Source organism: Argopecten irradians, chromosome 2 (assembly GCF_041381155.1).
Source record: "Argopecten irradians isolate NY chromosome 2, Ai_NY, whole genome shotgun sequence".
In the NCBI taxonomy this organism is placed as follows: domain Eukaryota; kingdom Metazoa; phylum Mollusca; class Bivalvia; order Pectinida; family Pectinidae; genus Argopecten; species Argopecten irradians.
In genome coordinates this window covers 17000273-17144451 of record NC_091135.1, presented here as the reverse complement: position 1 = coordinate 17144451, position 144179 = coordinate 17000273, and the positions used below count along the sequence as shown (strand labels likewise).

The window sequence follows — 144179 nt, the reverse complement described above, 5'->3', positions numbered from 1 at the left end:
ACTATAAACGTGAACACATATCATCGGGCAAACAAAGGTGTCAAGATTTGATTTCGTAATTACCGTATTTCAATTCTTAAAGATATGCTAATAGCTTTTAACACTAATATAATAAGTATAATCAAACAGATAGCTATCCCACATCCACTTTTTTCCAACGTATGTGGTATGTGTCTAACAGTCATATATCATTATTTTACATATTGTGCAACGACAAAAGAGTGTCAGATGGTTTTAGAACCAGATTAATTATGCTCGGTCGTCCCCATCTGTCACTTTGATACACGAAGATGGCGTTCGTTGATTCCCTTATTTTTTCAAATACCACGATGATAGTATTTTTATTAAGCTACCCGGTATGATGTCTCGCTTATCATGATCGCCTTTTCTCCGTCGCTCGCTGGTAAATAGTTACAAATTCATTGTAAACTTGCTAACCTTGGCGATTTATAATAATATCGCAAAGTCACATACGCACAATCGGTCAATTATTGTCCTTCACAGAATGTTTTAATTTAGAGACCGCAACGTTTTTACATTTCATTCAATTAAAATTACCGTTTTCTTTTTTGAAGTTGATTTAAATTATTACAATGGGGTTGGGTAGTGTGTAGTATGTATAAATCAACAATGTATGACCCTTATGGGCTAATGAGTATCACAAAAAAAAAGGACATGTGACTGAAATTTTAAACAATCTCCTTAAAAGGGACTACACTTATTCCTATATAAAGTAGAATCAAATGCTTTTTATAATAGGCCATTCAGATAGGAATTTAGAATTGTAGCCGATGTATTCACGATCTCAGCAGTTCATAGACTAATTATGACACTCGCACTATATCTACCTATTCCAGAAACCATACTTCTGTAATGTATTTGATATAGGGGTTGTGAAATAAAATTTGAAATACCAGAATGTATACATTTTGCCCTCATGTTTCGTTCACAATAATGTCATAACATTTTACCTTTATACCGAAGTTGGGTGTACTGGTCAGTCCCGCGCACATCTGAGAAATGACATTGAATCTATTGTGGATACAGCAGAACTTTGATGAGTCGAAGTTAGAGGGACCATAGTAAATAGTTCGACTCATCTGACTTCGACTCATACATTGTAGACAATGGCCGACGAACTTTCCGTCGATTTAGCTACCTACCGTGTCTAGACAGTATACACTTTACATTTTAACTAATGTTGTCATATGCTCGATTTTCGCTTAGCTGCCTTACAAGTTTTCAAGGTTATTTTTTTTCTTAATACATTTAGTGCAACTGCTTCAATACAGCTAACTTTATGGATTACTGCCTGTCGTGAGAAACATTATAAATGTGCATTGAACGGATCACTGCCTTAGATTGGATGTTTTAAATTATCAAACTTTATTTTATAAATAAAATCACAACACTAGAAAGAATAAACAAAACCCCATAAAGATTTTAATTTTCTTAAGGTTGGTCGAGTTTACTTTCTTTTAATTTATGCCAAATGCAACAGGTATATAGTGTTGTATAAAACTATTAGGACTTCGTTGGCGAAGAATAAAACGTGTTCTGTACGTTTAATAATGTGGACTATAAAACATAACTTCGCTCGTCTCAGCGGCGGCCAGATATAACATGCATAACTGGTTAATTATTACACAACTGAACTGAAAACTCGATGCGCAGTCACAGAACAACATATATATGCTGATATTGTCAGCATGTATTAAATCACCACCTGGATATGACGCACAACTACAAATGTGTATGGTACAGTACACATCAGTATTGGTGCGTTGGATGAGGGAAAAGTTAATCTCCGCACAGCAATATATTTTTCTCATCTGTAGCAATTTACCATTTGATTGCTGTTCAATCTACGTTGACTCATTGAATAATTCGACTTAAAAAACTTCTACTCATTAGTGATCAGATAAATAGATTTATATAGGAGTAATATCTGGACCGAAATATATGTTCGACACATCGCTCTACATGTTCTACTGCATTTATCATTTCTTAAAATGCAATGTAGATGAATCCTTTCATTGAAAGGAGTGTTACATTGTACGTCCGGTTATAAGTTGTTACAAAAAGTAAAATTCCTCAAACAGGCGTACACTACCTTATCCGTTCACATATAATCTCTAGATATATAGTGTCACTGATTCGCTGTTATAGAGAATCGAAGTAGGATATTCCCATGTTGATAAGATTTAGTTACAACCCGTAAGGTCATATGCCATACACACTCTAAAATTGAGTGATAAATTGGTAGATATGGCAATTAAAGGCATGTTTTACGATGTGGATTTTACGTAGATGTATAACATGATTTATATTACCATCCCATAAAATTGTGAGTGAGAATTACGGAATCCACTGCAGGCACACGAAGGAGAACACTTGGTTGGTTTGTATTGCTGTACGCGGGCTAGTGGTCTAAGAGAAACTGGATTACCATGAAATAACCTCCGTCATCAAGCACGCATCCTCGATACTCCAGGGGTTCCGATCACTTACGATCTTTACACCCCTGGACTATCTCATCGTAAAACTGGAGGCAACAGAACAGAACAGGTAATTTAGTCCTTTGATGTACATCAAAAGAGCCTTATAACGGTACACTGTGGTTGACTGTGTGGCTTTGAAGTTGGGCGTCGCTCTCTCTGTAGTCTTCAAAGGAAATCTTTGCTGGTCTGTGATTGGTCAAATATTTTCAGCTGAGCTGCCTTCAATTTCACTATGAGATAGTCCAGGGGTGTAGAGATCGTAAGTGATCGGAACCCCTGGAGTATAGAGGATGTCAAGCACGTGGCCCATAACTTTTCACATTTGTGTGAGAAATAGAACCTTCAGTCACTACACCACATAGCATATGCATGTGTCACATATTTTCTTGTTTGAATACTACTAATACAAACATTTATAATTTACAAGCAAAATCGGAATGCATTAGATTACCGTTGATTTATTTTGTCCGTCGTCCTGTGTCGTCCGTCAGGTGTTTGTAAATGATTTACATTTTCGATTTCTCTTAAACTGAAAATTTGCACTCATCCTTTAGGGCATAAGGTAAATCAAAATTGTGAATCATCTTGCCCCCGCGCCCGGGAAATGTATACGTCCTTCAAAGTTTGCATTCCAGAAACTCTACAAAGACTTTGGTACAGAAACTTTTTATCCAAATGTAACTCGTCTCGAAGTTTTGATTTTTGCTCGTCAAGGCTCACAATAAATAAAAGCTTCTTAGACTCGTTTCATAAAATCTCATATGACATGAACACTCATGTAAGATCCTATATATATCTAAAAGAATTACTCATCATATGTACAAGATTTCCCCGGAATGGGAGTTAAATTTACAATAGCACATAGAAAAAACATATGTTTTAGCATTATTGATGCATCAAGTCAAAGAAGTCAAACTTTGTTAGAATAATTAGCATGTGATGATAGCAAGTTAACCTCATATTCAAATTGGCCCTGGTTAGGGCAATAACTGGTCAAGATGACTACACCTTCAAAAACAATATTTTGAATTCGATGAATAAAATACTCCTGATAGGTTAAAGGGGCAATTCAGTGAGTCTAATTCTGTTACATAAACACGAAGCTAAATATGGCATAAATGTATTGTTCTAAATTCGTTACGAAACATATATATATAAAAGACAAATTCTAGTATTTTATTGATACAGTTGAAATTCTAAATGGTTTATCAATACGATTAAGCAAATACAATGCGTACGCTGTATTCGAGTCAATTTCACATAAGGTAAACAAATGCAATACATATTAAACCATCGAGGAGGCGGTGAAATCATTTTTTAAACAAGAGCATGCACGTAATAAAGTAAACACAAAACTGTAAGAGCGATTTCAGTAATTGTAGACAAAAGCTGTTTTACTTCACTGGCTAGGGCCAGGATTCAGCATATATGATGTCCGACCACAACGTGTAATGACGAGTTCGAACATTACACACATATTTCACCACAGTGGCATTATCTGTTACAGTAAAACCTACTAATCTAGCTTCCATTACAACTGGTTTGTTTCCGATATATACTATTATATAGTCAGTTACTAACCCCCTATAAAGATATAGAGGGTCAGTAAGAATTATAGGGGGTGAGGGCGTAGCTATACTTCTTACTGACCCTGTATGCCTTTATAGTGGTTAGTATCAAAACGATTTAGTTAAAGTTTACATAAAAAGTATATTTTGTCACTTACTGACCCCCTATAAAGGCATAGAGGATCAGTAAGAATTATAGGGGGTGAGGGCGTAGCCTGAGCCTTTCATACTTCTTATTGACACTCTATGCCTTTATAGGGAGTCAGTAACTAAATATATAACGAATTTATCGCAATTGAATTATGCTTGCGAAGGTTACAAACCATCGCCGCTTTTAAAATAATTTAGAAGTGGCCTAGGCAGTAAGCCTACGTCATATTTATTTATGTATTTCTTTGCAAATATACTGTATACGGAACCTGCAGTATACGTACAGAATATCCATAAATCAACAATAATCTCGACATGCCTGCACAGTAAATTAGGCCTACCTCAATACGACACCAAACTGGCTGTAGAATCTATATTGAAAGCAACTTAAACAAAAGTGACACAAACATCCATCTAACATTTGAAGCGCAATCTCCTTGATCATCTGTGCATTATCGCACATTTCTGCCCGAGGTGCGATAAAAAGTGTTAAATGGTCACCACGTGACGGCTCTCCGCCAATTATTTGGGGACATTTCTGTCCGAGGAGCAAGAAAATATGAATGCACACTTAGACTGAATTGCAGCTTTAAATTCATGGGTCATATTGATAAAATCACTCCCTTCATGTATTTTTTTTTTTATTTTATCAGAGGTTTAGATCCTTTATCATACTAGTTGGGCGACACCTGAAGGAGTGTCGCGGATGAAATGAAGAGAAGAGAAAGGGAAGATAACTCTTGTTGTTACCCTTAAACGGGACCAATTCCATTAGGTTATGAACAAGAGGCCGATGGGCCTTAACGGTCATCTGACTATTGGCACAATACAACACCTCAAAGAATAAAGTAGTGGCACACAGTTAAGGCAATCCAAAAAGAAATCATTTATTAGAAGAAGTCCAGGTCCTGATATATTTAATGAATTAGACCATGAATGAAGGTCCCTTGATCCCCTCCATGCTGCAAATCCAATTTCCAGTCTCAAGGTAGTCATTCATGTTACAGGCTCAATATCAGGTCTCTATAGGCCATTAAGTTATTCACACGAAGTCCTTAAAGGCCCACTACCTTTCCAAAACAGCTTTTAATTTTTAAAATGGGAATCTAAAACGAGATTGATAATTTTGTAGCGTCACAAAAGTTATTAACTTACCGTTAATACTACACGTATTATCACCTTCTGAACAATTTGATTAAAATAAATAAAACAATAATTTTCATAACACGGGTCGTCTTATGTTTCCCGCTGTCGTCCTAAATACCGCGCGGTAGTTGACTATCACTGCGCCAGACGGCAAAGCAGCGAAATGACTCTCCACTGTTATCTTATATTATGCAAGAAATCTTGCATATGTTTGGTGTTGTAACCTCGTCTTAGGCCATCGGCATATATTTGCTGATGTTATAAATGCTTTTAAGAAACCTTTTTGTTTTGCTCCGGAAAGGTAGTGGGCCTTTAAAAGATTTTAGCCTATTTGACCTGAATGAAGGTCAAGATAATTTATTTGAACAAACTTGATAGCCCTTCATCCAAGCAGGCCACAGACCCAATATGAGTACCCTGGGCCTTTTGGTTCTTGAGAAGAAGTCGTTTAAAGATTTTAGCCTTTTTGACCCCTGTGACCTTGAGTGAAGGTGAAGGTCCTTCATTTGAACATACTTGGTAGCCATTCATTCTAGCATGCCACAGACCCAATATCAGATCTCTAGGCCTCTTAGTTATTCACTAGAGGTCGTTTAAAGATTTTACCCTATTTGACCCCTGTGACCTTGAATGAAGGTCATTGTCTTTCATTTGAACAAAGTTGGTAGCCATTCATATCAGCATGTCACAGGCCCAATATCAGGTCTTTAGGCTACTTACTTATTCACATGAAGTCGTTTAAAGATTTTAGCCTATTTGACCCCTGTGACCTTGAATGAAAGTCAAGGTCATCTGTTTGAACAAATTTGGTAGCCATTCATTCTAGCATGCCACAGACCCAATATCAGGTCTCTAGGCCTCTTAGTTATTCACAAGAAGTTGTTTAAAATCTTTTAGCCTATTTGACCCCTGTGACCTTGAATGAAGGTCAAGGTCATTTATTTGAACAAACTTGGCAGCCCTTCATCCCAGCATGCCGCAAACCTAATATGAGTACCCTGGACCATTTGGTTCTTGATAAGAATTTGTTTTAAGATTGTAGCCTTTTTGACCACTGTGACCTTGAATGAAGGTCAAGGTCATTCATTTGAACAAACTTGGTAGCCCTTCATTCCAGCATGCTACAGGCCAAATGTCAGTACCCTGGGCCTTTTGTTTGAATGAAAAAGTTTTGCACTGCAGACTGTGGACGGCGCACGATGACGGACGATGCATGATGACAATAGATCTTCCTGACCTAAAAATATACCAGAGCTTGAAGTCATTTAAGGATTTTAGTCTATTTGACCCCTGTGACCTTGAATAAAGGTCAAGGTTATTTATTTAAACAACCTTGGTAGTTCATTGTATAATATATACTGGCAGTTAACCTGAAAGATACAATATAATTGATTGTCTATAAAAACACCAATAAAGGAATGTAATTAAAAAATGAAAAAATCCTTTTAAGCTACATCCTCAATACTCCATGGGTAACTATCACTGACGTAATATCCACTCTTGGACTACCGGTATCTCATAGTAACATTGGAGCCACTTCAGAAGAAACAAACTGACCAATCACAGGCTAGCAGAAATCATTTTTGGCTACATCCTCAATACTCCAGGGGTTACTATCACTGACGTAATATCCACCCATGGACTAATATCTCATAGTAAAATTGGATGCAGTTCAAAAGAAAACAAGAGGCCCAAGAGGCCTTAATGGTCACCTGAGTGCTGATACAGAAAGAACATTGCAAAGTTGGTTCAAATCTTTAAAAAGCATTAATGAATTAAAATAAACCCCTTTTGGACCCACTCCTCAGGCCCCTGGGGGTCAATCATGGAAAATTTGTTAATAGGATTCAATGGCCATATCATACTGATAATTCTGACAACATTTGACTCATTTTCTATTACAAATGACCAAATAATGTTCAAAAATGTGTTTTCCCTATAAAAACTATAGTAAACTTGACCCCTCCTGAGGGGAAAACATGAGACCCCAGGTTCAAATAATCAAATTCATAATTATTGTAAAGGACCTTAAGACCTTTCCATCTATGAAGAGTATTTGATTCTACCATTTCCAGAATTTTATATGAAGGTTTTTGAAGTTTAAGCCTATCCTATTTGACCCATTTAAGACCCACCCCTCAGGCCCCTGGGGGTCAGTTATGGTAAATATGTTAATATGATTCAATGACCATTTCATACTGATAATTCTGATTCATTTTCTATTACAAATGACCAAATAATGCTCAAAAATGTGTTTTACCTAAATAAACTATAGTAAACGTGACCCCCTCCCCACGTGATTCCATCTATGAAGAGTATTTGATTCCACTATTTCTGGAATTTTAGAAGAAGATTGTTGAAGTTTTAGCCTAATTGACCCCTTTTGGCCCCAACCCTCAGGTTCCTAGGGGACCATATAATTCACAATTTTGATTGACCTTTGGCCTTGAAAAGTCTCTGCAAAATTAGATTAGGTCACTGGAGACTTCATCTCAGGTGACCTCAAAACTGATTCCTGCATAGACTTCCTTTCAAGATTACAGAGAAAGTGACACCCAACTTCAAACCAACACATATGTTCAGTGGACCACATTATAAAATTCCTTAGATGTATGTTAAATGATCTAGTGACCTGTGTCTTCTGTTGCCTGCAGTTTCATTTACCGATTGCAAGGTGTAAAATAGCCACGCCTCTACCCCCAGGAACAAACAATGCGGTTTGATTGACAGCTGGCGATCAGTTAATTATGAAATAGTGCAGGGGTAGATATTATGTCAGTGATAGTAACCCCTGGCGTATGGAGAAGGATTAGGCTATTACTCTGCTATTTTCTTAAATAAAGGGAGACTTAAAACTTGAATGTGGCATTTTATGATTGTCCCTATGACATACAATTAAGCAAGGAGTTCATCATAATTGCTATTGCTGCCTGGAATATGCATTTTCATGAATAATCAGGCAAAAGTCTCTGCTAGCTATCCCCATTTTATCGAAAAATAAGTAAAAAAAATGGTATAATAGACAATATCGCCTGGCTGGCACTCAATCTCTTACAAATACATACATTTTAGAGAACAAGAAATGTTAAACAGTTTTTTTACAGAGAAAAAAACAACAACATAAAACTACTGCTATAATCAAGTTAAAATAACCAGAAAATGTATAAATCTATGTAATAGATGTATAAATGTATGTATGTACTTCATATGATTGCAATTACTATACATACATGTATAATGTATATGGTATGTCGGAGTGAATGTGTATATGCCTGTATTATGTTATGTACTATAAAATGTCTTGAAAAATAAAGAAATAACCAGAATTCATTTAATATGGATGATATCATTTCATAATGACACGGCATCAAAGATTTGAAAAATATCATGTACTTAAACATGTTCATCACGAATAATCATGTAAAAGTCTCGATCTGCTACCCCCATTTTTTCACTTAGAAACTGTTTTTCCTCATGTAGATAAAAAAAAAAAGTCAAAATATAGACAATATTGGTCTGACCGAATACTCAATCCAAAACTAAACATACATTTCTCTGTTTTCGCAATTCTTTTAGTGATATTGAGCATTTTGCTAGAAAATATACCTTAAACAAGAGGCCCAGAGGGCCTGTATCGCTCACCTGGTTTGTAATGCCTAGTAAGGTTCATTGTTTCTTTTCTGAAGGAATTTGAATATTTACCTCTAATTCCCCTATTGGGCCCCACTCTTTCTGCTCAAGGGGGTGAAAGCCAAAAATTATAGGAATTCTGTTAACCCCAAGGATGTTTCTGGGCCAAATTTGGTTAAAATCCAAGCAGAACTCTAAGACTAGTAGCGATTTATAGGATTTACCTAAATTTCCCTATTGGGCCCCGCCCCTCCTGCCCCCAGGGGGTCAGATCCAAAATTTATACAAGTTCTATTCCCCTTCCCCCAAGGATGTTTCTGGCCAAATTTGGTTTCAATCCATGCAGAACTCTAGGACAAGTAGCGATTTATAGGATTTACCTCTATTTCCCCTATTGGGCCCGCCCCTCCTGCCCCCGGGGGGTCAGAGCCAAAATTTATATAAGTTCTGTTCCTATTCCCCTAAGAATGTTTCTGGCCAAATTTGGTTACAATCCATGCAGAACTCTAGGACAAGTAGCGATTTATAGGATTTACCTCTATTTCCCCTATTGGGCCCCACCCCTCCTGTCCCCAGGGGGTCAGAGCAAAAATTTATACAAGTTCTGTTCCCCTTCCCCCTAGGATGTTTCTGGCCAAATTTGGTTACAATCCATGCAGAACTCTAGAACAAGTAGCGATTTATAGGATTTACCTAAATTTCCACTATTGGGCCCCACCCCTCCTGTCCCCGGGGGGTCAGAGCCAAAATTTATACAAGTTCTGTTCCCCTTCCCCCAAGGATGTTTCTGGCCAAATTTGGTTACAATCCATGCAGAACACTAGGACAAGTAGAGATTTATAGGATTTACCTCAATTTCCCCTATTGGGCCCCGCCCCTCCTGTCCCTGGGGGGTCAGAGCCAAAATTTATACAAGTTCTATTCCCCTTCCCCCAAGGATGTTTCTGGCCAAATTTGGTTTCAATCCATGCAGAACTCTAGGACAAGTAGCGATTTATAGGATTTACCTCAATTTCCCCTATTGGGCCCCGCCCCTCTTGTCCCCGGGGGGTCAGAGCCAAAATTTATACAAGTTCTGTTCCCCTCCCCCCAAGGATGTTTCTGGCCAAATTTGGTTAAAATCCATGCAGAACTCTATGACTAGTAGCGATTTAAAGGAAATGTTGACGGACAGACGGACGACGGACGACGGACGGACGACGGACGACGGACGCCGCGCCATGACATAAGCTCACCGGCCCTTCGGGCCAGGTGAGCTAAAAATAATAAGCCAATTACCTCCCTTTATCCAGTCCCAATGAATACTGTTCATATGACATTTAAAGAATATAAAGATTTTAATTTAAAACCCATGTACCCTTTTACAAGTAAGTCAGTTGTCATTTTCAACCCTTGATGGTATACATGCATCTGATCATACTTACATAAGATATTTAAAAATATAATGCTTTAATCAAGAAATGCCTTTGAAATGTATAACGCTAATTGGAATTTCATGTTGGGCAATTAGGGTAACGGGTTATATTAGGTGCCAATCTTTCTAATTATCATAACATTTATGAGACCTTTTATGAGAACTCTATTAGTGGGGCCACGGTGGCCAGGTGGTAAAGTTGTCCTGACATATTACCACAAGCCGTCCACCTCTGGGTCACAAGTTCGAATCCTATGTGGAGAATTTGCCAGGTACTGACAGCTGGTCGGTGATTTTTCTCCAGGTTCTCCGGCTTTCCTCCACCATCAAATCTGGCACGTCCTTAAATGACCCTGCATGGCTGTTAATAGGAAGTTAAACTAATAAAAAAAAGAGAACTCTATTCTACATCCGAATTGTACATCCGAATTGGAACACATATGGTACCAGGTAATTAAATTATTTTAAATCCTTGATACTGCTGAAGGATATGAAAATCAGTTAAATAAATCATCACATTACAGGATCTATTTGTAGCTTTTATACATACGCAGAAATGAATTACTTGGTACATCTTTCATGCTTCAGTCCTTTGTTTTATTAATCATATTTAATTTTTATATTGAGGAAGATTACCTATATATATATACATTTGTATATAGGTACTAGTATTTAAAATAGTTACCGTTTCCAAGTGTTATTAATCACAGATGAAAAAAATGTCAACAGCAAGCAAACCATAATTTAAAAGTCTATACCTTAACCGATATGGCTTTCAATTTTTTTTTTTTTTTTTAAATTTTTTGATTTAGAAAAATTTTGAAAACATTTCTCAAGCTGATGAGGCTGTTACAAGTTTGACATTCACTACTGTATAGTGAGTGTTATAACTAGGTCTCCTTTTACCTAGATACTGTATGATATTTTTAAAAAAAAACCAGAAAACTGTTGTTATTTTGGAAATAAAATGTCAAAATATCCTTAAAGGCTCGTGGTATTTCAAATTTTATAAATTTAAGTTTAATAAATTTCAAATTATATAGCCATGAGTGTAAGATTCTATTTATCACATAACTAGTATTAATCAAAACATAGTCAAAACTTTAGTGATTCTGACAGGACAGTGGCGTAGGAAGATGAAACGTAATGGGGGGGCAAAGGTCCTCAATATTTCTTAACACCTCCCCCCTCCCCGCGCCCCGCACCCACAGGAGATACTTGATATTACTTTTTTCATATATCATTACATATAATCATTGTACACATCTATAGACAGTGGCGTCGCTAACAGGAAATTAATTTGGGGGGTCTCCCCCGGCAAAAATTTTTATTATTTAGAATGGCAGAGATGAGTTTTACGATGCATTTTGTTGAATTTGCGAGCACCTTAGGCGCGAGATTTTCGTGTTTGGGGGTCCGAGGGATTTCCCCAGGAAAAAAATTTACGATTTAGAATGGATGAGATAAGTTTTACAACGTATTTTGTTGAATTTGTGAGCGCTGTAGGCACGAGATTTTGGTGTTTGAGGGGGTCCAGGGGTCTCCCCCGGGAAAAAGTTTTACTACAGGGTGTATTTAGAATGGCTGAGATGAGTTTTAAGATGCATTTTGTTGAATTTGCCGTAGCGAGAGTTTTGGGTTTTTGTGGGGTCCGGGGGTCTCCCCCTGGGAAAAGTTTGAGCTTATAATTTTACTTCTCGATGATTTTTAAGCCTTCTGAACATGGTAATTTTTCGATTTAAAGTTACCTGCATTTAGAAATGAAAATTGTGAGTGTCATCTTACCATTATGCAACCCAGCTTGATCTGAACATACCGGATTCACACCATCGGCACATTGTTGTGTAACTCAAAATAATAATCATCTGATTGTCTGGCTAAGACATATAAACAAATAAATCTGTTAAGAAGCATTTTTTGAAATAGTATAATCCCTTGATGGACATTTTTAGTCTAGTTCGTGTGTATTGAATTTTCATTATTAAAGGTTTGAACATTACATAATTGAATGCTTTAGGAAACATGCCGCGCAGCGAAATATTTTCTAAAAAGTTCAAAAATGTGTAGGTGGACCCTTTTTTCTTTCAAATGTGCATTTTTAGAACATTTCACTCGGCGAAAATGGGGGGGGGGGGGGGCAATAAGACATGTTTATTTAATCCTAGATCTATTGAATCCTTGAGAGAATAGGGATTACTATGTTTTGTTTCAATTCTGTTTTATGTAAGAGTGGCGAAATCAGGCTTGGATTTGACGTGTCAACCGAGATAATCATACAACATCACAGACGTCATTAATATCTACGACGCCACAGTAACGTTCGTCTTACAACATTTATGACATGACTGTATATAACATTGCTAAATGGGTCAGAGTGATATTATACATGTATACTAATTTTCACAACATGGGTCAATCTGATGCTTCCTGTCGGCATCCTATTTATTACGCAGTACAAATGTAGTTGTCTATCACTATACACAACACAGCAAAATTGTGAAATGAATTTTCATTAACATTATTGACCTCACCCACCCAGTCTGTACAGTAACTTAAGCCTAAGCAATTATAATGTGTCATGTAAAACTGCAGTGCATACAAATGTCCATATCTACATGTAATAATGTTGATCATATCCATTGTCAAACTACATTGTTACCATTTTTTTTTTTTTTAAATTTCTGGTTTGTTTTCTTTAGTTGTCTAATATTCAGATTACTTAAAGACGTTTCGGTACCTTCTGAAAGTCATTTCGCCATGTTCACTTTATGATACCGAAAAGACTTCCGCATGTACCGAAATGACATGTAACGAAGCTGCGATAAATGTGAGCCTACGGACTACCGAAACGACATGTGCATTACTTTATGGTTTAACTAACTAGCAATTTAATCATATGATCAAACAATATATTAGGAGATACATATATTCAAACGGCATCTGCCTCAAAGGCAGTACAATTGTCAGTTTACGTGCTGTTAAGCCACGATTTAGAACGCATGCATGGTTCTGTTGTCAGACAGTCACTCGCCAAGATGATCATAAACAGACTGTAAACAGACTGTAAACTGTACCTAACGTTATATTTGCAGGCCTACAAAAACAATCAAATATATCTGATAATAGTAATATCCACCGATAATGATATTGATGTCTATAACAAGTAAAATGAACAATTACTTACCTGATAATGCCGGATTTAACTTGAACATCAAGGCGGCTTCAACGTTTTTACTCAACCGGATACAGACAAAATACACATTCCTCATAGGGGGCGCGATAGTCTGCGCCATGATTTTGTGCATTCGAATCAGTACAAACAGATCCATTTCACTGTTGCACTTTTTGGGCGCATATTGTAACACAATTGTGATGATTAGTGAATAATTTTGTTACGCATTTCACGATATTTATTCACCTCTACAGAAAATTTCATAAATATCACTCATTTTTAAATGGTATATTTGCCGGTCCAATCGGTGAGAATAGCTCCGAAGGAAGGCGTCCTGGGACCCCGAAATAGCTCGTCTGTTGTGGAAATTTACCGAGAACCTGCGAAGTACAACCATTATTCAAGGCTGTATTGTGGTCGTTGTATGTAACATTTCCAAAAATCAGAAATACCGTTTTGTTCAGAATTATTTAGACTTTTTATATGTAGAGTCTCAGATTGCTAACTTTGTAAGTTATTTCACTAGGACGAATTAAACAGAAACCTGTGATCAAAATGCCGATTTTTGCCTGTTTGACCAAAAAAATATCACCTTTAAAGAATTTTCATAGCTGACACGATTATTTCAATCGATAGATCACGCTGAGATTAACTTACATTGAAAATTTTAACAAAATTTATAACATAGTTTCCTTATTACCCAAATCGCGAAAATAAGCGGTTTGATAGGTTTATTTAGCCGTATTAACATTTCGTTCCAGAACGAAAACTCTGTCATAACAGAGTTGTCGTTCTTCCTCTTCATTTCATACAGAATGATTTAGACTTTTTATATGTAGAGTCTCAGATTGCTAACTTTGTAAGTTATTTCACTAGGACGAATTAAACAGAAACCAGTGATCAAAATGCCGATTTTTGCCTGTTTGACCAAAAAAATATCACCTTTAAAGAATTTTCATAGCTGACACGATTATTTCAATCGATAGATCACGCTGAGATTAACTTACATTGAAATTTTTAACAAAATTTATAACATAGTTTCCTTATTACCCAAATCGCGAAAATAAGCGGGTTGATAGGTTTATTTAGCCGTGTTAACATTTCGTTCCAGAACGAAAACTCTGTCATAACAGAGTTGTCGTTCTTCCTCTTCATTTCATATTGGGGCTATCTTTATAACTATATAAAATTGTATGTTCGCTTCACTGTGGCCGAAAGAAGATGACCTAGCAATTCAAAACATATGCAAAACCAACCCCCCCCCCCCCCCAAAAAAAAACACAAAAAAAAAAAACGGCAAAACTAATCATGCAGGTCTCATCCAAAATGCATAAATTACCCAGACACGCGCACTTTACTGATTATGCATTTTGGGTGAGACCTACAAGATTAGTTTTGCAGTTATTTTTTTGCATATAATAATTATTTGTTTGCCGGTACTTTAAAATTTTGTAACTGCGAGAAAGTGTAAGTTTGAGGATATATGTTAAGTTGCATTTGTTTTCAACGGTTATCCATGAGTCTCTTGTTAATATTTTCGTGCTTGGATGTATTCGTTAAGATTAAAGAGATGTCTGAGAATACCAGCACTTTTACAGTACCTTCTTAAAGGAATACCTCATTTGTTTCTTCATATTCCGAAATATTGAAACTTGGGGAAAAAGAAAAAAAGAAAAAAAAAAACAAAAAAAACGAAAAAAAAACCATGGAATAACATCACAATAATATGGTTTTAGATATATACGTGTACTTGTATTTAGTTTACATTGGAGTTGTCTAATTTGCCAATCTTCCATTAGTGTATAGAAATATCACAACATGTAGGAAGTTTCTGTTGTTATGGAAAATGGCTTTGGCGGAAGAAGGAAAGGCGTAGCAACAGTATTGACGATACTGATTGTCGTGGCTCACTGCAATCGAAACACCTCAGCCTCTTTAAAAAAGTGTTCCGAATTTGAGTCAGCTGTTGAATCTTAAAAGTTGATCTATCCTAAATAAATGAAAACATTTATTTCATGAAATGAAAAGATAAATCTTTTAGACAAAAGAAAAGGTCTAAATTTTAACTGTGAATATAAGAAATATATTTAAACTTTGTGTAGACCATGAAGGGGATATTAATGCAACCTTGCTTCTCGCCTGATGTGAAGTAAACAAAATTAAAAGTTACCCTTTAAATAATAAAAAAAATTATAAAAAAATAAATAAAAATTGTCAAAACAAATGTTAGTTCATGTATTAATTTTTATATGAAATATTAAGCATATACTGGTTATACAATGTTACTACTACATCTACTTGTCTAACAGCATACTCCTCAAATTCAATGAAGCCATTAAGATAGGCTCTTCCTTGAGACATGGATGTTGATTGGTAGCATATAAGCCTAATCAAAGCGTCAATAATCTGAATAATCTAAAGATATATTTACCTGAAATCTTTTCCATTACATAATAAATACTTTTACTATTTAATGTAATGATAATCTTTTATCGTGAAGGGATAATACGTTTTCTCATGCAGGAGATTCACTCAACACACAGAACCGGTTATATCTTCAAATATTTCATTATGTAAAAAGTCTATATTTTGTCTACAGCAATAAATCTGTCTCCGGTAGCGTCCTTGTGCTAAATATATTTGGATACATTCACTCCCACTCATCCGCCATCTTCTATAAATACATTAAAACTTTTTGACTACTTTTTGTTGCTCTCCTTGATATACATTAATATATTGTTTGTGGGTAAGTTTCACACACACTGGTTGATGGTCTTAGAAACTGGTAGTACAGCCGAACTGTGGCACCACAATATCATCAGGATCGATGATGTCTTCATATGGAGCCATGCTTGACATCTCGTCACGTACCTGTCAACATCAATTGTTCATTTTTATGAATCTATGTTTTGACATAAGTAACGCATAGTGACTTCTGGGTCATTTCTAAATGTTTTACTATAGACTACTGCCATTATATTGATGTTATTAAAATGAGGCTGTCTTTATGCTACTTAAAGTGTTAACTAGTGGTAATTGACAGGTTTATTGTAAAGACTTTACAATGTATTAATCGTATTGCTCGACATTTTATTAAGCAAAATGTTCATTTTATTTTGTTTTTAAAAGTCTTATCTGTATTGACAATTTAAAAATTAAAACTAACTTAATAAATAAGGATAGATAAACGGTGGCTGGCTAGACTGGTAAAAGGGAGATAATTTGAATCAGAGCCTCCTGTCTCACTCGACGATTGTGGAGACTACACTGGTAATGTAATTGATTGTTACATATTCTCTGGGTCTTGTACGTCTAATTAGTGTATAGTTTATGTTAAAGTCTGATTTTCCGTACGTATAATATCGATCATACATGAATACGATTGATTGTTAACAGTATGATAGAGGGATAGAGTAGGTTATAAAGTATATCATATATGGTGGATCTGGTAAATACCACACAATATTAATATATTAATTGGAGAAATGTGCGACACCGAAAAAAAGACAAATCATGATTAATGTGAAAATGCTTGGATTTAAAAAAAATATGAATATGTATGTCTATCTGGACATTACACATATGGAACGTTTAACTTAAAAATAATATTTTAATAGTCTACCATATAAAATACATTGCTATATACGTAATGGATATTCCTACCCTCTCAACAGCCCTGAACACCCTCAGTAAATTGCCTCCTGCAAGTTTGGCGAGATCTTCATCCGCCCAACCTCTTTTCATGAGTTCGGCAAACAGCACGGGAAAAGTAGATACATCCTGTAGTTCGATTGGCATTCTTCAAAATAAACACATAAAAGTCATCTCAATGATCCATTTTTAAAAAATTCATTGCAAATATAACCAGCTTCCTCCAAAATAAACGTTGGTATATCGTTGGTTTTTACAAAATATCCCTATGGTATTTAATGACACTTTTACTGTTTGAATCTATTTGATTAAGAACATAAATCAAGAAGCAAACATTCAATACTTTTGTTTAAAATCCTGAAGGCAATCTATATTTAAATTAATATCAGTAACGGGAAGGGAAGGGCTAAGTATTTACAACACGTAAATTAGTATCGATGCAAAAACAAAATAAACATAAAGCATAGTGAATGGGCTTATTGTAAGGGTTTCAAATAACCAAATTCATAATTGTACGACATCTGAATTGTATTAAGTTTTTTTTATTTACTATTAATTAATTTATTTAATTGATAAATTAATTAATTATTTTTTTATTTAATCGTTTATTTATTTTGGGACGGATGTGAGGTTACTGACACTGCTATGGAGTTATAGGTATGTAAGTATATATACATACGTGGCCACACCATCATAGTCAGCTCCCATACCCACGTAATCAGCTCCTATCTTGTTCCTCACGTAGTCGATGTGATCTGTGGATGAAGATTATATTTTGCTATTTGTAAAAAACACATTTGATGATCATTTGTTTCAGTGTCCTGTCATCAGATAAACAACGATGTGACAAAAACTTTCCCAAAATCTTTCATGTTGGGTGAATGCATCTATATTTGAGAGAAAAAATAATATAATAACATATGGTACATATCTATCTAGTAAAATTGACAAATGTCATCGATGGGTATTGATATTAGGAATTTTTTGGCTTGACATTTAGACTTTTGTTGTCTCATTTAATTCTGGAATCATATACCCTTAATTAACGAGATCACGAAGAGTTTGGCAATATGACGTTTATTGGTGTTGTGTTTGTAGTTAATGGTTATAGAGGAGACACTAACCTGCTATCTGATAAACCGGTCTTGTGTTTGTAGTTAATGGTTATATAGAGGAGACACTAACCTGCTACCTGATAAACCGTTGTTGTGTTTGTAGTTAATGGTTATATAGAGGAGACACTAACCTGCTACCTGATAAACCGTTGTTGTGTTTGTAGTTAATGGTTATATAGAGGAGACACTTACCTGCTACCTGATAAACCGTTGTTGTGTTTGTAGTTAATGGTTATATAGAGGAGACACTAACCTGCTACCTGATAAACCGTTTTTGTTTGTATTAATGTTAATAGAGGAGACACTAACCTGCTACCTGATAAACCGTTTTGTGTTTGTAGTTAATGGTTAAATAGAGGAGACACTAACCTGCTACCTGATAAACCGTTGTTGTGTTTGTAGTTAATGGTTAAATAGAGGAGACACTAACCTGCTACCTGATAAACCGTTGTTGTGTTTGTAGTTAATGGTTATATAGAGGAGACACTAACCTGCTACCTGATAAACCGTTGTTGTGTTTGTAGTTAATGGTTATATAGGGAGACACTAACCTGCTACCTGATAAACCGTTGTTGTGTTTGTAGTTAATGGTTATATAGGGACATAACTGTACTGAACGTTTAAGGAACAACCTGCTACCTGATAAACCGTTGTTGTGTTTGTAGTTAATGGTTATATAGCGGAGAACACTAACCTGCTACCTGATAAACCGTTGTTGTGTTTGTAGTTAATGGTTATATAGAGGAGACACTAACCTGCTACCTGATAAACCGTTGTTGTGTTTGTAGTTAATGGTTATATAGAGGAGACACTAACCTGCTACCTGATAAACCGTTGTTGTTGTGTTTGTATAATGGTTAATATAGAGGAGACACTAACCTGCTACCTGATAAACCGTTGTTGTGTTTGTAGTTAATGGTTATATAGAGGAGACACTAACCTGCTACCTGATAAACCGTTGTTGTGTTTGTAGTTAATGGTTATATAGAGGAGACACTAACCTGCTACCTGATAAACCGTTGTTGTGTTTGTAGTTAATGGTTAAATAGAGGAGACACTAACCTGCTACCTGATAAACCGTTGTTGTGTTTGTAGTTAATGGTTAAATAGAGGAGACACTAACCTGCTACCTGATAAACCGTTGTTGTGTTTGTAGTTAATGGTTATATAGAGGAGACACTAACCTGCTACCTGATAAACCGTTGTTGTGTTTGTAGTTAATGGTTAAATAGAGGAGACACTAACCTGCTACCTGATAAACCGTTGTTGTGTTTGTAGTTAATGGTTAAATAGAGGAGACACTAACCTGCTACCTGATAAACCGTTGTTGTGTTTGTAGTTAATGGTTAAATAGAGGAGACACTAACCTGCTACCTGATAAACCGTTGTTGTATTCCGATGGTCAGCAGCACAGTTGATGTAGGCCGTGAAGAAATTGATCATTATTACCCCTCCATTTTCCCTCTATATACAACATAGACATCAATAAAAAAAACCTGGTATATTTGTTATATCAACGTCATTTGTTATCATAGACAATAATATTACAATTTCATTTTACTCGTTTAAACATGGCTCGCTGTTGCACAAAACTGTTATCCAATGGCTAAAACGAAATTTGATAATGAAAACATTTCTTAGTAATAGATAAGTTATATTAACGTAGATGAAGAAAACAGATCGACATTTTATACTGATTTTCAGAGATAAGTGCATGTATATAGGCATATAATATATTGGAACAGATTTTTAACTTTTCAACTATGACAACTTTTCCAAACAATTTAGATTAAAAAGCGTATAAATGAAAATTAAGAAATTATAGAATAACTACATATGATTGTAGAAATGGGAAACCTACCAATTTGGCGGATCAGTCATTGTATTTTACGATGCTTTTATAGAATATTTTGAATAAGGAATACAACAGGCGTAGCTTATATTTTTGAAATATTAAAAAGTACGTGGTACATAATACAATCCGTCTACACTTAAATGTATACCAAAAACTTAATCTCACCAGTTTCATGAGCGCATCGTCCTGGACGTTTCTGTAATGGTTACACAGTGAGAACACAGAAGAATGGCTGAAGATGACAGGCGCCCCTGATACATCCATGGCGTCCAGCATAGTCTGATGGGATACATGGGAGACGTCGATCATCATCCCGAGTCGGTTCATCTCCTTCACCACAATCTATAAGCAATATGTTATAATAAATTGGGTAGATTGTATGACAATTCTGTATTTGCATATTGCAGAGTTATCTGCCATCTGAGAAAACGTATTGATTATGACGTCATGTGTTTGCAAGCGTAACGTCATACTTTTCGGAGAAAACGACGTTAATTGCGCTCACAAAATAATGACGTAATAATCAATACCTACCCGCAAGCAAGGGAGCTAACTCTGTAATATGCAAAGACGGAATAACTACCAAAGCGATGTTGGAAAAGAGAAAACAGCGGTCGACTTGGAATCAAGCATTTCAAGTTTTGAGCGAATACTGTATGCAATGTATAACAAAAATTACCTTGCTTGGTTTTCTATATTGTTTCATTTTCACATGGGGAATGTAGTCATATCATTATGCATGAGCAATTTTTTGAAGTAATGACAGGAACGTTGCAGATCGGCATATTTATTTCGAAGGATGCTCATAAATTTATATGATGTTATCTCAAAAATTTATACCAGAAGTAAATACTATGATTGTTTATTCGGAAATAAAACCATTTACCTTTCCAAAATCCGTCAGACCTGTAGACACTCCGCCATTCTCGTCTGCCTTATAATTATCCGCCCTGGAGATACATTTCCGAAATATCATAATCAAGACAATAAATTATATAGAGGGTAAGGTTACTCCTCTTCTTACATAATAAGTCTTATTAATATACAGTACTTTCTTCATGCTCTGTTATTAAAAACAGCACCTGTATAGCGAAGTGAGAATAAAAACTGTTTTAACCGAGTGTGTCTGATTCCATGTTTACCGCCATTCCAATGCACTTTTGAATACTCATGCAAACTAAGCAATTTCGAGGTTTTGCAAAATAAAGTTGTACGGTTTGCTTTCTATCAGAGCTTCCTCTCCCTTAGTTATTTTCAACATGTTATCCTTATAATACCAAGAAGAACATATTTAAACGATTGCGATAAGTAACGTAAAAAGTTCAATGGGAGAAGCCAGGGTAAATATTAGACACAGATAACCACCTACCAATCTACATCACAACTATGCGTTAAGGTCATGTAGCGAACACCTGTCTGATAAAACATCCGGAGGACCCCGAGAGTATTAGCGATCATGTGACCGCCTTCGAGACCAATCAGACTGGCAATTTTCCCGCTTGCAAAGGTTGCTTCAATATCTGTAAACAAAATATCGCATATCAAATGATAAAAACGAATAAGCTTGCCAGTTTAAAATCGCACACTAAGCATTGTGGTAATGTAAGCATGTTATTTTTATGATGAAAAAAAAACTATCCCAGTGTGTTTTTGAATCTTTTCTTACTACATGATGCCTCTCTCCAAATCGAATGTCACCTCATACAATACATGTCTTTTTTCTGAGGTCCATATAGCACGAGATCATTTATAAGACACCGTGGCTGCAAAAAATGGAATGAGCTCGCTCATCCTAAATCGTGGTACGAGATGAAAGTAAAAGTAAGCCTCTCTATGATAGTACCACAAACACATCATATTTCTGCCACCGTTTGTTTGTCCTTTTAACAGACAGGGTCATGTAAGGACGGCCTCCAATGCATGCGGTGTGTAGTGTGTGTAAATGCGAGGTGCGTGTTTTGGGAGACTGTGGTATATTTGTGTTGTGTCTTCCTGTATAGTGGAACTGTTGCCCTTTTTATAGTGCTGAAGCATGCTGCCGAAGACACCAGGCAACACATCAAGTCGTTCACACCCTGTATGCTAAGCGCTAAGCAGGAGCAGAAACTACCACTTTTATAGACTTTAGACACAGCCTGCTTCACAGGGGGAGCGCTCAACTGTCACCAAATAACCATGCCATTATGTTTACTACTGTTTACAGAATGTAGTAGGAGCGATGGTTTGACCGAATACGACTTTACAAAGACAGACAGACAGACAGACAGATTCTTTATTTCCTCAATATTGAGATTACAGGTCTCACATGAATGAAATGTTATAACATTAACTCGATTGAATCAAAGATAACATGGTAACTGGTGCATAAGTTACATATTTTGTGATAAACAATGCAGGCTATGCACATAGCCAATTGGTCAGCGATGGTTTGACCGAATTCGACTTTACAAAGACATACATATTGAGTCCTTTTTGACATTGTCATGAAAATGGCGGCTGTAGATTATATGATACAAATATAGCATATAGGAAGGCATTTCTATCATCTCAAATACTTTTGATATATACTTTTAGGAACATTGAACATGAAACGAAGATTAGTTTTGGGAAAGAAATGTTTAACTGCTGTATTTGGGGCAAAATATGGAGATTTGTGGAAATGCACTTTTTACTCTTTAAAGGGACAATTCATTCTACAAGAATATTAAAATTTGTATATATATCGGAAACCCCCCAGTTCTAATGGAAATTAGATCAGTCGGTTTTACTGTGATATGTCAGAAAATCCCATGGTGGTAAAATGCGTGTGAAATGTTCAAACTCATTCGCTGTCCGCCATTACACATTGTGGTCGGATATCTTGTATGCCGAACCCAGTCCCTTGCTCGTAGAGTAATGCTACTTTTTTCTAGAACAGCTCAAATCGCTCTGACAGACGTGTGTTTACCTTATTAGGTAAATTGTCTTGCCTAAAAAATTATTATATCACCTCCACAGTGGTTATGTAGTTCATTTGTTTAACGTGCGTGACTTTGGCTCGGATATTTTTACAGCGTACACATTGTACCTGCTTAATCGTATTGATCAACGATTTGTAATTACAACGGTATCAATTAAAATACTTAACAATGACGTGGAATTTGTCAATATCTTATGTTACATGTTTCATAAGAAATGTAGAACAATACATTTATGCCATATTTTGCTTCTTGGTTATGTAAAAGAATTAGCGTGAGTGAATTGTCCCTTTAAGTAAACATATTTTTTCTAAAAACATTACTCCCACTATGTTCAGATAATATTTTAACATTTATTATGGACATTGGCATCAAATGGAACGTCCCATATATACCATGTTATGCTATAATCTACAGCCGCCATTTTCTTCAAAATAAGGTCAAAATAGACATGTACATGCTTTTGTTAAAGTTATATTGCATGCTTATTTCACTGTAACGATATGCATGTCACTTAAACATTTGATATTTGAACATATAAATGTTACTTGATGATAGCATATGCCGAAGAGAGCCGAAATCTAGGGATCATATATTCCTGGTTTTGAATAAAGCGCCTTCAATCACCGCCATGTTCAGTGACTTCGGTTTTTGTCGGATTCCATATCGTATCACACGACTAACGTTCGACACAACCTGCACATGATGAGCCAGGTAACTAGCGTAAGCGTACACGTGTTTGTTTACGTTCACCTTCTGGCTAATATGAGAAAATCATGCTGGTTTATGAATACAGAATGAGTATTTGAAACATCCAATTCACACATTACCGTAAATTATTGTGTGTATCAAATATTGTGCGAGCAATATTTTCTTTGTTGATCCTGTCTGCTGAGGTCGACCACATGTTTTGTTTATGAAAAATTGTTGACATTTTCTCTTGGTTTCACATTTCTTGAGTTACTTCGAGATTGTCGCGACGATGTTCGGAAGAGTTCGGAATTATTTGGCATCTTTCGAGCCTTTTTTCACGTGTACACGTTTAAAAGATTTTTAGCTTTTATAATTAAAAATATTTCAAGTGCTGTAACTTTATAAAAAGAACTAGAAAGCTTAAAACTCAGACAGAAGGAGAACAAAAAAAAAAGAGCGAAAGTTTTAGATCATACAACTTTAAGAGAAATCTAGTAAAACCAGCGTCCCTATTATATGCTATAAACACTAGTAAACATAATGGCATGGTTATTTGGTGACAGGTAAATTGAAATGTACATTTTTGTTTGAATATTTTGCCAAAATTTATAAACAATACAACAATATATGAGTTAACAGTAATATTTGAGGTTAGGACGGATGTATAGACACTTTATAATAACTATGTTACGTTCAAATACACTTAAGAAGTGATATATAAGCAGCGTACAAAAATCACTAGTTTAAACAGGGTTTTAAACCTTAATGAATCTTATCATCGTCAACAGTGAAAATTCATAATGAATCTTGCATTATTAACTACCAAACAGAATAAATTCATAAAACTGATATACTACCAAATCAAAATGACCACCTCCTCGACAAGATTTGAAACAGCAAAACATATGTATACCTTCAAAGATAAAAGGTTGATCTAAAACCTGATAGGAGTTTGACAGGAAAGAGATGAACTTCATTTAGATAAGAATTTTAGATACTCTTTAGAACAATACTTGGAATATATTTTTGAAATATGATATAATTTTTAATCCAGTTTTGTGTTTACGTTCATTCATTCATGGTAAACTGGGCATAACCTACCGTCTGCTGACAGGGCCAGTGAGAACGTCTCGGGATACTTCTCAGTAAACTTGTGGATCACATCTACCTGGTCAAACCCTTGTCTGACGGCGTCCTTCGCTCTGGCCTGACAGATGATGAAGGCTGCCCAAAACTAAAAAATGGCGGACCATGAACAAATTTTCAGCTGAATGCAAAGAATCGTATCCGTATAGTGTGAAAGTTTTCTGGATACATTAACTTATATATGTACTTATGAATGGAAAATACTTATACAGAGAGGGAGTGCGTACCTGAGCCCCGACTTTACCTTCCAACAGCCTAGGGATGTCAGTCTGGGCATATATCGCTTCGTAAGAGTTATCATTCATTGGTGTACCCTCGGGCCACTGAATACGAGTGTCTTCGTTCAGTTGTATTCCGTTCACCTTATTGTAGGCATATCGCCGGTACTGCCACGGCAGGTCGTTGTGACTTCAAGAAATTAATGCAAGTGATACATACAAATACAGAGTTCTTAGAAGATCGTAATACGATTGGAGACTATATACTAATCTGTTCACAATGTGCGTTTATATATCAGCTGTAGAAGACTCTATATTTAGGATCGTTTTAATTCTTAATTTTATGTTTCAAAACAATTCTATTTGTATACCTATGAAACAATATATATTTGTGCCCTCAGAAAGGAGAAGATTCAGTCACCACACCACTCTTCTCTCCACTTTTAACTTTCTCTTTAATGATGTACCATTGAGTTACCATTTACATTTAACTTTCTCTTTAATGATGTACCATTGAGTTACCATTTACATTTAACTTTCTCTTTAATGATGTACCATCGAGTTACCATTTACATTTAACTTTCTCTTTAATGATGTACCATGGAGTTTACCATTTACATTTAACTTTCTCTTTAATGATGTACCATTGAGTTACCATTTACATTTAACTTTCTCTTTAATGATGTACCATTGAGTTACCATTTACATTTAACTTTCTCTTTAATGATGTACCATGGAGTTACCATTTACATTTAACTTTCTCTTTAATGATGTACCATTGAGTTACCATTTACTTTTAACTTTCTCTTTAATGATGTATCATTGAGTTACCATTTACTTTTAACTTCCTCTTTAATGATGTACCATTGAGTTACCATTTACATTTAACTTTCTCTTTAATGATGTACCATTGAGTTACCATTTACATTTAACTTTCTCTTTAATGATGTACCATTGAGTTACCATTTACTTTTAACTTCCTTTTTAATGATGTACCATTGAGTTACCATTTACTTTTAACTTCCTTTTTAATGATGTACCATTGAGTTACCATTTACTTTTAACTTCCTCTTTAATGATGTAGAATTGAGTTACCATTTATATTTAACTACTCAATGAAACTATCATTCATGGTTACATAAAATGAAATGAAGCAGAAGGAAATTAAAAGCTCAATTGAATATACAGTTACCCATCAATGAGAACGTGTGATCCTAAGAACTGTTTGGCGGATTCCAAGCGGGATTCGTCTGTGTTTCGTTTAGAAACAGGAATCGCTATCACTAGTCCAATCAAGAGGGTTACTCCACCAACGACAGCCAGACCCAGGGCAAGTTTACTCCTCTTCATGAACACCACGCCCGGCGTCATCTTCTCTTTGTTACGAGATGTCGACATGCTATAATTTCAAAAGTTCCTGGGTCTGAAGCTAAAAAGAAAACTTTCTTTGATTAATTAACAGTCAGGGTCACGTGAGGACGGCCTCCCTTGCATGTGATGTGTTGCGTGTATGAAATGCGTAGTGCGTGTTTTGGGAGACTGCAGTATATTTATGTTTTGTCTTCTTCTATTAATCAAGTGGAACTCTTGTCCAATTTTTAGTGCTATATTACTGGGTCATGCCGCCAAAAACCCCGAGTAACACACCTCACCCTTACACATTATACCGACAATGTGCGAACCAGTCGTCCCATTTCCGTTATGCTGAGCACTAAACAGGAGCAGAAACTACCACTTTTATGGACTTTAGTGTGTCTCGTCCGGGGACAGAACTCAGTCCTAAGAGCTGCGAGTATATTACATGGAAGTGATGCTATTTATGACTTATCTGAGCTTTTCCACCAAATTAAAACCTTACTGACTGATTTAATTGACTTGGCTTGTCTACATGAACAGTCGGACAGGTGATCCACCCGTTAATCTTCATTTACATTCTGCTGTACCCGATAGTTCTTAGCGATTCGATATATATAATGAATATATCCTTATGTATAGGAAAAATGATACACCACATTATAATCCATTGCAAGGAATCCCTGCAATACGAACCAGCGTTTAATGTCACCTATTTTCCCAAAGTTCAGTTTTTTTTAAGATGAACGGTAGTTAATTAGTAAATTGTTAGCTAAGGAAGGCATTCAGCAAAACGTTTGGTCTTCAAAAGGTTTTTCAGACAATACCTTGTCAACCAAAACCTCACTCAGGTAGTCCCTCCTTTAGTTATTTTGTCGTTAACGATTGGCTTTTCCATGTGTTAACATAATCAATTCTTGAAAGTTAACAGATTTATTCTGCAATATTACTTTGTTCATATTCTACTCTTGCGATATCCCATGTACAAAGCCTATCAGTACTAGGGGCCGTATGACCGAGTGGTTAAGATGACCCGACACATTACCTCCAACCGTCCAGTTCGAAACCCATATGGGCAATTGTTTGGTACTGAGTCGGTGGGTTTTCTTTGATTATTTCGACTTTCTTCCACCTACTAAACAAAACACGTCTTGAAATAACTGTCAATTAGACGTTGAACCAAAGAAATCAGCATAATATGAAAAGTGTTTAAACAATGTTTTCTAGAATTCCAGGGGATAAGCCTTCATCCCATGTTCGAACGCTCAAGTCTCTATGTACAATGTAAACATATTTTAAGATACTACAAATAACAGGCAAACAAAACATTCACTACTACAGTACTACGTAGATTGTAGGAATTGGCTAATATACTTAACAGTTATGTACACATATATGCAATATAATATCATTACACAGAAAATCGTCTATTGTAGGGGATACAATTAATTAAGGAATGATTGATATTGTTTGTTGTTTACTGCGTGTAAACTGCGTTTTTGTACAGATATTTTAAATGACTCGCATTAGCTCGTCTCGATGTTGAAATTTTTAATTTAATTGAAATTTTATTAAAAATTAAGTGTTCAAATAAAATAAAACTCTGCTTTTTCAATGTTGGATTGTTGGAATCGCAGAACAGCTGGATTCAATTTGGCGGGAAATGTTGTCAAATTCAGAGAGTACACAAAATATAGTTCCACATTAACTTTATCTTTTATAATCCCATTTATACAATATTTGTTAAATATTTAATTTGCCGATATATTATTAAAGATTTACATTACATTCATACATGCAGCATATTGAAGATTTGTCAATCATCTACAATAGGCCTAATTGGATGCGCATTCACACTACTTGCGGAAGTCAGTGTTTAGTAGCAGTATCAACTTGCTTTCACATGACTCGAGGATGAGATAACTTTTCATATAAGCAATGATGAGATATCAATGAATTTTGTCTTCACCTGATTTTCTGAATATCTTTGAAACCAGTTTGCTTGGCTCAAACCTTTAATACGGCATTATGTAAATAAGTCTTGAAATCAAACACCCACTGTATCTCATTCAAAACATATTGCCGTTATTTCAAGACAAAAAGACAAAAAGAAATATGAATGCAGAGATATTTTCACGGAATAATCTTTCGTCGAATGGGATGTTGTCAGATTCTCTATAGAACGGAGTTGAAATAAGGATCTGTATTTTAATAAGGCCGTCTCAGTGACCTACTTTTTTGTATGGAGTGCAACCTCTTCTCTAGATCATGATTTAAGTAAGAAATCTAAGTAGTGACCATGGTTTATGAAATGCCATTACAACATGTTTATCTTTGTTGAATCTCACATATTGAAATATACCAATTTACTTTTTGTTAAATGACACATTTAGAATGTTCGCGTTTTGTCTACTTTTATTAATGGAAACTCTTGTCCAATCTATAGTATCATCTCACTGAAGCAGACCGACTGGAAAGGAACTACGATGTATGCTGTTAGCACAATATTCCAAAGCAAAGTACTTCGCCACAAAATTTCAAAAATAAATAAATAAACAAATAGAATGCTTGTATGATCCGAGTCTGTAAAGACATTCAAGAGAGAAATTTATTTATTTCATAACAAATATTTACTTTACTATCTTAAGTACGAGTTGTAAACTATTTTAATACTCGTGTAATAGCACACATACAAATACTGGGACTCAGCTGTACATGTTTGTAGACGGATACCAGAGACGTCTACAGTGTTATATAGCTGTGTTATCCTGTTGTTAACTTATATAAACATTGCAGTGATCTATAATTAAAAACGTACACAATGTCAGCGATTACTTCGTAAAATCTTTAAAATTTATAATTTGTCAAGTACATTGACAAAGAGTTAAATACCCACCCGGAAAGTTAAATATTATACAAAAATCATAATACGTGTAGTTGTGTCACGTGATGAAATTTTTCTGCTAATGGACAACTTTCGATATTCCTAATATCAACACATGTCTGGCAGTGATAATATATGAACCGCATAAAACTGTAACTTTTCAGTCTATGAATTAACATCATGAAATAATTAGTAAATGTACCCACCTTTCTCGAGGCAGTCTGGATAAAGGTATGTTATATCACGACACCTACAACCCACTTCACTCAAACTGCCTGTTCTGTCAACTGTAACACATCTCGTATTCAATGCGTCGCCTTTGCATGTATTGACAAAACACCTACCCCGATACTGATTTCTCACCCTCCATTCCAATAGTTTTATATGTAAGTTTCAAAGTTTTAAAGTGGTGTTTTGGGTTTAGCCATAATTTAATTGAAATGATTACATCCAAGGGTCACATTTGCCAAGTCATGTGCAGAATTTAGGTTTTGTGTTTTGAATGTGTTATCGCATGTCTATTAAGTATCTTCAGATCTTCCATTTTTAAAGCTAGTGTTTAAGCTGTATAAGCTTGTTTTATGAGAAATTCTTAAGCAATGCTTACATTGCAAGTATGATGTTAGAAATGTGCCTGCTGTGCATACTATTTGCAATTCCGTCTTTGCATATTACAGAGTTAGCTCCCTTGCGGGTAGGTATCGATTGATACGTCATTATTTTGTGATCGCAATTCACGTCGTTTTCTCCGAAAGGTATGACGTTACGCTCGCAAACACATGACGTCACAATCAATACCTACCCGCAAGGGCAGACAACTCTGTAATATGCAAATACGGAATATAAGTTTGTTCGGGGTTCTCTATTAAAACAAACTTAAGTAGTTTTAAACACATTTAACACGAATAACATAAAAGATGGCTATTTGACAGAAAATGTCATTAATTGAATATGACCTAATTTCTGCGCGTGACTCGGCAAATGTGACCCAAATAAAGTGTTGAACACTTTAGACCTTTGAAACGGTTTTAAAATGTATTTTGATCTACATAGCCATAAAATTAAGATTCAAAATTTAGTCGCCTTTTAAGATCATGCATTTGTGCAGTAGGCACAGTTCTAGCATCCTTCAATAAAGTGTTAATTGAAACAAGCTCATAAAACCAGCCTAAATGGTTTTTTTATGAAAAAAGCCAGATGATGCTTAGTGGACATATGACACCATTTATTTACTATGACCTAATTTATGCATGTGATACAACAAATGTGACTCTAGGATGTAATCATCTTAACTAGGTCATGTCAAGATACACATACAGTGCTAAACATCATTGTCAAATTATCACATCGTTGAAAAATGTAAGTTTTCACCAAAATCAAAAATGTTAATGCTAAATTAACAACAAATGCTAAAGTAGGTCACCGTGACCTACTCATTCAAATTTTCACCAGTTTTCTGATCTGAACCTCTAAAAACCGAAGGTTTGCTGGCAAAAACTGCTTAAAATATTATTTCTATACTCAAAAATGTTATTTCTGTTCTATTCAATTAATTCGGACTTACACTATGAAATGTGATTTTTCATCCTTTTGACATTTGACCTATTATTACCATGAGCCTAGAAAAAACCGGATATTCTGAATATCATATAGTATGTAGCTGTCTTTAAGGTATCTCCATAAAAAATTATTTTTCTTATCACTGAGTGGCCGTAAAACGGCTCTTAACTGAAACCTTTCCTTTCGCTTAACATAAGCTGTCCTCATTTTAATTGTGTATAGAGTTGATCAGGGTTATAAGGTGCGCACCTAAGTGTTATGTGTAGTCGACATCCAAGTGACTTTCTTATCATATTCTAAAGCTTTTTATTTACGTATCCCAGTCTCAAAGAAACCTTATCCTAAACATATCTGGTGAAAGAGGACAAGACTAGGAGCTGTTACGTAGAACTATGACCTATAGTTACGAAATATCTTTGTGAATAAGGTAATAAAACCGTGAATGGTTTGAGGTCAATGCTTAGTGTATATATACACCCCGATAACAGTGAATTTGTGTACATTTTCGATGCACGTCAAATTACATATGACCTACTTTTACATTGTCCCGACAGAGACCTTTTGAATGCTGACGCATTTTTTAATCCCACGTTGTATAACTAGTTTTAGGACTTCTTTTACCTTTTCTGTGATGTCCTATTTTGAAGCCAAGAGAATGCATAGGATAATATGATATCCCATTTAATTTGTGAAGCAGCTAAAACCGGTTTTCTATTCACTTGCTTTATCACTGACACTGATTATGGACGAAGACCCAAATATAACCCCTCCATAATGCTGTGGACTGGTACATGATTTCGGAGAGAAAGAAAGAGATATCGCCAATTATGTTTCTAAAGCCTACACCATATCATAGCCTTACCCTTGTTAGTTTACTTAACGTTAATACATTTTGAAAAATATAAATGTTATGTCGCTACATCAGGAAAAATGATGTAAATTTTATAAGTAAAGAACAACCATAAACGCTTATCATAGCTGTGAATCAATGCTGATAAATATGATAGTGAAGGCGTATGTTCAGGGATTACTAGTGCATAATAAGTATTGATAAATCTATGATTATCTTAGAAATAACCTGTCAACAGAATATGAATTAATGCCAAACGGTTTATAAATCTTAATGTATAATACCTAGATAACACATGGGAAGCATATTCATAGTTTGATAACAAGTACAAGTCTTATTTGGTCATGAAGTTAGGCCGTAAGAATTGTACCTGCTGCCCCAATGCATGATCGTAAAAGGCGACCAAAGGAGTAGATATGATAGGACCAGTATTTGGCCTTAATTTTTCAGGCCGAAAAATATTTACTCTGATCCACATCAATTTCACATCAATAAATACTCTCATACTTGCCATTCATCAAAACATAACTTTTTATAACCATGTACACGATGTGATCCACCTATGACGTCATCAATTTGATGATTTTCCTCTTCTCGCCAAATTTTGCTAGAAATTCATCATCTTTAGGTTAGAAAAGGCTTGGAATTGATTTGGCCGCCACCTTTGAGCAACTTTATATTTTGGATGGATATGCGTAAATACACGACACACAACGTGTGAAATCTCTTTCTGCTCCGCGAAGGCGGTCACATTCATTTTAAGAGAAAACCATTCAAAAAGAATGATTTTTCAAGGATTTTTGTGAAAAATGGCGGGAAACTGCTTGTTGATGACGTCATAGTGAACATAATTGGCACATGCGGGATATTTTCGGGATGTGATGTGTTAGCAAATGTATTCTACTGTTATATGGCAAAATATGTTTGCCAGTATGTTTTTACTGGAGAATTAATTTTGCGGCCATATTCGAGTCTTAACATACCTTTCTTCTTATCCTGCTTTCTTCATCCTAACGTCTCCCTTGAAACCACCTCGATAGGAAGGCTTCGGGTTCTGTCCCCTGGCCGGGACACACCATAGTCTTATAAAAGTGGTAGTTTCTGCTCATGTTTAGCGCTCAGCATAGAGGAAGTGGGATGACTGGTTCGCTCGTTTTCAGTATAATGTGACCGGGTGGGGTGTGTTGCTTGGAGTCGTCGGTGGCATGCTTCAGTGATATAGCACTATAAAAAGGGCAACAGTTACACTAAACAAGGAGACATATCACGAATATACTGAAGTCCCCTAAAACACACAACACAACGCTTACCCTCAATGGAAGGCCGTCCTCAAATGACCCTGGTTGTTAATAGGACGTTAATTAAGCATGTATTCTTCTGAGGTTTCAGTCCCGTTTAAGTCTCGTTTCGACAAAGATCAAAGAAGTTATGAAATTTTCAAATACAACTTATCAACATCTGTAGCAAGTTTCCAGTTGCAAATTTTGTTAAAAAATAACAGTTCTATCTTTAGTATTTTTTTTAAACGGAGATTTTGAGTAGAGCTAAAGTTTTACCATTTTTTACTGAAATTGTTTTTACTTAAATCATCACTGAGCCAGCATCTTTACTACGTTCTTGGAAATTAAATATTGAGCATTATTGTGCGAAATGATGCACTTTTTTCATTTCATTTTTTACATTTAAAGGTAGTTTGAACACTTTTATTTTTTACTCTAAAATACTGAAAAATAACAAATATTTAAGTGGGGCAAAAAGTCAGCACACAGACCCCCTATTTTTCTGTCCGATTTTGAAAGAACAACCCTTTCCCTATTGATATGCAAAATATAAACAAAAGTTTAATACCACATTTTTTCTATAAAGGGTTAGATTTGGCAAAAATGGCTGAAAATGGTGCATTTTGTAGCTCAAAAATTAAGGGGTAGGGGTAGCATATGTTGTTATTCTGAGAAAAAAATATTAGACTTATTAATCAAAACTGGTATATTTTTAAAGAAGATTACTGGAAAATAAATTCTACAAACATCCATACATTGCAAACACCTCATTAGGAAAATTTCCATAAAATCCAATATTTTGTCAACAAGGTATCTTTGAGTGACAGTAGCTCATAAAGTAGCACACGGACATATGTTTTTTCTTTCATTTTCTTATATGGTATGAACTCCTCTTTCCAAAAATCTATATGAGAAAAAAAAGTTTAATACAAGAAATTTTTTACTTCTCAGAGGAGAACATCCTTAATCAATCAACCAACCAAAGATTTACCGAATAATTTTTGTTTGATTGTTTGAAATCACAAACAATATTTTGTGAATTATATTGGTAATGAATCATATTACATATTATAATGTTCTGTTTGTTATATATAAACATCTTAATAGTTAATTTGTAAAACGACAAAACACGATAAAACTATTAAAACTACTTTAAAAATGAGCTAAAACATATATAGGTAGTCTGCAGGTTCCCAATCTAAAACTGATATACATGACAACATCCCTTAGTCTGTATATACGGTAAAGGTTTTTATATTACCATGTAAAATATGATGCAATATATCCGGAAGTGACGAGCAATTTCTTGAATGTATTTCCCTCACTATGCATTGTACATTATCCTTTATGTTTAATCTGAGATATTAATTTAATTCAGTTCAACAAAACAAACATTATTTGTTATAGATAATTTTATGACTCAATCATCATAACCAAACTAACCATGTTTAAAGGTTATGATAAGTTTTATATCATAAGGGTTACCATCATAGTACAAACAAATTCATCTTTTCTCTTTTTTATACATTTAAGTTTTTGCACATAACACATTCACATAAACACACTTACAGATTGCTTAAGAGTACATACAAATAAATAAAAACTATCACATTACATAGCATTGTTTATCTTTGTGACAACTAAATAAAATAAAATAGTTCGATATATTTTTGATGAATTAGTTTTGAAAAATTTTATTTGAATTGTTTTATTTTAAAAAAAGAATTATGTATAAGTGTAAATGTATGATGAATTATTATTTTATGCCAAATAGAACTGGTGAGGGGAGGTAACTCAATTTGATTTTCATTCATCAATAGGTATCCAGAAAAAAGTTACTTGCACAAAGTTTACACATTCATACACAATAAACAAGTTTTACTTATAGGAACTTATACATACAGGAAAAAGTAATAAGAATTAGTGGAGCTTAGGACATGTTACTACCTAAGAATCTGTATAAAGATATAAAGTATAAGTATAAATAGATGGATAAATCGTAATAAAGGTGTTTGCCAGCCTCCCCATAGCTTTTAAAATGATTAACAATAATATTTTTCTGTGCGATGGTTTTTAACATTAAATTGGTATATTAAATATCTTGTAATCTCATTTATATAACAAAAGCCACATGTTGGCTGCGTGGGAATGAACCGGTAAACTAAAATGTTACGTTATAAGCTTATAGGTCATAAACATGTCTTTAAACTATCAGCCGCTATTTTTGTATACATATATGTGCATGAATCGTAAAAGGTAACTTAATTTAGGATATTATCTTTTCTTTTCTTTCAAAATTGCTTCCAATTTACTTCATTTTTCCTGATGTCTCCCACGACACCACCTCATTTTTGACTAATCGTTCGCATCACCCGGTTAAATTATACTGACAGCTGAACAGTGAACGCCAATCGTCCCTCTCCCTTAATGCTGGGCGCAAACCAGGAGGAAAAACTACAACATTTATAGACTAAGGTGTCTCTGCAACAGGACAGTACCAAAGGCCTAACTCGCAGGTACAATAGTGTAACCGATGGCCAAAATAAAAGTGTCGGAGAAGACGTTAATAAGAAGAAAGAAAGTTAGCAGGAGAAAAAACGGAAAAGATCCTAAATTTAGGCGCCTTTTTCTAATACACTACCTGCAGGGCCACCTAACACATATTTGGAAATGCCATACAATGAAACTATAAACTATCTTATAACAAAGAATTTAAATGTGTGAAAAATAACTATTTTTGTTGTTATAACTAACTCTTTCAACATTGTGGTGAATGCTACTTTCCTGTTAAGGCATGTGTTTTTATAATTTGTTCCTTGACGGAGCATTATTCGACAATTTTGAAATAAGTTAACTCACAACTCCACGAAGTAGCGAAGTGACACCAAACATTTACTGTTTTACAGACAAAGAATTGTTCCATTATCTGTAATTTACATATTAAACGGAAAGAAACATGTGTAAAATTAGTGTAACACTACAAAAGTTGCCTCCCTTTCTACTATACCTGGCAGATTTAGAGTGGCATTAAACTGATGATACCTTAGAAATAGACATGATAGTATCTTCAATGATATATAGGTTAGGCGATTTACATTTACACGTGAAAGTTTGTTTCTAAATCAAAGCATGACTATATCATGGGTATTTTGCGTCCCTAAATTAAGCATTATACTTTTCATAAGTGAGCAAACTTCAACAAGTAAATACAAAGCGGAATTTCATATTTTCAATGAGTATAACGGTGACACATATTTCATATCAAATCATGCACTCCAATGGGTCATAGAAGCGTCGACATATACTATAAACGGTATTTAGTGGTAATGATATTTTAGCTCATTTCGCGTTAGACACCGGTCTAAAATATAGATACGATTATTGTATCATAAATTCTTGAGTATACGAATTATTGCGGACGTGTGCGAATTCATTTTTGCGCCAACATATCAAAAATAGGTTTTGTGCTAACTTTTACAGTACATTTATAGTAATATATTCAGCAGATGTCAAGTCGACAGACCTTATGCTCCATTGGGAAAAATACTCATTTTAAGGACTTTTAATATTCAAAAGTAACACAAAATTTGAAAGGCCCACTATCTTTCCCAAATTGGCTTTTAATTTTAAAATGGAAAGGTAAAACGAGATTGATAATGTTGTAGAGTCGAAAAAGTTATTGGCTAACCCATAATACTTCACTGAGCATCACCTTCTGAACAAATTAATGAAAACAAATTTAACGTTAATTTTCGTAAAACGGATCGGCTTACATTACCCGCCGTCGTCCTAATTACCGCGCGCTAGTTGACTATCACTGCGCCAGACGGCAAAACAGCGAAATATATCTTCACTGTGAACATAGATTATGGAGGGAGTCTTGCATTTGGTGTTGTTACCGAATCATCTTAGGCCATTAATATACATTTTCGTCGATTATTTTTAAGAGACGTTTTTGTTTTGTTTCGGAGAGGTAGAGGGCCTTTAAATGTGAAAATGTAAGATGGCATGATCACACTTTATGATGGGCTAATATATCAAGGAACTAACTACTCTTGTATTTAGTTAAAAAATGGCCTCTTAAAAGTCCAAAATGGATGCCAAAGTCACCATATTGAAAAACACATTTAATTCAAATAAATCAAATTCCAATCAACTGGTGCCAAGATAGTTAGACTACTGTTAAGACCCATGGGTTCTGTATCGATTATCCAGCTAACAGGAATTTTTAATTGTATACGATTTTCTGCAATAAGTTTACTGTTAAGCTTTTCCCGGAAATATGTGACGTGGTCTGGATAAGTGTGATAACTACTCTTTTTGAGTACATCTCTATATACCCCTATATCAAGTCTAACAAATAACATGTATCGGAGTAAAATATAGCAGTTCCAAACTTCTTGAAAATGGAGATCTGACAAACAGGTACATGATCATATCCTTTGGAATATTGATTTCGTGATTTCATCGGAAATTTTACCATTTCTCACATTTTTCTAACCTGGTAACGTTAACTAGATCCAGATCCGTATTCTGTTCTTTTACTTCCTCGTTCGTTTGGATTATCAAACCAAATAATACATTATGTTAACACGGCTGTCGTATGGGTTCTGTTAGAACTCCAGTCCGACACAATGACCGTAGATGTATGGAACATCGCAAAACAATTATCTTGGATACATCAAACCACTTCAGAGGCTTCTTGACGTATCCGTGACAAAGGCTGAAAATTGTGATGAATTACTAACTATAATTTCTAGTACATTTTCTAAATCGTCATCAGAAATTTTTGTTCACCAATTTTCTTATTGATTATTTAACTATTCTTTTAAATGTTTTGAATTGGTTGTTTTACCATAGTATTATTCTATCTATGATTTATTTGCCAGTTATCGATATGATTAAGACGGATGTGGTAGCCTGGTAACTGTCTCTCGTCGTGTCATAAGTACCTGACCGATTGAAAATGAAACAAGCTAACTTCCGTGGTTTAATCATTGACTAATTACGAAAGCCCAAATGCAGGTTGTTATGGGACATCGTGATTTGATATTTTATTGTATTCAGAGGAGTTACTGTATCACTGCAGAAGATACTTTACTTCAAGTACAAAACGATAGAAGCATATACATGTTTTTTTCTATCTCGTTATAACAACTTATAAAATTATGACTTTTTAATTTTCTTATTTATGATCTAGTCTCTTTTTGTTAAGGATAAAAATAACCCACCAATTTAACGTTAACCAACAAATTATAGTGGTAACTTCTATGGCAAGCAGTTTTGATATTTGATACATAATAACTTAAGGTAAAACGTTATATAATTTTGTTGAATAGGTTTCGGCTTCAGCTGGAAAGATTTCAACTAGTGGTAAAAATGTCATATTAGCTTAAGCTCAAATCTTTTTATCTTAGTTGGAAACATGGTAATGCAAAAAGAAATTATTCCAAGAATTATTCCACCGAGAAACGCGTTAGCCGGGGATAAAAAAGGTGATAGTTCACCTCTCTACAGTGTTAGAAGTGTACCTTCTGAATGTGAAAGCCAAACTGGTCATTTTGTTTATCATTATCACGTGTTCGACTTAAGGCAAACAAATGTTTTGACTAAGCTGAAAAGTTAATTCAGCCGAAGTACATTTGTCTTACATTATCAGATTTTTTAATTAAGTAAAAATGTGGTAGTTAAAAAAACCGTTAAGTTGAAATCTGTTCACTTAAGCTAAAATTATTCTGACTTAAGTTGCCGTTTATATACATTTGCATCAGATGAGGTTTTAATGGACGTAAATTAAATCACTAATTTCAGATACCACTTTTTATAGTAAGAAAAACTTACATAGAAAACAATTCATTGCATATTTTAGCATATTGATATTAAAATTTTAACTAGCCCATGCCAAAATTTTATAATGTCTTTAGAACAACTAAAACCAGATCAGGAGTTCAACTTGGAACAGACATATACAAAGGAAGAGTGGAAGTATTTACTAATAAATATGTCATCAACAAAATAACCAAAGCAACACAGAAGATTAATATTGGAATTAAAGTTTGATCCACTAAACATGAAGTCTTACGTACTTGATTATCGGTATAGAAATTACCACATCGCTGTAATGTGGAGCTCAATTTATTGTTAAAAATTTCATGGAAACTGCACATTGACCAATTTTGTTTAAACCTTGGATTTCAAAAGTAAAACTGGTTGTCCCTCTAAAACATTGTTTTTTTCTTTTCTTTTTTTGTTTGTGTTTTTAAAAGCCCCAATATCTTTGTGATCATTCTCATTAAAACTACCTTCACAAGCATACCAAAACGTGGAATCCTACTCAATATTGCACACTTTTTATTCATATTTAATTTTAGTTTATATTTGTAGCTATGCCATTTCTCCTGTATTTGTAATGGAAAATTTTGTTTTATGTTTAGTATACATGTTTACATATAAAGGAATGTTTCTGACTGTTTAAAAGTTCAATTAGAATTATAGACATTGTATTTTAATAACTTTGACAATCTCAAGCTACCGATGAGTTAGTGTTCATTAGAACTTTCAAACCTTATTTTCATATTTCAACTGTCCTACCTCTCGGAAATAATCTCGAACAGAGCCTCCTTTTCTTCCTTCAACCAATCCACGATCACATAGATTTTATTTTTTCCTTAATTTTTATGGCACATCGGGAATTTGGAACCAAAGGTATATGTAGGTAAGAGTTCCATTTTACAAGAAGACACAACTCAAATACATCGGTCTTCCAAAACACGCACATCGCACTTCACACACGCATCACAACACATACTCGGGAGGCCGTCCTTAAACGACCCTGATTGTTCATAGAACATCAATATAATAAACTTAACCATATGGGTATAATATTGTGCCACACATTGTAATTGTAGGTGCTTGATGTTGTTAGACGACCCAGTTCCGAGCTACAGTTATAATTGAACTTTAACGTACAGATAGATCGATGGACACATGATCCTGCACGTGAACGTGAATGACAATATTTTCCGCTTGGACTTTTAGATTGCTGGTTATAAATTATCAGAACATAAAATGTGGCTTTAACAAATCATGTCAAATTGACAGATTCGCTACCTGAATAAGCCATATTTAGAAAAGTGCGGTATGCTGTAGAGCTTCGATTCGTAGCCTTTACAAGGAAGTTAATATCTCAGGTTTTGTTACTGACCTATATTTAAAATAAAAACAATAAATATCAATCGGAAGACACTCTCTCAAAATTAACACGTGGTTTCTGTAGTTATATTTACCAATAGAATAAATGCATTTTATAAAATTCATATCATTACTGATTATAATTTATTAGTGTACTTTCATTTTAAGGTGTTAAGATATTGATGTGTCTTTGTTTCGTCCTATTTTGCTGAGAAAAATCACAGACAATGAAATATCTGTCAATAAAATGTGTTACATCAGAATCATCCTAACCTTAGCAATTCTGACGTCAAAGCCTACATAGCATGTACACTTTCACCACATTGTTCTTTCCTTAGTGCAGCAGTTTAAGTTGATATGAACATAGAACACTGCCGTATTCCTGATAGTTTAACATACGTACGAATTTTCGCTTATGTATACTCGAGCACAGAAACTTGAATTGTATTTGATGGGTTGTTTTATAATCTAACAGAGGTATAAGTAATTTCTGTCCTATAGCGTTCCCATAAGTCCTGATTCAGGTGTTCTTTTTAAAGCAGTTATTTCTGTCCTATAGCGTTCCCATAAGTCCTGATTCAGGTGTTCTTTTTAAAGCAGTTATTTCTGTCCTATAGCGTTCCCATAAGTCCTGATTTAGGTGTTATTTTTAAAGCAGCTTTATAATAAACCTATACAAGCGTGAGTGCATCAGATAGGAAACAGATTTTAGCAAACCATTTCTAATCATTCTAATCACGTGAACTTGTTAAAATAATTTCTCAAAAGGGATGTCAATATGTAGGATAGTGTTAATAGTAATATTAGTGTTTTCATTTGTGGCTGTCATACTTGTAGATTTGATATAAACATATTTTAAACCTATAATCCAGTGATTATCATTATTTACAAATCTTGTGTGGTTATAGTAAGTCTTTCTGGATTAACTTTCCTTGTAATTGTAATGAAATTTTACATTCCGACGAAGGTTGTCAACAAAATGGTATAGTTAACTGGGGTTTTGATTGACTAGACTCTATTTGGTGTCAGGGGAAGCAATGTTTACTTCAAAGGGACATACAGTATGATTTGGTTACATCTTTGTACCAAAGATTTGTTAGTTTACACTTTTAGATAAAAGTATTTAAAACATATTTCACAGAACCATCGAACGATAAGGCGCCAAGTCAAGATACCAAATCGCAAATTTACACACAGACTTTTATCTGTAAGTTAAGGTTTTTATTTTACGTTTTTGCATACAAATATTTTTGCCGTAACAATGATTGAAATTATCTACATTTTCGAATGTGTACCAGCCAACACAGGTAAGCTCTGCCCTCAGATAGATTATCACTGTTAATCAAACTCCGTCCATAGTTTGTCAATATTCCTGAACATACGACGTGACGTTATTTGTCGTTTGGAAGATCTGAAAGTCCGTTTCAGTCGCTTGGACGCATTTCATTGTACAGGTGATTAAAATGTTTGTTTCTTCCTAAACTTAAAGTGTTTATCAAGCAGACAGCGTATGTCTCATTAGAAGTTGTCAATTATGTTAGCTAACAATAGCTCCAAGACACCAAAAAATACTGAAAGACTATGTGTAAATGTCGGGGTATCAGAACGTGTTTTATATGACGCACATTTTATGTGTTGGGGGAAAACGCATTCCATGTTCTTATTGTTGTTCCAGGTGTCTTGCAAACAGCTACGGTCAATAGGAAATATATTTGTTGATAAGGCGAAATGAAATAGGGTTGTTTATAAGATGAAATTAAATAAGGCTGTTGGAAGACTTCGTATCATAATAAACACCGATCGCCAATGGTAGGGTCAAAAGATACGCAACGACATACGACATATTCGCAGGATGGAAGAACGTCAAGAAGAAAAAATCGACAATATCTAAAAGTAAGGTGCATTAATTGATCATTCAATAAATAATTCGGGCAACATGAGCAACTCTAACGCACAGCCAAAGTAAACGTTTGGGAAACGAACAGATAACATTGTGTTTTAAAATTCACCATAGTTTTCAGCATATTTAACCACTGGAATTACTATGGATTAAAAAAAGATAAAAAGATGATTGGAATGAAATAATTTTTCATAACAGATCATCTTCCCACTTTTTTTATGATTATTGGTTTTCTGGTAATATCGAGCTAATTAAATTGGTAGACACTTAAAGACTTTATTTTATAGTGGTTCAGTGCTAGCACAGTAAACAGGCACATTGTAAATTACTTTAATGATATTGGCTATTGCGTCAAATATCCTTTATACATTTTGTACAACAAAGATAATATGGCCATTTATAAGGTACATACTTTCCTACAGATTTTAACTTTTGTAAGATGCACATGAGACATATTCTCCTTTTATGTATATTCGATGTGAAGGACATTGATTTCTTGCCATGATAAAAAAAGCCAATATTTCAAAATAATAACAAAATTAGAACAAATACGTTTTCTTTTCTTTGATATCACCTAAGAACTCCTAATATATAATTAATTCCCTGGGCATGTATTTCACTATAGACAACATCTGCACTACAATACTGCCATGGTCTTGTAGACGACTCGAGACTGTGGTCTTGTGGACGACTCCTGTGGTCTTGTGGACGACTCGAGACTGTGGTCTTGTGGACGACTCGAGACTGTGGTCTTGTGGACGACTCCTGTGGTCTTGTGGACGACTCCTATGGTCTTGTGGACGACTCCTATGGTCTTGTGGACGACTCGAGACTGTGGTCTTGTGGACGACTCCTGTGGTCTTGTGGACGACTCCTATGGTCTTGTGGACGACTCCTATGGTCTTGTGGACGACTCCTGTGGTCTTGTGGACGACTCCTGTGGTCTTGTGGAGGTCTTGTGGACGACTCCTATGGTCTTGTGGACGACTCCTATGGTCTTGTGGACGACTCCTGTGGTCTTGTGGAGGTCTTGTGGACGACTCCTATGGTCTTGTGGACGACTCCTGTAGTCTTGTGGGCGACTCCTATGGTCTTGTGGACGACTCCTATGGTCTTGTGGACGACTCGAGACTGTGGTCTTGTGGACGACTCCTGTGGTCTTGTGGACGACTCCTGTAGACTTGTGGACGACTCCTATGGTCTTGTGGACGCATTCCGTAGTTTTGTTGACGCCTCCTATGGTCATGTAGATACCTTCTGTGTGGACGGCTTCTGTCGTGTTGTGGACGCTTGTTGTCTTGTGGGCGACATTTGTGGTTTTGTGGAGGCATGCTTTGTTTTAATTTACGTCCTCTCAGAGTCATGTAAGGACAACCTTCTCCCATGTACGAGGTGTGTAGCGTTTATGAAGTGCAAGGTGCGTGTGTTGGGAGACTGCAATATATTCGTGTTGTGTATTTAGTGCTATATCATTGAAGACACAAGCAACACACCTCACCCGGTCACTGACAACGGGGACAGAACCCAGAGCCTACCTCACAGGGGCGAACGCCCAACAGAACGTCAAAATTGAGGCGATGTCAAGGTCGACGTTTGGAAAAATAAAGTCAGTTAGGAAAAAGAGAAAAGATAATATCCAAAATTTAGTCGCCTTTTACGATCATGCAAATACTTGGGGTAACAGGTACATCTCTAACGCCTGGTTTGATTGCCTCCTTGCGCGACATAGTAGACCCATGAAGAAACACACTAACGTCACATAGCCCCGCGGAATGGGATTAGTGTCCAATTAACATCAACCGCGCAGGAGAGGCGTTGGAGTTATATTTTGTCCCCATCGTATGATGGTAAAAGGCACCAAAATTTAGGATTTTATCTTTTTTTTTATTTTTCCTTAATGGCCTTCGTTTTCCTTACGTTTCCCTTGACATCGGCTCATACTTGACCACGAGATCGCCCCTGTGAGGTAGGATCTGGGCTCTGTCCCCTGGTCGAGACACACTTATATATTGTTTGGATGGGTTTGATGTCATTGGCGGCATGCTTCAGTGAGATAGCACTTTAAAAACAGCATTAATTCAACCATGACAAAGAGGCACAACACAAATATTTCACACACGCAACACGGCATATACGGGAGATCGTCCTTAAATGTTCATGGATATTAACGGTGATATATAATCAAGCAAACCTCTCAACAGGTAGTGTTATCTAACGATTGTCTCCCATGTGAGCGTTGTGTTGTCTGTGTGAGCATATATGATTTGGAAGACTATGTAATGTTCGTGTTGTGTTTCCTTCTCATATTGTGCCGTTTTTATTGTGCAGAAGCATGCAATAGACATCAAACAATGCACTTCACCCGATCGCATAATACTGATACGGACGAATCAGTCGTCCCACTCCTTTCATGATGAGCGCTAAACAGGAGCAGGAACTACTACGTTATAGACTATAGTGAGGCAATGCAAAGGGACAGAACCCAGAGTCTTCCTCACAAACGCTCGCATCAAGCCCAAATGTGAGATTGTGTCAAGAGAAACAATCGAAAGAAAATACAAGAAAAATAATAATAATAAATTTGAAAAAAAATACATATAAAAATGTAGTTATAGTTAGGAAAAATTCGTCTTTTACGATCGTCAGATACAGTTCTAGCCGCACTAAAGCAGCATATCCCCATCAAATCATCGTCATTATAGGGTGGCAGCTGATACTATCATTTCGTATATCCTGTGTGTTTATCTCAAAGGACGTCATTATACTGACACAAGATATCCCAAAATGAATATGATGTGCTTAGGAATGCGTAAACATCAATATTTGTCAAGTCTTCCATCATACATTCATTTACGTCGCTGACCTTGGCAATGATCAAATGACATGTCTGTTATCACCTGATCCAAAGTCATAAATTGTATAAAACATGATATTTGTGTTTGTGTAATAAATCTTTACATCTAAATATTGCGAACAACTACCGAGGCATTACACTGACTTATATATAAAAGAACCTCATTGACGTCATTATGCTTAATGAATTCTTTCAGTTTGATGAAATGTACCTAAATGAATCGTAATCAAACCCGTTCAATTCCTGGTTTTGTGTTTATTATAGAGTGAAGCGCCATTGGCAATTACTGTATCGATAAAGCCGTTATTTCGCTGTATTACTTAAAGATCACGTTCTACGTCACCATATCATTCCCGGCGTTAATATGTGATCCTCATATTTAACAGAAGTCCCGCTATAGCCGCGAATTATTCCGCTAAGGAGCCAAACAGTTGACAGCCTGGTGTCACCAAGCACATCCGTACATAGCATGTACGTAAGCAATCGGCGCTTGTCATTGTTCAATGTATACAAACCGCGATCGCTAACCGACCCCAGGGACACATTCTTCCCGCGGCTGGCTCTGAGCACGAATTGTTCTAGTTATTCCGAAATCATTTTATTCTGGCTTACGCAATAGCGGTTGCTGTTGGGTCATTGACACCAGCTGTTTATACCCGACGGTATTGTTCGGCGAAATATCGTATATCTAGTATAAATGGTAATAATATTTTAATGATGTTTGTGTCATCGATGTCAGTTCGACACATTATTGCTTTTTATCAATATCTCATTTTCAAAATACAATGTAAAGTATATCGCCGTTGTTATAAAATGTATGCTTTGTTTCCATTACGACATTTTTTTTATTAAAGTTTACATAACATCTAATCGCATGTACCATTTAAATGAATAAATTCTTTTTATCTATTTCGGACCCAAAATGACATATTTCCAGTAAAACAAGAACTGTGGACCAATCAATGGCTAACTAAAGTCCCTGGTACTACTTATATGAGAATATGACAATCAAATGTTCCTCCATTACGATTACATGATAAACATAATTTGTAGGGTGTTAGATTGTAACTGCTATCCCTAATGCATGATCGTGAAAGGCGACTTAACTTAGGATCTGATCTTGTATCTTCCTAACATTTATCCAGACACTGCCTTACATTGGTCGTCGGTAATTGACCGCTCGCCCCTATGCGGTAGGTTCTGGGTTTCGTCCCCGGCCGAGACACACCGCTGAAGAAGTGGTAGTCGCTCCTTATGATTAGTGTGCATACAAACATTAACAAGATACACGTTTTGGTAGTGGTAATGCATAACGGAAAAGGAAAAAAAAAGTCGATAAGTGAGCATTGGAATCTGGACCCCTTATATCCCCATTAAGAACATTCCAAATGAGGCATCGTAGTGCATGGATGCGACAATGGACACTATGCACCAGCAGACGTGTTACCAAAAATATTAAGCACAATAGGCTACCGTACTTTGGACTCTTCTCGGAACACGGCATAGAAAAATGATACTGATGGATCAACCTGCAATGTTATTAAAACTCAAAAACAAAGGCATCGCCGTGAACAAATCTACACTCTACAAAAGAAAGGCTAATGGGAAATCTATCATCTATTGTCATTTTTTTTGGAGACGGCAGTATGTTTCCTATTCTAAAGTGTTATCTCACTGAAGCATACAAAAGACACCAACTGCCACAAACCATAACATCACATTTAAGTGACAACAGCCAAAATTGTCCAATTTCCTTTACGATGAATGATCACCATTAGCAGAAGCAATCATCTTCATAGACTTTGGCGTATCTCGACAAGATGATTAAACTTGGAGGCTTTCTCACAGGTGGGTGTGTTGCTTGGTATCCTCGGTGGCATGCTTCAATGATATTGAACCATAAAAAGGGCAAGAGTCCCACTTAACAAGACGACACAACACAATATACCGCAGTCTCCCAAGACCCGCACCGCACATTTCATGCCACTATACACCGCATTCATGGGAGGCCATCCTAACATGACCCTGGCTGTTGATAGGACGTAAATAAACAAACAGGCATCTTCACCGGGACAGACACTCAAATCAATGCCAAATGTCACCAGGCAAAGCTTGAAGAAGAACGTCATCTGAGAAGATTAAAACAAGATAAGATTTTGTAATTTATTCTCACAATTATCCAGTTTGGGTTAGAATATATCGCTTTATTTGTTAAACAGAGAATAATAAAGCTGGTCGTATGAGTTGCACTATACTAATTCGCAATACGCTGGACAGAGAATAATACAGCTTGCCTGGTGAGTCGCACTTTACAAATGGAATAAAGCTTTCGCATGTGAATATAGCGTGTTATTACAGCATGGACGACAAACAATAGGAAAGGTACAATGAAGGAATTTATTGATTTGCTAACTCAACTGATAATTCACACGAATACCAATTACAATACATTTTTTGTAATCTCTAATTGAAATTTGTAAACCAATTCCCATTGATTACATGTCCTGTCAGTTATATCTAAAGCATATTCATTGATGGATTTTGTGTATTAGTATATTATTGCTGTTTTTATCTAATCTATGATCGTTTATAGTCGCTCGTCCAAGATTTTGCACAGCTCAAACTATCATAAAATTGACGTTACAGCTCATTTCATGTCTTTTGCGTTTTAAGCTGATCTGACCTACAGGTAGGGCGTTAGGATTGTACTATTTAAGCTTCATGGAACAATTTAAGCCTAAAGTTGATAACTGTTGTATATGCTGTTTATGTGCTGACGATACCGATCCTTTTTGAAATTCGTTGTATAGAGAATTCCTCTCGAATTGTGCCGGGTTTAGTCGATGGATTAATCAATCATATTACAACTTCCAAAATCTAACGAGTAAGCTAAATAGTTTGTTATGTTAAATCAGGTGTGCTTTATTGATACAACAAGGTACTGACTTAATGACCTCTGCTCGTGACATCGAGTCCCGTAAATCAGCTTACCATCCAACACGTGTCCTGTTCGTTATGCAACAACTACTCTCGGAATTTATATACAATGTACATACATCATCAGTTCAGTATGCATTCGCTATCATCAGTTCGCCATTGAATATTATAATGATGTTCGTTTTTTCTGGTATTTTCTCGGATCGATGTAAATGATGTTTACCAGACCTGACATTTCAGTCTGCTGTGTGTATGACGTCATACTGACTTGCCGTTGTGTCGACATTACCAGGGTACGTTTAATGCTGTCTGGCGTTAAATGTCACTCCCAATGTCACACGCCTTACATCAGAATAAATTGACCGCTTAGATATTTATTTAACTATCCATAAACCTTTAATATCAAATAAACATATGTGGAATATCGGAAGAAATATCATAAAATGCAACAAGTTTGAATCATTGTGGTATCAAGTTTAAAAAAGAAACTGATTGATATGTTGAAAGTGAATACGATATCCACCCATGCGACGAGTTATGGTTATAGAGGACGCTGTAACCAATCATTAATTCTATCGGTTTACTGTAGACATGGAAATTTACGCTAATTACGCCAAGTTCCTAAATCGCGAAATTTCTCCCACGCGTAATATTTTCGAAATTTTACAATGAAATCAAATCATAAAGGATAAGTTACAACTGCCAATTAATTTTATTTCTTACTCTAACAATTGATTAATGACAGGTAAAAACAAATTTTAACTTTGAAAGAACGATTTATCCATTTGGCGTGCAAGTGGTTCGATTTATAAAACAATTTAGACTTTAACTTGGATGATACACCATGATTTCCGAACAAGAACACAATAATTACAGATCGTAGGAAAACAATTTTCACTCGCAAACAAACAACAGATATACGGATAATACCTTGATGGGTAAAACTGATAACACATTTCCCGTCAAACATTCATCTTAAAATTAGAAAACAAAAGACTGACGGCCTATCCCGCATCCAGTTGTTCAAGGGTCGCTGCCGTATTTGAATTCTGGTGTTGATAAATTTCCTTCCATGAGTTAAGAATATTAAAACACTTTTTGTAGTCGGCTTTTACGAATATACAAAGTGCGTAGGTTGTTGTCGTTTATTAGGTTGAACATCCGATTTTACATCGATGGTCTTTTTAGAACGGCCTCCCATGTGCTCAACGTGTCTTGGTGAAAGGCTATATGTTTTGGGAGCTGTTGTATGTTCGTGTCCTGTCTCCTTCCGATGCCCAAGGCAGGGCGTTAGTATTCCGTCTTTGCATATTATAGAGTTAGCTCCCTTCCGGGTAGGTATCCAGTGTGAAGTCATTACTTTGTGAGCGCAATTTAAGTCGTTTTCTCCGAAAATTATGACGCTATGCTCGCAAACACATGACGGCACAATCAATACCTACCCGCAAGTGCAGATAACTCTATAGTATGCAAATGCAGAATTCTACCTTTTTCGGCGGCTTGCTTCAGTGATATATCATTATAAAAGGGAAAGAGTTTCACTTCACAAGAAGACACAACATAAATATACCAATATCCCAAACCACGTATCTCCCACTTCACATATATAAGACACCCCAGGAAGGTTAAATGACTTTGGCTGTTCATAGGAAGTAAACATTATAAACTAAACCAAACCAAGTCTCCTTGCAAAAGTGGATTTGTTTCTTGCCGAAGACACCGAAAGCACCCGGTCACATTATACTGACAACCGGCGAACCAGTCGTCGAACTTTCTTAATGCTAAGCGCAAAGCAAGTCAGAAACTAAGAAACTACCACCTTTTCTCTCTTCTACTTTCTAATGCAATCTCATCAGTCACTGAAGCAACCATCTCACTTTTGACGTTCGCCCCTGTAAAGCAGGCTCTGGGTTCTGTCCCCTGGCCGAGACACACCAAAGTCTATAAATGTGGTAGTTTCTGCTCCTGCTTTGCGCTCAGCATACAGGGAGTAGGAAGACTGGTTTGCGCGTTGTCAGTATAATGTGACCTGATGGGATGTGTTGCTTTGTGTCTTCGGCGGCATGCTTCAGTGATATAACACTATAAAAAGGGCAAGAGTTCTACTATACAAGAAGACAAAACACGAATATACCTCAGTCTCCTAAAAACACATCCTATACAATCTACATACACGATACACACTCAGTGATAAAACATTATGAAAAGGGCAACAGTTCAGAAGACACAACACGTACATACTGCAGTCTCCCAGTCCGCACTTCACACACGCTACATACCGCATACATGGGAGGCCGTCTTTACATGACCCTAGCCGTCAATAGGACTTTAACGTTAATTGATAAAACAAACAAACAAATAGTCGTATAAAATCTCTAGTAATAATTAATTACATACGCTCAATTGCTTACCTAGATGCTGCCTTACTTTTGACTTTTGTTTTGAGTTGTTTCGCCTTTAAGATACAACAGTTCGGTTGCGACTTTTGGGATAAATCTTTTTTTCTTCTTCCTATCTGGCCTTTTTCTACATAACGTAAATTGCCAGTAGTGGCTATTTTGGATTTCTGAAAAATATCTACACAAGGACCATTTCGATACTATATCATGCGAGTTTCAGTTCAAAGTAGTATTGGCTCAATTCCTTCGAGGTTGATAAGTGAATTGGGTCTGGTTGTAAAATCACAGTGTGAATAGGTGCCGAAGGTACTATCGGTGGAATGTTTAGATTTTCTGTCTCGTTTAGATACTATGGCGAGTCTCGGCTAGGGGACAAACACCAAAGCGATCCTCACAGGTGTGTGCTCTCAACCCAAAACCAAACGTCGGGCAATTAAAGAAATGTTAGTAAAAAGCGAAAAATAACATACCAAATTTAGTCTCCATCGCGTTATACAACACGAACGTGCCGGACTGTCCCAGAACTCTCGCGCACTGGTCGCACGCATTCACCTCGCATGCATGGGAAGGTGCAGCCGCTATAAAGCAGTACATTATATTTGATTATATGCAAAAATAGTATCTAAGCGTTCCTTATAAACTTTGCATAATACGAATACATAAACCAAAGAAGTATAGGAGGAAATGTTATGATGCAAAAAATATGCACTTAAATTAAATTGAGAATTATCATCTATAGGAAGAACATGAAAAATTTGCTCCATCAGAATGATGTTGGGCCTATTCAAAACCCGTCTTTGGCATCTAATATTAACTTAGTCATGCAATGTACAGTAATATATAGTTTTTACTGTCGTAGTACGTATCTTAGCCCATTGTAGACTATTAAATCTTAATTTTACAGCATGTGCATGTCAAATTTGTTATTTATCTTACTGCATAATCTGCATTGATAATTATTAATAGTACGGACGCTGCTGTGTTGGAATATGTAGGATTGAAAGCGAGGATAGTTGTGTGTTCTCAGAAATATCAATGAACCTACTAGTGTCGTCTTCTGCAGTGCTGGAACGGTCATATCCACATTCACAAAGACTCTTTGGCACTGGCTGCGTACGAATAGCACGGCTGCTATATTTATTTTCTAGAGTGTATGTGAAGCTCCTGTATTTGTACCGTGTCAAGGCATGGTTGCTTCAAATAGAACTGGATCGATAAATGTTAGACCAATTCAGCAAGCAACGGTATAGCAAGCGGATTCTTTTGTGAATGAATCGAGAAAGCCTTGGTTTAGCGTCTGCTATGTATGACTGGACACATCGTGCAAGCAGTGGTTAAAAGTTGTAACCGTACATAAGGATCGACCTTCTCTTTCTATATCAGCATTTTGTATTTCTTCAGTTGTGATAAATGTTTAACAGGGACACCAGTCTCTCTACGCCGGAGTTGTGTAGCATGCGCCATCAGGGGTCATCAGCGAGTGACAGATGGTACGACGCCTCTCCCGCGCTCCCCACCAATGCTCTGACGCTTTACCACAGACGTTTGTGCTGTGCCAATAGCAGAATCTTTATGGCTTCACCGTATCCAAGTGACGTCACAACTCCGTATCGACATGACGACAGATGACGAACACAATGTGATGATTATATTGGCCAGTGTGTGATATCGTCGGAGGAATGATGAATATCCTGCGTCAACGGGGCGAAAGGTAAGACGATTAACTTCTAGAATCGCATAACTAAATTTTCACAACAAAATTCATTAAACTCTTAGTTCGTATTCAGTCCTTATTAAGACTCATCTAGAGTTGCCGACAGACAGTTAGTTGAGTAGATATAAGTGGTGAGGATCGCTCCAGCTATCCTATCCAGACTTTCCTTCCCCTCCTTACCTGCATCCTACCTGTGACTTCACCTAATCTTGGACGCACCTGTTGGTGTTAGGACTTTTACCTGTTGCCGGTTTCACTATACCGTGTTCGATATGGCTGAGGGACCTGCACCGGTGGAAGGTAGGAAATTTTTCCAACTTTCTTGCACTTTTTGAGGAAAAATATTTTTTTTTTTAATTTTCCACAGATAACTTCTACATGTCTTGGCAGTAATTTTTATAGGATGCAAAGAGGATTAATTATTTTTGCAATCTTTATTAATAAATCATTTGGAAAGCAATCTTTATCAAAAATAATTTTCATTCTTTAAAATAAATTTTATTCAACATTTATTGCCATCAAATTGCAGCTTTCGTGCATTCAACAAGATAAAGTGCGACTCTCATTACTTTTCTACATTTTTTTTATCATTTAATGATTAGCAAATATAACATTTACTTTCATTTCGAAAAAAGGAAAACACTATTTTCAAATAAATCGTCTCGTCTCCAACTGTTATAACATTGCCAAGTTGACTTTATATCTTTCGATAGATAAAATTTAATACCGATAAAGTTAACAATCTATTAACTCATTCATTTGTTTAGTCTGTATACATTTAATACGCAAACATATTTCGTCTATTTTGCGTTTTAATCAGTTAACTGTATTTACAAGTACATGGAAATTATCAAAATGTTTACGTTTCACAGAAACATTCAATGATTAAGAAATATTTTTTTATAACAGCAAACAGTATCATGCCTTTAAAACTTTAAAACCATCTGCATTGTTTTGAAAGAAGTACAACGTATTTTGTGATTTCAGCGAATGCTTCATATCAAGCTCTAAGTAAGCTTTTTATTTGTTTTACAAATTTTCTGTCATCTTAGAACACATGAACGATTGCATTTCGATTTAAATGCATTGACACTACTTTTCTTTTAATGTCAATTTTAGAGTAAACGTATGTCTATAAATGTGTATATATCCTTACATGTATTCATTGCTGCACATAACTGTAACATTTCCATATTAGTTGAATTTTACTTTCGAGAACGCTGATATGATTCAGATTTGGAGTCTATCCTTTCGATACGAATAGTGTCTACTAATGCATTTTTTATAATGTTTTTATCACCGTTAAGTTACAAAAGTCCCGTTCAACTAGGAATTTGAATTTAAATTTTGCAATGGATTTTTATACGTCTTTGTCTAAAATCATTTATTTCTTGTTTACATTTATCTACAGGTGCATTTATATTTAGTCGCTTGATCTTGAGACTAAAGTGTATGTAAATGATAACTTACATGATTATAAATTTCGATTCATCATTTTTTCTGAATAATGCCTTAATGGTCAGTTTTTTTAATGAAAATTTTACATGTGAATATGCTATCTCGATTCTTGGCCTTCGCTGTAGATTTTCAGTTGACTCGGAGTTAAATAAATGTCTCCATACTTTGCGATAGTTTGAGGTCTTTATTTATACTACTGTAGCTGTAGTAGTATCGTGGTGGTGGTGGTGGTGGTGGTAGTAGCACCAGTAGTTTTGGTGGTAGTTGTGACAGTTTTGATAGTTGTTTGGTATGGTGGTGATGGTGGTATTTGTAGTAGTGGTGGTAGTAGCACCAGTAGTTTGGATGGTAGTAGTGACAGTTGTGATAGTTGTTTGGTATGGTGGTGATGGTAGTATTTGTAGTAGTGGTGGTAGTAGCACCAGTAGTTTGGTGGTAGTAGTAGTGACAGTTGTGATAGTTGTTTGGTATGGTGGTGATGGTAGTATTTGTAGTAGTGGTGGTAGTAGCACCAGTAGTTTTGGTGGTAGTAGTGACAGTTGTGATAGTTGTTTGGTATGGTGGTGATGGTAGTATTTGTAGTAGTGGTGGTAGTAGCACCAGTAGTTTTGGTGTAGTAGTGACAGTTGTGATAGTTGTTTGGTATGGTGGTGATGGTAGTATTTGTAGTAGTGGTGGTAGTAGCACCAGTAGTTTTGGTGGTAGTAGTGACAGTTGTGATAGTTGTTTGGTATGGTGGTGATGGTAGTATTTGTAGTAGTGGTGATAGTAGTCCTTACTGCTGCTACTACTGTTGCTGCTACGAATAACACCGCCATTACCGACATCACTACTACTACTATTAAATATACACAAATATATATGCTATACTTTTTAACTATATTAGATTACTATATAAGTTCTCCTGTTTATTACCTCCTTTTTCTAGTGAAGGTGAGGATGTCTGTTTGACTGAATAACTTTGACTGAGAGTTTGTGTGAAAAAATAAAGGATTGTCAGTAAAATGTGAAAAAAGCCGCTGTCTTAGATTGATGGTGATGATGATGATGATGATGATGATGATGATATGATGATGATGATAATGATGATCATGATCATAATATGATGATGATGATAATATGATGATGATGATGATGATGATGATGATGATGATGATGATGATGATGATTATGATGATATGATCATGATGATGACAACACTATTACTTATATATTCGACCATAATTTCTGTGTGGAAAAAACGTTGGCTAAAATGTGAGGAGTTTGATGAATATGCTGAAAGTGGTAAATTAGCATAATTATTTTTAATGAAATAAACAACTATATCGAATTAAAACGTGGGTATTACTATTTAATAGACATCAGAAAACCTGCTAACCTCGTCTCATAGTAACGTATGCAGGCCACGTGCTGAACAACCAGTAATATATTCGATTAAAGAAAATAGTCTGTGTGGTCTATTTTTGACCATTTTCGTCAGCAGTGAACGACTAGTGCCCCTAACCCGATGTCTATATCCCCACTATCATATCGATCTAGGCCATACTTGGCAGATATCGACTGGCATCAGACCACGCCGGTTTTCCAAAACACGTCATAGCTCTTTAGATTCTCAACGAAAAGATTTTATTTTTTAATCTGTCAATTACATTGAGATGACACCACATTTTATGTTGCAATTTATTTTATATAAACAGATTATAATCTGACGTATCGAACTACGATGTAAAGGTATTATTAAAACAAATTCTTTTTATGACATAGCCTCGTTGTTGAATTTGGCCATAGTTCGAATGAGCGGGTGGGTTGTGCTGCTTGGTGTCTTCGACGACATGTTTCAGTGATATAGCACTATAAAAAAGGGCAACAGTTCCACTATACAAGAAGACAAAACATGAATATATCGCAGTCTCCCAAAACATGCACCTAGCACAACATATAATCAATACACCGCATACATGGGAGGCCGTCCTTACATGACCATAGCTGTTAATAGGACTTTAATTAATCAAACAAACAAGCAAGGAAAGGGTTCATTTGGAAATAAAATGTTACAAATATCATTTTAGAGTCTGTTCATGTCGTTAGATTTTTTTAATCGAACAAATAACATGTAGTTTCTCTCTGTTTCACAGCACGGACAAACATTTTTTAAAGCAGTCATTAATGGAATTGTTACTAAAACCGATCACTTCCTAGATCTGATAGAAAAAGCCAAGTTTAGGCTCGAGCGTATATCATGAATGCGCATTGGTCAGCGTTGATATTATTTCAACAATATTATTAAAACTGAAACTGTAAGATAAAAAGATTAATTTAATCAACAAACAAACAAATCATTTATGTAAATAGCATTTTGCCGTTTAAAGATTCATTTTAAAATATAAAATTCATGATATATAAATTTCCTGAAAAAATGCTCATAATCAATAAGTAAAAATAGCTATCTCCAAGTCATTTTATTAATATCTTATTCTCCTCATCACACGCAGCGAATTTAACAAGAATCTTCCGAGAATATAAAGATTTTATCCGTACAAATATATGGACCAGCCTAATCTAAAATTTTACTGTTGGGGCTAGGTATTGAGTTTACATGGTGTAAGTCTTCAAGTACCTTAAACGTCAAGCATGATTGATATAATGTGACCGGATGGTGGTTGTAGGTCATTTTCGTTGGTTGTATGGTTTAATGATATAGCACTATAAAGTCACAAACATACCGCAGTCTCCCAAAACACACGCGCATTATATCGCAAAAGGAAAGCGTCCTTGGATTGCCTTCCTTTTATGGCGATAGGCTGCATAGATGTACGCACTATTTGCTGGGCTGCGGATGTTAGTGGTACATAAAAGATCAATTATAAAACTCGGTTTAACGTCATTAAACGAGATTTTAATATCATTAAACGAGATGTGAGATGGTGTAAATGTCAGAGATATTAAGAAGTACATAGTAACCTGTTTGCTTGTTATATTTACAGCATTGTTTTGTCAGTGATGGAAACCTTTTGTCAGTTTTAGTGTTTTTTATATCCCTTATCGGTGTATGACTGGGAAGCTATGCGATTTCATTAATTACCAACGCATAATATCGAGAAACTTTTCTGATTCAACTGACGTTGTATTCTTCATTTATTGATTAATTATAAATGACGTCAACACCTTGTTAAAGGACAGCAATCACATGCCAATTTGACCTCAATCTGACAGTCATTATGACAGCAGTATCAACCACGATGGTCCTCATCGTCTATCATTACTCTTCCAATCATCTTCCTTTGATATCTTGCTTTTATCCATCAGTCTGTAAAATAGTTTTTAAATTGAATTCAAAATGATATTCGCCTTTATTTTAAAATGTTTTATCAAACTTTTATCTATCAGTACTATTACATAGTGTTATTAGTTATACGTAGCCCTCGATACCTTTCCATTTTATGTTTTAACTGATCTGATTTCTTTTTTAAATCTCCTATATTGAGAACTTATATCTAGCTTAGTAATCTATCAAATCAATGATTGAGAAGCTAACTATAAAAAGAACATACATTAAAACCATAGAAGCAGCAGATTCATTGACTTATTTTATATTAAGATAAAATGAGTGAAACATATTCATTCAACAAATTGACAGCATGTACATATTTTTTTCGCCACTACTCTTATAGTATTAAAACGGAACTAAAGTATCCGGAACATCAACTTTCGCGGTTTATTTGCTATATATGGTAATGTATGTATTGATAAAATGAAAATTGACAGTGTTAATTTGTTATTGAATTACGAAAATATGGAAGGTAGATTGCACTTCGGGTTAAGTTGAGATCATATTTCGTGTCATATGACTTTAATTCGCTTTAACTCCGTTATCACTAGTATTGGAATAAAATAACTCTTACTTTCATTGCTTAGCCATCAAAAACAACTACCAATGTCAAAACATCCCAGAGAATTTCCATGCTTAAGTTATGAAACACGATCTTTAATAGATACAAAAATATTTAACAATTAGAACATTTACTAGAATAGTGGAGCTATTTTGACTATTCCTTATAATTTCAGCTAAATCTATGCCTGTATACTTTCTAACAAGCTTCTGTTGATTTGAATAGACCGCAGATCCGGAACCCCCGAACACTAGCCGGCTGTTCTATCGCTTGAAAATTTCCTCTTTTCTCCACGTCTTCGCCCCGAAGACATAACTCATAAGTTTGCATATCCCCTGCTAAGCACACTCTCGATGCTTGAAAGAAAGGTGGGCAAGCTCGCTCAAATTTTGTAATAGAAATACTAGCCGGATGCTCTACCGATTGAGCTACACGGTCACCGATGATCGACCAAGTCTGTTACCTTATCCTTCATCTTTTACCTTTCGAACAGTCCTTGATTCCGTGTAGTTTAAAGCTTGTGTATGTTATAGAACAGCCATATGTTCCGTGCTGTAATCGCATTATAACCGATTTGTTTTCCCATCCTGTGACACACGAACAAACACCTGCACATGGCTTAGAAAAAGAAGTATCATACAGAATTAAAACTTGTTAATACTCTTATGGGGATAGCTTTATTTTATTACGAGCACAAATTTCCTATTATAAATAAAACTGAATAAAAATCCTATCATTTTATTTCGTGGATTTATTGCAATTTTGAATCATTAATGATTTGGTAATCAAATAATACTTCAATTGGAATAAGCACTTTCATTTGCTTCAAGGTTATCCCCTCATAGCAATAAGTCGTTGACGTCTGTAACTGCTTAGCTGATACAATGGCGTAAGGATTTCATAGAAAAGAGTCCTTCAATAAAATTTTAATATTAACAGATTTTATTATTATCTTTTCACGTTAACCCTTGATTAGAAAAGAAAATTAACTAATGCCTGGTTTAGACACATCCTACTAACAGCAAGGGTCAAATGGCCTTAGTTAATATGGAAACGATAGAGAAGCATAATGTTCCATAGTTATGTTTTTAAGATTTATAGTTTTATTAATGTGGTACTTACTTTAATATGGGAGTATAACATTCTGAAAAAAAGACAAAGTAACAAAATAAACAATTATAGGAGTTTTTTTTATTATTATGATTTATCTTCGTTTTTTGCCATTGGCCCTATTTGATATGCAGTAATCATTTTGCATTTTTTCCATTAAATATTTTGACAGTTGCTTTAAGGTATATAACATATCTTGTTTTAAACCTTTTTATTGGAACAGCTGTAAGAAGCAGTATTGTTCATCAAACAATTCATATTTTATTACACTGAAATTGTTATTGACTGAACAATTAATAATACTATAAGAAGGATGAGAAAACACGAACGAACAGTTTGATTTTCAAAAATGCCCATAATAATTCAGTTAAGAAATTGTACTGTCCTTTCAATAAAAAAATCTATTTTAATGACGTGTCTACAAACCTGTTGAAAAGTCATAAACTTTATTCCCCGGCACCTTAATACCGAACCTAATAACAAACATCACATATAAGGTTTCCCAACATCGACTGTGACGTCAACGTTAATAAAAATATGGCAAAAGTATTTGTTGTGTATAAATTCAATTTTATATCAATCTTGATATATAAAAACATGATTTGATTGGTCTGTATCCCTAGCGCGACTCACCCACGCTATCCCACTCACTGATAACTAACTAACAGCTGACCTTCTATGTATGGCATGGATTTCTGACGTCACTGTCACGTGAAGTATTTAGTTGATGTTTTCTGATGAACGGTTAACCAACCATGTCTTTTTCCGATCGATTAGTAGCAAACCGTATAAGACAAAATAGGTAATATCCATTGCTCTTTGAAATTATATTAATTGAAGAAATCCTTTAGGAAACTCCTCAAGGAAAGTAGTGTCTTTATCTTTCTGCGTCCCTTCAATGCCCCAGGCTCCCATTAGCTTCTTGGTCCTCCGTGTTCAGCTTAATCATGTTCCATGAATTTGTGGGTATTCTTTGATGTTCAAAAATAAACAAGCTAATAATGTTTCTTTATTGTTTATTTTAAACATCCTGTTACGTCATAAATAACATGAACAATCTCAGTACTTCGTATATTATTGTTTAATCACTTTCTATATTTCTCACTTCACCTTTGTTATTATTTATTTATTTATTTACTGCAAATTCGTGCAATATTGTTAACGCCGTTTTTTCTTTCACACCTTCTTTAAAACATCATTAAACGCATGTACAAACCTGTTGTTAGAACAAACGGCATACATTTTTCTTTCATATTGATTGTTTTTAATTACATAGCTTCTGAACAATAATATAAAACTATTTTCCATATTTATTATTTTTTTTTTTTATTTCTGAAATTTAAAATGGGTTTTAATAAGAACAGTAAGCACATTAGAAAATTAAAGCGATTTCGTATAGTACATAATATTATATCGATTTATAGTTTTAAATATACATTTTAAAATGCAATACTGTAACTGTTTATAATAAATTTAATCTAAAATAATGAGTTTGACCTGCCGAGATTCTGAACAGACCTATACTTAAATGATCCATTCAGCAACAGGCATCAACCTAAATGTATATTAATTGTAGATTTGGTTAAGATTTTATTGCATCAGAAAAGTACCTCACATCCAGATCATGCATTTTTATTCTTCTTGTAGTTTTACACGAATTATATTTTTATGATATAGTTTCATACTTTCACATCTTTCTATCCCGATTTTTATTGTTTTTTAATAATTTTCTAACAATTTTGTAAAAGTATTGTGTCGTTATTTATGTGTGGTGTATTCGCCGGTATGCGTCAGTGATATTTTCTATTGCTAAATGTCAATAAAAACCAATGGAAATTTTCAAACTTAAAATTTTAAAATATATGAATCTGCAACTTTTAACGCGGATGCAACTTTCGCTAAAATTTGATATGATAATTACGTCATTTGCTAGAAATTGTAAACCATTTAAACCGCAATAATTCTTTGGTTAATCTTTTTTGATATTCAACATGGGTAACTGAAAACTAATTATTGTTAATTATCATAATATATATTGAATTTCTCTGTTTTAACTTTCATATAAGTCGTAGGGGGTGGGAGGTCAACGATTTATAAGATAATTGATATTCTCTCCAAAATTGCTATTTTCCGAGTTAATTATTATTTAAATATATGAATTATGCATTTATTTTTACTTATGTCAGCGTTACGAGTAATAATCTATTGTAACCCAGATGACTAAGATGGATGGTAGATACCATTGATAAAGCAGATGGTACTTACTTTTACAGAAAAGTTCCTTCCCTGTAACTAGCATTTTTAATTGGATTAAACATTTACTTACCAAACCAGAAAGGAAAATATGGTGCCACCTTTTGTAACGTTGCTTCGGCTGGTATAACAGCATAATTATTCCATAAAAAAAAAATCCAATTTCGGAATTTTGAAGACATTATCTATAGCAGATTGAATGATAAGGATTGATTTGAATAGTTTTAACATTATGGAGATATTACAGAAAAATCTATGTGTAATGTTATCATAAATCGCTTCATTACACTCAGGTTTTCATGTTATATCTCTATAGATTAAAAAACATCCATGTTAATCATTAAGTAATATAATATGTAAACTTAAAAGCATTACAGGTTTAATTACTGACGGTGGGAGTTGACAAGGCGCAGTTGATGCCATTTCTTAATTTTGACTCATCAGCTTCGTATTAACGTCTTCGGACGTCTGTATACATTAAAATATATTTCTTTAGAAACTAGGAAACCAGCGAGAACGGCAAAATCCTAAACTCATAAAAAACAAAAATCCAAATTTCTTAACTTGCGGGTGATATCACTTTGGCTGGTATCATCTGGTACGAATTTCCGTCATTTCGCATATACAAAAAATGTGATATCAGAGGTAAACATGTGATTAACGTATTTCTCAGTGCCGGTTTCGCTAAAACCAATCAAAGAGTTTTATTTTACTTATTTTTTTGAAATAAGGATATCAAAAATGCATAATATCTTCAATTTGCATAATATCTTCAAAATGTCATAGAATAATAAAAACAAATTCTTACAATTTGCAGTTCCTTTTCTTACACTTGATTTACAATCTGTATAGATAACATCGAACACATGTTTCTGTTACTTTACAAACCTTAAATCATTAAGATTTTATTGCATCAGAAAAGTACCTCACATCCAGATCATGCATTTTTATTCTTCTTGTAGTTTTACACGAATTTTATTTTTATAATATAGTTTCATACTTTCACATCTTTCTATCCCGATTTTTATTGTTTTTTAATAATTTTCTAACAATTTTGTAAAAGTATTGTGTCGTTATTTATGTATATACATTTAAATGTAAGGAAAACAGCTTTATATCATAATTATCAACATATCCTATTGTCTAAGTATGTATACCGTTGTCTAGGTTGATAACATGTGGTCTTCCGTATTTACAAAAATACGGTATACGTGAATATGTTCACTTGACTGGGTTGGGCGTTGTTGTTTGGTGTATTCGCCGGTATGCGTCAGTGATATTGTCTATTGCTAAATGTCAATAAAAACCAATGGAAATTTTCAAACTTAAAATTTTAAAATATATGAATCTGCAACTTTTAACGCGGATGCAACTTTCGCTAAAATTTGATATGATAATTACGTCATTTGCTAGAAATTGTAAACAATTTAAACCGCAATAATTCTTTGGTTAATCTTTTTTAGTATTCAACTTGGGTAACTGAAAACTAATTATTATTAATTATCATTATATATATTGAATTTCTCTGTTTTAACTTTCATATAAGGCGTAGGGGGTGGGAGGTCAACGATTAATAAGATAATTGATATTCTCTCCAAAATTGCTATTTTCCGAGTTAATTATTATTTAAATATATGAATTATGCATTTATTTTTACTTATGTTTGCGTTACGAGTAATAATCTATTGTAACCCAGATGACCAAGATGGATGGGAGATACCATTGATAAAGCAGATGGTACTAACTTTTACAGAAAAGTTCCTTCCCTGTAACTAGCATTTTCATTGGATTAAACATAAACTTTACCGAATCAGAAAGGAAAATATGGCGCCACCTTTTGTAACGTTGCTTCGGCTGGTATATCCAAATTCGGAGTTTTGAAGACATCATCTATAGCAGATTGAATGATAAGGATTGATTTGAATAGTTTTAACATTATGGAGATATTACAGAAAAATCTAAGTGTAATGTTATCATAAATCGCTTCATTACACTCAGGTTTTCATGTTATATCTCTATAGATTAAAAAAACTTCCATGTTAATCATTAAGTAATATATGTAAACTTAAAAGCATTACAAGTTTAATTACTGACGGTGGGAGTTGACAAGGCGCAGTTGATGCCATTTCTTAATTTTGACTCATCGGCTTCGTATTTAGCGTTCCTACTTGTATTTAGCACTTAACGTCTTCGGACGTCTGTATACATTAAAATATATTTCTTTAGAAACTAGGAAACCAGCGAGAACGGCAAAATCCTAAACTCTTAAAAAACAAAAATCCAAATTTCTTAACTTGCGGGTGATATCACTTTGGCTGGTATCATCTGGTACGAATTTCCGTCATTTCGCATATACAAAAAATGTGATATCAGAGGTAAACATGTGATTAACGTATTTCTCAGTGCCGGTTTCGCTAAAACCAATCAAAGAGTTTTATTTTACTTATTTTTTTGAAATAAGGATATCAAAAATGCATAATATCTTCAATTTGCATAATATCTTGTCATAAATGTCATAGAATAATAAAAACAAATTCTTACAATTTGCAGTTCCTTTTCTTACACTTGATTTACAATCTGTATAGATAACATCGAGCACATGTTTCTGTTACTTAAATCCTTAAATCCAATTTACCAAATTTTGTTTTCGAAGACTTTTGTACATGTTGCAGTATTGTAGTACTACGGAGCCTTCAAAACGTCACCCAAAATATTGAAACAATATAGTATACCTTCATTATATCTATATGGCTATGATGCCAAACATATCATGTATTATCTTCAAATTATAACTTGTCATCTAAAATAAACCAATTATTAATAGTAGTTCCCATTGTAATGTATTGCACATGTTATCAGCGTCTAGTCACATTGATCAGGGTCCGGAAGTTGACAGAATGACAAGTTTATTTACTTGATTAGAAACAAATATTTGTGTCACTGTTGCTGCAAATCTGTGATTATAGTTCTATGAAATGAGCAAGTAAAAAGAATATCTCCAAATTTCATGAAATGTTCTCAAATAAGTTTGAAGATTTTCGTTTAAGCATATTTTGCTAACGATTGATAACGGTTGACTTAATTGTGCACGTTTTCATGGTAATTTAAAATTAAATTTAAACACTGCCTAATTTGATTCACAAACCCATGTTTTTTCTGTAAAAAATTTGACCTACACGTACAGGAAACGTAAGTTATTTTCTGCAGAGTTACTGTCAATATCTTTGCAAAGGGTTTACGTAAATGACGAGTAATGTTGAGCACACGAGCGTCATTTCTCACCAAGTACTCCCTGATGTCTAAACTGTGTCATCTCTGCTCCACACGTAAAACACAAACAATGTGTAAACAACTTCTGTCAAGCTTGAATGAAAATTGATTGTGCAATCGTTTGTGTTCTATCAAAGCGATTTATTAATCGCCATGCTATCTGCTGCATTATAGGTTTCTTTGAGAAAACAAATTCTAATTTCTGTTATAGATATAGTGTTTGTGATGTCGCTATGATATCTGCATGAGGGACATGAAGCCAACAAGTCAGAGTAACTACTCTATGGTTAACCGCTACGTCAGCATTGTGTTCTGTCTGCGTAAGGCAGGACCCAGAGGTAGTAAATGATGGAGAATGTTACGTAAGACAAACTCTCTAAAGGTAATTCGCGTATTATATTAAGAGATCGTTTTTGCTTTTACGAAAACCTCAAAACCATCACGCCGCTATTCAGGATAATAACTGCCTGTATGTCTCATAATGCATAAAATCTTTGGCACATTAAAAACTGTAGGGAAATACAGATCATTTGTTCACAAGATGTTAAACGTTATTACATTTTAGTGCAAAGAGTTAAAAATAAATAAAAATTACGTGTATTTTCATAAAACAGTATGGTGGGATAGACGGCCTGCTAATTCAATGTCTTCAAACTCATTGAGTTCATTTAGTTCTATGCATTCAAATACTTGTGATCTCTACTTTATTTTCATTGCCTTCAATGTGTAATACGAATTTATTTAAGAAAACTTAAATTGTCCCTGTAATGACAGCTTACAAATCAAGTATGCTCTATTCATTGCAAACACGTGAGCAAACACGTGAACATGCAGCAATATGAATTTGTGGTCAAAAGAATATCAACAACATCCTAAGCGCTGACTATTACATGTAATCAAATTAATTTTGATTTGATAACAGTCTTATTGTATGAAGTTAAACAGAACTAAATATATATCAATTTAGCATCTAAACACCAATCTCCGTGAACATAAAAGTTTTACTCACTCACTAACCTACACATATTGACGGTCACTTAGAATCCTAGAATGTGTTCTATAGCCTTTTCAGGTCGTTTATTTGTGTTGGAAAGACGTTCATCTGACGCCATAATTCATCCATTAGGTCCTCCAAAAATAGGGTTCATATATTTCGTTGCAGTACTTTTTTACAGAGTTTATAGAAACCGCAAAAACACAAAACGGACTTATTATATACTCCTCATCAACGGACATTAATTACATAATTCTTCAATGTATGATATTTCAACGAATTTTATATGTATGAGTAGACGCAACAAACCGGAACATGCGCTGACTTAGTCAAAATTATTTTGATTTGGTATTGTCTTTTTTATAAAGGCTTTGGGTTCAAGGCTTACATAAACAGAGGATAGAACGTCAGCACAAATCCGAAATACCGCTGGATTAGATTAGAAGGCTGGATTTATCGAGTCTGATTTGTTGGGAAAACAGAAGCGCTTACACTTCTCAAACATCTGGTCGATATTCTCTTATCTTTTATAAAAGTCGCATATCTTTGTGGAGAAAAGTATTTTATGTGTATGGGTATTTTATAATATCATTAACCATTACTTTTTTTATTTTAACGAAGTTCAATACACTCAACTACATTTATGGTTACTGTAAAAGTGGAATTACTAGTGACTATGTAAGTTTGCTTCTTTCTATTGTTCTAATATCAATATTAACCATCGTTAAGAGGTATTTTCATCATAGATGCACAACTCGATAATTGGGAAATCATGATTTGAAAGCTGGTTTGGAGAGGTTTGGTTTATCATATTAATGTGCTATGGTAATCTATGTGTAAAATTTGTACGTTTTGTGAATGTCTGTATGTTTTAGTAGGCTGCAGTATATTCGTGTTGTGTCGTCTTGTCCTTGCCGCCAAATACACCCAACTTTTCACCCGTACTCATGATAGTGACAACTGCCTAAGTATTTTGACTTTGTAAATTACGAATTTAGAACACATTGTTGTCATCAACGGACGAGAAAGACAAATTGAATGATTGCGTATGTTTCTTATTTTAATTTTGAGCAGTTGTCTTTCGGACAATTTATAATTGTTCTCGTCATTTTAAGGTGACATGTTTTGTATTAAGATACATTTACGTTTCATTAAGAAACCCTGGGAAAAGTATGCATCGGTTTCGAATATGTTCTGGTATATTGGTAACCACATGTTACGTATCTATTGAATTGTTCCATAGCTTTTGTCTTGTGGAAATATCAATTTTAAGCGCTGTCCTTGAGTCATAAATTTATGGTCATAGATATAATTTTATCATTGCACATCAGATATAAAAATCTCTGACATTATCTTTTTATAAGGCAATAGCAATCCGAATCTTTAAAGTGAACAGTCGGGCAAGGATGGCTAAAGTCGGTAAAAATGGTGTGAATGTATCCAAAAATCTCTCGTCAAAATCTGTCTGCGTGCGAAGAAATTAATTTAAAGTATGGAAATTCTAAAACGTCCTCCCGGCTCACTATGTCCGTGGTTACATTTCCACGCAGCCTCGCTTTCAATACTTTCAACTTTTCTTTACTTTAATGTTCAGAACTGGGAAACTAAGCAGAACTTGACCGTCGTATTAATATGTGAGAACTTTTGGAAGGCCAATGAACGCATTTAGACAGGTTTTCTTTGCCCGACTATTCACTTTAACGTCTACAAAATTCATTTTAACAAGCTTTAATGACTTGCTATCTATTCCTGAGATAGTTATTTTAATATTCTATTTGTGTTTTAGCAATGTAACGAGAGGAAAAAAAATTAATAAGTTAATAAAAAATCTGATATCCATGACATTGGTACCATTAGTAGAGGTATAGCTTTTATGTAACTTTTATAAACTGGTTATCACAAAAACACAGATTTCAGGAGACAAAGGCAGTGTAAATCAGTAAGGTTTCTAATCGTTACTTGAACTAGTAATATGGAATTCTTAATATAGAAAGGCTATGAAATTGTGATTTCTACAGATAATTGGAAGTAAGGACTTAATTGCGAAATAAATCATATTGGTCTTAAGCGTGTTTATATTAAATGATACCGAGGAAGGATATGAATAGAAAGCTCAGATGTGCTTATTGTGTGCTTATTAGGGTTTATAACCACGAGAAAGAAACATGAAATCAGTTAATAAATTTTAGTGATCTTGTGTTTCCAATTATATTGATACCTTATATGGCCGTCAGTTATTTATAACATATATCGCTAGTATAAGAAATGATATTTTTAATGAACATGCAGGTATTTTTAGTTATTTTGTTGCAGTCTGCTAAACTTCTCAAATTCTTTTGTTTTTAATGGACATAATTCATATGGTTTGTTAGGGTCTCCTAAACACCTTATATCATATGTTTTAATGCAATTGATTGATATGGGTTGTTACTGTACAAATATGTTTTGTTACTATTAAGCAGTAATTTACATTCTATAAGCAATTGGTATTATTCTAGAAAGGTTGTCTCTACAAGTAACTAATAGATGCTGAGCTAGATGTATATCATTACGAGGCAATACAAAGTAATTATTGGGTAACTGATTACACAACCACTCTCTGTTTAGTCCATTATAACAGATTGAGCAGTATATGTCTCTCTGATAGTCAGAAAGTATCACAACTGTACAATATTATCTCACAGCACAGCTCGACGTGACAAGTACCAAGTGGCAATTCAGTTTAATCAATTGGGCGCCAACCAGTGTTAGTAACTTTTGTAGGCTGTCTCGGTAAGGGGTCGGTGACATTTTCTGTACATGATTACTCTAAAATAAAGGTCAAAAGTGAGAGAGTCTTGTAGATTTTATTATCCCTCACGAAATCTTTGATAACCATGTGTTGCTTATCAATACTACATAGCCATAGACATATCATTTAGCGCTGATATTGCTTGGTTTTCAGTATGAAGCAACAGTGCCGCAGTCTTAGTTCTTCCATGGGTCATTTGTAACAAATGTAATTTAAGGGATATAGAAGATGAGTTTCACTTTGTTTTGATTTATCCATTTTATATTGATCTTAGGCGCCGATTAATTAAACAATATTATTACAGGAAACCATCGATATTTAAACTGATACAATTGCTTAGTATAGAAAATGTCAGGGAGTTATCAAATTTAGGGAAATACTTGTATTTAGCTTTTAAGAGACGATGATCGAAAATATAAGTAAAGTTGATATTACGTTTACATTTTATTGTATAGCGAATTTTGTATTTTATGTCATTCTCCACTGTCTAACTACATTGTAAATATATCTACAAATGTAATTATACATATGTATACATGTTTTGTACCTATAAGTCTAAGGGCTTTTGGTTCATAAAAGATTAATAAAAGAATACTCTTCAAGAGATGTGATTTTCAGGATATCAAGCATCGTCGGACTCGGAGACCCATGGTTGATCGCACTTGGCTACGCTACACTAGTGATAAGTGTAGCGTAGCGTAGTGTGATCAGCCATGGGTCTTCGACCATTTTTCTTATGATAATCGAAATAAACTGTTCAATTTCTCCTTTTCGTATCCAAATGTTGGTTGTTGCATTTACATGTAATATACATGTGACCGAAAAGATATTGTTTAGCAGTTTTAGCTTTAGGGGATCCTGTTGTCGATCTTGGGTATGTTAGCCAGAGATCTAGAAATGTTAAAATGCAGGTATTGATAGAATACGTATAGGCATTGATCAAGTCCAGGATTGAAAGCCTTCTGATTTTAATATTGTTGTGTGTGTCATTCAGCTCTACTGACGAACCTTTGTGAATGGGATCAGGTGGCATAAACTGTTGGATATGGTTATTCTCCAGGGGGTGCCTTACCACAAACGATCTCTTCGGCAACAACGTACAATCGTCAAATGCATGATGGTTTAAAACTTCCCTTAGTTGTTTACAGATTAGAATCACCACAGGATCATTAAAATGTACAGCTAAATGTCAGGTTTCCATTTACTACGCCATATGTGATGTTTGTCCTTCCAAATTTAGATATTTGCATGTTTTTATTATAGCGGTTTCACAAAAATAGAATGCCTTTTTATAAATAAAAGTGCTTTGCAATACAGAAGTGAATAACTAAATATTCGCACAAGTATCATTGCGCATAGACAATGTTGTTGACTTACTTGGTTTCTTTTTATGTTTGTATAGTCTTACGTCCTATGAACAGGCAGGTGTTTTTAACCTTCAAGATAATATATAGCAAATAATCCCAAAAGTCATATGGCGTTTCCCAAAATATAGAATTACCTTTTTCTTCTATGATTAAAATAATCCACATTAAAATCGTTTCAAACGTTTGTACATATAGTAGTTTCAAGCATGTCCTTCTCAAGTCATTGGAAGTACATAACATACCTTGTGTTGAGAAAGTGCCCAAAAATCTAAAAATGAAAACCATTGTATTTGCAGCTATCATAGAACATTATAGAATCGATTCCAGACAAACAGATATCTCTTCTTACAACCAGCATATTATATAAACATTACGCTTTCTATTTGATACGTTAACAAGTGCTATACGTCAACATTTTTATTTACCTCAGTTAAAGTCTAAAAAAATAAGACATTGATAGCATATTGGTGTTGAATAGTTTATCTTTTGCGTCAGCACGCACGTCAGCACGTTCATCGATCAAGTTTTGAATTTTGAAACGTTAATTACATGTATAAGATTGACCAGACATGCATTGCATCAGTCGATAAAGATAAATAAGAAGAAAGTCCTTAGGGTCCGTCTCGCTCACCTGGTTTATTAGGTCACCTAACCATAGGTCATGGTGACCTATTGCGATAGTCTTTTGTCCGTCGTCGTGCGTCGTACGACGTTCGTTAACATTTCCTTGTGAACGCGATAACTTAAGTAAATATAAACCGAGCTTAATGAAACTTTCTAGACTAACGTTGGAGAGATCTCGGACGAATTTGGAAATCAGCTTGATTCGACAGTATTTTATGGAGTCATTTCCCTTTGCACTAATGATTATTATTGGACCTTGTGAAAACGATAACTTGAGTAAATATAAACCGAGCTTAATAAAACTTGATTCGTAGATTAACATAGGAAAGGTCTCGCACGAATTTGAAATTAGCGTGATCGACGGTAATTCAAGGAGTTATTGCCCTTTGCACCAATAACTATTACTGGACCTTGTGAACGCGACAATTTGAGTAAATATGCACCGAGCTTAATGAAACTTTGTTTGTAGATTAACATTGAACAACGGTATTTTACGGAGTTATTGCCTTCGCATTAAAACTTATTATTGGGCCTAAAGAACACGATAACTGGAGAAAATACAAGAGGCCCAAAGGGCCTTAACGGTCATCTGACTACCTTGGCAATGGTAAAATTAATTATATGGTGTCACTTTGCCAGGACCATGTCAGGATCATTTTCAATTTCTTTCAACAAATTTTATTTCAAACAAGAGGCCCAAGGGCCTTAACATGTAGGAAATTAATTAGATATAGTGTCATGGTAGCCATCTTCGATTTGGGATCAACCAGAGATGTAACAATACTTTGTCGGGACCATGTCAGGATCATTTCATGGAAGTTTCAGCCAAATCGCACCGGTAGAACTTATAAAGAAGTTCAATATGTGTTTTCAAGATGGCGGCTGTAATGGCAATCTTGAATTTCGGATCGACCCAAAAAAAAAACCAACCACTTTGTCGGGACCATGTCAGGATCATTTCATGCAAGTTTCAGTCAAGTCGCACCGGTAGAACTTGAGAAGAAGTTCAAAATATGTTTTCAAGATGGCGGCTGTGGCGGCCATCTTGGATTTTGGATCGACCCAAAAATAACAACACTTTGTCGGGACCATGTCAGGATCATTTCATGCAAGTTTCAGCCAAATCGCACTGGAAGAACTTGAGAAGAAGTTCAAAATGTGTTTTCAAGATGGCGGCTGTGGCGGCTATCTTGAATTTCGGATCGACCCGAAAAATAAGAACACTTTGTCGGGACCATGTCAGGATCATTTCATGCAAGTTTCAGCCAAATCGCACCGGTAGAACTTGAGAAGAAGTTCAAAATGTGTTTTCAAGATGGCGGCTGTGGCGGTGGATATAAATAGAACACTACCCTCCCTTGTAGATGACTGTGGATATAAATAGAACACCACCCTCCCTTCTAGATGACTGTGGATATAAATAGAACACCACCCTCCCTTCTAGATGACTGTGGATATAAATATAACACTACCCTCCCTTGTAGATGGCTGTGGATATAAATAGAACACTACCCTCCCTTGTAGATGACTGTGGATATAAATAGAACACCACCCTCCCTTGTAGATGACTGTGGATATAAATAGAACACTACCCTCCCTTGTAGATGACTGTGGATATAAATAGAACACTACCCTCCCTTGTAGATGACTGTGGATATAAATAGAACACCACCCTCCCCTCTAGATGACTATATAAATAGAACACTACCCTCCCTTGTAGATGACTGTGGATATAAATAGAACACTACCCTCCCTTGTAGATGACTGTGGATATAAATAGAACACCACCCTCCCCTCTAGATGACTGTGGATATAAATAGAACACTACCCTCCCTTGTAGATGACTGTGGATATAAATAGAACACTACCCTCCCTTGTAGATGACTGTGGATATAAATAGAACACCACCCTCCCCTCTAGATGACTGTGGATATAAATAGAACACTACCCTCCCTTGTAGATGGCTGTGGATATAAATAGAACACCACCCTCCCCTATAAATTGTTGTGGATATAAATATAACATCATTCTCTGTAAATGGTTGTGGACATAAATAGACCACCACCCTTCCTTATAAATGGCTGTGTTTATCAATAGAACACCACCCTCGCCTATAAATGGTTGTGGATATATATAGACCACCACCCTTCCCTATAAATGGTTGTGTTTATCAATAGAACATCACCCTCGCCTATAAATGGTTGTTGATATAAATAGAACACCACAATCCCCTGTAAATGGTTGTGAATATAAACAGAACACCGCCCTCCCCTATAAATGGTTGTGAATATAAATAGAACACCACCCTCCCCTCACTCCGCTGTAGATGCCAACAAAGACGTAAACGGTCCTAAGAAACTCATGTCCCTTCGGATTACACCATACACTGCTGGGCCGCTGTGCTGCTGTAACCAATCGATGTACAAAGAAGCGCACCGTTCTCTGATAAATGTAAATAAGACCAATTAAGGGAAGGCGGCTATAAATAGAATTCCCCATTCATATTCTCCCAGCAATGATGGCCCTCATGATATCCAATTTTCAGTTATACTTCTGCATTGGTATACACCAATCAATGAACCGACGGACGTGACTATCGATCCGGACGGCTCTATGACTGCTATTTATAGCACACAAGGAAACATGGGGAAAACATACATTATCATTATTTTGTTCGTTTTGGTTTATCGATAGTATTATGATTTCGTTTTCTTCTACCACATTATGATAATCGGTACGTGATATTACATGAATCCAGCAACACCTTGGTTCTAATTTGATTTCATTTTCCTGCATCTACCCCTGTCGTGAACCTCATTTCCTACGTAAGCATATACATCACGGTAGCTACGATTACGGCACCTCTCTCAAAACGATGACGAAATTATCTGGCAACCATATGCAACAGACGATGTAAGAAACACTCTGATGACGCTGTGAATGACAAATGGCGTCCACTTGGTGTTTTACGTAATAATACACTCGAGCTTCTGGTGACTGCACTGTACTATAGTTTTAATATTTCCGACAGCAGTCTCCTTATGACGTACACAAGCTCGTTACTGACTCTTGCTCACGTATCTAGCCCCAGCGTAAGACGTCACTGTGCAACTGCATGCTGACGCCACCACTGGTTAAAAACCATATCAATGTTTAAGGTTTAATCATTTTATGTTGCCTAATTACCCGTTCATTAAAGAAAACTTTTCTTCCATGTCCAACTTTGTGTTAATGCATTTTTGATTTTTTGTATAATAAAAGCCCATGCTGTATTAAACAAATATATATATAAATCTATTATTAGAAATGTTCGACAATAGATGTATATAAAATTGTTCGTCAATAGATGTAAATAGAAAATTTTAACTGTGAAAAAATGTTATAGGAATGTTACAGTTATACATGTAAAATTGTATGTAGTACCGAAATATTAGTTTTCTTTATAATTAAGTACCTTATAAAAGGGAGAGTATCATAATGGCATCATTCGGGAACTTCTTTCTATCTTTTTCATGATCATCTTTGCTCGTCTCATGAATTAGAATTAAGCATATCTAACTATTCCTAGGAGGACGAATAATTACCCAAATACGTATCTGAATTATTCACATATTTAAACATTTCCTTTGAATGTACCGATATGATGTTTCCTATAAGTTTCTCAATTTTTTAGTATACTGATGTAATAAGTAAATGTTTTGTGTGCATCAATGTCCATATGTATTGGGAGGCTCCGGTATATCCGTGATATGTCTCTTTGTAATAACAAAATGTACCCTATTTATAGTTGTCTGTCACTGAAACATGACACCAAAGACAGCGAACAGCATATCCTAAAAGGTCACATTGTACTGACAGCAGGCAAAACAGTTGTCCCACTGGGCCCTGAATTAGAATTGTATCTGCAACCCCTATTGCATGATTTAGAAGGCGACTGAATTTAGGACATTATATCTCCTCACCTTCCTAACCGACTCTCCTCTTAATGTCTTCCTTGAAACCGCCATACTGTTGTCACTCAGTTATACGTGAAGACTGTGGGCTATGTATCGCTGCTTTTGTGCTGAAAATTAGAATTGTACCTGCTGCCTCTATTGCATGATCGTAAAAGGCGACTAAATTAATGATATTGTCTTTTCTCTTCTTCCTAATTAACTGTCTGCTTCCTCACGTTTCCCTTAACACCGTCTCATTTTTGGGCTCGCCCCTGTGAGATAGGCTCTGGGTTCTTCCCCTTGGTCTTGATAAAACAAAGTCTATAAAATATTCTGAAATGAAAGTCTATAAAAGTGTGTGATTTCTGCTCTCGGTTAGCACTCAGCAGTAAGGGAGTGGGACAACTGGCTCGCCCGTGTTTGGTATAATGTGACCGGGTTGGATGTGTTGCTTGGTGTCTTGGGCGGCATATGCATACTTCAGTGATATAACACTATAAAAAGGGCAAGAGTTCCACTATACATGAAGACATAACATGAATATACCGCAGTCTCCCAAGACACGTACCACGCTCTTCATACACTACTCATCGCATACATAAGAGGTCGCCCTTACATGACATTGGCTGTTAATAACCAATCAATCAAATAAACAAACAAGAAACTGCCACTTTTATAGACTGTGTCACAGCCTGGGGGCAAATCCTAGAACATTCCTAACGAGGGCGAGTGCTCAACTCTTGGCTTAAAGTGAGGTGGTGACAAGGGAAACATTGTTAGTGAGACGGGTAAAAAGAGGATACGAAATTTAGTCGCCTTTTTTTTACATTATTAGTTGGTACATTTCTAACGCCATTATTTTAAAGATGATCCACCGCGGACAAAGCATAAACGATACCCATCATTTGGTGCTCCACCGCCGACAGATCATAAACGATACCCATTAATTGGTGCTCCACCGCCGACAGAGCATAAACGATACCCATCATTTGTTACTCCACCGCCGACAGAGCATAAACGATACCCATCATTTAGTGCTCCACCGCCGACAGAGCATAACCGATACCCATCATTTGGTGTTCCACCGCCGACAGAGTATAAATGATGCCCATCATTTGGTGCTCCGTCACAGACAGAACATAAACAATACGCATCATTTGGTGCTCCAACGCCCACAGAGCATAAACGATACCCATCATTTGGTGCTACACCGCCGACAGAGCATAAACGATTCCCATCATTTGGTGCTACATCGCCGACAGAGCATAAATGATACCCATCATTTGAGCTCCAACGCCCACAGAGCATAAACGATACCCATCATTTGGTGCTACACCGCCGACAGAGCATAAACGATTCCCATCATTTGGTGCTACATCGCCGACAGAGCATAAATGATACCCATCATTTGAGCTCCACCGCCGACAGAGCATAAACGAAATCCATCATTTGTGACTCCATCGCCGACAGAGCATAAAGGATACCCATCTTTTGGTGCTCCGCCAGAGACAGAGCATAAACGAAAACGATACCCATCATTTGGTGTTCCACCGCCGACAGAGCATAAATGATACCCATCATTAGAGCTCCACCGCCGACAGAGCATAAACGATACCCATCATTTGGTGTTCCACCACAGACAGAGCATAAACGATACCCATCATTTGGTGCTACACCGCCGACAGAGCATAAACGATACCCATTATTTGGTGCTACATCGCCGACAGAGCATAAATGATACCCATCATTTGAGCTCCACCGCCGACAGAGCATAAACGATACCCATCATTTGGTGTTCCACCACAGACAGAGCATAAACAATACCCATTATTTGGTGCTACACCGCCGACAGAGCATAAACGATACCCGTCATTTGGTGCTACACCGCCGACAGAGCATAAACGATACCTAACATTTGGTGCTACACCGCCGACAGAGCATAAACGATACCCATCATTTGGTGCTACACCGCCGACAGAGCATAAACGATACCCATTATTTGGTGCTACACCGCCGACAGAGCATAAACGATACCCATCATTTGGTGCTACATCGCCGACAGAGCATAAATGATACCCATCATTTGGTGTTCCACCGCCGACAGAGCATGAACAATACCAATCATTTGGTGCTCCACCACAGACAGAGCATAAACGATACCCATCATTTGGTGCTACACCGCCGACAGAGCATAAATGATACCCATCATTAGAGCTCCACCGCCGACAGAGCATAAACGATACCCATTATTTGGTGCTACATCGCCGACAGAGCATAAACGATACCCATCATTTGTTGCTACATCGCCGACAGAGTATAAACGATTCCCATCATTTGGTGCTCCACCGCCGACAGAGCATAAATTATACCCAGCATTAGAGCTCCACCGCCGACAGAGCATAAACGATACCCATTATTTGGTGCTACATCGCCGACAGAGCATAAACGATACCCATCATTTGGTGCTCCACCGCCGACAGAGCATAAATTATACCCAGCATTAGAGCTCCACCGCCGACAGAGCATAGGCCCTGCAGGTAGGGCGTTAGAATTGTACCTGCTGCCCCTATTGCATGATCGTAAAAGGCGACTAAATTTAGGATCTTATCTTTTCTCTTCTTCCTAACTGACTTTATCTTTCCTAATGCCTCCCTTGGCACCGCCTCACTTTTGGCCTTGAGTTGATCGTTCGCCCCTGTGAGGAAGGTTCTGGGTTCTGTCCCCTGGCCGAGACACACCAAAGTCTATAAAAGTGGTAGTTTCTGCTCCTGCTTAGCGTTCAGCATACAGGGAGTGGGACGACTGGTTCGCCCGTTGTCAGTATAATGTGACCGGGTGGGGTGTGTTGCTTGGTGTCTTCGGCGGCATGCTTCAGTGATATAGCACTATAAAAAGGGCAACAGTTCCACTATACAAGAAGACACAACACGAACATACCGCAGTCTCCCAGTACACTCACCTCGCACAACATACATGCAACACACCGCATACATGGGAGGCCGTCCTTACATGACCATAGCTGTTAATAGGACGTTAATAAATCAAACAAACAAACAAACAAACAAACATGAGCATAAACGATACCCATTATTTGGTGCTACACCGCCGACAGAGCATAAACGATACCCGTCATTTGGTGCTACACCGCCGACAGAGCATAAACGATACCTAACATTTGGTGCTACACCGCCGACAGAGCATAAACGATACCCATCATTTGGTGCTACATCGCCGACAGAGCATAAATGATACCCATCATTTGAGTTCCACCGCCGACAGAGCATGAACAATACCAATCATTTGGTGCTACATCGCCGACAGAGCATAAACGATACCCATCATTTGGTGCTCCACCGCCGACAGAGCATAGATTATACACAGCATTTGGTGCTCCGCCACAGACAGAGCATAAACGATACCCATCATTTGGTGCTCAACCGCCGACAGAGCATAAATTATACCCAGCATTAGAGCTCCACCGCCGACAGAGCATAAACGATACCCATCATTTGGTGCCCTCCGCCGACAGAGCATAAACGATACCCATCATTTGGTGTTCCACCGCCGACAGAGCATAAACGATACCCATCATTTGGTGTTCCACCGCCGACAGAGCATAAACGATACCCATCTTTGGTGTTCCACCGCCGACAGAGCATAAACGATACCCATCATTTGGTGCCCTCCGCCGACAGAGCATAAACGATACCCATCATTTGGTGCTACACCGCCGACAGAGCATAAACGATACCAATCATTTGGTGCTACACCGCCGCCAGAGTATAAACGATACCAATCATTTGGTGCTACACCGCCGCCAGAGTATAAACGATACCAATCATTTGGTGCCCTCCGCCGACAGAGTATAAATGATTAACGATAAACGATACCCATCATTTGAACAATATTTGATGTATAATGTTTATGTGTGCAATTAACACAAAAATGCATATAAAATATATAAATTTTTTGCAAACTTCTGTGAGAATCTCAGATTCACACAGGGATTGCAAGCAAATTTTCCTTCATGCCCTGATAAAATTAAAAGAATAGTGAAATGAATGCTTAAGTAAATATATACCATGAGGGTTAACTATATCAAGACTATGTTGATAATACATAAAACAGTATCTCCATTTTCCATTGTGGAAATGATCTTGATTTTTACAACTTTGTTCATCAAATATATTGGGTGAATCCCGTTCTCCTCCTATTCATCCGTAGTAATTTATGTTCGTAAGTTCCACAAAAACTTTTCATATTTGTTTAAAATGCACATCTATCTAACCGCTTCTTTAAAGATTCTTCTTACCCATATTGCGTTCTTTCTACGTCCTCATCGTGACACACTTTTAGTCTATAAAATTGAATTGAAATATCTCTTTATCCAGTAAAAATCAAGAAGTGGGACGATTGGTTTGCCAGTTGTCATTATGTGACCGGATGTACTGTAATTTATTGAAATAACACCATAAAATTGGCACGAGTTTCATTTCTGTATGGAAACATAACAGAGTGTACTGTAAACCGACTTGGCTCTGCGAATTTTGCGATCCATGCAGCTTTGCTAAAGTTATATTGATAAAAAAATTCCATTCAATTTTAAGTCAACAATAAAAAGAGCGAATAGTAGTCTTCGCGAACCTGTTTTGAAATAGAGAACACGAAATTAATAGTAGTAGACGCGAAAAAAAGTTGTTTTACATAGTCACATTTTACAAGGTACACATGTTTTCAAATTACATAAGCTAATAATTAACAGGAATTTAATTTTTAAAAAGAGCTTAGAACATGTCAATAGACGTTATAGCATTTCCCTCTTGTACTTTTTTATAAGTTTGCATCCTATATATGTCTTTACAATAGTTTGTTTGTTTGTAAGAATTATCTGTCTTTGTCGTTATGACAGCTTTGTAACAGTTATGCAATATACTTAAACAGAAGATTTAGTGCTGAAGATATACGATAGTTTCCATAAATACATAAAAATCTTATAGATAAATACGAAACTCTCAAGGTTAAGACAGAAACCTAACAGCATTTTGATGTTATTCTTAGACGAGCCTTAACTAAATTGATATACTCTTCCTGTATCTTTCAATGTCAAGGAAACTACAGGTGGAGTAATTGCTCTTTAAAAGTGCATCAATCTGATTGCGGTTTGTAAAAGTAGACAGTGTAATATTGGATTGCGCTTTATATTTCTTTTATTGGGTATGAATTCTGTCTATATTTGTATACTAGTAAAGAAAAGTTACATTTATAGCAGAGTATGTGGGCTTTATACGGCTCTGTAATAACCGTAATATCCATGTTCATGTCGTTTCTGTATATAAATATCTTCAAAATAAACTTTTACAATGAGCATTGTTTCCTAAAATAAACCTTCATAACAGACAAAGTTACCGACCATCACGACCGATTGATAAGACAATGATTCATTAAGACTGTCATTTTTAAACGAAAATGACATCGGATGAGGATATAAAGATAAACCTCTACTATGTGGGAGTGGGCAAATGTTCAGAAATAGAAGAATTCTATCTCCTAGAGTAGGATTGGTAGTGTAAAAACTATAGCACAGTCGGTATATTTTGTTTGTATATATACCATATTGATGACAGAAAAAGTGGTTTTGTTATTAAAACAGTCTTAGGTTTTATTACTTCTTTAGGAAGAACGGATATCATTCAGTTGAAACAAGAAGGAATGACATTTATATAAGGTCAGTGTAATAAATGTAAAAAAAGGAATAAAAAAAGAAAGAAAAGAACGATAGAAAGAAGTGAATAACGATAGAAGTGAAACCATGATCAAACAAATTTAGACTACAGACCCCAATTACTAAGATTTATTAAGAGTGTAGAGTTTGGGTACATCTTACTAATTTTTGTCTGTCAGGTACAGAAAAAACACTCTAGTGTTGTTATAGTGATATATTTACTTTTATGACATAGCATTATTTTTTAAACTGGTGGATACTGTCAGAGACTTATATTTAAGGATTAACGTAGATCTTAATGTTATGGAGATTTAACACATAAATCGAAGTGTACTCTAAATATACCGCGAAAAGATTTTTGTATTATATCTCCGTAACATAAAGAACCTATTCAAATTATTTCATATAATTCGGGTTTTTTTTTTAAATATAATGTATTAAAAATATCGAATTCATTTCGGGACTCTTTTTTTCTATAGATATCATTACGCCGTACTGTCAGACAAGCAGAAGCGACGTTACAAACGGCGACACCATTTCACCTTTATGTGCTGATAAAGTACACCTCTAAGCCAATGAGAATGCTTGTTGCAAGCAAAATTGAAATATTGTTGAATAATATTATATCTTAGAGTTAGAATCCAGTACTAGAAGTCATTCAATTTAACCACTGGATGATTCTTCCGTGGCTAATGCCTTGGAAACGTTCCATTGATGGAACATTTGAGAAATAAAATGGCCTTCATTTCCTAATTATCATTGGTCAAATTTAATATATAGTCTGACTTCATCAAAGAGCTCACGGGGAAAATATGCAGTGCTGGATGCAATAGAATTCTTCCGTTGCCAATTAATCGAAATGAAAACTCATTTAATTAGTATATACTAGCTGGTACACAGGTGATTTGACAGATATCAAACAGCAGTATCACTGAAGGGAAAAATATTTTTTATTCCCCTATCTTACAAATCTGCATTTTAAGATGTTAATATATATATTTTGTGACATCATACTACTCGAAAGTTAGATTTTGACAAAAACAAAAACGAGACGTTACGAGGGCTATCACCAAAGGCATGACGTCTTTAAAGGCACCCGTTACAATTAGCGATAAAAGTCAACGTCTGGATGCTTTAAAGAAACCATGTATCAATTATCATAACCTTCGCAGGTTTTAGGTTTTGGCTGTTCATAATTATTTACGGAAGGATGATGCCGTTAACCACACTTGGACTAAAGTATTCCATACATTATACGTCTACTGACTATTTCATGGATAACGGTCAACAAGTACGGTTTTAGAGAGAACACGAAAATTTAATAAACAGACAGACAAATCTTTTCCGGTAAAGACGGATGATATTAAAACTATGGCACACATAGTATATGATATCAGAAATATTTGTACTACAGAACACATTTAAAATAAATTATAATACCTCAATTGAAAAAATAATGAAACATTTGAAATAAATAATAATACATTTAAAATGAATAATATTAATAAAACAATGCTTACTAGCAAACTGAAATAGAAATATAGATCAGATCTGCTTAAAGTTAAACAGAAAAATGTCAAACGGATAGTGCTAACTGAATAATATGTTTCATATTCTGAATCATCGATCACGACAACGTTAAGGGAATTATCTATTGTTTTTAGATCATGTCCGTATGCAAGATTTCCAAGCGATTCTTATCAAACGATTACCCTCTTTAGTTAAATATGCAACTAACGTCCTTTTTAATCCCCAATGGAAGATTAAAAATCCATAATATTACGTTAACCTTCGTCTGTAAAATGTCTATTATGATCATGGAATCAAACTTGTTAAAGCAATACATGTCTCCTATCTACTCCCACAAACTATTACAGTCACCATAACTTATTTTTAGTAACAGTGACCTTTCTTGTTGACCTGACCCCAGATTATATCCCAAGTCGAGTTACATAAACTATCATTTGGATGAAGTTTTAACAAGATCCAGCGATCGGTTCCAAAGCTATCGTCTGGAAACCTTTGCCAAAACAATCTATTTCTATTAACAATAACCTTTGTAGTTGACATTTTGACATCAAAGTACAAATGTAAATCCCAAACTATCTTACCTCATAAGCTACCTAGTGGGGGAGGAGAAATAGGTTCCCATTTACCCCTCTGGCATTTTTTCGAAACATGTTTTTTCAGGACCGGTATGATGTCTAGTTTCATTTTATGCATGTTTCCATTGACAACTAATGACCCATGGGGTCATATGGCGGCCATCTTGTATTTCAGGTATCAAAAATGGCCAAAATGACACATTCGCATATATGCGCATAGATAGAGAACCAGACAACAATCAGAGGCAACTAAACACCTTTTTTTAAAATATGATTGAAACATGATGAACACGATTAAATCATCATTATTACGTTGCGTCTTCTCATTTTTATGAAACGACGGGAAAAAAATGAAATTTTCAGTTTTCCCCCCTAAAAAATCGATAAATGTCATAATTTTCAAAAAAAAAAATTTTATTGACAAATCACCTTGTAACAATTATTTCGAATTGCACTTACCCTTGTGTAAACACATGTGTACTATAAAAAGATAGATCGCACGAGTGAGGTGGGAAAAAGAGAGCGACCCCCCCCTCCACCGAAAAGAAAATGCAGAAGAAAAAAGATGAAAAACAAAGTCAATAAATTAAAACTCCAAATATTCTGGCAACACACATTGTAACAGTTTTACTGAATTGAACTGACTCTTGGCGTAGGATTTCAGCACTCCAGGAAAATAAATGTCCACATCTATTTCGACGATTCCCTCATACTCCACCTAGTCTAGGAATCGTTGGAGCGGAACGCCCGTCTGGTCCTTAAACGTTTGCTCAAAGTCGATTTCATTCCTTCCAGAGAGAAGTCCGAGGTTTTTCTTCCCGGGACTTTGTCTTCCTGGGAAACCGTTTCAACACAGTTCGGGGTATTGCCCTTCCACCTTTGAAGAAGTTCCGAGAAGGCCAGAGATCTTGCTCTGACCTACTCTTGACTGGTCATTCGTCCAGCGTTGGTTTCTAAGTTTTCTGGGTAAAATCAACTCCCTGGCAGATGTGGTCCTCCTAGGGAGACTTCACATCAGACCTTTATAGATGTTCTTCCTCGCAAACTGGGTGCCTGCTAGCAGACAATGGAAGGCGTGGCTTCCTCTAAACCAGTCCATGAAGGAGTTTGCTCGGTGGTGGACTCTGAAAGATTATGTTCTCCAGGGGTTCCGTTGTGTAAGTCAGCTCCCACTATGACCTTGTTTACAGATGACAGGTTGGGGGCTTACCACAACGGCCATTGCCAGCCGGGGGATTGGTCTGGGGATCAAGTTTCCGAGCACATCAACTTGCTGGAGATAAGGGCTGTTCGGTTGGCTCTGCAGGCTTTTCAGAAGATTCTACATTCCAAGGTGGTTTGTGTGACTACGGACAACTCTACAGTTGTCGCGTATCTGGGGAGAAGTCCCACGTCCTTTGTGCCCTCGCCATTCGTGTTCTTCTCTTCTGTCAGGAAATGAAGTTGACTCTCTTAGTCAAGCATCTTCCAGACAGAATGTTCTGGCGGATACTGTTTCCAGGAGCCGCAAGCCGGTTGTGACAGACAGGCAGCTAAATCTCCCGATCTTCGAGGGCATTCGCTAAGTGTGGAACAGACCTTATATAGACCCTTTCGTCACTTCCCTGAACAACTAGTTGTCCACTTTTGTCTCTCCGGTGCCAGAAAAAATTACTTGGACTGTGGACGTTCATCTCTTGATTGGGAGGGGATTCATGCTTATGCATTCCCTCCATTCAACCTGGTGGACAGGGTTCTAATATCATGCTTATGCATTCCCTCCATTCAACCTGGTGGACAGGGTTTTAATAGAAGTTTCGGGAACATCATTTTCCCCTCCGTCTGATAGCGCCCCTGTGACAGAGACAATCCTGGTTTCCGGAGCTCTTGTCATTTCTGTTGGTGGATATTCCTCTGATTTTCTCACTCAGAACCAATCCCCGGCTTTTCTTAAGACTTGTCAGTTCGCATTGACCGATCAATAAGGACTTCCTCACCTGCCGTCTACCAGTCATGGAAGATCGTCTGTGATTGGTGTATCAATCAAGGCCTCTGTCCCGCTGATTGCGGATTCCTTTCTCTATTTGTTTAGGGAACGCAAACTTGCCTCTTGTACTATTGCAGGCTATCGCATGGCTATTTCCAGTGTACTGTATTCCTATGGTAGACCAGAGTTAAGGTCTTCCAGCTCTTTGTCTGCCTTGATTGGGGTGTTCAGTTTGGACAGGCCTAGGGCACGGCAGCTAGCTCGACAGAGGAATATAGCACTTGTGTTACTGAAAGGGGCTTCTTAAGAGCCTTTGGTGTCGGTCTCCATTAAGGCCGTAGGAGGAGTGATATCCATCTATTCGCTTTTCGTGCTTCGCTGGGCAAGATTATAAGACTCTTTCATATGTGGATATGAAGGATAGGGATATTCTACCCTAGGGTCACAAAATGTAGTAAAACCCTCGGCTTGCCGAGGGTTTTGCAACATTTTGTGATCCCGAGGGTAGAATATCCCTATCCTTCATATCCACTTATGAAAGAGTATTTTTCTTTCATACCTTGACATTTTATTGCAATTTTACAATTTACTGGAAGTCAATTTTCTATACATGAAAAATTACGTGATATTTTCAACACAAATTCCGTTGTTTGCATCTTTTATAGTAAAACCAGTCATATTTGTGAAAAAATGTTAAAATTTTACCGAGGAAATAGAGATTTTGTTGACGCTGTGACGTCACGAGGCGTTATTGCATGGGTAGCCATGCAATACAGTCTCACGCGGCATGAGTGTATTGCCCTAGACCAGCCAGTATTACACCAGTAGGTATGAAAGAAATATCTCTGTTACCCTACTCACTGATCCTGCTTTTTCGGTAAAGATTCACAATCTCTATTGAGTCGGAGAATGATCGGCTGCTTTGTCCTAGTCGGACGCTTAGGTTTCCCCTTGATAGAACTAGGGGATGATGTACTATTCTTGCCCATTAAACAGGGTCAGCAGGATTTCTCCTCCCAATACATCTCCAAATGGATATATCAGGTGATTAGGATTGCTTATGAGCAATCTAATTATCAATCTGGGGCGAAATGCAAGGACATGGCCCATGAAGTTAAAGCCCTTTTGTCTCCATAATGGGTCATCGTACCAGGACATCATGCCTGCTGCCTTTTGGCGTGGTCAGTCTACTTTCACTGACTTTTACCTCCGTTTCCTGTCCTCTCATTCTGATAGACTGTTTCCCTGTTGTCCGGTTGTGGCGGCCCTGTCTGTGACTGTTCCTCCTCCGCTGACATTATATGTATTTGTAGTTTTTATCTGTATGCGAGCAGGCGTCACAATGGTACACCTCTTTTCACGCGAAAGTATATCAAAATATTCAAGGAGAATAAATCGAGCTCAGTGGTACTTTACGTGGACCGATAATATTTCTATGTTTTCCAGTTGTTTTCACTAAGAAGAAATGGATTATTACGGTTGTTGGGAAATGCCTGAATCATGGATAAAACAGGTGAATTGGCTTTTGGATCTTTATTGAATCCGGGAATAAGTACTTTTTTTGTAATTATGGGAGAGGGGGTGTGTGTTCCAGCTCGCTTCTTCAACTAAAAACAATAAATATATCTTTTTATATTGCACATATGTTTAGACAAGAGTCAGTTGAATTCAGAATAGCTGTAACAATGTATTTTGCCAGAACATTTGGAGTTTTAATACATTTTTTTTTTTTTTTTTTTTTTGCATTTTATTTTTGCACTTTCTTTTCGTTTGGGCGTCCCTCTCTTTTCCCCACATCACTCTTGCGATCTATCTTTTTATAGTACACATGTGTTTACACAAGGGTTAATACAATTCGAAATGACTGTTACAAGGTGTTTTGTCCATCAATTTGTTTTACTTGTGATGAAAATTATGACATTTATCGATTTTTTTGGGGGAAAAACCTGAAAATTTCATTGTTTTCCCGTCGTTTCACAAAAATGAGAAGATGTAACGTCATTATTATGATTTTATCGTTTTTAGTATGTTTCAATCATATCAGAAAATGTGTTTATTTGCCTCTGATTGTTGTCTGGTTCTCTATCTATGCGTGTATATTCGAATGTGTAATTTTGGCCATTTTTTGATAAATTTTTCAGGAAGGAGGGGGGGGGGGGGGTCCCTCTCTTTTTCTTACCTCATTGATGCGATCTATCTTTTTATAGTACACATATGTTTACACAAGGGTTAGTGCAATTCGAAATGACTGTCACAAGGTGATTTGTCCATCAATTTTTTTTACTTGTGATAAAAATTATGACATCTATCAATTTTATTTCATTGTTTTCCCGTCATTTCACAAAAATGAGAAGACGTAACGTCATTATTATGATTTGATCATATTCAGCATGTTTCAATCATATTAAAAATTGTGTTTATTTGACTCTGAGGGTTGTCTGGTTCTCTATCTATGCGAATGTGTCATTTTGACCATTTTTGATACCTGAAATCCAAGTTTTATTAGGGACATTAGTTGTCAATGGCAACAAGCATAAAATGAAACTAGACATCATACCGGTCCTAAAAAACCATGTTTCGAAAAACTGCCAGAGGGGTACATGGGAACCTATTTCTCCTCCCCCACTAACCGTTGTATGAACAAAATCCATCAGTCCGATCTCAATATATCGTTTGGAAACCACCATCCGGACAGACAGATGGATACTACCATTAACACAGACTGAGGCTTATAAGAATAAGTGGAAACAAAAACGTTAGATTAGGACCTACTACATATTGCATGATCATAAAATCCGACTAACATGTTCTGTTTGTCTGTTTTCATTGTTCTTTACTCCGGTTGTAATGAAGTGAAGATTTTAATAAAACCGGGTTCGACCATAAACTTTGTTTTGTTTCTACGTCAGTATATAGAGACTTTTGGATAATAATTAGATATAAAATATTTGTCTAAATTATAAATGTACAGATTTTTTAAAGGCTCGTATTGTTTCTGAGAAGACTTGTTCAACTAGTTAAGACCCAATACTTTTGGTAATTCTGATGAAAAATACTTTTATAAAATTCTTAGACTTGTTAATGTATTTGGATTTATTTATTGCCATTGGTCATGTAGACAGAATTCGCGTTATGTGGTGTTATATGTCAGGGGAGACAACCGTCACGTCGTAAACCTGACATTTTAGGCGACACTGAAAACATTCTATATGACAACGTGAAGCCCAGACATTCCTCATAATTAATTAAAGAAAACGATATACACTATACGGAATATCTGTTAACTTGTTTTGAAACAAATGTTAACTTTCATAAAGTGGTTAATACGAACATCCTCTAGGATTTTAATCTGTCGACGAAAACTGTAAAAGGTTGTGATTCTTTGGGGGTTCAAATGGGTTCTAGTCATAGCGGGGAGTATTATGTATCCGAGTCAGTTTACTTTAACAGAAATGGTGTACTTGATAACAAATATGAAATAGTTGTAATAAAAGTAATGATACAAGTTCCGATTTTTTCACATCTTAATCATGTAATTTTCTCAATTTGGAAGCCAAAGGTAGATAGTTTCTGCTAAGTGATACTGTAGTGACTGGAGACATTGTAAACTGTAATAGGCCCGGAGTATATATGTCTATGATTTGATACTTCCAGTCTTTACTTGTTCACCACATTGGTTATCAGTCTGGGCCATCGTGATCGTATTTTAGGGTGCAAGTTCTGCATTACTATTTATCTTGAGCCAAATATTGACTGAAGAAGACTTTGGTTTGTTTGTTTGTTTGATTAATTAACGTCCTATTAACATCTACGGTCATGGAAGGACGGCCTCCCATGTATACGGTGTGTTGCGTGTACGCTACATCACTGAAGCATGCCGCCGAAGACACCAAGCAACACACCCCACCCGGTCACATTATTCTGACAACGGGCGAACCAGTCGTCCCAATCCCTGTATGCTGAGCGCCAAGCGGGAGCAGAAACTGCCACTTTTATAGACTTTAATGTGTCTCGGCCAAGGGACAGAACCCAGAGCCTTCCTCACAGGGGCGAACGGTCAACTCAAAGCCAAAAATGAGGTGGTGCCAAGGGAGGCATTAGGAAAGATAAAGTCAATTAGGAAGAAGAGAAAAGATAATATCCTAAATTTAGTCGCCTTTTACGATCATGCAATAGGGGCAGCAGCCCTTGGGCTCCGTCCCCTGGTCGAGACACACCATAGTCGATAAAAGTGGTAGCTTCTGCTCCTGCTTAACGCTCAGCATACTTACCGGGAGTGGAACGATTGGTTCGCAAGTTGTTAGTTTAATGTGATCGGGTGGGATGTGTTGTCTTCAGTGGCATGTTTCAGTGATATAGAACCATAAAAAGGGCAACAGTTCCACTATAGAAGAAGACACAACACGAGCATATCGCAGTCTCCCAAAACACACACATCACACTTCACACACACCACACACTGTATACACGGGAGTCCGTCCTTACATGACCCTGGCTGTTAATTACGTTAATTAATTAAACAAACAAACAAACAAACAAATGGCTCAATAGTTGGACATACATATGAACATATCCCCGACATTTTAAAATATTTTTTTTTTTCATATTTTCAAGAATTTGACTTTCTAGAAGTCAGGTGTGTGCATTTTGAAAGTATATTTTAATAGTTTTTTACGTGAAGATTATGCGCGGAGGCTCGAATTTCGAGACGGTGTTTGTAAATTAAATTATCGCAATATGCAGGTGATTCTGGTCTTCTCTTAGCTAAAACTGTCTTTTATCACATAATCCGCCTGATATTCAGTGATTTCGACCGTGTAATATTTTTGCGTGTGTAACTAGTGTTATATGACCTGGGTACCGTTTCACAAAGCATACGTAACTTTACGGGTACCCGTAACCTGTACGTAAGTTATTTTGACCGTTTCACAAAGCACACGTAAGTTACCTACGTGTACCCGTAAAGTTACGTATGCTTTGTGAAACGGTACCCTGGAGCGATTTACATTGTCTGGACATTCATTGTGACGTCAGACAGAAACAATAAAATGACGTCATGAAAAAATGACGTGACGTCAGGATTACGAGGACGGCGGGACCAAATGGCGGTCTCTGCTGGATTTTCGGAATACATTTTGACGTGTAATTCTTTGTTATGTAGGTATTTGTAGTTATGTGATAAAAAGTATCTTAAATTTGTGGTCATTTCATATGAGCATTTATGAAACTCGTCTCGAAGTTTTAATTTTTGCTCGCCAAGGCTCGCAAAAGTAAAAACTTCTTAGACTCGTTTCATAAAATCTCATATGAAATGAACACTCATGTAAGATCCTATATCTATTACGACCAATACATATTGATCCTGCTGCGTAAGAGGCGACTAAATTTAGGATCATATCTTTCTTTTATTTCTGTTAACTCCTAATGTATTCCTTGACACCGCCCCCTTCAGTTTAGTGCTCTCCCTGTGATTTATCCCCTGGCAGAGACCCACCATTGTCTCATGCTTAGTGTTCAGCATTATGGGAGTGGGCTGGTCCTGCAGGTAGGGCGTTGACATTTTACCTGCTTTTTCTATTGCACGTTATCGTAAAGGCGACTAAATTTTGGATATTATCGTTTCTTTCTTCCTAACTTTCTTTATTCTTCTTAATGTCTCCCTTGCTACCACCCATAGCCTATAAAAGCGGTAGTTTTGCTCCTGCTTAGTGCTCAGCACTTCAGCATTAACGGAGTGGGACGACTGGTTCACCAGCTGTCAGTATATTGTGACCGGGTTCGGTGTGTTGCTTGGTGTCTTCGGCAGTATGCTTCAATGATATAGCACTATAAAAAGGGCAAGAGTTCCAGCATACAAGAAGGCACAAAACGAATATACTGCAGTCTCCCAAAACCCGCACCGCACGTTTCCTACACGCTGCACATCGCATACCAACTTCGCTAGCCAAGGGTATTAGTCCAATCCTCTCTCTACTACAGAGAGGATCGGACTAATACCCTTGGCTAGCGAAGTTGGGCAGTAGAGAGCGGATCGGACTAATACCCTTGTCTACCGAAGTTCGTCCCATACATGAGAGGCTGTCCTTATATGACCATGGTTGTTACATGTTATCGTTAAAAGCGAACTAGTCGTCCCACTCCCTTAATGCTGAGCGCTAAGCATAAGAAGAAACTACCAATTCAATAGACTTTTGTGTATCTCGGCTAGGGTACAGAACCCAAAACCTATCTCACAGAAGCAAACGCTCAACAGAAGGCCAAAATCGAGGCGGTGTCAATGTCTATTGAAACGTTAGGAAGAATGAAGTTAGTTAGGAAGAAGAGAAAAGACAAGCTCCTAAATTAAGTTGCCTTTTACAATATGTTAACGCCCTACCTGCAGGGCAGTGTTCGAATGAAAAAGTGCTCAATTTTACCATTTGCATGTTCTCTTTGATGTCTAGCCCGAGATACTCTGGCCCTAATACCAGACTTCGACATTATGACAGATAACCTAAACCAGACATCTATCTGTCATTATGTCTAAGTCTGGTGTTAGGGCCAGAGTATCTCGGGCTATTTGATGTCAAGAAAACAGGTACACAAGACAATATCCTCCCCATTTAACCCAGTGAGTTAATACACTCTTTAAGTCCCGTTGTTAATGGCTCTTGTGCACTTTGCAAAAAGTACAATAACATTACGTTCGTAACTTACAGTGGTAATGAAATGTTTTGAATATTTTAGAATTATCAATTGGTTTTATAAATCACAAGAACAAATATATAAACCATTGATGTTAGCTGTATGTTGTAAATTAATGAAATTGTTCTCGTGACTGTTTTATTTCCGAATCTCTGACTTCTGATAAAAATACACGCTTGTAGCTAAAGTGTAGAACAATATTCAAATAATTATACATCCACGTGGTACACGTGAGTCTAAATCCGCGCCTGTTTTGATGGCAAGTACTGAAGGCATTTTCCTTAAACTTCTTGTCATTATTTCTAAGAATATACAGAAGATTCATTCTTTAAATTAATTTCAGATGTAGGTTAACCAATTTTGCATATTACATTTTTGTCGCTATGTTGTATATGTTGTATATGACCCTTCATGTGTATCAAATGACTTATAAGATGCTTAACACGCCGACGCATGGTAATTTTTATTTATTAATTTATCAACACGGGTAAATGAATAAGTATTTTTTTCACTATCAAAAGTTAATGACTTTAAACTATTACCAAAGTTTGAGCTTCTTATTTTACTATTTTACTGCAATATAAAAGTATTTAACATAATTAATTGCATCCCGTAACACTTTTCCCAATGTATATGTATAAAAAAATAGAGAATGACTCACTATGCCTTGTATTTATATAGACACCTGGTTTCATAAACGAATAGTGGTAGACGGGAAAGAAGAAATGTTTGAAGATTCAAGTCTATTATTAGGAAGTGTGTAATTTTCTGCATTACGAAGAAGGTGTTGGGTGTTATCAGCAACCATAGAAGGGAGTAGTGCTTGTAGATAGGTTGGGGTTAGCCCACGATGTATTTTATAAAAGAGTTTTAGTTTTCTGTATATCAAATATTGACCAAGTGATAAAATATTAAATATTATGTTCTGTCGGCGGAGGAGCATCTGTAAGGAAAGAGACAAAGACTGAAAAAGCAGTGTGCCAGAGAACATATCCCTCTTTTGACAAACATTACGTATTTTTTTTTAAAGTTTTGAACATGATTTTCTCGGTCTCATTTATGAACAGATTTTAACCATATATTATTTGTATGAAAGTGCATGCCCTTCACATTTGATCATACTATTTGAATTGTCTTCCGACGTTTCATTTTCAAAATATCTATAATTGTATCATTCGTTTTGAACACCGTTACAACATCCATCCATGATATTCCAGTGGTTACTATCACTGCCGTAATTTCCATCCTTGGAATATATTAAGCAAAACTAAAAACATTTCAAGAGAGAAAAAACTCAGTTTTGCAACAGTGGTGATTTCTTTAATTTGTTGCTAGACTATAAGAGAAAATTAACAAGTTCAAATTCAAATTTGCAGTAAGTTTTTTCAAGTTATATGTTGTTTTTCTTCATACATACAGGATGCGCTTTAAAAGCAGTGGAGAATGGACAACATCATTACAATCAAAGGTTTTCAAAAAGTAGTTGCATTATATATACATTTACTCAGCAGATTTAGTTCAAAAATATTAAAAAGTTTGCTTAGCTTAAATGCCTGAAGGTTTTTACCAATGTCCTTTTTTTTAATTTCTTTCTAATATCTTGGTAAATTTGACAAATCAGAATAAAATGAAATCCATCCTCATAATTTGTCAGTATGTTAAATTTGTCGCTATGTTGCCCTTATGCATGACATGACTAGCATCATGCATTAGATGATAATAACAATATGTAAAACCAGAAGAAATCACGAAGAAAAAACACGTGCAATGCCTTAATCTATATATATGGACCAAGTCAGTAATATTTGGCGGGAAATGACATGCAGTGGAGTGCTTCATTTTTTTCTTGATCGAACTGCAGAGGAGAAAAAACGTCCACGAAAAACCTATCAAAATAAAGTTGTGTATGTGATTTTGTCAAATAAATTGACAATAGCAATGAAGACATAAATTAACTCCATCAAAATGCACTTTTACATCATGTTTAGAAGTTTTTCTACCACGTGGAGTTATTTCAGCTCATAAATTTACAAACTGGTCGTTCATAGTATGCTTTATAGGGGAGGCAGGTCGTTTGACTTTTATAAAAAATATGAAAGCTTTCCTTTCGATTTCAAGATGAAGCATTTAATCTATGAAGTTATTTTGTAATGAAACCAAAACGTATAACCTATATTATTTTTGTCGAATCAAACATATCAAAGTTATATATGAAAAATAATTAGGGCCAAATTTACATACCACTTTACCTCATTTACAAAATGAGCTCTCCTAAATCGGTATTACTACGCACTATACTCTCGAAGTACACCCCTTCTTTCTCTCTACGTGATATATAGTACATCACAATTACGCAAAATTTGAGCCGTGATCAGTAAAACTGAAAGGTGACATTGGTATAGGCAATGTTTCTTATGTCTTTCAGAGCCGCCAAGAATGTTTAGGGTGTATGTCGGTAATTTGAACCCGGAGGTCGATGAAGGAACGCTGCGTGGCCTGTTCGAAGAACGAGGAGTACAGACAGGCAACATATTGGTGAAGAGAAAATACGCGTTTGTCGACTGTCCAGACCAGGATAACGTCGATAGGGCCATTGAAAGTTTGAACGGTATGTCTGCTATCCTTTTTGTTATCGTTGTCAAGATACGTGTTATTCTTATTCGCCAAACATACAAAATATTAGCGTGCCGCCGCGAAAGCACATGGTTATCGTATTCAAAATGGCCGGTGCATGGATCAACTGCGCCGGTATCATCGGCGAATGGTGGCAAAATAACGATGAAAACAATTGCGCATATTATCCGAAATTAAGCGGGATAGTATTTTGTGGTCTATTTCCAATTATGCAATACTTTTGATCAATGAACTGTTTCCGATTTCGTGGGGCTTTGCTTCCAATGATCACGCCCCTGCTAACCGGTGGAATGCACCGACAAAGATGCTTTGACCTCGGGGATGTCGAAATAATAAGTGACCGACCCCTCGCATTTCCTATGCATTCATTGCTTTTGTTTGCCTTTTCCAAGATGACATAAAATCTATCTGCACTCAAGTTGTATTTGTTTTGATTTTGTCGCTTATGTAGTGGCTATTTCAGTCACTTTACTTTATATGGGAGAAAGAAAACCATGCTTTATCCAGATGAATGAAATATTAACTTACCTCGTTTTGAAAATGGGTCAAAGGAAATAAACAATGCAACTGACACGTGTGTATTTCGCCGACAATGGACTCGTTGCACCACAATGCAAAATTAAAACTACATGTCTTTAGAATGTGTTTGTGTTGAGTACAATTTGCATAATTAATTACAAAAGCTGATGGCAATGCTAGCAGATTTTTAGCAAGCAGTGGTGAACTGTATTTTTTGTACAGATGTAAATATTACATTTTAATTCCCAACCAATCCAATATTTTCATTTTTTTTAGGATATTGTTTTCAATTAATTAGTTCCATGTATGCTAAAATGTCCGAGGACTATTCTTAGAAAAAGGAATGGTGATTTTACAATACCGATATAAATCTTCAAATGTTGATCAGAAACACGTCCAGTAGCGTGTTCGATTTGGCTATATAATCAAATCAAGGTATATAGCCAGATCTACCGGATCTGATAAAACCTAATCCTTATTGGAATAATTCTTCATCGAGACCTGAGTTGAGAGGGTTGAGAAGGGATCTGATTAGAGACATCTATCAAACGTCTGAATATAAAAGTCTTGAGGAGGAATTACATTATGAATGACTAATGATTAGTACACCATGTAAATGATTTATTCAGCATCTCTTTTTGAAAACCCTATGGAAGCAAATCTGAATCATGAAAACACTAAATTCATAGTTAATTCAAAAAAGTGATAACCCTATGAATGGGAGGCCAAAGATTCTATTCTGCCAATATTCAAAATCCTGAGCTAGGCATTATGACTAAAATGTCCTCATTGTTACTTCAGGATACAATTTAATGGGCTCCAACATGCAGGTGGAACCGTCGATGTCCAGGAGGAGGTGCGTATAATTTAGTCTTATACTATATTACTATATACTATGCTGTACGTGTATCTGTACAGGTTTTCTTGCTTTTGCTATTATGCATTCATATGATTGCTTTAACACTTAAGATGGTTGTCAAAATAATGAATACCAAGGGGAAAATGTGAAGATTTAAAGGATAAATTTTGATACGAATTCTGAAAACATCCTTGATCTTGTAAGAGTAATTTCCAAATCAGCACATTCAATATAGTTGAAGTTGACTATTCCTGAAATACATCTTTATAAATGGCATGATGATTGTATTCACATAAAGATGCTGCACCGTTGACATGGCATTTTTTCGCTATCAAAAACAGAAGCAGACAAATTCGTATTTTTCTTCAGTTACAAAAGTTACTTATTTTACACCATTACCACCGTTAAAAAGTTAGAGCTTCTCATTTTATTTCAAGACAAAAATATTGAAAATAATTAATTGCTTCCTGAAAAAATGCTCTGACACTATGTCATCTATTGAATGAAGCATTAATTGCGCATATACCAGAAGCAAAATAAATTATTTTGTGTAATGTTTTATGTTAATTAGACATATTTATACACGATTAAGCACCAGTTATTGTTAGATTGATGAATATCATTTCTGCTCTGTTGGCGGTGGAGCACCTGTAAAGTGAATTGTCAAAGTTGCACGATTAATTGACACTCTAATTTCCCGCAGAAGATCCAACAAGCTCCAAGTAAAAAACCTGCCACACCTATCCAAAGATGAGCTGGAGAGTTTTCTGGGAAGCTTTGCCACCTTAGAGAAGGTTGAACAAGGTTGGTACTGAAATTGAATGAGAAAATAGCTTGTTAAAAAACTATAATGATACTTCTAACATTGCATTTCTGTCACAATATGGACAAATACTATTTTATTTTTTTCTGGGATCTTTTCTTGGGTAGCTATGCTTTAACCGAGCTGAGTGAAAACAGAGGCCTTGGTATACATTCAAACAATTTAATAAATACAAAACATATGTAAGACTACAGCATAGGTGTGTGGGGCACCGATACACTTACGATGTTTATCATATTGGCTTATCAGTTTGTTTGTCCGTGCACCGTCCACGTTCACGGTTCAGCGCGTCCCGCGTTAAATGTCACATCTCGAACACTTCTCAGAATTCTACCGTGGACACCGGTACCATCATCACAGGCACACCATGACACGAAGCAGTCACTTTTTACACACGTGTGGAGACTTCCAGTTCGAACGATGACCGAGCACACTCAGATGTCCACTGATCCATCACATTACCCCGCGTCCTTCGATTCTCTGCTTCCCGCGTCGCGCACCAGCCCACTATACTCTTTCTGGTTTCCTTTTTGTTATTCCACAAAGGGCGGTAACTCTCCCCTACTATGCTTTATAGGGAGCACTACACAAAGTTCTTACCGCGATCACAAGTATATAAAAGGAAATGTCCTTTACTAATATGATGCCCACACACAAATACATCACTTTGAATCGTCTCTATAATAGCGGTGCCCGCACAAATATTATCTACAATTCTAATCAAAATTATCTATTTTGACAATTTCTTTGAGCTATATAACTGAATGATGGATTATTTTGTTCTTATAGCTGGAGCAGAAGGCTTGGTCTATGTACAGTACAGTAATGCAGATGAAGCACAAATGTAAGCAAAGCAATATACTAAACATTCAGAGTAAGATTAAGTTAAAATTTATGTTTAGAAAATGCTTAAAAAGTAAGAAGTTTTAAACAAATTTGTTTATTAGGAATAGGCTTTTCTTGCTTTTAGTTTTGAATCTCGCATTATTTTGGTCCATTTCTATTTCGTTAAAATATGTTGGCTTTCATAAAACCAGATTTGTTCAATATGCGAGGTTTCTTTTTCAGAGCATACAATCACATCAATGGTTATGATTGGAGTGGAACTTTATTAAAAGTAAGTGGTATCCTGAGGCAGCTGCAGTGTGTCGGTTTCATATATAGGGAAATGTCAAATTTACCTAAAAAACAAATATAACTTTGTCAAATAAAGTTCTGTATATTTTGTTAAGTGTTATTTAATTGCTAATGATGCAGAATTTTTTCTTTATTATCTAATGGATTTCAAAGACAAGTATCGCTTGTTAGGAATCATAATTTTGCCATAGACTAGGACTATATAAGTCTTAAACAACGTAACTTGCTCTCCTGGTCACCTAGAGCTGCATGTTAGTTGAATTAATTGGAATACAAACCATGTTTGAACTTTTATTTCCTATTTTATTATGAAGCCAATTTATGTGTTCTGTTTTCATATTTTTTGTTTAATATTTCTAAGTGTACTGTTATGTTTTAGGCCGACTTTGCCAGTAACAGAACCCGTAAAACGTTACGGGAACCAAATATATCCAACTCAGGTGGTGGTGGAGGAGGAAGTGGTGGAAATACTGGTGGCGGCCCCAACCGTCAAGTAGAGATGCCATTACGGTAATACTTAATGGTTGTATATTGTCCATTTATTCGTCTTTCCAAAACGTGTTAAAACTGTACAAGTTAATTGATAATATTCTCTCTACCATATTTTGGTGTTCTAATTTTGCCTAAAGAATTACAAAAACTATCCAAAACCTGGACTTGTACTTTTCCTGTGGGACTACCGGTGATTAAGATTTTGCAGTCCATGCATATCTCTTTGTACTGGGACAGAAATTAGTGTTTTGGACATACCTGAAAAAATCTAGATAACTTGTGGAGCAGTTCATTTGATTTGCATGGAGTAAAGATGATACTGAAATGGCATAGCTCAACTCAATTTGAACTCTTCTAAAAAGAGGTCTTCGAAGATCTTCCACCTCATCATGCTCATGGATGGAAGAGCTTCTTGATGCTACAAATCGAGTACCTGTATGTTATATTCTAGAAGTAGAAGGCAAATTGAGTTGGGCTCTTAGGAAAACTTGAGATGCAATATGGAAAAGATATTTTGATGTTTCTTTTTTGGGGTGACTTGTCATGCATGGTTTTGTTGGATATGTTCACAGCAGAATTTTGTCCGTTAGTCTATTCCACAACTTTCAATCTTGTCCATTGCAAAAATAATATGCTTTAGCCTTACATATGTTGAGATCTTGTATAAATTTTATCTTTTGTGAATTCACTGGAATGTAATGTGAACTTTTTAAATTTCAGTATACTTGTAGGCAGTGAATTTATCGGTGCCATTATTGGTAAACAGGGACAAACTATTCACAACATTACCTCACAAACCAAAGCAAGGTAAATAACTTCAGTCCATATTAAAGTGAAAAGGATGATTATCAATTTAATTTATAGTTTCTGATTTTCTTTTTATAATATTGATATTCAATTGAATTGATGTTGATTCAAGTAGTATGTAAATATAGCAAAAACTGTTTTGTAGTTGTAGTATGTTGTCAATATTTATTACAATAATTGATTGGACACCAGTTGATGTCTTGAAAAGGAGCTTTATCATCAATTGATTGAATACTGGGAATGTATTGAAAATGTATTTTACCATTGATTTTCAAACCTCCTTATGACCTTGGGTGTTTGTGGATACAAGGAACAACTAGCAGATAGTTGTATATCACAAGCTATTCACTAACATATTTATGATCCTTATTATTACAGAGTGGATATTCACCGTAGAGATGGCCAGGCTGTGTCTACTGAAACTGTAAGTGGGACAATTACACTATCGTATACAACATCTAGGGGAGATAATACATTAGCAGACACTACAACTGTTAAAGAGGAGATTATACTGTGCAAAGAAACCAGAGTACTGGCTGCGGACCAGTTCTTACAAAGTACCAATTCTTGCCATCACATGTTCATATCAATACATGTAAATCTTCCTTATATTTTTTTTTGTGATACAAGGTTCTACAAAGCAGATGGACAGAAAAGTTGTGAGAAAGCATACCAATACACATGTGATGGACAGATTGGTACTCTGTGAGAAGTGGCTATAGTTAGTAGTGTTGATCCAGTGCTTAGCTGTGATGATTGGAGAATGTAACAGTTACACTGTAATGACAATAATAGAACCGCCCCAGTCTGATGCAAGCACTACTGAATCAAACACATTACCCATTATCATCAGATAGTCTTCTGCCCAAGTCACATTTTGTCTGCGGTCCATCATTGAGTAACAACTTCTTGTTGCTTTCTTATATATCATCTTTTCTAATTGAAAATATTGAGAAAAAAGGAAGGCTTCAGTCAAACTCTGTCTCAATTTATATTGGGTTCTAGTTAAAAAATAAACCTGTGAAAAAGATGAAAGTGATGTAAACAGTTAAATTTCCAAAATCCAGCAATTAACGTTAGAGATGATGATACTGAATTTTATTTACAGCCAATCACAATAAAAGGAAGCCCAGAAAGCTGTTCAGAAGCATGTAAGGAAATGATGACAATTGTTCAGACAGAAGCCCAAAAATACAACAAAGGGTATGTGTTGTGATCAGTATACCACTTCTCTAGCCAAGACTTTTTCTCAAGGAACCTTACAGGCAAACATTTTTATGTATTAATTTGTCATTGGCTTATAGTTCTATCTATTAAAAACCTCCAACTTACCCCCAATATGTTTTGACTTCCACTGATACACGTAGTGGTAAAGGTGCACAATAATTAAGGGTGATTTTTTGGAGATTTAGTGTCTGGTAGATATACTGATTCATATACTGAATTATTTCTTTATATGTATTGCTGCTATTTTTGCAGGGATTACCCATTCAAAATCCTATGTCCAAACCATCTATGTGGGAGAATTATTGGAAAACAAGGCAATGTCATTAAAAACTTCATGGACAAGACAAATACACATATAGTGGTATCGAGGTAAGTAAAAGATTCCATTAACACATTTAACACAATGGTTGTTGGGGTACATACTCTGCTTCTACAGTAGTGACCATTGAGTGGAGAATAGTGTTGAATTTTTTAACAGCCAAAGTTTGCGAAGAAGGCTGGGAAATCACAAGTTTGGGGAAAAATTGAAGGAGATGATGATTGGATATTGGAACAGTTTGACTGTAGTGACAATAACACTTACCGCCCCAGTCTGATCCTGTTCGTCTACCACTGTGTAAACTAAACATTGACAAAAAGATTGTTCTAACTCTACATGTGTTATATATATATATTGGTTGTAGAAATGCAATCCTATTGAATGGACCATAGTTTTCTTTTTAATGCTACAACGTGTTGAAGATAATACAATGTAAGCAGAGATTGTTCTCTTCTCCTTTCCTGCTGCTCTTCATCACTTTGGCTACAACCATATACCCAGTGATGCTGCTTTCATTTCACTATGGCTTTAAACTTCTCTTGTAGAAATAGTTTTGTCCATTGAAAGTCTTGAGAACGAGATAATTTTCAAAAAGTCCAAAAGCAATATTAATGTAAAACAATTTAATATGCATGGTTGGTTTCTTATTTGACTTAATTTTTGCCTTTTTTTTGTAAAGTCTAAATAAATACTATTTTCTAGTAAACAAAATAAATTTTTATGTTATCGTGTAACAAAATAACATTTTTATCTTCCAGTGCTGGAGGTGGCCAGGGGTAAGATAATTATAAAAATTTACTTTGCACTATTCTTATTTAAGTAGTTTTCTCTACATGATTATTGTTGTTATGGCCCTTTCTTCAACCTAAAACCAATTTCATGTTTTATTGATTTGTTTATTGCATCATTTTTTCATAGTAAGTGTACATGCACAAAACGATCATGATTTATATAAGAAAGCTACAATTTGCTGGGTATATGGGTTGAGCTATAAGTTGTGAGGTAGAGTGAGTTAGTAAATGATGATTGGATTATAGAGCAGTTAATGCTGCAGTGACATCACAATTAACCGCCCCAGTCTGATACTGCACACACAGACCACCTGTTGACTGAAACATGTAGACTGTATGAGTGTCGTCAATATCACATATTTACTTGTAGTGTGGCTGATGCTAACAATATGTATGTGGATCGAGTAGTCACTGTGACTGGATCAGTTGAAAATGCAAGTCAAGCTGAGAGCCTGTTATCAGACAAGATGAGGAGGTGTTTTGACCAGGACCAGCATGGATATATGGTAAAAACTTTTAAGAAGATTAGATGAGAAGAGATAGGGATGTTACAGGTGTCTGTTATCAGGTAGACAGATATTTTGATGAATTATTGATATGTTTTTCTTTCACATGGGAATGTAGGATGTTAGGTCTGAATTGATTACAAATTCACAAATTTTTTGATGAAATTTTCATTAAATCTACATGAATGAATCGTTGTTATAGTAAACTTCATCATGGCTATCTGTGGTTCTGTTCATCATGGAAATTCAGTGTTTTGTCAAGTCAAATTACTGTCATATAAGCATACTGACATTATTGAATTTGACAATTTAATCTTTACTTTAACTTATGTTTAGAAATTGCCTGACATATTTTTGATTTCCTCTTGATTAAAGGGCCAGATTAGTATGTTTGGTGGGATGCCCCCAATGGCACCAGGTATGATGCCAGGCTTTAGTAATTACCAGGGTGTACGGCCACCTTTTGGACACTACCCTCCTCCCATGGTAAGTCATTTCCAAAGTTCAGGGTTATAGTGGAATTAGGTTGTCTGTCTGTAACTCTGTCAATAGAAAAAATTGTTTGAACAACTCCATCTAAACTACTGATAATCACAATGAAACAATACAATGCAAACCATGTTTATGTGGACAACAAAAAGAAAGGGACATAGCAGATAACTTTTAATAATGGATAAAGGTTTGCATTATTCAGCTGCTATCTGGATTGTATTTAAATAACTTCCTATAGGGTTGTGAGTATAGCTATGGGTTAACATGTACTGTTTAAATTATTATACAAAGCTGTAGACTACCATATAATTGAAATGCACTGTATACATCACATATCGATGACTAGAGAGTTCTATTTTTGTTTTCAGATTTTCATGCAAAATGTCTCCTAGTACAGGCATTAAAGTTGCATATTGTACAGGAAATGGGGGTTTTAGGAAGTAGTTGATATATTTCTAGCCTGTGATTGTATTTCCCAAACAAACGATGTTTCTGTTTTCAGCAACAAGAAGGTTATTACCCTGGCAGTATGGGATATGGAGGCAATGCACCTATGCCACCTCCGGAGCTGGAGGTGACCTATCTATATGTCCCTGAGAACACTGTTGGCTCTATCATTGGCAGCAAGGGTGCCAATATCAAGGACATCAGCAAGTCGACAGGAGCAAGAGTCAAGGTAACTGAAAACAAATTGATAGTTCAAATGGTCGTAGGTTAGTTGAAATATTGAAGGCTATAGAGTATTACATTAAAGATGCTCCACCGCCGACAGAGCATAAATGATATTCATTATTTGAACAATAATTGGTGTTTTATTGTGTAGATATATGTCTAATTAACGCAAACAAATAATATAAAATAATTTATTTTAACTTTGGTGCATGCCCAATCAGTACATCATTCCATATAGCATATAGCGCCAGGGAATTTTTTCGGGATGCAATTAATTATTTTTGATATTTTAAACTTGAAATAAAATTAGGAGCTTAAACTTTTCAACGATGGTAATGGTGTAAAGTAAGTAACTTTTGTAACTGAAGAAGAGGACTAAATCGTCTGCTGCTGTTTTTTATAGTGAATAAATATTATTTGTCAGCGGTGGAGCATCTTTAACAAAACTGATCTTATAAATCATTTATTAAAATTTTAGTAATCAGTATTTTTGATTCGTTAATTGGAACATACATTTACAAAAAAAGCTGATGTCCTGACTGCCTATAGTAAATATTTCCTAGAACTTCAGTTACGCACTAACATTGATGATACTGTCTGTAGCGCTGATGTTGTCAATACTATATTATAGATTATCCAGCCAAATGCAAAGGAATCCAATGGAGAGAGGAATGGTCAAAATATCCAGGAGAGGCGGTGTATAATTACAGGCTCTCCAGAGGCTGAATTCCAGGTAAAGCTTGAGAATGATATGTTGAAAAGGGTTGAATGTTCTAGAATATCCAGGAAAAAGTGATCTTTGTGCCACATAATTTGTGCACCACCTGTGAGCAGAGGTTTTGAACACGAATTATGTTCAACTTTGGTGACAGATTAGAGTGGGGAATTTGTGCTTAATGATGATTGCAAAGTGGAAAAGTTTAAACTGGGATGACATTAACACAACTGCCCCACTCTGAAAGTTTATTCATCATTTATAAAGGTTTCTCTGATCTGGATCAATAAGAATTGAATAGATTTTCAAAGAAAGCTAAAATGACCATGAATAATCACACTATTACCAGTATGAATCTGTCATGGAAGACAGAAAGTGAATTTAATGTTGTGTTACTATAGTTAGTTTTCAGAATTAACTCTTTGTATATACACATTCAAACAAATGGTGATATTTTATTTTGGTTGCTACTGCTTCAAATAAGGACTATTATTTTTTGGACAAAATTAGTATTAGATATGTCCCTAAATGTATTTGCTGTTAATGATCAATCAGTATTGAGTGTAGAACTGTTCAATTTGCACCAATAAATTCCCAATATGTTATGGAGATCTACTCTTGAGTTTTATTTGGTTTGTGATGATTGGAAGCTTGGAACGGTTTCAGCTGTTTTGACGATAAATATACCGCCCCAGTCTGAAACCAAATTTACAGATAGATTGTTAGGTTTCCATTTTTCTGACTTAAAAGATAAGTCATTTTATCTGATAAAAATATGGGGAGTGCCTCCAATTATCTCTTAGTGCATCTATGTAATAAAGTCAGTCGCTTCAACTTAGAAATATTAAAAAATGGATGATTTACTGAAAAAAATGATGATAAAAATGCTGCGATAAGTTGATACACCTAAAAGAAAATTATGCACAAATTTTATAGGCAATAAACAGGTATATTGGTATCAATACAAAAAGAAAATATTGGATGTTCCCTTTGACATGCAAGTTTTAGTGCAAATAAGATTATCGGGGGAAATTTTCTCTGAAAATTAATAGACATTGAAATATAATTTGTTCAACCTCGCTGTGATTTGGTCTATGATGATTGGAAGCTTGGAACAGTTTCACTGTGATGAAAAAAAAACAACCGCCCCAGTCTGATGGCTATAATCATTTCAAAAAGTTTCTCTGAATGGGATTTTATAATTGCAAACTGCTTTGGATATTGTCATTGGTCATGAAACTTAAAAATGCATGATTAATTACACTTCTACCACAATGAATCTGGAAGATGGAGAAAACTGAAGTGAAGTTATGTTGTGTTGCTGTAGTAAGTTAGGTATATGTATACACGTTCAAATGGATGTGGATATTGTATTTAGGTTGTTACTACTTAAATTAAGGATGATTTTTTGGTCAGTAGTGCTGATAAGTCCCTTAATATTTGCTGGTAATGATCAATCAGTATAGGGTGTAGAACTGTTCAATTTGCACCAATCAACTCCCAATATATTATAGATTGAGGCAGCAAGACTGACTCGTGAGAGTTTTATTAGGTTTGTGATGATTGGAAGCTTGGAACAGTTTCAGCTGTTTTGACGATAAATATACCGCCCCAGTCTGAAACCAAATTTACAGATAGATTGTAAGGTTTCCATTTTTCTGACTGTTGAAAGATAAGTCATTTGTATCTGATAAAAATATGCGGAGTGCCTCCAATTATCTCTTAGTGCATCTATGTAATAAAGTCAGTCTCTTCATTTCATTTCAACAAATTTTATTGTAAATAATATGCAAATGGATTTGGCAACAGGCAAAGCCTATATTAGCCATCTCCAAACAAATCCGGTATAGTACAATTATCAACAAAATATTTTAACATTTAACATTACATTATGAATGAATATTATTATTAGTGTATCTCCCCAACCTATCATAGTAGAAAAATCTAAAAAAATCTTTTAGTTTCAGATATATATTCTGATATGCATTGCAATAAATATGTATTTTTTTCTTCATCACAATTGTCACAGCCATGCAGTAGAGTTTTTGCGTTAAAATGCGAGTGGGGGATATTAGAGTTATGTATTTTGGTTCTGAGTGATGATCTTTGTTCATTAAATAAAGGACATATGAAAAGATAGTGTTCGGCTGTTTCATTACCAAGGCCACAAGAACAAATTGGAGAATCACTCAAATGATCGCGAAATAGGTCAGTCTCTTCAACTTAGAAATATCAAAAAATGGATGATTTATGGAAAAAATGCTGCAATAAGTTGATATACCTAAAAGAAAATTATGCACAAATTTTTTTAGACAATAGAAATCTAGGAGCAAACGGGTATTTTGTTATCAATACAAAAAGAAAATATTGGATGTTCCCTTTGTCATGCAAGTTTATAGTGCAAACAAGATTATCAGGGTAATGTAAAAATTTCTCTGAAAATTAATAGACATTGAAATATAATTTGTTCAACCTCGCTGTGATTTGGTCTATGATGATTGGAAGCTTGGAACAGTTTCACTGTGATGAAAATAAAACAACCGCCCCAGTCTGATGGCTATAATCATTTCAAAAAGTTTCTGAATTGGATAAATGCAAACTGCTTTGGATATTGCCATTTGTCATGAAACTTAAGACATGAATAATTATATTGGGTAGAACTTGACACAGCAAACGTGAATTTCCTGTTTTCTGACAGTTAAGAGATAGTCATTTCTATCTTTTGAAAATATGTGGATTGCTCCCAAAGAGCATCAAAAAAACTTCTTGGACTTGGAAAAGAAAAAAAATTCAATATTAACGATATGCTGGAAAAAAACCACACAGAGCAAATGAAAGAAAATTGTGCACATAACAATATTGTTTGTACTACAAATTACTGCATGTAATTATATAATTTTATAGATGGTGGAAGAAAATCCTGTGTGTTGTGAAAGTTCTAAGACATTGAATTATAATTTGTTCAATCATGATATGGTATATGATGATTGGAAGCTTGGAACAGTTTCACTGTGATGAAAATAAAACAACCGCCCCAGTCTGATGCCATAATCATAAATTATTCATAGCAAAGGGTATCTAATGAATTGGGATTCTGTATTTTATTTGATGTTTGCTACATTTACCTCTTTGAGTGGATAGAAAGTGGCTTCATCTTTGAATAGCTGAAGTTGTGATGTTACATTTGACGGGAATTCTGTACTTTTCTCCCCTGAAATAAGACAGGGCAATGACTTGAATTCGGATGTTAAATATTGTTATTGTAGGCACACTTCCAAATTTTCGATCGCATCAAGAAGGAAGGAGGCTTTTCCAGAATGGAGGATGTTCATCTGAGATCAGAAATAATGGTTCCTAAGGGTATGATTGGACGGATCATTGGGAAGGGTGGTCAGAATGTAAGTATAAATGTAAAGGAAAGGGTGGTTAGAATGTAAGTATAAATGTAACAGACAGGGTGGTTAGAATGTAAGTATAAATGTAACGGAAAGGGTGGTCAAAATGTAAGTATAAATGTAACAGACAGGGTGGTTAGAATGTAAGTATAAATGTAATGGAAAGGGTGGTCAGAATGTAAGTATAAATGTAACAGACAGGGTGGTCAGAATGTAAGTATAAATGTAACGGAAAGGGTGGTTAGAATGTAAGTATAAATGTAACAGACAGGGTGGTCAAAATGTAAGTATAAATGTAATGGAAAGGGTGGTCAGAATGTAAGTATAAATGTAACAGACAGGGTGGTCAGAATGTAAGTATAAATGTAACAGACAGGGTGGTTAGAATGTAAGTATAAATGTAACAGACAGGGCGGTCAGAATGTAAGTATAAATGTAACAGACAGGGTGGTTAGAATGTAAGTATAAATGTAGCAGACAGGGTGGTCAGAATGTAAGTATAAATGTAACGGAAAGGGTGGTCAAAATGTAAGTATAAATGTAACAGACAGGGTGGTCAGAATGTAAGTATAAATGTAACGGAAAGGGTGGTCAAAATGTAAGTATAAATGTAACAGACAGGGTGGTCAGAATGTAAGTATAAATGTAACGGAAAGGGTGGTCAGAATGTAAGTATAAATGTAACAGACAGGGTGGTCAGAATGTAAGTATAAATGTAACGGAAAGGGTGGTCAGAATGTAAGTATAAATGTAACAGACAGGGTGGTCAAAATGTAAGTATAAATTTAACGGAAAGGGTGGTTAGAATGTAAGTATAAATGTAACAGACAGGGTGGTCAAAATGTAAGTATAAATGTAACAGACAGGGTGGTCAAAATGTAAGTATAAATGTAACGGAAAGGGTGGTTAGAATGTAAGTATAAATGTAACAGACGGTGATCAGAATGTAAGTATAAATGGATTTTGAATGCTCTGTAATAATTCACTTAGCAAGGCATGAAAATAATTTTTATATGACTTAATAGCTAAATAAGAAGATTGAAATTAGTAGGTATTTTTGAAACTTTTTAGGTCACCTAAGACAAAGTCTCGAGTGACCTACTCTAATCGCCTTTTGTCCGTCGTATGTCTGTAAACAAATTACATTTTTAACTTCTTCTCCAAAACTGCTGAAGCAATTTCAATGAAATTTTGCACAAACCTTCCAAGGCATAAGGTCAATCAAAATTGTGAATCATATGGTCCCCACCCCCCTGGGGGCTGTAGGAGGGGCCAAAAGAGGTTAAATTGACTAAAATTTCAAAAATCTTCTCTACTCACAGATATGGTGGAATCAAATACTGTTCATAGATAGATAGGTCTTAAGGTCCTTTACAAAAACTGAATTATATGACCCTGGGGAGGGGGGGGGGGTTAGGTTTACTATAGTTTATATAGGGAAAATACTTTTTGGAGCATTATTTGGTCATTTGTAATAGGAAATGAGTCGGATATTGTCAGTATGAGATGGCCATTGAATCCTATTAACAAATTTTCAATGACTGATCCCCAGGGGCCTTATTGACGGGGTCAAATTGGCTAAACTTCACAAATCTTCTGATGAAATTTTGGAAATTGTAGAATCATACTCTTCATAGATGGAATGGTTTTAAGGTCCTTTATAAAAAATTAATGGTCATCAGGTCCTTTACAAAAATTGTGAATTATATGACCCTGGGGTCTCGCGTTTTCCCCTGGGGAGGGGGTCAAATTACTACAGTTTATATAGGAAAAATTCATTTTTGATCATTTTCTGCTCAATTTTCATAGGAAATTAGTCAAACTTGGTTAGAATTATAAGCCTGAGATAGCATTTTAATATCATATCCATATTGTTCCTGGCTAATCCCCTAGGGGCAGAGGGGCAGGCCGAAAGGGGTCAAATAGGCTAAAACTTAAAAACATTTTTCTAAATTGTGAATTATATGACTCTGGGGTCTTGCGTTTCCCCCTGGGGAGGGGTTCAAATTTACTTTATAAATATATGAAAAACATATAAACATTATTTGCTCAATTTTCATAGGTAATGAGTCAAACTTGATTAGAATTATTAGCTTGAGATGTAGTATTTTTAACATCCATATCCCTCCTCGCTGACCCCCTGGGGGACCAGAGGGATGGGGCCAAACAGGGTCAAAATGACTTTTAAATCTAAAAAAATCTTCTGAGTTCACAGGGTTCATGGAAGCAAATACTCTTCATAGATTAAAAAGTCAAATTTATAAAATCACTGACCAACTTCATGGGCCAGAATATTAGTGTTTATATGTCTTTCAAACTCAGGTGAGTGTTAAGGCCTATGGGCCTCTTGTTTGCAGCAGTGGGTGGTCTTAAATTGAAAACTTTTGAATATTTTTGAGTTTCTGTTGTAATATAACTGATAGAAAATCAACTTCTTTTGATAGATGAAATGAGTTATGTTAAAACTTTGTTAACAGGTTCGTGAAATACAGAGAGTAAGTGGTGCTATTGTTAACCTGCCAGAACTTAACAATCAAAATCCTTCAGAGGACGGAGAGGTACCAGTGTCCATTATAGGCCATTTTCAAGCCATGCAGGCAGCCCAGCGACGTGTACGGCAGCTAGTATCCAACTCGTCAATTCCACCTAAACGTAGGCCTAGTCAGCGAGAACAGAATGGCAAACCACCGATGTAAGCCAAGCTGCTCACAAGTGAATTTGACCCTAAAACATCCGAGGGTTGGGATAAGTGAAACATGAGAACAAGTTGGCTGCGAAATGATAAAATTCTTTCCTTCCTTTTTATCTTGATCTTAAAAATAATGTCCTTGAAGCTGCTCTCATTCTCTCCCAGTGTTTCATGTCAATTTTTTGACATGATTTATCAAATCGTCCTTTGTTATGTCAAAGGCATCAAAATAATTCACTGCATTCTATTAGATCTTCTCTTGCTCAGAATTGAGTGGGTATTTCGTGTGACCAACTTGGAGGTTTTGCGGAAGGGTGAGAGAGATATATTTATTATACCTAGTGTACTAAGTTGGAACAAATTTTAGACCATTGTTGATGTTTTCAAATATGCTATGGTCTTTTTTTGTAATAAAATTTATTTTTGATACTTGTTGAGGATTTTTTGTTAGAATTTTTATGACCTGTTTAATATGGGCATTTTTATTTGTCCGGTTAATATTATTAAAGAGGAAAATAGAAAAAAAAATAACAAAATCTGAACCACTTCCAGCAATTAGCCAATTCTATATCAGGTCACAAAATCGTTTTGCCTGCATATTAATTGTTCATTATATGTTTTAAGTGTCTGCTTGACTTCTTCGCTTTCAAATGTTTTATCAGAGAGTGTAATGTTTAATGGTTTTACCTGAGCATTGCAGCTCTCTGCTCTGTTGTTATATTGTTCTCAGTGCTATAAATACTCGTTGAGAACGAAGCAGTCAAGCACACACTCTGGGAAAGTGGACAAAATGGAAATGGGCATTTCAATTTAAAACACATACTGCAAAACTAGGTCCTCCTCAACTTGTACTATATCATGTCATTTTCTTTTCCAATAATGATTTTGTTAAAAAAAGGGGCAGGGATTATATTACTGAGATTTATGTGTTACCCTGTAGAGAACAGGAGTTTCACCTTCTGCAATGTGTTTCCTCCAAGTAATTTCAACTTAATTCAAAAGATGGCAGTACCATTTTGATGCCTTTTCTTGAAAGGTTCAAATAGAAGATGTGCAAAGTGTTGCACTGTTAGAGGATAGCTGTCATCATCTGGTCCTAATATCACGGGAGATAATGTGGACACTTAACTAAATATGGAAAGATTAGCAAGAATTCATCAATTTTCTTTTTTGTTATTACCAACGTATATGTACTGTATTGTCAATACAATCGTTGACATTTTGTGTAAAAACTATGATCTATATATATATAATTATACATTGAAGCATTTGTATCTAGCAATTTTTTCTTTTCGTTATTGAATTAAATTCTAGCAACTGATATGTGCCGAAGATGGTATCTAATATTGAATGATGTTGAATGTTTTAAAGTTGATTCAATTTGGGTAAAAAAAATTACTGGAAAAAAAATACTTTAAAAAAAATCAACTTGCATAAACTTTTTTTTTTTTTTTTTTTACAATTTTGCGTTTTTAAGTCTTCAAGAGTCGATGTTGAAGTTCACTGTTTTACCATTACTGGTAGTTGGGTTATACAATATTGTGCTAGTTTTCATTCCCAGCGTTGTAAACAATACCCATTTCATTTTAGTATGGATATTACACAATTGCAAAGAGCCAAGTCTTGGACCCTGTGTACCTTAGTTAGAAGTCTTTGACCCAATTTTGTGCTACCCTGTACAGCAAGATGCATTTTATGTTCTTTTTCAAACTGAACTTCACCTGAGGATGAGTAGAACTGATAGACGATTTGAAATAGAATCCTTACATGCCTGTAACTTTTTTGGATCCTAGTGACGGGTTTGGTATGGCCAGTACTGATATATAATCCATTTGCCAAGTCTGTCATGAAATAAGATTAAGAAGATGCCGTGATTTACAGAGCAGCATTCTAACTTGGTGTTTCCTTTACGACCAAGGCAGGCATAGAGTTGATATCAACTACCTCATTACCCAAGAGGAATAATTAGTCTTTTTTTGTTATGTCATTTTACCACTGTAGATTGTGTATGTGTTTGTGATGTTCAAGACTTGGCTCGCCTCGCCACCGTTTGACAGGGCATTTTCTTTGTTGATGAAGTAATATGCAATGTAGACATTTGTCAAATCATATAACCTTTTATGACTGTAGTTTCTGCTTAGTATGATGGAAAATACCAATAGAGGATTTGTTTTCACCACTATACACGAATATTGTCTTGCGTATAGTTTGAACATTTTTTGAGAACTTTTTTGAGTTGATCTGTTTTCATTTTACAGAATTTGGTACATAGAGAGCAGTATTGCATGTGATGTATCCATTTTTCAGTTCTCGTTTTCTCCTTTGCCGAGATGTTTTGTGTACATGATGTTAATCTTCGTACCTATATAACAACATGACTACAGGGATGACTGTTGACTTCTTACAACAGAATTAACTACACTATCTGCTGAAACTGAATATTAGAAGCCCGTTACACAGCTTGTTCTGTGGCAAAGCAGGCCCAGTGCAAGTTGAGTACTGAGGTCAAGCAGGCCGATTGCATTTGTGAGTACTGAGGCCAGGAGAGTAGGACCAGCTCTATAGCAGACTGTTGGACAAGGACAGACAACACTCGTGTATCTGTCCTTGTCATTTTGCAATATAACTTCTGTTTGTCTCCCTTTTCTAACAGGAAGATTAAAAAGTATTCTAGTTTATATATTGTGTTTGTTTTTATTAAGTCCTTATACTGCATAACATGAAAATACTTGTACATGATTTTTCATCTTCAAGGTTACCGAGTAAATATTGCTGTATGGCATTGGCTGTTAGACCATAGGCGTTTGGCTCTATTGACATTTTTCTCTTAATATATATGTAATACTGTCAAGGTCTATAGATCGATTGAGAGTATTCCCATTGTCACATCTTATATGGTTTGTTAATAATCATACTTTTTCTGAAATAATGGCCGACCGAGTCATAAACCATGACACAGTAATACGGTACATATGTAGAGAGAGAAAATGTCTACAGCCAAACAGCTATGGTTAGATGTGCATGTTGTATGTTCTTCTGTTGCCACTAAATTTAGAACTGGAAGACAAGTTCGAAATTCAGGGACCAGCAAGTATTACATCGGTCTTTGCATATTACAGAGTTAGCTCCCTTGCGGATAGGTATCCACCGTGACGTAATTATTTTGTGGGCGCAATTCAGGTTGTTTTCTCTGAAAAGAATAACATGATGCCACAATCAATACCTACCCGCATGGGCAGATAATTCTGTAATATGCAAACACAGAATATGTATGAGAGAAAATATTCTCATATCGTCTGACAATAGAAGCGTATTGGGCACGCATCTAAGGAAAATATTTTTCAGGAGAACGAAAATGTTTTGTTTGGTGGCAGCCATATAATTATCTGGGGGTCGCCAAATAATTAAACAATGGCTGCCATTTAAACAAAAAAATAATAAGAGATGCCAATGGGATCTTGGCGCCCACCAAAGATTGATCTATGTCTGATAAATATCGGATGGATTTTTTCTCTACTTTTCAAACTTCATCTATCAAAATTCAAGATGATGCCTTTTGTCGGTCGTCTTATGGACTGATCGGTCCCAGAATACGCTATGCACAACTAGCGCCCAAGGGTAATCTACATATGAAATTTGAGAATGATCCCTTAAGTACTTTTTCAGAAATATTGATAATAAACTTAAAACTATCAAAATCCAAGATGGCTGCCTGGCGGCCATCTTGTTGACCAATACGCACAACTAGGGTCCTAGGGGAACCTACAAATGAAATTTGAGAATGATCTCTTCCGGAATTTCTGAGAAATAGCAATAACAAGAATTGTTAATGGACGGACCACAGACAAAAAGCCATATTAATAGCTCACCATCTGATGATGGCCGCCATAAATACTGGTAAGAAATTTTCATTCTCCTGATTAATATTTTCTAATGCGAGCCCAATACGCTTCCATAATATTCTACATCTGACAATATATTCTGCCAGCTATTTTCATCATACCACTTTTAAACTACTCTAAACAAACTTTTTTTCACGACAGCTTGATAATTTAGTGTTATGACTTATTCACGATTATCTATTTCGTGATCAAGACTTTGGTTCTTCTTAACCTCTACATTTATTTGAGAAAATTGTGGCAGTTTATATTCGCTCCTAAAACTTAATTGTACGTATAAACATTTACTAAGTAAAACATGCATCCATTTACTATCTAATCTAGCAACCCATATCTTGCCATCATATATACTCTAGGGGTTACTTTCACTGTCATTATATCCACCACAGGACTATCTCGTAGTAAAACTGATGGCAGTTCACAAGAAAACTGCATGACCAATCATGGGCCTGCAGAGAAATTTCCTTTGAAAATTGCGGGGAGATGGAGTGAACTGTATAATTCTATGACAAGCCCAGGGATGGATAAAATGACAGATAGTATCCCATTGAGTATTGCACATCTGTTACACATCGTAACCATACAATATCTGCTATGACTACAATATATTTGTAACAAGGTTACTTTGAATATGTAAACTATATTGCAATTCTACTTTCAAGGACTGCTTCTATAGCTGTTTTGGTTACTTGCAAACTTAGGAGCTGAAAGGTTGGTAGACTCGAGACCGAAGTTCCCCAATAAAGATGTCGTGCTTTAAGAGAAGCATGGCTAGAGAGATAAAACTTGAACAATTTTCAAAACATTTCATTATTTTATTCACAATCATCGTGAAAAGTTATGGACATATTCATTCTATTAGTTCATTTTGACAACCATAACAATTAATTTTATTACAAAATTTGGCTCTTGCCAACATACATGTCTCTACATAAGGGTATCACAGAATATTAATTAGGATTCTTACATATATAATTTTAAGCAGTATTGATGAAATGCCAACCAGAGGACCTGTAGCGATCACCTTGCTGTTTTAACATTATGGCAATTTTCTACATTTCCATATTTGGACACAACTCTTCAGTTACTGGTAACCAGAGTGACCTACTGTACAAATTAACCCAAAAAGGGTTTAGGGTTACATTGGCAAAGAAAAATAGGGTCGGTTGGTTGGGAGTTTTCTTTTTTTTTTTTAAATCTTTTTTATTTTTGTTTAGTGTCTTTCACTCTAAATTGATGGCCGGAACCGGAGTCTGAGATTGAAATCCTGACTTTTTAATTTTTTTTTCATAGTAAAGTGGAAAAAAAATAGGGTCGGGGGTAAAAAATTAGGGTCGGTCGGGTAACCCTAAACAGACATTTTTTTTGGCCTTTGCTCCCCTTCATCAAAGGATAGGAATTTTAAAGACCAATACTTTAAAAATCTATTCTGAGAAAAACTTTTTGACTAGAAGTTGACCTCGTTTCTCGGACCCACGTGGGGAAGTAGAGGTTTTCTCTATTTCTCATAGTTGGTCACCAATGGTGTTTCTGTTAGTAATTCAAAGGAAATGTTGACAAGATAATAAACTGCAACATAATCTTACTGTACCATCTGGCCCAAGGAAGTGAGGGGGTTATCTACAGCACTAAATCTCTAGGGTCTCTGGCTATTGTTCCCAGTGATTGTACCAAATATTGACTCCTGTTCCACATATCTCACCAGTAGGAATTAAAACATCACACAGAGATTTATCTAATTTTGTGAAGAGAAAAGATTGGAGTCTTTAATTAATGATTAATAAAGAGTTGTTTGGTGTACCACTACTATCGAGCTGAAGACAACTCATATTTATAGGTTTTTTTCCCCTAAGGCTTGACAACAGCATGAACATTGAGCATCTTTAAAAAGAATAGAAAACATGAGCTAAAAACAGGTCTGGAATGATTATATAACCATACACTTACATAAAGGGATGTAAAAGCAGCAAAAAAACTAAAATATGTAAATCTACGATTCATAAAAATGCATAACCCAAATGATTCTGACTTAAATAGATATATATATACTGGGCAGATAACAGCCATCTCTTGTAAATACAATATGGATAAAGTCAGAATCACAGGATTATATGTAAAAAGCAGGAAATAAGAATATTAACAAAAATATGTTGTGAGCTAATTGTAAATTAACAGGACCGTTCAGCATGGTATGTGGAATATAAATGTATAAAATACTGCTTCAAATCACTAGGACACCAATGTCCATTATACATGTACCGAATTGTCTACCACCAACAGTGATCAATACCAAAAATTCTCAACTTTTTACCGTCAGTAGTCTTGATTGAACACAGCCTTGCTGCTAAACCTGCATCCTAGCTGCAAAAACTCCATTCCAAATTCTGTTCATATTGATTCAAAATCAGATGTTACCATACAAACAGTTACACAAGAACGAACATCAAAACAGCGAGTTGGCAGTCATTTATTAGATATATGCTAACTCTGGCTTGACAAATATAGTATTTTTTATTCTACCAGTTAAGCACTAAATCTGATGTTTATGTAACTGTTTCATTTTGTATAGGTCTATGTTTGGATTGTTGGTAAAGGAATTTTGGTGAACCAAGTTATATCATATATATCTGACCATATTAGTTAAAATCAACTCTGTACAAATCAAATCATAGGTTTATTCCAAAAGAATATTTTGTTTTCTTGGCTATAAAAAGATTTTAATACACCAATTCAAATCAATTCTTACATATTTCATTACATTTTAATTGTAATTAAAATGTATCTACCCAAAAATTTGAACGAGACTTGCTCCTAAATAAGTACAATTTCATAAACTGTAAATGTAGTTTCAATAAATGACAGATACATGTGGCTATAAAAGCACAAATAAATGAATGGAAAATAGACTAGTTTGGTTTTGTTTAAAAAAAAAAATATCAGCTTTGTGTAACTGTATGTGTCGCCTTTGAAAACATGTAACATACAGAATTATTATAATTTTAATTATTAAGACATTCTCATTGTCTTTATACTTCTTGATACCACGCAGAAATATGTCTCTTCTGCATGATAATGTTAAGTATCTACTACTTGCATGATACCGGTATATACAAAATAAACAATCTATAAAATACACAGGCTGCAAAATTTCACTAAGTACAAAGTATGCCATATCATCATAAAATCTGTTATCAATTTCAACAATGAAACAATCATAAAATTTCAACAATACATAACAATATCTGACACAATATAACAAATCAAATCATTTTCTCATGATAATGTATTCTACACAATGACAAAATATTTTCCTCATTACATTTCACAATTCTATAAACTATCCGTAATTTTTATGCTTGTAGCTTTTCATGCTAGGTATTTCCTACAATTACTGATGAACCAGTTGGCAAATTCGTTATTTCCCTGACCAGTTGTAATATGGTGTTTGATTGGCCAATTTGTTATTTCCCTGACCAGTTGTAATAAAGTGTTTGATTGGCCAATTCGTTATTTCCCTGACCAGTTGTAATATGGTGTTTGATTGGCCAATTCATTATTTCCCAGACCAGTTGTAATATGGTGTTTGATTGGCCAATTCCTTATTTCCCTGACCAATTATAATATGGTAAATTCCTTATTCCCAGTTGAGATGTATTTGTTTGGTCGGCCAAAATAATAAGATTTTTTTTAAATCTGGTACTTCTACAACTGAAAATCACTGTACATTTTTTGTTGTTCCTGTCTGATTTGATTGAAAAGCTCCTAGCTCCCATTATTGAAACAGAGTAGATGAGTCTGGACAGAACTGATGTGATATCATTTTGACAAATCCATCAAAGCTTCCGAACGTTCCTTGATATGATGGTACTTCAACACACATACATTACAAAGTATATGCTCTGGCCAAAGATGACTTCAATCCAATGCCTCAGTTGTACACTAATCATAGAGACTGACACGCTCAGTTTACACAGTCTACAGATTCTGTGTTATTTAGGAGGAAAACCTAAATAAAATCTTAGGACTCCAACATTATAATAAATATACACTACAAATATGAGATCAACAATCGACAGCCTATACTACCCGTCTACAGCACTTTAACATGTCTATCATGTTCTCCGTAATAAATCATCAAAAATATGTAACATAACTTCATACCCGAATCATGTACAGAATTATCAGCTTCAGAATTAATATCAATGTCAATAATTGATGCACAGAAATTATTACAAACTGTCGATACTCTAAAGACCAGCTGACATCAAGCATACTGATTACTCAAAATAAGGGATATCTCTAAAATAATAAGTATTTAACCACTTAAAACATTTCTACCGTTAAATTAACAGAGAATGTTGATTAAAACCAGTCGTAGTCCACCAACTGGAGATTCAAGTCTTTCAATAATGAAAGAACAGCAAATTGTTCTGAATGTTTAAAATTCTTTCCTAGGTACTCTATACTTTCATAAAACGTTAAAAAAAATTTCTACATTGAAGAGCAATTTGAGCCAAAAACAAATAACATGACAACAATGTATGATACTCGTATCATGCTGGTTTTGCAAATGCACAATTAAATTCATACATTACTAGATACACTATCATTTCCGGAAAAACTTTGTAGCGAGAAAAACAAGAAATTTCAACATCTTTACCTTATCAATCTTGTACAAACACAATAATCCAACAAGATTGAAATAAAAGGAAAGAAAAAATAACCCGCAACTAAATTGGGAATGTGACCGTACAAAATAAAATTATCTCATTATAAAGTCCCTTTAAACTTTATAAATATGATGAACATACATGTATACCATGCTGTATCTCTATCCATATCAGTATTTTTAATGATCATTAAAGTGACTTATAAACAATAACTAATAACAACACATTTGTTTATGATCAAAAACCGTAAGTCATATAAAACAACAAACTTACAGAGGGAGTTTAGATAAAAGAAATTTTAACAAGGAAAACTTTTATTTTTTAAAAATCTTGTAAGTGAAATGTTTGCCTATAAAATGTTCACCATTCCATATAACTGGCATTGTTTTGATCTCAGCACCATTAGGTTAATTTTCATTAATTATACAAACCAATAAACTTATATAAGTGTTATACATGTATTATAACATTATCATAATCAGTGTTAAAAAGTAGCAGACATTATCTTTTGAACAGTAGAATTTTAGCAGTTTTCATAATATTAAACTTATAAAATAAAATCATTTTGGCATGTAGATTATAATACTTTTTATTAACTTCATCTCACTATCAATTACAACTTGAATACCTGATATTTAACCAACAATTTTACTATTAAAGTACTTTTTTGTTCTTATATACATTGCCCTCCAAAAACTGTGTTACATATGCATTTTTTCAAATATACATAAAGTACAAAAACAGGCATCAGTATATATAATTTATCAACTTGTGTATTTATCTAACTCATTAATTGCCTTTTCGAATGTTATCTAAGAGAGAAATTGTCAGCAAATTTTAACATATCTGGTACTGTATGTAACAGAACTTTTGTAACAGAAATATTTTTCCTTCATTATGTATTGCACATAGTTTGATAAAATCTTTATTGAATATTGAAAATCAATTACCATTGATCTTGTAAGCAGAATTTCTAAAACTAAAACATCTGGAAGGATACTGTATACTATGTAGGAGCTGCTGATTGACAAGACTGATGTTTCAATCATTCTCGTTTAAAAAACATAAAAATATTGATCACAAAAAATGTAATTTTGGAGAATTTAAAAAGCAGATTTCATTTTGAAGATCTGCATCTGTTTAAACTTTTTAATTGGTGGGAATTTGTAAAAATATTGAGTAATTTGTTACACAGTGCAAGGGAGATAACTATTGAGCTCCTGTTACAGTAAAAGCATGATACATTAGATACACAACCAACAAGACAATTTGTCATCTACTAAAATCTATCATTATCCATTCTTTTCGATCCATCAATAATTCAATGAATGAAATTCATTCATTCATTCATTCATTCATTCATTCATCTTCCATTAAAAACAATCAATATCATATTAACTCATTTCAAATAATTCACCATCCATTAAAATCTACCATTGTTCATTCATTACAAACAACATAGACAGTTTATATGAACATAATTTTTAGCTTTTTATATATACACTCAAAACCAAAAAGTATACATTGTATAATTAGGTTTTGTTAATTTTAACATTAAGTTGACCAGGCCTTAACAACTTGTTTCTATGAACCAACATTCTTCCACGAATATAATTTTTTTGTTTCTTTGTAACTGTTAGTTATTTTCTTCAACGAACAAAACTGTTCATCATTATCCTCAATCAGGAATTTTAATCGTGAAATTCACAAAAAGTAAATTGCATGTGAAGACGTATTGGTTTACTGTAGATACAATAACAACATTAACTAAAGAGATTTATCACAGTATAGTACATCGTCGTTTCTTCCCCGTGTGTCGGCGTTCCCTCTTCGGGTCCTGGGGTTGACTGCGTATAACTCGGACAAGTTCATGGAAAGCCTTATCGACATTCAGTGGTGGATCTTTGGCACTTGTTTCTATATATTGTAACTGTAAACAGAGAATACTAAATTTGAAAAAAAACCCACTTAAATGTACTGTCATCTAGTTGTTAGTTTTTAGTTTTTACAATCAAATGATAAAACAACTGTTATATGTATGGAACACATGGATTGGGAACAATCTATAAGTATCTAAATCTATGGCATGAATATGATAACTCTTCTTTGGGTAAGAGTAGGTTATAAAGAATTGTCAGGCCAAACTATAATTGATTAACATTGTCAAAGTTTTAGTATTTACAATGAACTAACCAATATTCTGACCTTCAGTCCTTCTTGTCCATGTGAACTCGTTTTACTCATTAGAGAAACACAAAGACTTACCCTAAGGTGTCGAGCCAAGTTGTTGCCCTGTTCGTCGGAGACCTTTCTGAGAGCTACCAAATCCACTTTGTTAGCGACCAGTACCATGGGATAGTTATCTCTACAAAGAATAATGGAAGACCATGAACAAATAGTAAAGCTGTCTAAATTGATTATCTACATGTACAAATGCATTTGAAAATTTTAGGAAAATCTTTACAAAGACATAAAAATCAATTACAAAATGTACTTTACAATTAATCTTCTTCTTCTTCTATTTTATCTATTTTTAGGCTTACATATAATGCTAGTCTAACCACACTTACTTATCAAGCAATATCTTATCTCCTCTTATAAACACAACTTTAGTTCTCGTCATTCAATACACAGCAATATACACCAAATTATCTCCCCTAAGTTAACACCAGATTATATCCCCTTAATGCCCAAATATCCACCCAGGAGATAATTAGCCCAGGTGCTACAGATTTTATTGAAGTTTAGTTTATGGTCGGTGATAAAATATCAAGTGCCCACTTAGGACAATAAACCCTGCTAATAAATATTAAATATTTATTTCCTTAAACAAAGAAACACCAAGTTGATAGCAACCCTTGTTTAGGAGAAACAAACTACCCATATTGTGGTGAAGTTCTCTGCAGCAGCATACATTAAGGCAGATTATTGTCCCTACTCCACTAAAGTAATAAGTTCAATTTTTGAAGAAATAGATTTCACTTTTCTGAACAAATCAATTCATTTTATCAATATCAAATGTTAGTACAATGTATTAATTATCAATATAATCACTTTTTTATGTTTATATAGTAATCACATGTTTAAAGATGGTTAGACAAAATGTTAGTCTAAATGTCTGACTGCGATTGCTTTCGACAAATTGATGGATATAAGTCTTCTGATTTTTTCTTAGATTATAAACACTTTATACAAATGTATATATTAACAAAATCAAAATACAGAGTTTTATTTTCAAACAAGGCCATTGCTTAGGAGTAAACTTTATCAAATACTTTTGAAGCTGAATGTTTTTATGTAACACACATAAATAGATTTTTAGGTTGTGTATGGTAAGGAATCATTGTTGGATACATTAAGTTTAAATGTTTGTTGATTATATAGACCATTGACTTGGGTGGCTCAGTACTCACTCACTCCACAGGACCTTATCTGATCTATCAATATACCATCCTTCAGGTTAATGTATATTGTAAATATATATCATGTGGAATTATCTATTTATTGCTTCAATCATTGCCCAGCAGGTAAATTGCTACACTAAACTAGATATAGCATATAAATCTACTTTCATATCTCAAGTGTGACTTTATTTCTGAGATTAGCATGCCAATTTTTTTTTATATACCCAGGTATATATATATATATAAAATGTAAGTTCTTTTTATGGTAAGCATTGATCTTCCTGGATAAACATGATTTAGAAATATGAAATTACTGTAATAATGGCAAACCATATATGTTCATGCTTAGCATTTAAGTGGATATGAAATTGATTGAAAAATAAAGCATTGAATAAAGGGTTTCCCACGATGAACTTTGGTTGATATCTAGTTGATATACCTGTCTTTGACACGAAGAATCTGTGAGTAAAAATTCTCGATGTTTTCGTAACTCTGCCGATCTGTGACGGAGTAGACGAGTAGAAAGCCGTCACCCTTCCTCATGTATTGTTCTCTCATGGCACTGAACTCTTCTTGCCCAGCGGTGTCCAAAACTGTCAACAAAATAATAAACAGTCATTTTATGTGACAAATATTTTCTCTTTTACATCAAAATATTCAGCTTTGCATTGTTCTTGTCAATTTGGAATAATCAATGTGATTCATGTAATTTGAATAGTTTTGACATTAATTTGGTTTTGACATTATCCAATACACACACCAGTAATCACATACCAGTAATGTAATAACATGATATAGGGTAATTTCCTGGCAAAAATTCCAATATTTGAAAAAAGAATTGTTTTCTGGAATCTACTGTAAAAGTTTCAGTGTGCAAAGATTCAGATTAAAATGATTGTTTTAGTTTGTTTGGTATTACATCCTATTAACAGACTGGGTGATTTACTGGGTAAGAATGCACCAGGTTTAGAGGAAGTGGAGGAAAGCCGGAGTAATCGAAGAAAAACCATTCACTTACGGTCAGTACCTGACAAATGTACCTCAAAAGATTCATAGTCATAATCCAGTGGTGGGCTTGTAGTGATATGTCAGGACATATTATTTCTTTATCTTATTTTACTATAAATGTGAATATTATTTCTTTATATTTTACTATAAATGTGCAACTGATTTTTGATGAAAGCGTCTTATCATTTAAGCAATTCTCCTGTATTAAAAATATGTGTTTTGTTATGTACAGTAACTCATAACAACATGAATGATTTTTATTGTTTCACGTGCTGTTGGTGAATACCCGATGGCGATAAGTTCCTTTTTGTTACAATGAAATATGACAATTTTTAATTTTTTCCAAGTGACAACAATATAACTGATCCTTTTTCTCATGAAAGTTCACGAAATTTAATCAAAAGCATCAAGCAGAATCTAGAATGACAATTTTTAATAGCACACACGCACATGTTACATCAACTGATGAGCTTATTTAATTGATGTTACACGAAACCTATCAGCTTTGAGTAGATGCACTTAGACATGAAATTCTATTATACTTCATTTCCTGTGTCACAGTCTTACAGACCAACTGAACAAATGACCCAAGTCTGATACATGAAACGGGAAAAATATGAAAACAGAATATCTGTTCTGCTTGAGTATCTTGACGAGAAAAGTGATGAATAAGCTTAGAAGTGATAAAGAAATTAAACTGGCCGTGAAACGTGGCAGCCCAGTATGATCAAGGATTGTATGACATATTACAGTTTGACAATACAGAAAAGATATCTCCTTCCGTCTATTGACACAAAGGCCTCCGATATTGATGCAAGGATATTTTATTCAGTTAAAACATCCGGTCTCACTGTGAAAACTTGTCCTTTTAAAGTGACTTTTATTAATGCCTAGGGCTATTTAATATTTCTTCTTTAAGAAGTGTTTTGCCTAATGGTACGTAGCCCTTGATATCCATGGTTAAGCTCTTTATATGGCAGGACAGAGTGATAGATCATGTTTAATAATCAAAGAAAATTATACAAATTAAAAAACTTTCAAAGCATTTAAAGAAAATTTCTTTGACAAATTTTACTTTACAAAAATGTAATTTTCATAATGGTGTCCGCTGAATACTACTTTTCTTCAATTTACATTTTCAAGTACATGTATAGGACCTAAGAGAAGAAAACCCCGGAAAAAAAAATCTTGGAATATTACCAGTTTATAGAACATTCATCAAAGCTAAGGACCAACTCTATAAATTTCTGATACTTCCATACCTGTTTATAGAACATAAAAGGACTACATTATACTGTATTCATATATTTCTGTCACTGCCATATTACATGAGCTGAAGTGATATACACAGCTGAATCTTTTGATAGAATACATGTATTTGATTATGACTTTACTGCACATTTCTTTACGGGTGTTAAATTGAAACAGGAGACAATAAAAGGGGACAGGATGGGACAAACATTGTATGCCTCTTTATTTCATTTATTACTTGTGCATGGCATATATTGATAAAATGGTATTGGAAAAGTCTGTTAGTGGTAACAGTTTTACATTCTATGCTATATTTAACTCCTAACTGGGTCCAGAATGTTATAGTGGTAACAGTTTTATATTCTATGCTATGTTTAACTCCTAACTGGGTCCAGAATGTAAGTGGTAACAGTTTTACATTCTATGCTATGTTTAACTCCTAACTGGGTCCAGAATGTAAGTGGTAACAGTTTTACATTCTATGCTATGTTTAACTCCTAACTGGGTCCAGAATGTAAGTGGTAACAGTTTTACATTCTATGCTATGTTTAACTCCTAACTGGGTCCAGAAATATCACAACAATCTTAACATTTTAAAGCGAGGACCTTGTGTTAAAGACTAATTATACAATAATAATTCAATTTTGCTTGCTACGAGCATTTTCATTGGCTTAAAAATTTACTTTATCAGCCCATAAAGGAAAAAATGGCGTCGCCGTTTATAACGTTGCTTCTGATTGGCTGAGATGACGGCGTAATGATTTCATAGACAAAAGAGTCCCAAAATGAATTAATCTTGAATATTGAAGAGATTATCTTTAGTAAATTGAATAATAAGGATTAATTTGAATAGATTTTTTTATGTTATGGAGATATAACACAAAAATCTGAGTGTACTCTCATCATAAACCGCTTCACGGTTTATTTAGAGTACACTCAGATTTTTGTGTTATATCTCCATAACATAAAAAATCTATTCAAGTTTGAATCCTTAAATATATGTAAATACAAAGATCAATGCACACACTCATGTCTACCATATTCGACCCAATAAGCGCCCAGGGAAGGCGCTTAAAAAATTGATAAAAATGAAAAGGTGCTAATAAGTCAAAATTATTGCAAACTTATACCGTTTTATGTAGTTTTGGTCCTTATTTATGCCTGGGCAATTGAAATTGAGGCCTCAAAAAGGGGGAGGGGTGCTTATAGGGACATGAGCGCTTATTGGGTCGAATACGGTATTCTTTAGCTTCAACCTAGTCTGTGTTATATTACAGAGTTATCTGCCCATGCAGGTAGGTATACTGATTGTGACGTTATGTGAGTGTAGCATCATACTGTATTACTTTTGACAGAAAATGATGCAAGTTTTGCTCACAAAATAAATGATGTGACCATGGATACCTTCCTGGAAGGGAGGTAATTCTGTAAGATGCAGAGAAAGAACACAATTTTCTTTGAGATTCATCTTTGACATTCATGATCACAATCGTCTGTACAAATGTATAATTATGTACATGTATAAATAATGCCCTATTCTTAGTAGGATACCACAATATCAAAATTCCTATCAGATGTGTCATAATTCAGCTTGCAAAAGAAACATTAATTCGAACACTACTATTTTGTTTGTATAAATCTCAGTCACCATTAAAATGTTGACAGTAGTGCCTATTGTAGACATTCCCAAACTTACTGGTCAGTTTGTTGACTGTATGGTCCAAGGCTTACAGGTCTCTTTGTAACACACTTAACACTTAAATGTCATACATCAATGGAATAAAGCTACACCTGTTTAACTAGGCTTCTAATGTATATTGATTTTTGACATTGATTTCTAATCTATTAGTGGACACTCTCAAATTCATTGCCGACCCCTCCCCCACACTATAGAAGGAACAAGTTGCCACATAACATGACATCCCCAGTGCCCCTACATGCCTTGCAGGGGTATACATTTTGCTGTAGAACCTATATTAGACTGGCTACCAGACCCTAAGTTGTTGATAAGACTTTCTCAGCAGAGTTCTTTACTAGATTATCTCCCCCTAGTTTAAAACTTAGGAAACTCTAGAATCAGGCATGTAGTTGAGACAGAAATGATCAAGCCAATTAATTTTAGTGTTTTTTTTTTAATATTCTAGAGACTGGTGGCCAGTCTAAACCTATATGTGTGTTTCATGTTTGCAAATCAAGAAGCTAGAGACTGGCTTTGTCATAGACCAGATTTTAATAGATACACAGAAATATTGAAAACAGGGGTAACATACCTTCTAGCAAAATGCAAAACTAATTAAAGACACTAGCCTCATAAATACAGAAAGTTTCAATGAGCTTCATTGAACGGTTTTTGGCCCGGAAATCATTTCAGATGGATCCTAATTCTATATATAGATCATCAGCATTATTGACTTGTTGGGTACATTTAAGCCGCATGCTATCCTTAAGTATCCAGATGGAATAAAGTAGCAGTTGGTGTCAAAAGTAACAACTAGAAGAGCTGGACACACAATCATGCAGATACATGATCTATTTGACAGCCATCAATCATTTTGACCCTGAAGTACCTTGACCTTGACCTTAGTGTGATTTATCATCAAAGAAACACCATAACAAGGGCAGAACATAACTTCCATCAATAGTGTTTGATGTATAGAACCAATATCAGATATATGATTATTTTCAAATTAGACCTGTTTCTTTCCTCTGATCATCCCTGCATGAAAATACTTAACTCAACTTATGCATGCAGTATATAAATTTATACAGAGAACTGAAGCATTAACGTACGCAGTATATAAATACATTCAACAAACTGAATCATTAAGTCACAATATACACCCCGGACGACCTTAGAAATCCTTACTTACTAATAGTACTATACTACTGACCTGTAAAACATTGATATTTTACTCTATAAAATGTCTGTACATTTTCTGGACAAATATCTTAATTAGTTGACATTTTGTGTTAGCTTGACATGAAGGTATAATTTGTTTTCTGAAGTAAATATCTCAGACATTTAACTCAAACATGTGTATCTTATAATCATTTAATTAATGGGTAAAGCATGTATGCTTGAATATCAACCACAGATATACACTGACACATGTACAACAAAGTGTAATAAAATTATCACAACAAACTAACACTTATCCTGTAGTTAACAAAATTGTGTATCCAAGCTTCTGACCAGTGAAATGAAAGTCCTGTTAGTCTGATTCCCTTACTTTTCACTTAATCACAACAGCACAGTAAGTTGACATATAAATATGACATCCATTTTTAAATTTTATACCAATTTATAAAATCTTCATTTTTTCCTCGTACATTACAATTCAGCAAAATCAATGTTGCGGATATTCCCTAACAATGAATCTAACACAAGAAATGCCATTTGACACAACATGAGGAAATGAAGAGATTTAATGTCTTCAAAACACTACATTATGCCTCTTCATAGTACTTAGTAATGTAAGCTTACTTGATTATGATACGAAACACCATTTGTAGTGGTCTGATCATAATGTAATTGACACTCAAGGATGGAGAGATGAAATCAAATAGCTTACTTCCTTGTAAGAAAACGGTTTTATCACAACGAAGCAACCTCTGATCCCAAAAGAAAACTATCCTGTTGGATCCTTAGACATGACACGTCCCTGTGCTGTTGATTTTGTTGTGAGCCTGTGCATTATGAAAGCATGACCAAGAAACTAGAACATTGTGATAGGTGATTCCATGACATTAAACCTATCTAACGTCAATGCAGAGTGAAAAATCCGATTGCATTCTTCAGTGCATGAAAAGAAGAGCTGTTTAAAAAGTTGATTACAAATTACAGAAAATCTGTAAGCTCATTTCAATTAGTCACGTATATCATCATCATCTGTTCACAAATGTAACTGAAAAGCCCACTTTCAATGTACAATGGGTACTGTCTTATGTGACTGAAGTTGATGTAGGTAACTGAGCCTTTGATGTAGGTAACTGTGCCTTTGATGTAGGTAACTGAGCCTTTGATGTAGGTAGATGTAGGTAACTGAGCCTTTGATGTAGGTAGATGTAGGTAACTGAGCGTAAGTAAAGCCTTTAAAACAGTTATGGTTCACAATTCTCTCTACTATCAAAATTTATAACAATCTTACACTTTGATAATAGCTATCAATATACCTATCTTTTAGTTATTCATCACATTAGCCTTGATCTTTGTGGAGAACTTTAATTGAGGATTTAAGAAATAAATGTGTGAAACTCAAAAGAATAGCCATCAACTAATGGCTGGTAAATGGCATCTGCTGATGCTGAATATGCTTGTGACTCGGTGATTAAGGGTCATATATTCAATGGTAATGTTTGCCTTTAGATATCAATAGTTTTTTAAATTTTATAATTATGCAAAATGAAATTGTTTGAGAGGAAACTATACTCAATATCTGACATCATATTACAGGTAAAAATAATGTAATGGTACACAGAGTATGGGACCTTATCAATATCACAGATTCAAGATTCACAAAAGTCTTCTTAAATGATCCAACTATAGCACTTGTCTAAAATCTTTAAATAGAATGAAATTCAGATTTTTGACGGGTGGCTATCAGCAACTGTTCTTAATTATAGGTGGACTAGTTTTATAAAGTTGACGACAATCAAAGCTACTCATCGAAACTTCAACAACTACAGAGCATAAAGGAACAAGCGGATGTGAACTGATGTGTTTAATGATGGGCCTGTCCGTTAGAAGTTCAATGTCTCTTAAGCCACATAAGACGACAGACCCGCCCCAAAAAACTTTGCACCATACCAACCTGTTGGTTAAGAGCATCAGACCGGATTCCAGGTCTGTGACGATCCTTTTGTCAAGTGTCTTTGTCGCCTCGTTACCCAAATCCACACTTATGAAAGGGACAATAATGGCTGTAACCTTAAAATTATTCTTTCCTTTACAATATCAAGTATCTAGCTGAAACAGCTATTATTTCTAAGTGCAACAATTGTATAAAACAGAACTGGGCCGGGTCAGACGTGGCAGACGTTTGCTCCATAACCATGATAACAAATTGATAAGACAAGGCTTGTCTTCCTCCTGATAGGGAAAATCAGAATGAGCCTCCAAGGATCTAATGGTACCAATTCTATCTTTCTCTTTTTTTGTGTACATCCACTACAAGTACATTATTCTGCATTTGAACATTACAGAGTTATTGAATTGTTTTTAAACTTAATATGTCCCATTTTTCAGAGGAAAAGATTTACATTTAACTGATATCATAAGCAATACATACATTGGAATATCAATGCTTAAAATAAGCAAAATTATTTTTCACAAATAGTGAATGCTTGAAATCATTTGTATTTTTTCTCTCGATACTTGAATTTAGCTGATATTATCAGAATAACCAAGACCTAGAATTGTCTTTGTACCTTTAAATATTAAAGGGGTGGATTTACTATAATACAGAAATAAATGTCCACTGGACAAGACCTCCAGACATTTATTAGCTGCATATAGTGGTTTTATCGTTTATTTTCTTTACCTTATCGATTGTATAAAAATGCACCGAGTAACCTTTGGTATTTGGACCTGGCGGTCAGCTCTAGGCAGTAGTACATATTTATAGCCGATTTGTTATCTGTTATTGATATATATACATGTACAGTTCTGATACACCTGTTTACTATACAAAGCTGAGCTGTTTAAAATGAGTGTTTTATCGTGTACCACCCTAGCATGAAATGTTTACAAACATTCTGTTTTATCATTAATCAATATCCCATGTTGGAATTAGATGCCATCAATATTCTAGAGTAGTGACCTTGACTGACCCCTAAGTTTAACATAAGGATACAGTGACTATAGACTGATCACCATGTCCACCAGATTGTGTTAAAACATTAAAATCCTAAATAAAATCTGACCAATTCCTACCGGTTTTGTCAATCATATTTTTTTAAATTTCAAAACAGGAGAAACTTTTAAGTTCAAAAATCTGCGAGAAACTTCTGGTTTGGTGACGAGGTTATATTAAACTAGGAGGAGATACTCTTTTACACAACAGTTAAACTCATTGGTGTCTATATTAGGTAATGGTGTCTCATATTGGGTAGTGCCTTATTGGTTACAACTGGCCATATATAATTGGCCTTTATTCTCCCCTCACTCAACTGACCAATCGCCAAACTCTGCCCACTTAATTTATTTACAAATCAAATAATTCATCTATCGCTGTACAAATCTGCGATCATTTCTGCTGATGCCTCCTCTAAAGATCATCGTTAGGCAAGACCAATCACACTAATGATCAAAATGGCTTGTAAAAGGTTTGAGGATGGGGTAGGCGTGAGACTGAATCAAAAATATAGCTTTAATAATATCAGTTGTAAAGTCGATATTAGACCACAAATTCAGATCATAAGCTGTTGCTTTGAGCCTTGTCATTACTTTAACACATCAAACTTCTGTGTCCACAAGGTTTTCGTAAAGACTTTAAAGTCTAGTACCTGCTTATAACTTTGTATTAAATTACTTTTTGATAGAAATCCAAAACTTGAACACTCCACCCAGAAAATTGAACACTTTAAATGAAAAATTTAAGAAATCCAAATCAGCAGGAGTTCATTTACAAATCAAAGTCTATTGATATTGATCTTTACACCTTTCATTCGTTCCAACATTAATAAATGGGTGGGGCCAGTTTGGGCTGTGTTAAAAGGTTTTGAATTAATATACAGATCATAATATGACGTTCATACCAGACTAGGGTAGGCAGTGAGTGTAACCTTAGTTAAGTCTTTTTGTATGAAGACTAATAATAAAAACATGTACGGCAATAACGAACCTCTGTGGTCCACCTCTACTAAAAACATAACTAGTAATACAATTCTTATAGGAACTTTGACTATAAAAAGCAATTTGATATAACCATCAATTTATTGTAAGTGAATTTTCTAGCTAATTGATTTGTGGCTGGTAAGTCAAATTTTTGGGACAATTAAGCTCCCTATTTTTTTTTCAATTTTACGAACTCTAGGCATTTATTAGGTTGAATACGGTATGTGTTTTTTAAGTTCCTTTGTATCAGTTATCTATTAATAAATATGTATTATGTAGTTATATGATGAAATCAATGTATTACACTACATGTAGTAGAATACGGTCAATTTAATCCTCGAAAACTATGAAATTTGCAAGGAATGTAAAATAAGAATCACATAGATATCTGATAATAGGAATACAATTAAATGTTTAGAAATTCCTTTGAACCATTTCTTAATCAAATAGGTATAAGGTGACAATAGCATTGTAGAATAGATGTACAGTCCATCGAAGCTAAAACATGATATCATATTCACAGATTTTTGGTTCCCTTTTGTATGATCACAAAAGCGTTCTTTAAAAACAGCGGATCATATGTACAGACCTTTCAACAGGTCCTTCCATGATAATTTGCCTATTTATAATGATAGATCAAGCACAACCAATCATAATGTAATATATATAAATAAAGTATAATTAAGTGATTCACACCCCGATACCATTATCTGTCTGTAAGGCACTGTTCAATGAACAAGATCTTTTTTTTATAAAATGTTTTGAAGACCTCTGTCTATACAGTACACGAGAGGACTTGATCCTACACTGGATAAGTGGACTTATAGGAGTAAAATAATGTTTCTATCATGAAATCTGAGATTCAAATATGATTTTTTTTTGAGAATTTATTGTCTACAGTTTTTGTATCAGAAAAATTTGACTAAAATATGAAATCTAATACCATGCTTAGGGTTAGACATAACCATTCCTTTATCTTTGGTGCAATTTGTTAGATATACCATCCTATGAGAATCTTTCCAGCTACAGTATATATACTCTAGAAGTATTTGTTTATAGGGTTCAATCCCATCCAAGACTTTTAAGGTCTTTAAAAGATCAACAACTCCAAGGACAGGGAGGTATTTATGAAATTTCCATATTTTAGTTAGTTACCACCAGCAACTCACAAGTCACTGCTCTATCCATTTTGTCACAAACGATAGAGTGGTGACTCCTACGTTGGTCTCTAACAACGCCTGGGTACATGATTTGTTGTTTAAAGACACCACATAACAAGTTGACCAGTTTGATAAAGTCATGCGTTTTCCCTTAAACAATTGATTACCTTGAGTCTATAACTTGCACAAGAACCCATTGACATAACAAGGCTACAGGTATACCCACTCATTCCTCTATTCTTTCAATACATGACTATATAAAACATGGCTCTCTAGGGATCTGTCACTCCCCTTTATCTATCAATTCAAGGTTACATCCTAACAGGTATACCCCGACTTCCTTCAATATATATGTAAATGGCTCCCTAGGGTACTATCGCAGTTCTCAATCTTCACCCAGATTTAATCCCTATTGGCACCCATGCGTCCCACATCTAAAATTCCATGCTGGCCTCACGACAGGAAATACCTTGTTCAGAACTATATGGTGACAATCCCCCTATTGAAAAGGCCCGATACTCAACGATACTCCACCGCGGGTCAAACATTTTACTATCCTGTTAAACATTATAGCTCTATACCATGCACACTTGTTCCACAATAGGCCGACATAAGATATGTGTTAATCTCACCTGGGTAAGATCGTTATCAGGTCAAGATACCTGGACAGCAATTGATACAGGTAAAAACCAGGTATCACAATATCCCTGTATAAGTTTGTAATCTAATTATGTCTCAACATGCACAGCACGTGGCATTTATATAAAATCATGATTCAGATTATTTTTTAAAAATCAGATTCATTGTATGAAATTTTTCTGTGAGTCAGTTCATTCCTTTTTATTTGAGAAATGAAATTCTATCGCTAAAATATTCAAATAATCCAACTTTGAGGAGCTTTCAGCATAGACTTGTTTCAGACCAACAATATAGCTTGAAAAATTTGTTTGCAACTCCAACGCCTTTTCTTACATTTTGCTACACACTCTAATGTATAAAATATATAATTACTGAAACCAATGTTCGAAGAAAAAACTTTCAATCTTGAAATAGATAAAGATGTCTTAATTTACAAAATCTGTCTTTCTTAAGTATTTTCCTGTCCTAGATACTTAAGTTTTATATCAAACAAAATGAAAGTTTAAGTAATTTTACTCCATCCAGAGAACATCATCACAGCAAAAAATATTTCTAAGTATACAAAATCAACCCAAAATTTATATAAAAAGGTCAAACAGTCCTGCATCAATCAACAGTAAACAGTGTTGGCAAACATTCGATTTCTTTGACCTCAAAAGTGGTTAAAGGTCAAATTTATTTATAGTTAATGTGATTGATATCAGTCAAACTAACACAAGCTAAATATCACATATTCTTTTTTTTTAATATAAAATGCTTGAAATTAAAGTTTATTTAACACCTAATGTTGTAGAGAATTAAACAGAGAGAGTAACAATTATGTATTTTACACTTTTGTTAAGCAATCAACTTAAATCACTAAACTTTTGGTGCTAAATAAATCTTGGAGGCTGGCAGATCAACCCTGCAGGTATGCCTCTTATCTCTGCAGCAGCTCTTTGAGTACAACCCAAAATATTTGTGTAATCTGTGAAGTGAATCTTTTGTGTCTGTGATTTTGAGAGTAAAATAGAGTTTCATTCTACAAGGTTTATGGGTATTCTGTACTTATAGACAGGCAATCTTCCAAATTTACCTTCCTCAAGGTTGTGCATGCAGATCGATAACAGGTAAAATGTTACAGTAATTATTCTAAAGAATTCCTACAAGTACTAACCATAGGTTTATGGTTTTTCTCTAGTGGCATAGGTAGGTGGCCCAGGTACTGTGCGCGGCATAGGTCAATTTGTTTTCTCTGGTGACCCGGGTACTGACCATAGGTCAATGGTTTATCTCTGGTGACCCAGGTACTGACAATAGGTCAATGGTTTATCTCTGGTGACCCGGGTACTGACCATAGCCCTATGGTTTATCTCTAGTGACTCGGGTACTGACCATAGGTGAATGGTTTTTCTTTGGTGACCCAGGTACTGACCATAGGCCTATGGTTTACTTCTAGTGATATGGGTACTGACCATAGGCCTATGGTTTATCTCTAGTGATACGGGTACTGACCATAGGCCTATGGTTTTTCTCTGGTGACCTGGGTACTGACAAAAGGTCTATGGTTTTTCTCTGGTGACCCGGGTACTGACAATAGGTCAATGGTTTATCTCTGGTGACACCCGGGTACTGACCATAGGCCTAAATGTTTTTTCTCTGGTGACCCGGGTACTGACCATAGATAAATGTTTTTTCTTGGTGACCCGGGTACTGACCATAGGCCTATGATTAATCTCTGGTGACCCGGGTACTAACCATAGATAAATGGTTTTTCTTTGGTGACCCGGGTACTGACATAGGTGAATGTTTATCTCTGGTGACCCGAGTAGTACTGACCATAGGCCTATGGTTTATCTCTAGTGACCCGGGTACTGACCATAGTAATGGTTTTTCTCTGGTGGTGACGGGTGACTGACATAGGTGAATGGTTTATCTCTGGTGACCGGGGTACTGACCATAGGCCTATGGTTTATCTCTGGTGACCCAGGTACTGACCATAGGTCAATGGTTTATCTCTGGTGACCCGCGGTACTGACAATAGGTCAATGGTTTATCTCTGGTGACCGGGGTACTGACCATAGGCCTATGGTTTATCTCTGGTGACCCAGGTACTGACCATAGGTGAATGGATTTTCTCTGGTGACCCGGGTACTGACAATAGGTCAATGGTTTTTCTCTGGGTACTCAAACTTCCCTCCACCTTATATACCTGGCATATCCTTAATGACACTGACCTTTAAATTAGGACGAAGCGAAAACCAACAAACAAACCTGGACTAATTTATACACATCTCTGCAGCATTATATTTGATGACAGCATCAGGGCCCAGTTTCATGAACATTCCTTAATTCTAAGGAATTTCTTAACTTAATATTCTCCATAGGAAAGCGTTACAGAAGTTAAGGAAAATCCCTTAAGTTAAGGAGCCTTCCTTAAAATCTGTAATGCTTTCATATGGAGAATTTTAAGTTAAGGAATTCCTTAAAGTTAAGGAATGTTCATGAAAGTGTGCCCAACTCATTTGCTCTTTAGGCCGGTGAGCTAAATATGATTGTTAATAATGACAATTGGGTTCTATTTAGATCAAATACAGTTTTAGAGCTTCATCAATAGAGGCTGCAGTCAGATAATACAATAGTAGCAAATGGTGTGCTTGATTTGAACAGAATTATGTCTTCTTCCAATAAACTTCTATCTTATCTTTTACGAAAAAGGTGTGATCCATGAGCCAGGTACATTACTGTTCAATCCTAAACTTTTCCTTTATGTGAAACTGAAGGGTGTGGTTTTATTGTGAAAGTAAAGTGCCAGATAATTTCATTTAAAAGTGAATCTTATTTTTCACCAAAGCTCCTGGGTGATTTCACTCACTATCAGAGCTACCCGCTGTTATAATGAGGCAGCCAACCTAAGCTTTTACAAGTCCTGTCTAAGATTCTGATCCACGCCCAGTTGTCAATCTCTGTAAACATTAGGAACAGTATAAAATTTGGCTCACCCATTAACTTTTCACCACAATAACTGAGTTAGAGTTTTCACTTTAAACTTGAAAATGTGATCAGTGGTGTCAAATAGACAAAATCAAAATATGCAATATAGATTATTTTGTATTTTTTTTTAAAACTATTTATATTGTATCTCATTTCAAAATTATTATGTAAACATCACTATAAAATGTTGACTTAGACAAAATTTTATCTGCAGAGATTCTAATGATTTGATACATAGCAAATAACAGATTGCCCACCAAAACATAGATTCCGGAAGAAAATCTTCCTGACATTATTCCCCCTTTACCCATTACAGAGTTATGTCCCTTGTGGGTAGGTATCCATTGTGACGTCATTGTTTTGTGAAACTCACATCATTTTCTATGAAAAGCTTGATGTCATGCTCGCAAACACATGATGTCAGAATCAGTACCTAGCTGTAATATTGTAGCTCAAAAGACTTTTAGACAGAAAATGGTGTTGGCATTAGAACTACATTTGGTGCCTGTTACTGCTAATGGAAGTTATGCAAAACATTATTTAAACGTTTGCATGCATTTCATCTTACTTGTTTTATATCGCTTACCTACTAGGCAATAAAAATGAACTGTATAAAATATCATTCTCAGCTAGACATCATTTTTTTACATATACATATGAAGGCCTTTCAGAAGAGAATCTATACAGCAAGTCTACAAATTGTTAATTTGACGTGTTGTAAGCCGTACAGTATATATTAAGAATGTTAGTTATGTTTGCTTTGGACAAAAATATTATGTAAATACTTGTTGCATTTATATGTCACATTCCTGTATAAGTGCGAGAGAATGACATACTTTGATGAAGTATTGTAAGAGAACCAATCAGTCTTTAATATAATATAAAGGGTAAACTGCGTATATACATGTATAACTGTTAGCCAATGGCTAACTAATATCCCTCACTACCTCTCATTTGGGACCATGACAATCAAATTATATCATTTTTGAAAATAGGACCAAATATGCTCACTTGAAATGATCCACAGACAAATTTTGATAATGTTCGTTTTGACATTCCATTGATAACCATGACAACCAAATAATCTCTTTTGTATTGAAAAACTATAACTATCTTATTTGTCTTTATTCCTTTCAGCTGAATTTTTTGACCAATCAAATGCCTCCGTATTGTTTCCATGGTAAACGTTATTAAACCATGTGATGGGTGAAATACTAGGCATCCATAAATTTGAACCAAATTGATCCATTTTTCACTGTGTAAATAGTGACCTTGTTACTGTGACAACTAAACGGTTTGGAAAAATAGCTTTCAGACAAGATTTGTGGTGGAAAAATTGACAAGCATGGTGATTCCTGCATGACCCCCCCCCCCCCAACTTTGTAACAAGGTATGTGTGTGTGTGTGTGGAAATGAATTAAAAACATACAGAAAGTAACTAATGTGACTTATTCACATACCACATGATACTGGATAACATTTGTACGGGATTAGTATACGCAATGGTGATGGAAAGTAACTATTTGTAATCTTACAGCTGAAATAATGTTAGCCCAGTATATCATCTTTGATGTCATTCCATCACCAATAGAAACAATAGTCCCGCACAAATGTTATTGGGTATAATGTGACTTAGTCCTATTATTAGAAGTTTTGGTGTAGGAACAGTATCCTCAATCAATCCAGGCCCTTGAGCTATGACCCTTATATGCCCTCTGAACTCTGGGGTCCTTAACAACCAAAAAATCCTGTTTAAATTTATAGTGATTAGGTCCAGGAGGCCTTGGACACATGTTTTTTAATTAATCAATAAAAACCACAAGATAACGACAGGGGTGGATATTGAATCTGGTCAGCTGATCAATTATAAACACTTATCTTAAAGGGTTTGTTATAATCCCAGACACCTGTTCCCAGTTATACAATTAAGTTTGGATCCTGCAAACTATCAGTGTAGTCCAAGTCCCAGCAGGACCAAACTTGACCAGTGTAATGTATAAAACATACAGGAAATCAAGTCTGTCCATGATAACTATAGCCCTCCACCTCCTTGTTTTGAGTTTGAATCTCATGTGGGACAGTGGCCAGGTAGCTATATATATATATAAGTGATCATAGGTTGGTTTTTCTCCAGGTACTCTAACAGTTGTTTTAAAACAGGCTGCTACCAGGTACTCTAACAGTTGTTCTAAAACAGGCTGCTACCAGGTACTCTAACAGTTGTTCTAAAACAGGCTGCTACCAGGTATCGTCTAAAACAGGCTGCTACCAGGTATCGGTTGTTCTAAAACAGGCTGCTACCAGGTACTCTAACAGTTGTTCTAAAACAGGCTGCTACCAGGTACTCTAACAGTTGTTCTAAAACAGGCTGCTACCAGGTACTCTAACAGTTGTTCTAAAACAGGCTGCTACCAGGTACTCTAACAGTTGTTCTAAAACAGGCTGCTAATAGGACCAGTGATTTTTCAGGGTATTTTGGGGAAAATGTTTTTGAAACAAATTGGGAATTTTTTATCGCAAAAAAAGAGCAGTTTTGTGAAAAAGTTACACATCAATGAACATGGTATTATAGGTGATTATATGTAAATATTGTAAAATAGTAAGCTGTAAGAATTTGATTTGGGAACTTTTCATTGTAATTGGGAAAAAAATAGGGGGGGTTGGCATTGGGAAATGGGTCGTTTACAGACCCCAGTTATATAAGGAGAAAAATCACTGAGGACTTAAAACAATTATGCAAACAAACTGGACCAATAATGTTACTATCTGTATGTCATACTTCATCCTGGATCTGACGCTTTTCAATTCGAGAAAATAGTTTATGTGCCATTACCACCGGGATATTTAAAGACAATAAATAGTAAATTGTGGTAATTCATTAAGTAGCATGGCTAGAATATGAACCACATTCATTTCCTTTTTCATTTCCTGATTCTTGTGATCTTAAATGACCTTAGCTTGTAATTCTGATACAATCTACATTTAAACCTCACCTTTAAAACACCATTGATCCTGATCACGAACAACAATTTCAAAATTTCAGTTTTTGTAAGTAACAAAGACTAAAATCACCGACACTGACTTTAATATCTCTAACAATATAGCCCAGAAACTTTAAGGCTTTGTGAAAAACACCTCATCCCATCCTGAGGTATAGTTTACTCCAAATTGTTAGTGAAACAAACTGGTTTTTGTTTCCTTTCTACAAAAGAGAAGAAAGAGAATGTTTTTGTAAGAAATTTAAATATGTGACAGAATGGAAATTAACACTACTGCCTTTTAAAAGGTTTTCCGTTTTGCTTTTTAGTTTTCCTTTTGACTTTAAACTGCTTTAAGCAACTAACCATTATAATCATAGGGTCTTTAAAGTTTTCCTCTCTTAAGTTTTTAGTGTTGAACATCCAAAGAAGGTATAAAAGGACAATAGATTCTGATGTTTGAAAATCATTAAATGAAATTTACCACATGTACCTATTTTTGTCTATCAAATTACATGACATTTACCAAACAAGTTTAAATATGACCCTGTGTGTGTGTGCATATCCCTGATCTTCTGACAGATTTCTGTTACAGTACTACCAATCCTATTTCTACAGGTCACATATTAACATTTTTATACATGTCATGTTCCACTTCATTTTAGTTCCTATAATATTGTGCTCTCCTACATGAATAACTCAAGATCACTAAACATTGAAAATAAATGAAAATTACTAGGGTAGTTTTTCTATCCATATTAATTGGATAAATTTGAGTTTCAGACACGATTTCCTCAGGCTATAGGTTGAATATTCTAGACATCCTGTGACCATATATATATATAGGATAAAGGCTGATGATTTAGTCCATTCTAATTACACTGACAGATTTTAACCAAAATTTTAATTCTACATTTCTCTTCTGCCAAACATAAGTATAGTAGATTCCTTATGTATTTTTTAAGAAATATAAATAATGGACCTAATGTTATTTGTTCTATTTTGTTTTAAGGAATTTTACGTACCCATATTACAAGAAATTTTGACATGTGTATAAGTAACAATATAATATTCTGTGTACATACATGATGATCCTACCTGTATACATTATATACTTTGCAATTTTATATTATAAAATCTTTGTTGAAATCTTTAAAAAATATTTTAAAAAAAAAGACAAAACGTTCCTTTCTTGTATATTACATTTCATGTCATCAGATATAACATTATTCTATGTAGTACGCTAAAGAGATAGTTGTGTCGGCCATCACAGGTGTGAGTCCAGCCGAGGGTACACCTGCCCCAGGCTAAATCAGGTAATTATAGCAAGGAAGTCCCACCAGGAGTCAGACAGGCTGTTAATTCTTAATTGATATTAGTTGTATAATGATACATATGTAAGTAGTAATTACTATCTACTTATCTCACGTTCATCACTTTAACTGGATATAAAAGGGACATGTCACTTTTGACATTTTTGTGATTTAAAGCAATTAAAAAAATGTAATTACCCAATATTTAAAAAGAAACATTTCAATACAACTATTTAACATGATTATGTATAATTAGCTCCAGTAAGACTGAACAGATCTGTAGACAATTTTTAGTTTTTATGTGTCCTAAAAAATTACATTTATAGTCATTTCTCCAGACTGAAACATACATAAAAATGCATGTCTATGATTTTATAACTACAGACCTTGACAGTTCAGTCTGGAATATATTCGTTATAGTGACAGAATTTGAATAAGATGTTTAATGTCAATTCAGAAAACAAGTTCTTGTGTGGTTTATATACTAAAGAACAGGTAAATAAAAACTTAAAAACCTGTATTAGTCACGTTTCACCACAGGAATGTTAACAATGCATAAATCCCTGATTTTCCAGCTTAATTCAGTCAAGATAACAAAGAGATAAGATCATATCTATATCATAAACCCAAACCAATACATTGTACAACTATGAACACAATTTGTTAACTTTCTTTAAATAATGTTGATACTAACATATTGGGATTTGAATTGTTTAAATGTTTTTCAAGATATTGTATGTTTTTAAAACATTAAGCTGACAAAGCTTTCCTTTGAACTGATGTCGGGTACACCACATTGGTAATCAGATCACCGATTAGTGGCGATTACAGATCCTGACTTAATCACTCACCTATAGCCCAACTAATCAGCTTATAATGATTAATCATAAATACACAAAATCTAATTTTCCGTCCTTTATCATGCCATATATCCTATCCTCTAGCTAAAATACCCAACAGCCTGCTAAACAAATTTTATAAAAATACTAATTGTCGGCATGTGGACTTTTTGTTTTGCATTTGAAGGAATAAACATTGTTTGAGAGATTAAATATAATGTGTATATTTACACGCAAGAAGTAGGAATGACAAATATTTTTATGCTAGGATCATACACAGGTTTACAACGCGCCAAAAAAAAAAAAAACTAAAAATACTGATATTTAGTTTTTTTGTTTTTTTGTGTGTGCGTCGTAAACCTGAGATCATATATGACATTGACCATAAATGATATTAACTTCAAAGGATCACAAAATTTCATTATGAAGCAATTGATTGTGAATAAAAACTTCATTTAACAACAAAAATGACATTTGGTGTTTCAGAAAACAACACCTCCTTGAAATAGCATGTTTATACAAGATATGTTCGTCCCATAAAAAGAAAGTTTCATTTTTCTCCACTTGTTTTTCCACCAAGGCCTAGCTGATTTCTTATGACAACATGGTATAAAGTTAAATGAACCATTAGGGTGTATGTTTCCATCAATCAGCTAATCTTGATGTTGTTTCTATATCCTGTTAAAGTACTCGGTAGTATACACACCTGTTTGATCTTTTTATAACTGTATACAAAACAAACAGGGCAGAGATAAAAGTATGAAGCCATATAGCAATGAAAAACACTACAATTATCTATCTAAATCTCATCATCCAGTATACATAATAAACTTTTAAAATCATTGTTTCTAAATAGTATCTTGACCAAATTTTTGGTGATATTCTATAGATATTAAAAAGTCTTTTCATCATCACTATGAACTCCCATACATTTCCCAAATTTCTATACATCTTCATGCACTGGCAAATACAGTAAACTAAAACTAGAAATGTCTGTAAAGACAACTGCTCTCGTCTCCATTAGACCATCAAAGAAGGATGGATCATGGGATGAGACCTAATGTGAGAAGGACGGGTGTGGATATATACTGACCGAAACTATAACTTTATGCTAATATTATTCAATATTTTTTTCTGGTGCCTGAGTACAAAGATTATATAATGTACAGTAAAAAATCACCTAATTGCAAACTCAATCTTTTCATGGTCGTATTCCGTAACAATGTTATCCTAAAGGTATGCTAAACCACTTAAAAAATGAAACTAAATCATTTCATTTAGTTAAGGACATAAAAAATGTATGTGTTTCTGAATTGATTTAGCAAATTCAAGAATGATTGTGACAATAAATTTATCATAAATTAAGATAAACAGGATTATCTATATGGAGTCCATTGCCTTCTGTTAGTTAGATCAGAGCCTTGTTTATTTGTACAGTAGGTTTACCTATATCAGCGGTCCCATGATGAGATGACCACAGGTCATTATCATCACATTACCTGTGGTATGTATAATCTCAGGAAATTATCTATATTCTTCATACCGGGTAAATGAATATTCTTCATTGCTAGTATCATAAACTCGAAAAAAAAGATCTTGTTGCTTCATTTCAGAACGTACTTTGTTCTTGAGGTGAAAGAAAGCCCGAGTTCCCAGAGAGAAATCACCAACCTACACCAACCTATGGTCAGATGGTTAGGGAGCTGCACTTAATTACAGAAGTGATTAAAAAAATATAATAACATTTTCTCTACTTACCATCTAATATACACCACTTGCCGTCGATTTCTGCGTTCTGTATATAGGAATCTTCGATTGTAGGGTCGTAATCTTCGACGAACATTTTCTGGAAAAATTGAATTGTCAATGCGGATTTTCCCACACCACCATCCCCCACCACCACGAGTTTGTAAGTTTTAGCATTATCACCGTGTAATCCTTTGGACATCCTGATAAATGTTCTTGATATCACAAATCACTAAATAAAATCTTTTGATTTCACTTTCAGTCTTGGTTCGAATCCTTCTCTCGTTGCACAATTAGTGATTCCCCCTCGGATATGACAGCTTTAATATGAGGAAGTAGGTCCTTAGAGCGAAGTGCTGTCCCGAAGAGTGAATGACACAATTTCTCTGTAACACAGGTACACTATTACGTTTAAAGACCCGCTCAGCGATACAGGTAAAAACCCGGGAGTCTTCACCGAGACCTCGTGGTGCGAGTCGGAATGGTAAACACCAACGATTTGGCTTCTGGTACTGGTATCTAAACGATTAAATTCCTTGACAAGCACTGGAAGTTAGTCAACATACTGACTTGTTTGCTCAAGATATGTCTCTCTCGGCCAGCAGACGATTAACACCTTACAAATCTACATAACTACACCGTTCACGCTAGAACTGTCAGTCAAAACGTAGATATTTGTAGTACACAGCCAATATGGCTGGGCTGCCTAATATCAATGCTATTTTTAACGACATATTTGATTGGCTGATTTCTCTGCGAGCGAGGAATAACGTCTGTGATTGGCTAACAGGTGCCCTTTCGCAATCAACGTTTGTTTACTTTCTAGTGCGAAATCGCACGGCCTATCGGTGTATGACGTCGTAGGCCTACGCTGGCTAAAAATATCAGAAGAATCTATCAATAAAGGCTGCGCTTTTAAATGACACGCGGAGAAAACGTGACTTAAGTTTAGTTTTAAGTTGTTTATCGAAATTCGACAGTTACAGCCCCCATACCAAACGATTGTGATCACGATCAGTTAGTTAACACACCTCTCATGGGACAGACGTGCTACACTACCACGATGTTAATATTTTTAAAAGTTTTTTAATTGCATGTTTCTGTAATATTTATAAGAGCTGAATGATTGATATGATTTAAAAAAAAAAAAATAGATATCAAAACTATATACAGTATCATAATAAATCATTCAAAATACAAGTACCTGTGTAATAATAATAGCAAAAACCACAGGAATCTGAGAATTAGTTACAGATAATATAATCATGGATCCTCACCAGAGCGCCCTAAGAGCATTTTTAGACGTTTAAGAGGTCTAGTTTAAAAAACGATAAAAATTATACTCTACATGTTACTATACATACGAGAGCATGTAGAGTATGATTTTTATATACAAGAAGCTTGTATATAGTACCATGTAGAGTATGATTTTTATCGTTTTTTAATCTTGACCTCTTAAACGTCTAAAAATGCTCTTAGGCCACTCTGGTGGGTTCATGATTATATTATCTGTAGCTAATTCTCAGATCCCTGTGGCAAAAACTACCAATGAAAAATACTAGACTACCTCTTAGCATATGTAATGAACTTCCGCAGTATTTGACCAAATAAGCACACCTGCATGTTGCTTAATTAAAAAAAGAAAAAGTAAGAGGGCGCTTATATATAATTAATGATTAGAATAAAATTTGATCTAGCCTATAAAAATTTATAAAAGTTAGCACTCTGGTGGGTCCATAAGAAATCAAATGAAGAAAACTAAACAGTAATTTTCATATTTTCCATCTGCATGCATTAATTTAATTCAAGGTAAGTGAAACTGAAGCCGCATGCAAAACAGGAGAGGAGACCCTATAGTTAGAGTTGCAAACAGGTACCCTGGTTAAGGTCCAGCCCTTCGTCCCTGTTCAGCCATGTTCATAAATATAAGTTGCATATTCGACTGAAGAAGACTGTGCGATACAATCGAATTATACCTGGAGTAATATACAGTATTCTCTAAGGACACTTTGAATCCTAATGCTGTAAGTTGCAGAGAAAGAGCACATCTCAATTTTCACTTAAACATTTGGATTGTCTGGCCCAAGTTTCAGCAATGTTATTATTCCCTAATAAGGGAGAAAATTCCATAAACCAACATATTCCATAAGAAATAATTTCTACAGAAAAAATTTATTTACCTAACTCTATCTACAATGCTCTCCTATGAGAGACAGTTTCCTTAAAGATGCTCCACTGACGACAGAGCATAAATGATATTCATCATTTGAACAATAATTGGTATTTAATTGTGTATATATATGTCGAATTAACACAAAAAATAATATAAATAATTCATTTCGCCTTTGGTACATGCACAATCAGTACTTCATTCCATAAAGGATATAGTGTCACAGAATTGTTTTGGGATGCAATTAATAATTTTTCAAATTTTCAACTAGAAGTAAAATTAGAAGCTCAAACTTTTCAATGGTAGTAACGATATAAAGTAAGTAACTTTTGTAACTGAAGAAAAATACTTAATCATCTGCTGCAGTTTTTGATAGTGAAAAAATACCATTTGTCAGCGGTGGAGCATCTTTACTGTCGGTAACATATTCAGGAATGTTAATGGAACTCATTTAGGGGCCCTGGAAATAGCTGATAAATTGAAGTTTTTTTAAGTTAGGCATATAGACCATAAATTCCACTGAATAACTAATTCCTTAGAAGATATCCACTTCTAAGTGAAAAATTATAATGTCTGCCAACAAAGCTAATTTAATACCTTTAAGGCTCAAAGATCTCACTGAACACCATTTTTTCAACAATAAATCCATTCGTATGCGAGTCTACATAACATTGCTTGGATCCTGTATAAGAATATATGAAGCCTTTAATACTGAAGTTGTCTGTCTGTACTTTTCTTCTGCACAATGATACATAGAACAATTAAAGGTTTTCTATATAAATGCCCAGGGTCCAGTTCAGGGTTGCATACAGTAATTGTAATGCTATCAATGTAAAATAAATAAACTTATTAATTAAGCATTAATTAAGGTTAAAGTTTTATTTTCTGAACTCTGGTGTTTGGATACAAA

The 144179-nt window shown here is 35.1% G+C and overlaps 3 protein-coding genes across 6 annotated transcripts; 1 reads left to right on the top strand and 2 right to left on the bottom strand.

Annotated features, from left to right (window-relative positions):
• Positions 1 to 14989: 14989 nt before the first annotated feature.
• On the bottom strand, positions 14990 to 29814 carry LOC138314643 (dipeptidase 1-like). Its single transcript, XM_069255083.1, has 11 exons — positions 29660 to 29814; positions 26409 to 26645; positions 25226 to 25406; positions 24954 to 25086; positions 21572 to 21722; positions 21089 to 21152; positions 20368 to 20544; positions 19715 to 19811; positions 17912 to 17987; positions 17245 to 17380; positions 14990 to 16452 (listed from the first exon to the last, which is right to left on the bottom strand). Exons 2-11 carry the CDS (start codon positions 26612 to 26614, stop codon positions 16357 to 16359), a joined length of 1317 nt encoding a protein of 438 aa, XP_069111184.1. The 5' UTR covers positions 26615 to 26645; positions 29660 to 29814; the 3' UTR covers positions 14990 to 16356.
• A 22581-nt stretch (positions 29815 to 52395) lies between these two features.
• LOC138314642 (insulin-like growth factor 2 mRNA-binding protein 2) lies at positions 52396 to 111062 on the top strand. 4 transcript variants are annotated; one of them, XM_069255080.1, is made up of 18 exons: positions 52396 to 52438; positions 92733 to 92915; positions 94262 to 94316; positions 95026 to 95123; positions 95932 to 95986; positions 96211 to 96259; positions 96659 to 96789; positions 97492 to 97578; positions 97957 to 98002; positions 98687 to 98781; positions 99058 to 99174; positions 99883 to 99900; positions 100286 to 100421; positions 100797 to 100907; positions 101416 to 101589; positions 102217 to 102318; positions 105567 to 105698; positions 108173 to 111062. In XM_069255080.1, exons 1-18 carry the CDS (start codon positions 52411 to 52413, stop codon positions 108389 to 108391), a joined length of 1836 nt encoding a protein of 611 aa, XP_069111181.1. In that variant the 5' UTR covers positions 52396 to 52410; the 3' UTR covers positions 108392 to 111062. The 4 variants fall into 4 exon arrangements, with proteins under 4 accessions (XP_069111181.1, XP_069111179.1, XP_069111183.1 ...); XM_069255078.1 differs by having other exon boundaries at positions 95023 to 95123; XM_069255082.1 differs by lacking the exon at positions 99883 to 99900.
• Positions 111063 to 113077: 2015 nt separating this feature from the next.
• Positions 113078 to 141844, bottom strand: LOC138314641 (ras-related protein M-Ras-like). Its single transcript, XM_069255077.1, has 4 exons — positions 141112 to 141844; positions 120797 to 120950; positions 119219 to 119318; positions 113078 to 118883 (listed from the first exon to the last, which is right to left on the bottom strand). The coding sequence occupies exons 1-4, from the start codon at positions 141299 to 141301 to the stop codon at positions 118734 to 118736; spliced, it is 594 nt and encodes a 197-aa protein (XP_069111178.1). The 5' UTR covers positions 141302 to 141844; the 3' UTR covers positions 113078 to 118733.
• Between the last annotated feature and the right edge of the window lie 2335 nt (positions 141845 to 144179).

Excerpts from the sequence above, each read along its gene's own strand:
- LOC138314643 (XM_069255083.1), bottom strand. The coding sequence starts at position 26,614 with ATGTCGACATCTCGTAACAAAGAGAAGATGACGCCGGGCGTGGTGTTC. Across the intron at positions 19,812-20,367 it reads ACGATGCGCTCATGAAACTG|AGGGAAAATGGAGGGGTAAT; the intron begins GTGAGATTAAGT and ends TGTTGTATATAG. Across the intron at positions 16,453-17,244 it reads TGTTCAGGGCTGTTGAGAGG|GTACGTGACGAGATGTCAAG; the intron begins GTAGGAATATCC and ends TGATGTTGACAG.
- LOC138314642 (XM_069255078.1), top strand. The coding sequence starts at position 52,411 with ATGGCTGAGGGACCTGCACCGGTGGAAG. Across the intron at positions 94,317-95,022 it reads CCGTCGATGTCCAGGAGGAG|AAGATCCAACAAGCTCCAAG; the intron begins GTGCGTATAATT and ends AATTTCCCGCAG. Across the intron at positions 100,908-101,415 it reads GACACTACCCTCCTCCCATG|CAACAAGAAGGTTATTACCC; the intron begins GTAAGTCATTTC and ends TTCTGTTTTCAG.
- LOC138314641 (XM_069255077.1), bottom strand. The coding sequence starts at position 141,301 with ATGTCCAAAGGATTACACGGTGATAATGCTAAAACTTACAAACTCGTG. Across the intron at positions 120,951-141,111 it reads CAAGTGGTGTATATTAGATG|TTTTGGACACCGCTGGGCAA; the intron begins GTAAGTAGAGAA and ends TTTTGTTGACAG. Across the intron at positions 118,884-119,218 it reads ACTTGGCTCGACACCTTAGG|TTACAATATATAGAAACAAG; the intron begins GTAAGTCTTTGT and ends CTCTGTTTACAG.